The 144,179-nt window shown below is 37.1% G+C and overlaps 6 protein-coding genes, 1 long non-coding RNA gene and 1 pseudogene across 10 annotated transcripts in view; all 8 read right to left on the bottom strand.

Moving 5' to 3' along the window:
- The window catches only part of LOC137009443 (NAD(P)(+)--arginine ADP-ribosyltransferase 2-like), a 1,613-nt gene extending 430 nt beyond the window's left edge, over positions 1–1,183 (bottom strand). The window contains exons 1-3 of one of the 2 annotated variants that reach the window (XM_067371691.1): positions 1,028–1,183; positions 730–808; positions 1–651 (exon numbers count right to left, since the gene is read on the bottom strand). The exon at positions 1–651 is cut by the window's left edge and continues 404 nt beyond it. In XM_067371691.1, coding sequence (XP_067227792.1) covers positions 1–651; positions 730–780 — 702 coding nt within the window. In that variant the 5' untranslated portion in view covers positions 781–808; positions 1,028–1,183. Of the gene's footprint in view, positions 652–729; positions 809–1,027 lie in introns of those variants that run through there. The other variant, XM_067371699.1, reaches the window with a different exon arrangement.
- A 7,473-nt stretch (positions 1,184–8,656) lies between these two features.
- On the bottom strand, positions 8,657–10,150 carry LOC137009459 (NAD(P)(+)--arginine ADP-ribosyltransferase 2-like). The gene is made up of 3 exons (XM_067371711.1): positions 9,963–10,150; positions 9,606–9,708; positions 8,657–9,527 (listed from the first exon to the last, which is right to left on the bottom strand). The coding sequence occupies exons 2-3, from the start codon at positions 9,654–9,656 to the stop codon at positions 8,808–8,810; spliced, it is 771 nt and encodes a 256-aa protein (XP_067227812.1). The 5' UTR covers positions 9,657–9,708; positions 9,963–10,150; the 3' UTR covers positions 8,657–8,807.
- Positions 10,151–43,030: 32,880 nt separating this feature from the next.
- LOC137004127 (erythroblast NAD(P)(+)--arginine ADP-ribosyltransferase-like) lies at positions 43,031–46,948 on the bottom strand. The gene is made up of 2 exons (XM_067364322.1): positions 46,898–46,948; positions 43,031–43,789 (listed from the first exon to the last, which is right to left on the bottom strand). Exons 1-2 carry the CDS (start codon positions 46,946–46,948, stop codon positions 43,031–43,033), a joined length of 810 nt encoding a protein of 269 aa, XP_067220423.1.
- Positions 46,949–63,372: 16,424 nt separating this feature from the next.
- Positions 63,373–64,103, bottom strand: LOC137004120 (ecto-ADP-ribosyltransferase 4-like; annotated as a pseudogene).
- Positions 64,104–71,257: 7,154 nt separating this feature from the next.
- On the bottom strand, positions 71,258–73,084 carry LOC137009436 (erythroblast NAD(P)(+)--arginine ADP-ribosyltransferase-like). The gene is made up of 3 exons (XM_067371679.1): positions 73,008–73,084; positions 72,700–72,795; positions 71,258–72,624 (listed from the first exon to the last, which is right to left on the bottom strand). Exons 2-3 carry the CDS (start codon positions 72,748–72,750, stop codon positions 71,872–71,874), a joined length of 804 nt encoding a protein of 267 aa, XP_067227780.1. The 5' UTR covers positions 72,751–72,795; positions 73,008–73,084; the 3' UTR covers positions 71,258–71,871.
- Positions 73,085–86,839: 13,755 nt separating this feature from the next.
- Positions 86,840–87,664, bottom strand: LOC137009431 (uncharacterized). Its single transcript, XR_010892894.1, has 3 exons — positions 87,576–87,664; positions 87,402–87,461; positions 86,840–87,253 (listed from the first exon to the last, which is right to left on the bottom strand). It is a non-coding gene; the product is annotated as an uncharacterized lncRNA (long non-coding RNA).
- A 100-nt stretch (positions 87,665–87,764) lies between these two features.
- Positions 87,765–102,047, bottom strand: LOC137004112 (Fc receptor-like protein 5). Its single transcript, XM_067364299.1, has 13 exons — positions 101,987–102,047; positions 101,651–101,759; positions 94,751–94,786; positions 94,019–94,291; positions 93,256–93,528; positions 93,049–93,183; positions 92,610–92,780; positions 92,236–92,514; positions 91,736–91,978; positions 91,526–91,642; positions 89,740–89,832; positions 87,823–87,879; positions 87,765–87,778 (listed from the first exon to the last, which is right to left on the bottom strand). The coding sequence occupies exons 2-13, from the start codon at positions 101,679–101,681 to the stop codon at positions 87,765–87,767; spliced, it is 1,722 nt and encodes a 573-aa protein (XP_067220400.1). The 5' UTR covers positions 101,682–101,759; positions 101,987–102,047.
- A 23,593-nt stretch (positions 102,048–125,640) lies between these two features.
- Positions 125,641–131,367, bottom strand: LOC137009417 (uncharacterized). 3 transcript variants are annotated; one of them, XM_067371653.1, is made up of 6 exons: positions 131,098–131,367; positions 128,754–128,881; positions 128,466–128,559; positions 128,306–128,353; positions 127,141–128,145; positions 125,641–126,994 (listed from the first exon to the last, which is right to left on the bottom strand). In XM_067371653.1, the coding sequence occupies exons 3-6, from the start codon at positions 128,479–128,481 to the stop codon at positions 126,708–126,710; spliced, it is 1,356 nt and encodes a 451-aa protein (XP_067227754.1). In that variant the 5' UTR covers positions 128,482–128,559; positions 128,754–128,881; positions 131,098–131,367; the 3' UTR covers positions 125,641–126,707. The 3 variants fall into 3 exon arrangements, with proteins under 3 accessions (XP_067227754.1, XP_067227744.1, XP_067227764.1); XM_067371643.1 differs by having other exon boundaries at positions 128,754–128,878; XM_067371663.1 differs by having other exon boundaries at positions 128,466–128,532; positions 128,754–128,878.
- Between the last annotated feature and the right edge of the window lie 12,812 nt (positions 131,368–144,179).

Genomic DNA, 144,179 nt, shown 5'->3' with positions numbered 1-144,179 from the left:
GTCACACCAGAGATTTTGCTGATATTTTCTTGTCCTGACAGCAGTGACTTTAAACTTCTCATATGGAGGAATCAGCACCTCTTTCTCATGAGGATACTTCGAATATATTGACACATCGGCACTTTCACAAGTGTAGATTTCAAAACAAGATTTACTTCCAAAACCTTGTGCTACATTACGATCAAGAGAGGAGGATGTAAATGAACCGAATCGAATCTCTTTGTTCAGAACATACTTATTAAATTCAGCTGTAGTACCACGATACGTTACCCTGCATTTATTTTGTGCTTTCTTCAGAATCTGCATCGCTTCTGTTAACAGAAAGTGAAGTGAATACCATTTGAATGTCATTTGTTTGTACTGTTTTTTACCGTAACGAGTATCAGGATTAAAATGATGATATACATTACTGTCACTGTACACGTAAATGGCAATTAAATGATTCCTTGTCAAGTGACCTTTTGGGAACTTGACAAACTTTTCACCTAATTGCCAACTAATTTTATATTTAGGTGAGTTCTTGATTTCCTTCTTCAGATATTTTGTCTTCACCAGATTCGCCATTTTCTCTCTACAGCCCTCATATTGGTCATCAACTGAATTCAGTTCCATATTCAATGGAAATATCTTTCCTGCAGCAGCTCTGTGATCCTGCAGCAACAGGAATCATAATGATCAATCATCAGCATTCTTCATGTCTGTAATATTCATATTAAAACACAAGCTTACCTGTCCTAGAGCAGCTAAAATGAGAAGAAGAGCTTCAATGATCAGAAGCATCTTGATTCAGTCAAATCCCTCAGATGATCTAAGAACAGGTGATGGAAGACCACCAGAAAAACAACATAGTTTCACAAATACTAAATATACATGATATATGTGCACAAACTGTTTACCAATTTCTTACATAATATGCATTTAAAATTTGTGCAACTGCATTTTTTGCTGAGTAGCAGTTTGAAATAATCACTTAAACCTGTGATGTTCACTGATGAAGTTTTAAATTGACCTTTTACTTTAAACTTACCTGAGAATACTGTTGTCTCTTTTTGAGATTCTGTTTCTTTGTGTTATTTTTCAGGAGTTCGGGAGCAATGATGAGAGAAGTTCAGAAAAGTTATTCAATCACAAACACACAACACCAACTGTTCAAACTAAGAGAGGAGGAAGGTGCATTTTTATAATGCTGATAGTGTGTGTGTTGAGAAATAATAAGGTCTTTGTGTGGTTTCATTTTGGGCAAACTTTGACTTCCTGTTGGCCTAAGATGAACTTTCAACCTGATTACTTGATAATTTATAATAACTATACACAATGGTGAATTACAATGGTGAATTTACATAGTTTTTGATGAAAATCTACAATTTAGAAAAACATGATTTGTATTGATCAGCTCGTATTATTGCACACAAGAACAATTTGATTTATGTACATGTTTTTATAGAGTCTCAAAAAGCTCAATATCTGCTTCATATCTGAAAGAAAAAATACATCCATTATTTATCTGATTCATTTAAATAAAAAAAGAAAGCTTGAAATGAAGGTTACAAGACAATGGAAGATCATTTGAAATCAGTTTCAGTTTAAGAGGACCTAATACTTTAAAATGCATGTTGCAATCTTCCAGATGACAAAACATAGTTCATTTTTTTCCTGTCATGAGAGCTCATATAGCCAAAAGATAACAATGTTGAAATGTAGGTCTTTAGTTGCCAAACTTGACTTTCGATCAAGCCTGCCACCAATGTTCCTGCTCATTTTTGTTTTGCTGATCAAAATCTTTCTCGATTGGGTGAACATTTCCACCACCCGAGCAAAAACATCCATTATACCAAACCTGTAAAATCCTGCGGTTGTAACTAGCATCTTTAAAGTGCTATTTCTATTTGTTTGAATCTTTTCATTGTCTTTCAGATGTCCACTGGCGCAAAGCGAGTGAAGCAGAGTGGGCTTTTTCAATTCATTCGTATTGACTGAACGCAGACTGGAAAAAGCATAGAGAGCAAAAAGTTTAGAAACACTTAAGTTTACACAAATAAGGAGCATACTGTAAATCGCAGGCTGCAGCAAATAGGTTTGAATTTGAGGTAGCTACATCTGTCAGCATTTAAAAATATGCAGATTGTGTTTGAGTTTCTGCTAGATTTAGTGAGTATTGTTTATCACATTGTTTATTCATCGGACACCTTGCAGTTGTTATATGTAAATATTGTGTGTAGAATTATTAGGCAAGTTGATTTGGTATTGCAAAACTAATGCTATTGCAGAACTAATGTAATGCAATACTAAAAATTGTGGTTAAGGCATGACCGTGGGACAGTGAAATGCTCATTGGGTCAGCAGGGTCAGACAAAAACATGTGAAGAAGAAAAGACTTAAGAATTTAAGATTTAAGAATTAAGGTGAAGAATTAAGCGTGAAACCATCAGAAACCCGAAAAATGATCTCCCACACCTTAATACCAGATTCTGGAAGATGAATTCTTCAAACAGTGGTACAAGAGGATGTTGTGATGGTTCTTCAAGAGTCACTCTCAATCTGTCTCTCTATAAACCTATAAAAACAGTCTTTGTGTATTTTACAACACTTCAGCTTGATTCTTATTAAGAGCGGGTCATTTTTTTTTAAGATTCTTTAGCTAACCTAAGTCTCTGAGATCCTGACACTTCTGGAGACTCCAGGAAGGTTGCAGTTCTGGAAAATGGTGGCGCTGAAGACCGAAGGGTTTCTGATGGTTTCACACTTAATTCTTCACCTTAATTCTGAATTATTTTGCAGTTAACACGTCTCTTCTTCTCCACCTGTTTTTTTCTGACCCTGCTGACCCAGTGAGTGTTTCACTGTCCAATGATCATGCCTTAACTGCAATTTTCTAGTATTGCATTCTTCATGGGCATTTAGTAATTTTTGACTTGTCAGTCTGAGTTAAATCTCTTTTTTGGCTCTGTAGTAATGTTCGTTGTAAGGAAGGAAGAGGACAGGGTCGGCTTGACTACTGACTGCTTTTATTAAGTGGTAAACATAAACAAAAGGTGTGCAGACAGGCACAATGCGGTCATATGTCATAAACACACAAAATAATTCCACTATAGGCAGAGCCTCAGGCATCCAGACGTGCAGCAGTCAGTAGTCCTTCTCTCTCACACACTCCTGTTTCTCCTGCCGTTAAATAGTCTCTCCAAAACAAGAGACAGGTGTTTGTTATTTGCGCTTAACCCACTCACTCACCGTGCATCTCCCGCCTCTCTCTCCCGTTGCAGACTTCGCCAAACCACACCCTCCTTGCCACAGACTCATTTGTAAAAGAAAACATACCTAATATTTCTGGACATCTGAATATAAGGCTTTTCATTTCCAGCCTTCATGAACAATTATATATAACTTATAAATGATTAAATACAAAATTAATGGTAGTTATTAAGACTAATGTGCTTTGGAATCGGTATACCGATTAACGCATCTTATAAGATGTGTCTGGAAGATGTGCACTGTAGATTGGAGACATATTTGTGAATATAGGCTGGCTGTCCAGCTATGAAAATATGTTTTAGAATGTTTTGCTAACATTCTAATTAAGTTATGAAAACGCTGTTTCTGAACATTTAAAATGTCCAGTATATTAATAAAAAAATGTTTTAAAAGACATTTTTCTTATATATGCAAACTTTAATGAAATATTCCATTTCATCATTCTTCAAACCTTAAGGGAATATTACTTTGAATGTTCTCTGAACATTCTGAAACAAGTAGTAACATTAATAAAAAACAAAAAAAAAAACAATAAAAAAAACATTGTATTAATGTTCACTGAAGGTTTGCTAATAACGTTGCCAGTTTGTTAGCTAAAGTTCTGAGATCGTTTTTCAGAACTCTCAGTTTGTTGCGTTAAAAATGTCAATTGAAATGACACTGTATTTTTTTCTTTGGGCATTCAGAAACAAAGCTTAAATCTTTCTGACTGTAAACTTGTGTATGGTTATATTCATGTGTTCTAATACTAGGGTTTCCCTCATACGTCATAGGATTCCACTGCCATCAGGACATTTAACACTCTTAACACAGCTTAATGGACTCGTACAGTGATATAAAAGACCAAACTCGCACCTCATTTGTGATGTAAGTTATACTATAAAGGCTCCAAGAAAGCAGATACTGGTATAAAGTTGGTTTGAGGCTGAACGTTTGATATTCGCAAGTTTAGGGACCATCTCACATGAACTCACACAAACTCTTGTACACACATACATATTCAAACACACATACATGTATACTTTTTCTTTTTTTTTCTTCTTTTTTTTTCTTCTTTTTTTTACACATTCATCCAGGGACGTGCACAGACATTTTGGGGGGCAGGGGCTCAAGTGGAAAAAAGGGCACTTTTTATAATTATTACACTCTAAAAAATGCTGGGTTAAAACAACCCAAGTTGGGTTGAAAATGGACAAACCCAGCAATTGGGTTGTTTTAACCCAGCGGTTGGGTTAAATGTTTGCCCAACCTGCTGGGTAGTTTTATTTAACTCCACTATTGTTTATTTTATTTTTCCTGCTTATAAAAATGCTTTGGCAACACAATGTAAAATTTGTATAAGCAGGATAACAGTTTGGCGGTTTATGGCAGCCTTGGTGGCGACAGAGAGGCACCTGTGGCTCAAAAAAATATTAGCACAGTCAGAGGAGATGGCAGTTCGGCATCGAGATGTCGTTCTCACCCATATTCAGAAATTGGGGTTGAGACTGAAAAGCGTGCTTAATCCATGAGGACCACTTTTCTTGGTATGGTTTGAGATTCAATCACAATGCGAGCATGTCTCTCACCAGTTTGCATCACTGCTATTCTCTCAGCTCTCTCAGCAGGCCAGTTTCAGAGACTGTTGGGTTTGATGGCAGCAGCGTCCAACGTAATACCTTTTGGCCTGCTGTACATGAGACCCTTACAGTGGTGGCTCAGGACCAAAGGGTTTTCCCCAAAGGGCAACCCACTTCGTATGATCAAAATCACGTGCCGCTGTCTCCACACCTTGATCATATGGAAGAAAAATTGGTTCCTGTCCCAGGGCCCTGTGTTAGGAGCTCAATGTCGTTGTGTCACTCTGACAATGGACGCTTCTCTCACAGGCTGGGGAGCGGTAATGGAAGGCCGCTCAGCTCAGGGTCTGTGAAAGAGTCATCAGCTCTCATGACACATATATTGCCTGGAGATGATGGCGGTCTTCAATGCATTGAAGTTCTTCCTTCCAGACCTGAGGGGCCATCATGTGCTTGTCAGGACAGACAACACATTGGTGGTCTCTTATATAAATCAACAGGGGGTCTGCGGTCACGTCCACTATACAAACTGGCACAACAGATCCTCCTGTGGTCCTTGGGAAGATGCTCTCCTTGAGAGCAATCTAGATTCCAGGGACACAGAATATACAGTGGTGTGTGGTCCTGATTTTTTATTCTTTTGCATGTTTGTCACACTTTAATGTTTCAGATCATCAAACAAATTTAAATATAAATCAAAGATAACACAAGTAAACACAACATGCAGTTTTTATTATGAAGAGAAAACAAAATTTTAGTTCAAAATTTAAGTTTATCACACCTGAGTTCAGTTTCTCTAGCCACACCCAGTCCTGATTACTGCCACGCCTATTTACTTCCTGGTGTCACGAACGACAGCTGGATCCAGTCCACTGCCCGATAGGGTCAGTACTTGAGTTCCTACAGAATCGCTTCTCATCTGGGTTAACCCCATCTGGGCGTTCCCAAAGCGATCCTATCGGATGCAGTGTCTCTTTCCTTTTCTCAGGGAACTATGGTTACATATGTAACCTGAGGTAATTTCCTGTCTGTCTAAGATGAACTTTTCAACCTGATTTCTTGAGAATTTATAATAACTATACACAATGGTGAATTAAAATGGTGAATTTATATAATTTTATTTGATGAAAAGCTACAATCCAGAAATGTAAACAGGATGTGTATTGATCAGCTTGTATTATTGCACACGAGAACAATTTGATTTATGTACATGTTTTTATGGAGCCTCAAAAAGCTCAATATCATATCTGAAAGAAAAAATACATCCAATATTTATCTGATTCATTTAAATAAATAAATAAATAAAAAGCTTGAAATGAAGGTTACAAGACAATGGAAGATCATTTGAATTCAGTTTCAGTTTAAGAGGACATTATGCCCCTTTTACAGATGTCATGTAAGTCTCAGGTGTGACAACAACTGTAAATCGCAGGCTGTAGCAAATAGGTTTGAATTTAAGGGTAGCTACATCTGTCAGCATTTAAAAATATGCAGATTGTGTTTGAGTTTCTGCTAGATTTAGTGAGTATTGTTTATCACATTGTTTATTCATCGGACACCTTGCAGTTGTTATATGTAAATATTGTACGTGCAGAATTATTAGGCAAGTTGATTTGGTATTGCAAAACTAATGCTATTGCAGAACTAATGCAATACTAAAAATTGTGGTTAAGGCATGACCGTGGGACAATGAAATGCTCATTGGGTCAGCAGGGTCAGACAAAAACATGTGAAGAAGAAAAGACTTAAGAATTTAAGATTTAAGAATTAAGGTGAAGAATTAAGCGTGAAACCATCAGAAACCCGAAAAATGATCTCCCACACCTTAATACCAGATTCTGGAAGATGAATTCTTCAAACAGTGGTACAAGAGGATGTTGTGATGGTTCTTCAAGAGTCACTCTCAATCTGTCTCTCTATAAACCTATAAAAACAGTCTTTGTGTATTTTACAACACTTCAGCTTGATTCTTATTAAGAGCGGGTCATTTTTTTTAAAGATTCTTTAGCTAACCTAAGTCTCTGAGATCCTGACACTTCTGGAGACTCCAGGAAGGTTGCAGTTCTGGAAAATGGTGGCGCTGAAGACCGAAGGGTTCCTGATGGTTTCACACTTAATTCTTCACCTTAATTCTGAATTATTTTGCAGTTAACACGTCTCTTCTTCTCCACCTGTTTTTTTCTGACCCTGCTGACCCAGTGAGTGTTTCACTGTCCAATGATCATGCCTTAACTGCAATTTCTAGTATTGCATTTTTCATGGGCATTTAGTAATTTTTGACTTGTCAGTCTGAGTTAAATCTCTTTTTTGGCTCATTTTATCTGTAAAAGAAAACATACCTAATATTTCTGGACATCTGAATATAAGGCTTTTCATTTCCAGCCTTCATGAACAATTATATATAACTTATAAATGATTAAATCCAAATTAATGGTAGTTATTAAGACTAATGTGCTTTGGAATCGGTTAGATGTCTGGAAGATGTGCACTGTAGATTGGAGACATATTTGTGGATAGGCTGGCTGTCCAGCTATGAAAATATGTTTTAGAATGTTTTGCTAACATTCTAATTAAGTTATGAAAACATTGTTTCTGAACATTAAAAATGTTTTAAACAACATTTTGTCAAATGTCAATTGAAATGACACTGTATTTTTTCTTTGGGCATTCAGAAACAAAGCTTGAATCTTTCTAACTGTAATCTTGTGTATGTGTGATGGTTATATTGGCAGTGTGCTGAAAAGGAATTACAGTAAACACACACATCCCAAAGTGGAGGCATTGTACAGTAGGCCTAGTTGTCTGTGCTGAGTTTTGCTGCACCCACTGTTAAAAAAAAAAAAAAAAAGACATTATTCTCTCTAGGTTTGTATTCATAATTCAACAGAGAGGGTGATGGGAATTGAAATATTAAAGATACTTAAATGTTCTAACTTACATAGGCCTACAGCTGAACATGGATGGTCAACAAACATAAAGGGAAAAAGAGTCATGGAGAAAGAAAAAGCCCAAACAATAAATAGCATGTGATTTAACAGTATATAATATACTGATATGCAATAAAGATCAGTCGTTAGTGCACACTAATAGTAAGTAGCATCATCATCTATATAATTATTACAAATAAATTCTAAAACCTAGTGTTGCAGGTCATCTTGTATGAACTTTAATTCTTTTATCAAATGTGTAGAGAGTCCATCTATATTTATTGAAATATGAAACACTTAAAAATATGGTCCAATTTGGTGACATTTGTTAATGCATTGGTCTCATGAACTAACATTTAACAACATTTTGTTTAAAACATTTATTAATTTAGAATAATGTTCTTTTATAAATAGGCCTACTATTGTTAATTCAAAATCATTCATTCATGTTCATTCATAATGAACTTAATTTAAATGTCAAAATATATTAGTGTGTGTTATTAATTAACATTGATCATCATTACATTGAATACAGAACAAATAGAATATTGTTGTAAAGTGTTATAGGAACGGCCTATATAAAATTATATATAAAGTATATAAAGTAAATGGGAGAAGCCTGATTTTATGGTCCAGTTGTCAAAAATGATGCATGAAAAAAATAATGTAGTTGTAAAAAAAAAAAAAAAAAAAAATTACAACAAATTTAAGTGGATTGAAATATTGAGTAAACTGAACAAGCAGCAAAAAATATATTTTTCTTAGTGTATTGGGAATATATATTGTATGGTCTTTTAGCAGGTAATATGATATTGATGGCAGTTAGATAGCAAGCGATAAAATTGTTAAGTAGTGTAGTGGGAAAAGATGTGAAGAAGTGAAGAAATGAATTAGAGACATTAAATCACAGGCAATTGGGTCACTTAATAAATTTATTTAAAAATTATGCAAACAACATGTGTTTTAGAATTACTGAAGTCAAGAGGAAACAGCATTTATATATGAATTTGTGTGTAACTGATGATTAAATCATGTAAATTCAGCAGTTTTCAGTGCAAAACATAGTTTGTTTTTATCCTTTCTTGAATAGAGCACAGTTCTGGTAGCTTACTTTTCCAGAGCTTTTCAAAGTGAACACAGTGTCACACCAGAGATTTTTATGATATTTTCTTGTCCTGATAGCAGTGACTTTAAACTTCTCATATGGAGGAATCAGCACCTCTTTTATGTAAGGATACTGTGAGTATTTTATCAGCTCAGCACTTTCACAAGTGTAGATTTCAAAACAAGATTTAGAACCAAAACCTTGAGTTATTTTACGATCAAGAGAGGAGGATGTAAATGAGCCGAATCGAATCTCTTTGTTCAGAACATGCTTATCAAAATTAGCTGTGGTACCACGATAAGTGAAATAGCATTTATTTTGTGTTTTCTTCAGAATCTGTACCGCTTCTGTTAACAGAAAGTGAAGTGAATACCATTTGAACGTCTTGTGTTTGTACTGGTTTTTACCATAACGCGTTTCTTCATTAAACTGACGATAGATATATTTACCAGTGTACACGTGAACAGCGATTAATTGATTTCTTGTTAAGTGATCTTTTGGAAACTTGACAATATTTTCACTATTTTGCCAATAATGTTTAAATTTAGGTGAGTTGTTGATTTCTGTCTTCAGATATTTTGTCTTCACCAGTTTTGCCATTTTCTCTCTACAGCCCTCATATTGGTCATCAACTGAATTCAGTTCCATACTCAGTGGAGATATCTGTTCTGCAGCAGCTCTGTGATCCTGCAGCAACAGGAATCATAATGATCAATCATCAGTATTCTTCATGTCTGTAATATTCATACTAGAACACAAGCTTACCTGTCCTAGAGCAGCTAAAATGAGAAGAAGAGCTTCAATGATCAGCAGCATCTTGATTCAGTCAAATCCCTGATGAACTAGTAGATCTAATGAAGAACAGATGCTGAAAGATAACCACAAACACGACAGTGTTTCACAAATACTAAATCTTACTCTAAATATAATGGAAGGAATATGTACATAGATTTGCACAATTAAACTATTCTAACTTCTTATATAAAACAGATTTAAATTCATATAACTAGTATTTTATATAACTAGTATACAGATAGGAAAATCTTTGAAATAATCACGTAAAACTGTGATGTTCACTGATGGAAGTGTTATATTGATCTTTTACTTTAACCCCAAACGTACCTGAGAATACTGTTGTGTCTTTTTGTCAGATTCTGAGTTTTCTTTTTGTTATTTTTCAGGAGTTCAAGAGCAGCAACGAGAAGATCAGAAAAGTCAGTTGCTCTCGGCCAGACGACAACGACTCTTCAAAGTAAGAGAGGAGCAAGGTGCCTTTTTTATATCGCTGATAATGTGTGTGTTTGTGTGTGTGGGTGTGTGTGTGTTTGTGTGTATGTCTGTGTGTGTGTTGAGAATCTATAGCTGAAGTGCATATTATTTCGACCTGAATTCATGAGATTTCATAATAATTGTATGCAATAGTGAACTTGCACAACCCTATCCCTGAGTTCAGAATAAAAAACGTTTTTGTTGTTGTTGTTGTTGTTGTTGTATTAATCATCTTGTATGATTGCATATGAATTTACAGGGAGAACAATTAGATACATGACATAAATCTGCTAAAAAACCTTTACACATCTCTGTATCTAAAAGGCTAAATAAATACATTTGATATAGCCTATAGTTCCTTTTAAAAATTAAAATAATGGGTTTATTTTTTCTTGTTTTGAAAGAAATTAATACTTTGATTCAGCAATTAATGCTTTAAATTGATAAAAAGTGAAAGTAAAGACATGTTGATTCAAGAGATTTTATATCAAATAAATGCTGTTCTTTTGAACTTTCTATTCATCAAAGAATCCTTAAAAACTGAATGACATTTCCCACAAAAATATGAAGCAGCACAACTGTTTTCAGCATTGATAATAATAATAAATGTTTCTTGAGCATCAAATCATAATATTAGAATGATTTCTGAAGGATCATGTGACTCTGAAGACTGGAGTAATGATGATGAAAATTCAGCAAATTACAAGACAAAGGAAGATAATTTGACATAGTATCATTCAATCAGCTTTTATGTGAACATGACCTCAGATTGTGAAGTTAAAGACGGAAAGGATGTTTGCAAAACATGCAAAGTTGCAGGTCTGAAAGAAGTATATTTTGTAATCTTTCATCAGCACTCATCTGTTTTCAGCAGATAATGATGTTGAAATGTGCTTTATTTCCTAAAACTTGATTATGATGAAGTCTAGGACTATACAAAGATAAACAGCACTTAAATTGTCTTCAGAAAATGTAAAATAAAATCTGGTCAGGATTATATTTTGATTAGAAAACCCTGTGACCGATTCAGAGCTTGGCTAATAATGTCAATCACACTGTTGTAACCAGTTCACGTCCAACAAGCACCTGCTCAATCTTCTTATGTATTTGATCTATAACTAATAAAGCACATAAAAGTGTTCATTATAAGTGAGATGTCTCTTTATGTTGCTTTGCATAAGAAAAAAGTGATACTGTTGAAATTAACAGTATCACTGATTCATTTACACAAAATATGAATTGTGAAGCATTTACAGAGCCAAGCACACCAATGATCTGAGCCAATAATGGTAAAAACTGAACAAACTTTGTCCAAACCTTAAGGTAACTAAATAAAAAGTTATGTACAGAGGGTGAATCGTGAGTGCTGTGATAACAAGCTCAAATGAATTTCAGACAATGACTTTGACCAGCAGGTGGTGCTGTAACCACACAACACAAGTAAACACAGCAGTGCTTTACTGACATGACAGAGCTTAGTACATTAAAAGCCATGTTCAAAAATAAAGAATACATGTGCCTGTGCTGTACTATCACAGCAGAACCAGTCATGTAGTTGTTATTTGATAATGATGTTCGACTTCGCCAGTCGGAGGTCACTAAAATGAACATTAAAGAGGTGTGTGAACTCGCAAGTACAATGTCAGGAGAAGTAATTTGCTCTGGTCCCCTTCCTGTTTGTCGGAGTGATGAGATAGTTAGCAGATTGTCATCACTCAATGGCTGGCTGTCTAAGTGGTGTCCGCAAAATAATATAGGTTTCATAGACAGTTGGAAAAGTTTATGGGGCAGACCTGACCTGTTGAAAAGAGATGGTATTCATCCCTCCCGGGATGGTGCTTCTCTTCTCTCTAGTAATATGGTACATAGTCTTAGAGCTAAAATGTGACAAACTGGGGCCCAGGACAGCAGCAGACAGACTGGCTAAACCAACCATCTGCTTGCTGCCTCACGTTACAGAAGTCAGATAATTCCCAACACATAGAAACTCTCACACCTAGATATTATCACATAGAGACTGTGTCTGAACGAATTAGTAAATACAAAAAACTTCCAAACTTATTTAAGGGTAACAATTTAATAGATGTTCAACAAATAAAAAGCTTGGGTTGCTGAATATTAGATCCCTTTCTTCAAAAGCACTTATTGTAAATGATATTATCAAAGACAATAATCTAGATGTGCTATGTTTGACAGAAACCTGGCTAAAACCGGACGATTACATTACTTTAAATGAGTCTAGCCCTCAAGATTATTATTATCGTCACGAACAGCATCGGGAGGCAAAGGGGGAGGTGTTGCTGTAATTTATAGTAATATCTTCAGTATTACTCAAAAGTCTTTCAAATATAATTCCTTCGAACTGATGGTGCTTTATGTAACATTATGTAATGTAACTGACAAATCCCATCTGACATTTGTGTTGGCTACTGTATACAGGCCACCAGGACACCATACAGACTTTATCAAAGAATTTTCTGATTTTCTATCAGAGTTAGTTCTGGCTACAAATAAAGTCCGAATTGTTGGTGATTTTAATATCCATCTAGATAATGAAAACACATTGGGATTGGCATTTACAGACATTCTAAATTTTTTTGGTGTTAGAGAACACGTGTCAGGACCCACTCACTGTCGTAATCATACTTTAGATCTAATATTGTCACATGGAATCGATATTGATGCCAAGGCTGCAAAACTGCCTTCCTGACAAAAATATGGTAGAACCATCACTTCTACCACTAAAGATTGCTTTATAAATAATCTTCCTTATCAGTTTAATCTCCTTAGCATACCAGATAGCTTAGAAGAACACGATGTTGCAACAGAAACTATTGACTCTCTCTTTTCCAGCACATTAGACTCAGTTGCTCCTTTACGCTCAAAGAACATTAAGGAAATTACTCCAACGCATGGTACAATGAGCACACTCAGGCTCTAGAGGGAGCTGCCAGAAAAATGGAGTGCAGGTTGAAGAAATCAAAACTAGAAGTTTTCCGCTTTTCGTGGAGAGAGAGAATGACTGTGTAAGGCCTTAGCTAGATCTGCTTATTTCTCAAATCTTTTAGAAGAAAATAGGTATTTATTTGATACAGTGGCTAAATTAACGAAAAATAAAGCTTCAACTTCTGATGTTTCCAAAGAGCACAGCAGTAATGACTTTATGAACTTCTTTACTTGCAAGATTGATAATATCAGAGAGAAAACTAGATAAAAAAGTTTGAGGACAAACTTTAAGTTGGCTTGAAAAAGCATAGCCAGAAAGTTTGAAGAAGTTTTAAAAGTTTGAAGTTTGAAAGTTTAAGTTTTATTAGATAGATAGATAGATAGATTGGTAATTGTCACAGATGGATACTATGGAGTTTTTATAGAGTTATTAGCATGTTCTTAGCCCACTCTAGCACTTAGCTAATCACTATTAGCATGTAGCTATTCACTGCTAGCATTTTGAAGTCCAGATTGCTAGCATGAGTCAAAAGAGCCAACCGCCATGTCTCTACGATGTACTGATGCAGAGATATAGATTTTGCAAAACGGTTGCTAGGGTACTCTGTTTGGTTGCTAGGGAGTGGCTTGGCAGCTACCAGTGATGATACTCCAAAGGCTGCTTGACAATATAAACCAACCCCCATGTCTGGAAGATGTTCTGATGCAGAGATACAGATTTTGCAAAATGGTTACTAGGGTACTGTTTGGTTGCTAGGGAGTGACTTGGCAGCTACCAGTGATGATACTCCAAAGGCTGCTTGACAATATAAACCAATCCCCATGTCTGTACGATGTTCTGATGCAGAGATATAGATTTTGCAAATTGGTTGCTAGGGCACTCTGTTTGGTTGCTATGGTGTTGCTATGCAGTTGCTAGGGTACTCGGGGTGGTTGCTAAGGTGTTGCTATGCGGTTGCTAGGGTGTTGCTATGCGGTTGCTATGGTACTCGGGGTGGTTGCTAAGGTGTTGCTATGCGGTTGCTATGGTACTCGGGTGGTTGCTAGGGTGTTGCTATGCGGTTGCTAGGGTACTCGGGGTGGTTGCTAAGGTGTTGCTAGGGTACTCGGGGTGGTTTCTAAGGTGTTGCTATGCGGTTGCTAGGGTACTCGGGGTGGTTGCTAGGGTACTCGGGTGGTTGCTAGGGTGTTGCTATGCGGTTGTTAGGGTACTCGGGGTGGTTGTTAGGGTGTTGCTAGGGTACTCGGGGTGGTTGCTAAGGTGTTGCTAGGGTACTCGGGGTGGTTGTTAAGGTGTTGCTATGCTGTTGCTAGGGTACTCGGGGTGGTTGCTAGTGTGTTGCTATGCGGTTGCTAGGGTACTCGGGGTGGTTGCTAGGGTGTTGCTATGCGGTTGCTAGGGTACTCGGGGTGGTTGCCATGGTGTTGCTATGTGGTTGCTATTGTATCCAGGCTGGTTGCTAGGATGATGCCAGGGTGATTTGTGTGGTTGCTATGCAGTTGCCATGGTGTTCTGGGTGGTTGCTAGGTTGGTTTGGGTGGTTGCTATGAGAGTTGATAGTAGATAGATAGATAGATAGATAGAGAGATAGATGAGAAGTGATAGATGAGAAGAGAGATAGATGAGAAGTGATAGATGAGAAGAGAGATAGATGAGAAGTGATAGATGAGAAGAAAGATAGATGAGAAGGGATAGATAGATAGATAGATAGATAGATAGATAGATAGATAGATAGATAGATAGATAGATAGATTAGAAAGAGAAATAGATAGATAGATAGATAGATAGATAGATAGATAGATAGATAGATAGATTTAGTTTGATAGATAGATAGATAGATAGATAGATAGATAGATAGATTAGAAAGAGAAATAGATAGATAGATAGATAGATAGATAGAGAGATAGATAGATAGATAGATAGATGAGAAGTGATAGATGAGAAGAGAGATAGATGAGAAGTGATAGATGAGAAGAGAGATAGATGAGAAGTGATAGATAGATAGATGAAAAGTGATAGATGAGAAGAAAGATAGATTGATAGATAGATGAGAAGGGATAGATAGATAGATAGATAGATAGATAGATAGATAGATAGATAGATAGATAGATAGATAGATTTAGTTTGATAGATAGATAGAGATAGATAGATTAAAAAGAGAAATAGATAGATAGATAGATTTAGTTTGATAGATAGATAGATAGATAGATAGATAGATAGATAGATAGATAGATGGATAGATTAGAAAGAGAAATAGATAGATAGATAGACAGATTAGAAAGAGAAATAGATAGATAGATAGATAGATAGATAGATTAGAAAGAGAAATAGATAGATAGATAGATAGATAGATAGATAGATAGATAGATAGATAGATAGATAGATAGATAGATTAGAAAGAGAAATAGATAGATAGATAGATAGATAGATAGATAGATAGATAGATAGATTAGAAAGAGAAATAGATAGATAGATAGATAGATAGATAGATAGATAGATAGATAGATAGATAGATAGATAGATAGATAAAGACATATTAGATAGAATGGAAATTTGAATGAGTCTCAATGGATTAGAAATAGTACATAGAATGGCACCTAATAGAGTCTGATGGGCCTCTCCAACTGTCAAAATTTGAATTTTGACAGTTGGAGTTTGAATAGTCTTGGCTCATTTGAACATTCCGTCAATGAAAGTCAATGGGATTTTTCCAAGTTTTAGTCAGCTTTTTTAGGAAAACCGTAAGTCTGATCAGTCTGAAAAGATATAGCACACTAAGTCAGAATAGTCTGAAGGTCTAGTCCGAGTTTGGTGGTTGTAGCTTGAACAGTCTAGGAGGAGATGCATTTAGAAATTTAGTCTAAGAAGAATAATAATAACTAGATAAAAAAGTTTGAAGACAAACTTTAAGTTGGCTTGAAAAAGCTGGTCCAGAAAGTTTGAAGTAGTTTTGAAAGTTTGAAGTTTGAAAGTTTAAGCTTAGTAATTTAGATAGATAGATAGTTAGTCTACTTTAGCACTTAGCTAATCAATATTAGCATGTAGCTATTCACTAGCATGTGTAGCATGTTGGAAGTACAGATTGCTAGCATGAGTCAAAACAACCAACCGCCATGTCTCTACGATGTTCTGATGCAGAAATATAGATCTTGCAACACGGTTGCTAGGGTACTTTGTTTGGTTGCTAGGGAGTGGCTTGTCAGCTACCAATGACAACACTCCAAAGGCTACTTGACAATATAAACCATGGGCGTAGGTTTAGGGGGGGACGCTAGGTACTAGTCCCTATCAATATTTTGATATGACAAATTTGTCCCCACCAATATTTAGCAAGCTCCTTTGCACTGCTATTTGAATCGATTCTAACGGCCAGGACGACGACAGTACAAGAAACGCCGTAATTTGATTGGCGGCGGGGTATCTTATAGGCTACACGCGCGGGCCGGGACTACTTTTGTGCTTGCACTAGCAGCGAGCGGTTGGTGTGTGTGTGCGCGCGCGCGCATGTTGACGACGCCGACGGTAAGTTACCAGGACTGTCTCTCTACCACATACAAAGGCCAGAGTAAAAATATTTTAATATTCCGTTTTAACTATAATTAGCTAGCCCCACAAATAAACTAGCAGTAGTGACTGACCAGGCTTTCAAATGCAAATTCTACTGTGGAAAATAGTATTAACTGGTGATAGTATGTGTTACCCAGGATGATAGAATGCTAAATTAGCAAGTAACTGAATGTCAATTAGCCCTACAGTGTTTTTTGTAAGTATAATTAGGCTATTAACGTAGCCTATAGTAAATTATGTTTGTTTGTTAATAAACTGTATGGTTGTTCAGCATTTCACATTCCCAGGTATTAACGTGAGTGTACTGGAGGGTAAATAGTGTTTAGAAAAAGGTTATTATATTTATTTATTTAGATTTCCTTGTGGCAGAATATTTTTTGTTAGTGTAATTACTAATGTACATAATTTGTTAATAAAACGTTTGGTTGTGAAGCATTACACAGTCTCAAGTTTTTAATTTTATTTTTTGAGAGTGCTTTTGGGGGGGGGGGGGGGGGGGGTCGTGGGGTGTCCCCACCAAAGCTGAGACCAAACCTACGCCCATGATATAAACCAAACCCCATGTCTGTACGATGTTCTGATGCAGAGATATAGATCTTGCAAAACGGTTGCTAGGGTACTGTTTGGTTGCTAGGGAGTGGCTTGCCAGCTACCAATGGCGACACTTCAAAGGCTACTTGACAATATAAACCAACCCCCATGTCTGGATGATGTTCTGATGTAGAGATATAGATCTTGCAAAATGGTTGCTAGGGTACTGTTTGGTTGCTAGGGAGTGACTTGGCAGCTACCAGTGATGATACTCCAAAGGCTGCTTGACAATATAAACCAACCCCCATGTCTGTACGATGTTCTGATGCAGAGATATAGATTTTGCAAATTGGTTGCTAGGGCACTCTGTTTGGTTGCTATGGTGTTGCTATGCAGTTGCTAGGGTACTCGGGGTGGTTGCTAAGGTGTTGCTATGCGTTGATCATAGATAGATAGATAGAGTTTATGAATTTGAATGAGTTGATAGATAGATGATAGATAGAGAGATAGATGAGAAGTGATAGATGAGAAGAGAGATAGATGAGAAGTGATAGATGAGAAGATAGATAGATTGATAGATGAGAAGTGATAGATAGATAGAGAAATAGCTAGATTTAGTTTGATAGATAGATAGATTAGAAAGAGAAATAGATAGATTTAGTTTGATATAGATTAGAAAAAGAAATAGATAGATAGATAGATTTAGTTTGATAGATAGATAGATTAGAAAGAGAAATAGATAGATAGATTTAGTTTGATAGATAGATAGATTTAGTTTGATAGATAGATAGATAGATAGATTTAGTTTGATAGATAGATAGATAGATAGATAGATAGATAGATAGATAGATAGATAAGACATATTAGATAGAATGGAAGTTTGAATGAGTCTCAATGGATTAGAAATAGTATATAGAATGGCAGCTAATGGAGTCTGATGAGCCTCTCCAACTGTCAAAATTTGAATTTTGACAGTTGGAGTTTGAATAGTCTTGGCTCATTTGAACATTCCGTCAATGAAAGTCAATGGGATTTTTCCAAGTTTTGATCAGCTTTTTTAGGAAAACCGTAAGTCTGATCAGTCTGAAAAGATATAGCACACTAAGTCAGAATAGTCTGAAGGTCTGGTCCGAGTTTGGTGGTTGTAGCTTGAACAGTCTAGGAGGAGATGCATTTAGAAATTTAGTCTAAGAAGAATAATAATAACTAGATAAAAAAGTTTGAAGACAAACTTTAAGTTGGCTTGAAAAAGCCAGTCCAGAAAGTTTTAAATAGTTTTAAAAGTTTTCAGTTTGAAGTTTTCAGTTTGAAGTTTTCAGTTTGAAGTTTTCAGTTTGAAGTTTGAAACTTTGAAGTTTGAAAGTTTAAGTTTAGTAGTTTAGATAGATAGATAGATAGATAGATAGATAGATAGATAGATAGATAGATAGATAGATAGTTGTCACAGATGGTTACTATGGAGTTTTATAGAGTTATTAGCATGTTCTTAGCCTACTTTAGCACTTAGCTAATAGATATTAGCATGTAGCTATTCACTGCTAGCATGTGTAGCATGTTGGAAGTAGAGATTGCTAGCATGAGTCAAAAGAGCCAACCGCCATGTCTCTACAATGTTCTGATGCAGAGATATAGATCTTACAAAACGGTTGCTAGGGTACTGTTTGGTTGCTAGGGAGTGGCATGGCAGCTACCAATGATAATACTCCAAAGATTGCTTGACAATATAAACCAAACCCCATGTCTCTACGATGTTTTGATGCAGAGATATAAATCTTGCAAAACGGTTGCTAGGGTACAGTTTGGTTGCTAGGGAGTGGCTTGGCAGCTACCAATGATAATACTCCGAAGACTGCTTGACAATATAAACCAAACCCCATGTCTCTACGATGTTTTGATGCAGAGATATAGATCTTGCAAAACGGTTGCTAGGGTACTCTGTTTGGTTGCTAGGGAGTGGCTCAGCAGCTACCAATGATGATACTCCAAAGGCTGCTTGACAATATAAACCAACCCCCATGTCTTTATGATGTTCTGATGCAGAGATATAGATCTTGCAAAACGGTTGCTAGGGTACTGTTTGGTTGCTAGGGAGTGGCTCGGCAGCTACCAATGATGATACTCCAAAGGCTACTTGACAATATAAACCAACCCCCATGTCTGTACGATGTTCTGATGCAGAGATATAGATCTTGCAAAACGGTTGCTAGGGTACTGTTTGGTTGCTAGGGAGTGGCTTGGCAGCTACCAATGATGATACTCCAAAGGCTGCTTGACAATATAAACCAACCCCCATGTCTGTACGATGTTCTGATGCAGAGATATAGATCTTGCAAAACGGTTGCTAGGGTACTGTTTGGTTGCTAGGGAGTGGCTCGGCAGCTACCAATGATGATACTCCAAAGGCTGCTTGACAATATAAACCAACCCCCATGTCTTTACAATGTTCTGATGCAGAGATATAGATATTGCAAAACGGTTGCTAGGGTACTGTTTGGTTGCTAGGCACTGGCTTGGCAGCTACCAGTGATGATACTCCAAAGGCTGCTTGACAATATAAAACAACCCCCATGTCTGTACGATGTTCTGATGCAGAGATATAGATCTTGCAAAACGGTTGCTAGGGTACTTTGTTTGGTTGCTAGGGAGTGGCTTGTCGGCTACCAATGATGATACTCCAAAGGCTGCTTGACAATATAAACCAACCCCCATGTCTGTACGATGTTCTGATGCAGAGATATAGATCTTGCAAAACGGTTGCTAGGGTACTCTGTTTGGTTGCTAGGGAGTGGCTTGGCAGCTACCAATGATGATACTCCAAAGGCTGCTTGACAATATAAACCAACCCCCATGTCTCTACGATGTTCTGATGCAGAGATATAGAATTTGCATAATGGTTGCTAGGTACTCTGTTTGGTTGCTAGGGAGTGGCTTGGCAGCTACCAATGATGATACTCCAAAGGCTGCTTGACAATATAAACCAACCCTCATGTCTGTATGATGTTCTGATGCAGAGATATATATCTTGCAAAACGGTTGCTAGGGTACTGTTTGGTTGCTAGGGAGTGGCTTGGCGGCTACCAATGATGATACTCCAAAGGCTGCTTGACAATATAAACCAACCCCCATGTCTGTACGATGTTCTGATGCAGAGATATAGATCTTGCAAAACGGTTGCTAGGGTACTCTGTTTGGTTGCTAGGGAGTGACTTGGCGGCTACCAATGATGATACTCCAAAGGCTGCTTGACAATATAAACCAACCCCCATGTCTGTACGATGTTCTGATGCAGAGATATAGATCTTGCAAAACGGTTGCTAGGGTACTCTGTTTGGTTGCTAGGGAGTGGCTTGGCAGCTACCAATGATGATACTCCAAAGGCTGTTTGACAATATAAACCAATCCCCATGTCTGTACGATGTTCTGATTTGAAGATATAGATAGATAGATAGATAGATAGATAGATAGATAGATAGATAGATAGATAGATAGATAGATAGATAGATAGATTTAGTTTGATAGATAGATAGATAGATCGATAGATAGATGAGTTTGAATGAGTTAGTTAGATAGATAGATAGATAGATAGATAGATAGATAGATAGATAGATAGATAGATAGATAGATTGATTGATGAGTTTTAATGAGATAGATAGATAGATAGATAGATATATAGATAGATAGATAGATAGATAGATAGATAGATAGATAGATAGATAGATAGATAGATAGAGTTTGATAGATAGATAGATAGATAGATTTAGTTTGATAGATAGATAGATAGATGAGTTTGAATGAGTTAGATAGATAGATAGATAGATAGATAGATAGATAGATAGATAGATAGATAGATAGATAGATAGATAGATGAGTTTGAATGAGTTAGACAGACAGATAGATAGATAGATAGATAGATAGATAGATAGATAGATAGATAGATAGATAGATAGATAGATAGATAGATAGATAGATAGATAGATAGAGTTTAATGAGTTTCAATGGATTAGAAATAGTACATAGAATGGCACTTGAGTCTAATTGAGTTTTTGAGTCTAATGGGCTTCCGTAGTTTGAATTTGAATTTTGACAGTTGGAATTTGAAAGTCTTGGCTCATTTGAACATTCCGTCAATGAAAGTCAATGGGATTTTTCCGAGCTTTAATTGTCATTTTTAGGAAAACCGTAAGTCGGATCAGTTAGAAAAGATATAGCACACCAAGTCAGAACAGTCTGAAGGTCTGACCCGAGTTTGGAGTTTGTGGAGTTAAAGCTCTAGGAGGAGTTAGTCTTGGAAATTCAAGTAAGAAGAAGAATAATAATAACTAGATAAAAAAGTTTGAGGACAAACTTTAAGTTGGCTTGAAAAAGCATAGCCAGAAAGTTTGAAGAAGTTTTAAAAGTTTGAAGTTTGAAAGTTTAAGTTTTATTAGATAGATAGATAGATAGATTGGTAATTGTCACAGATGGATACTATGGAGTTTTTATAGAGTTATTAGCATGTTCTTAGCCCACTCTAGCACTTAGCTAATCACTATTAGCATGTAGCTATTCACTGCTAGCATTTTGAAGTCCAGATTGCTAGCATGAGTCAAAAGAGCCAACCGCCATGTCTCTACGATGTACTGATGCAGAGATATAGATTTTGCAAAACGGTTGCTAGGGTACTCTGTTTGGTTGCTAGGGAGTGACTTGGCAGCTACCAGTGATGATACTCCAAAGGCTGCTTGACAATATAAACCAATCCCCATGTCTGTACGATGTTCTGATGCAGAGATATAGATTTTGCAAATTGGTTGCTAGGGCACTCTGTTTGGTTGCTATGGTGTTGCTATGCAGTTGCTAGGGTACTCGGGGTGGTTGCTAAGGTGTTGCTATGCGGTTGCTAGGGTGTTGCTATGCGGTTGCTATGGTACTCGGGGTGGTTGCTAAGGTGTTGCTATGCGGTTGCTATGGTACTCGGGTGGTTGCTAGGGTGTTGCTATGCGGTTGCTAGGGTACTCGGGGTGGTTGCTAAGGTGTTGCTAGGGTACTCGGGGTGGTTTCTAAGGTGTTGCTATGCGGTTGCTAGGGTACTCGGGGTGGTTGCTAGGGTACTCGGGTGGTTGCTAGGGTGTTGCTATGCGGTTGTTAGGGTACTCGGGGTGGTTGTTAGGGTGTTGCTAGGGTACTCGGGGTGGTTGCTAAGGTGTTGCTAGGGTACTCGGGGTGGTTGCTAAGGTGTTGCTATGCTGTTGCTAGGGTACTCGGGGTGGTTGCTAGTGTGTTGCTATGCGGTTGCTAGGGTACTCGGGGTGGTTGCTAGGGTGTTGCTATGCGGTTGCTAGGGTACTCGGGGTGGTTGCCATGGTGTTGCTATGTGGTTGCTATTGTATCCAGGCTGGTTGCTAGGATGATGCCAGGGTGATTTGTGTGGTTGCTATGCAGTTGCCATGGTGTTCTGGGTGGTTGCTAGGTTGGTTTGGGTGGTTGCTATGAGAGTTGATAGTAGATAGATAGATAGATAGAGAGATAGATGAGAAGTGATAGATGAGAAGAGAGATAGATGAGAAGTGATAGATGAGAAGAGAGATAGATGAGAAGTGATAGATGAGAAGAAAGATAGATGAGAAGGGATAGATAGATAGATAGATAGATAGATAGATAGATAGATAGATAGATAGATAGATAGATTAGAAAGAGAAATAGATAGATAGATAGATAGATTTAGTTTGATAGATAGATAGATAGATAGATAGATAGATTAGAAAGAGAAATAGATAGATAGATAGATAGATAGATAGATAGATAGATAGATAGAGAGATAGATAGATAGATGAGAAGTGATAGATGAGAAGAGAGATAGATGAGAAGTGATAGATGAGAAGAGAGATAGATGAGAAGTGATAGATAGATAGATAGATGAAAAGTGATAGATGAGAAGAAAGATTGATAGATAGATGAGAAGGGATAGATAGATAGATAGATAGATAGATAGATAGATAGATAGATAGATAGATTTAGTTTGATAGATTTAGATTTAGATAGATAGATAGATTTAGTTTGATAGATAGATAGATAGATTTAGTTTGATAGAGTTAGATTTACATAGATAGATAGATTTAGTTTGATAGATAGATAGATGATAGATAGATAGATAGATAGATAGATAGATAGATAGATAGATAGATAGATAGATAGATTTAGTTTGATAGAGTTAGATTTAGATAGATAGATTTAGTTTGATAGAGTTAGATTTAGATAGATAGATAGATAGATAGATAGATAGATAGATAGATAGATAGATAGATAGATTTAGTTTGATAGAGTTAGATTTAGATAGATAGATAGATAGATAGAATGAGTTTGAATGAGTTTGAATGAGTTTAAATGGCTTGGAAATAGGAATGGCAGTTTAATTGAGTCTGTGTGTTTGAATTTGAATTTTGACAGTTGGACGGAATGTTCAGATCAGCCAAGGCAGTTCAATGAAAGTCAATGGGAGTTTTTTCCAGGTTTAATCAGCATTTTTAGGAAAACCGTAAGTCGGATCAGTCTGAAAAGATATAGCACACTAAGTCAGAACAGTCTGAAGGTCTAGTCCGAGTTTGGTGGTTGTAGCTTGAACAGTCTAGGAGGAGATGCATTTAGAAATTTAGTCTAAGAAGAATAATAATAACTAGATAAAAAAGTTTGAGGACAAACTTTAAGTTGGCTTGAAAAAGCATAGCCAGAAAGTTTGAAGAAGTTTTAAAAGTTTGAAGTTTGAAAGTTTAAGTTTTATTAGATAGATAGATAGATTGGTAATTGTCACAGATGGATACTATGGAGTTTTTATAGAGTTATTAGCATGTTCTTAGCCCACTTTAGCACTTAGCTAATCACTATTAGCATGTAGCTATTCACTGCTAGCATGTTGAAGTCCAGATTGCTAGCATGAGTCAAAAGAGCCAACCGCCATGTCTCTACGATGTACTGATGCAGAGATATAGATTTTGCAAAACGGTTGCTAGGGTACTCTGTTTGGTTGCTAGGGAGTGGCTTGGCAGCTACCAGCGATGATACTCCAAAGGCTGCTTGACAATATAAACCAACCCCCATGTCTGGAAGATGTTCTGATGCAGAGATACAGATTTTGCAAAATGGTTACTAGGGTACTGTTTGGTTGCTAGGGAGTGACTTGGCAGCTACCAGTGATGATACTCCAAAGGCTGCTTGACAATATAAACCAACCCCCATGTCTGTACGATGTTCTGATGCAGAGATATAGATTTTGCAAATTGGTTGCTAGGGCACTCTGTTTGGTTGCTATGGTGTTGCTATGCAGTTGCTAGGGTACTCGGGGTGGTTGCTAAGGTGTTGCTATGCGGTTGCTAGGGTGTTGCTATGCGGTTGCTAGGGTACTCGGGGTGGTTGCTAGGGTGTTGCTATGCGGTTGCTATGGTACTCGGGGTGGTTGCTAAGGTGTTGCTATGGTACTCGGGTGGTTGCTAGGGTGTTGCTATGCGGTTGCTAGGGTACTCGGGGTGGTTGCTAAGGTGTTGCTAGGGTACTCAGGGTTGTTGCTAAGGTGTTGCTATGCGGTTGCTAGGGTACTCGGGGTGGTTGCTAGGGTGTTGCTATGCGGTTGCTATGGTACTCGGGGTGGTTGCTAAGGTGTTGCTATGCGGTTACTAGGGTACTCGGGTGGTTGCTAGGGTGTTGCTATGCGGTTGCTAGGGTACTCGGGGTGGTTGTTAGGGTGTTGCTAGGGTACTCGGGGTGGTTGCTAAGGTGTTGCTAGGGTACTCGGGGTGGTTGCTAAGGTGTTGCTATGCTGTTGCTAGGGTACTCGGGGTGGTTGCTAGGGTGTTGCTATGCGGTTGCTAGGGTACTCGGGGTGGTTGCTAGGGTGTTGCTATGCGGTTGCTAGGGTACTCGGGGTGGTTGCCATGGTGTTGCTATGTGGTTGCTATTGTATCCAGGCTGGTTGCTAGGATGATGCCAGGGTGATTTGTGTGGTTGCTATGCAGTTGCCATGGTGTTCTGGGTGGTTGCTAGGTTGGTTTGGGTGGTTGCTATGAGAGTTGATCATAGATAGATAGATAGATAGAGAGATAGATGAGAAGTGATAGATGAGAAGAGAGATAGATGAGAAGTGATAGATGAGAAGTGATAGATGAGAAGAAAGATAGATTGATAGATAGATGAGAAGGGATAGATAGATAGATAGATAGATAGATAGATAGATTAGAAATAGAAATAGATAGATAGATAGATATATTTAGTTTGATAGATAGATAGATAGATAGATAGATTAGAAAGAGAAATAGATAGATATATAGATAGATAGATAGAGAGATAGATGAGAAGTGATAGATGAGAAGAGAGATAGATGAGAAGTGATAGATGAGAAGAGAGATAGATGAGAAGAAAGATAGATGAGAAGTGATAGATAGATAGATGAAAAGTGATAGATGAGAAGAAAGATAGATTGATAGATAGATGAGAAGGGATAGATAGATAGATAGATAGATAGATAGATAGATAGATAGATAGATAGATAGATTTAGTTTGATAGATAGATAGAGATAGATAGATTAAAAAGAGAAATAGATAGATAGATAGATAGATAGATAGATAGATAGATAGATAGATAGATAGATAGATAGATAGATTTAGTTTGATAGATAGATTTAGTTTGATAGATAGATAGATAGATAGATAGATAGATAGATAGATAGATAGATAGATAGATAGATAGATAGATAGATGGATTGATTAGAAAGAGAAATAGATAGATAGATAGACAGATTAGAAAGAGAAATAGATAGATAGATAGATAGATTAGAAAGAGAAATAGATAGATAGATAGATAGATAGATAGATAGATAGATAGATAGATAGATTAGAAAGAGAAATAGATAGATAGAGAGATTAAAAAGAGATAGATAGATATATAGATAGATAGATAGATAGATAGATAGATAGATAGATATATAGATAGATTATAAAGAGAAATAGATAGATATATAGATAGATTAGAAAGAGAAATAGATAGATAGATAGATAGATAGATAGATAGATTAGAAAGAGAAATAGATAGATAGATAGATAGATTAGAAAGAGAAATAGATAGATAGATAGATAGATAGATAGATAGATAGATAGATAGATAGAGATAGATAGATTAAAAAGAGAAATAGATAGATAGATAGATTTAGTTTGATAGATAGATAGATAGATAGATAGATAGATAGATAGATAGATAGATAGATAGATAGATGGATAGATTAGAAAGAGAAATAGATAGATAGATAGACAGATTAGAAACAGAAATAGATAGATAGTTATATAGATAGATATATAGATAGATAGATAGATTAGAAAGAGAAATAGATAGATAGATAGATAGATAGATAGATAGATAGATAGATAGATAGATAGATAGATAGATTAGAAAGAGAAATAGATAGATAGATAGATAGATAGATAGATTAGAAAGAGAAATAGATAGATAGATAGATAGATAGATAGATAGATAGATAGATAGATAGATAGATAGATAGATAGATAGATAGATAGATAAAGACATATTAGATAGAATGGAAATTTGAATGAGTCTCAATGGATTAGAAATAGTACATAGAATGGCACCTAATAGAGTCTGATGGGCCTCTCCAACTGTCAAAATTTGAATTTTGACAGTTGGAGTTTGAATAGTCTTGGCTCATTTGAACATTCCGTCAATGAAAGTCAATGGGATTTTTCCAAGTTTTAGTCAGCTTTTTTAGGAAAACCGTAAGTCTGATCAGTCTGAAAAGATATAGCACACTAAGTCAGAATAGTCTGAAGGTCTAGTCCGAGTTTGGTGGTTGTAGCTTGAACAGTCTAGGAGGAGATGCATTTAGAAATTTAGTCTAAGAAGAATAATAATAACTAGATAAAAAAGTTTGAGGACAAACTTTAAGTTGGCTTGAAAAAGCATAGCCAGAAAGTTTGAAGAAGTTTTAAAAGTTTGAAGTTTGAAAGTTTAAGTTTTATTAGATAGATAGATAGATAGATTGGTAATTGTCACAGATGGATACTATGGAGTTTTTATAGAGTTATTAGCATGTTCTTAGCCCACTCTAGCACTTAGCTAATCACTATTAGCATGTAGCTATTCACTGCTAGCATTTTGAAGTCCAGATTGCTAGCATGAGTCAAAAGAGCCAACCGCCATGTCTCTACGATGTACTGATGCAGAGATATAGATTTTGCAAAACGGTTGCTAGGGTACTCTGTTTGGTTGCTAGGGAGTGACTTGGCAGCTACCAGTGATGATACTCCAAAGGCTGCTTGACAATATAAACCAATCCCCATGTCTGTACGATGTTCTGATGCAGAGATATAGATTTTGCAAATTGGTTGCTAGGGCACTCTGTTTGGTTGCTATGGTGTTGCTATGCAGTTGCTAGGGTACTCGGGGTGGTTGCTAAGGTGTTGCTATGCGGTTGCTAAGGTGTTGCTATGCGGTTGCTATGGTACTCGGGTGGTTGCTAGGGTGTTGCTATGCGGTTGCTAGGGTACTCGGGGTGGTTGCTAAGGTGTTGCTAGGGTACTCGGGGTGGTTTCTAAGGTGTTGCTATGCGGTTGCTAGGGTACTCGGGGTGGTTGCTAGGGTACTCGGGTGGTTGCTAGGGTGTTGCTATGCGGTTGTTAGGGTACTCGGGGTGGTTGTTAGGGTGTTGCTAGGGTACTCGGGGTGGTTGCTAAGGTGTTGCTAGGGTACTCGGGGTGGTTGCTAAGGTGTTGCTATGCTGTTGCTAGGGTACTCGGGGTGGTTGCTAGTGTGTTGCTATGCGGTTGCTAGGGTACTCGGGGTGGTTGCTAGGGTGTTGCTATGCGGTTGCTAGGGTACTCGGGGTGGTTGCCATGGTGTTGCTATGTGGTTGCTATTGTATCCAGGCTGGTTGCTAGGATGATGCCAGGGTGATTTGTGTGGTTGCTATGCAGTTGCCATGGTGTTCTGGGTGGTTGCTAGGTTGGTTTGGGTGGTTGCTATGAGAGTTGATAGTAGATAGATAGATAGATAGAGAGATAGATGAGAAGTGATAGATGAGAAGAGAGATAGATGAGAAGTGATAGATGAGAAGAGAGATAGATGAGAAGTGATAGATGAGAAGAAAGATAGATGAGAAGGGATAGATAGATAGATAGATAGATAGATAGATAGATAGATAGATAGATAGATAGATAGATAGATAGATAGATAGATAGATTAGAAAGAGAAATAGATAGATAGATAGATAGATAGATAGATAGATTTAGTTTGATAGATAGATAGATAGATAGATAGATAGATAGATAGATAGATAGATAGATAGATAGATAGATAGATAGATAGATAGATTAGAAAGAGAAATAGATAGATAGATAGATAGATAGATAGATAGATAGATAGAGAGATAGATAGATAGATGAGAAGTGATAGATGAGAAGAGAGATAGATGAGAAGTGATAGATGAGAAGAGAGATAGATGAGAAGTGATAGATAGATAGATGAAAAGTGATAGATGAGAAGAAAGATAGATTGATAGATAGATGAGAAGGGATAGATAGATAGATAGATAGATAGATAGATAGATAGATAGATAGATAGATAGATAGATAGATAGATAGATAGATAGATAGATAGATTTAGTTTGATAGATAGATAGAGATAGATAGATTAAAAAGAGAAATAGATAGATAGATAGATTTAGTTTGATAGATAGATAGATAGATAGATAGATAGATAGATAGATAGATAGATAGATAGATAGATAGATGGATAGATTAGAAAGAGAAATAGATAGATAGATAGACAGATTAGAAAGAGAAATAGATAGATAGATAGATAGATAGATAGATAGATAGATAGATAGATAGATAGATAGATAGATAGATAGATTAGAAAGAGAAATAGATAGATAGATAGATAGATAGATAGATAGATAGATAGATAGATAGATAGATAGATAGATAGATAGATAGATAGATAGATAAAGACATATTAGATAGAATGGAAATTTGAATGAGTCTCAATGGATTAGAAATAGTACATAGAATGGCACCTAATAGAGTCTGATGGGCCTCTCCAACTGTCAAAATTTGAATTTTGACAGTTGGAGTTTGAATAGTCTTGGCTCATTTGAACATTCCGTCAATGAAAGTCAATGGGATTTTTCCAAGTTTTAGTCAGCTTTTTTAGGAAAACCGTAAGTCTGATCAGTCTGAAAAGATATAGCACACTAAGTCAGAATAGTCTGAAGGTCTAGTCCGAGTTTGGTGGTTGTAGCTTGAACAGTCTAGGAGGAGATGCATTTAGAAATTTAGTCTAAGAATAATAATAATAATAATAAGCTTAAGTAGTAGATCAGTAAGTTGGCTTTTTCAAGCCAACTTAATAACTAGATAAAAAAGTTTGAGGACAAACTTTAAGTTGGCTTGAAAAAGCATAGCCAGAAAGTTTGAAGAAGTTTTAAAAGTTTGAAGTTTGAAAGTTTAAGTTTTATTAGATAGATAGATAGATAGATAGATAGATTGGTAATTGTCACAGATGGATACTATGGAGTTTTTATAGAGTTATTAGCATGTTCTTAGCCCACTTTAGCACTTAGCTAATCACTATTAGCATGTAGCTATTCACTGCTAGCATGTTGAAGTCCAGATTGCTAGCATGAGTCAAAAGAGCCAACCGCCATGTCTCTACGATGTACTGATGCAGAGATATAGATTTTGCAAAACGGTTGCGAGGGTACTCTGTTTGGTTGCTAGGGAGTGGCTTGGCAGCTACCAGTGATGATACTCCAAAGGCTGCTTGACAATATAAACCAACCCCCATGTCTGGAAGATGTTCTGATGCAGAGATACAGATTTTGCAAAATGGTTACTAGGGTACTGTTTGGTTGCTAGGGAGTGACTTGGCAGCTACCAGTGATGATACTCCAAAGGCTGCTTGACAATATAAACCAACCCCCATGTCTGTACGATGTTCTGATGCAGAGATATAGATTTTGCAAATTGGTTGCTAGGGCACTCTGTTTGGTTGCTATGGTGTTGCTATGCAGTTGCTAGGGTACTCGGGGTGGTTGCTAAGGTGTTGCTATGCGGTTGCTAGGGTACTCGGGGTGGTTGCTAGGGTGTTGCTATGCGGTTGCTAGGGTACTCGGGTGGTTGTTAAGGTGTTGCTATGCGGTTGCTAGGATACTCGGGGTGGTTGCTAGGGTGTTGCTATGCGGTTGCTATGGTACTCGGGGTGGATGCTAAGGTGTTGCTATGCGGTTGCTAGGGTACTCGGGGTGGTTGCTAGGGTGTTGCTATGCGGTTGCTAGGGTACTCGGGGTGGTTGCTATGGTGTTGCTATGCGGTTGCTAGGGTACTCGGGGTGGTTGCTAGGGTGTTGCTATGCGGTTGCTAGGGTACTCGGGGTGGTTGCTAGGGTGTTGCTATGCGGTTGCTAGGGTACTCGGGGTGGTTGCTAGGGTGTTGCTATGCGGTTGCTAGGGTACTCTGGGTGGTTGCCATGGTGTTGCTATGCGGTTGCTATTGTATCCAGGCTGGTTGCTAGGATGATGCCAGGGTGATTTGTGTGGTTGCTATGCAGTTGCCATGGTGTTCTGGGTGGTTGCTAGGTTGTTTTGGGTGGTTGCTAGGTTGTTTTGGGTGGTTGCTATGAGAGTTGATCATAGATAGATAGATAGAGTTTATGAATTTGAATGAGTTGATAGATAGATGATAGATAGATAGATGAGAAGTGATAGATGAGAAGAGAGATAGATGAGAAGTGATAGATGAGAAGATAGATAGATTGATAGATGAGAAGTGATAGATAGATAGAGAAATAGCTAGATTTAGTTTGATAGATAGATAGATTAGAAAGAGAAATAGATAGATTTAGTTTGATATAGATTAGAAAAAGAAATATATAGATAGATAGATTTAGTTTGATAGATAGATAGATTAGAAAGAGAAATAGATAGATAGATTTAGTTTGATAGATAGATAGATAGATAGATTTAGTTTGATAGATAGATAGATAGATAGATAGATAGATAGATAGATAGATAGATAGATTTAGTTTGATAGATAGATAGATAGATAGATAGATAGATAGATAGATAGATAGATAGATAGATAGATAAGACATATTAGATAGAATGGAAGTTTGAATGAGTCTCAATGGATTAGAAATAGTACATAGAATGGCAGCTAATGGAGTCTGATGAGCCTCTCCAACTGTCAAAATTTGAATTTTGACAGTTGGAGTTTGAATAGTCTTGGCTCATTTGAACATTCCGTCAATGAAAGTCAATGGGATTTTTCCAAGTTTTGATCAGCTTTTTTAGGAAAACCGTAAGTCTGATCAGTCTGAAAAGATATAGCACACTAAGTCAGAATAGTCTGAAGGTCTGGTCCGAGTTTGGTGGTTGTAGCTTGAACAGTCTAGGAGGAGATGCATTTAGAAATTTAGTCTAAGAAGAATAATAATAATAATAAGCTTAAGTAGTAGATCAGTAAGTTGGCTTTTTCAAGCCAACTTAACTAGATAAAAAAGTTTGAGGACAAACTTTAAGTTGGCTTGAAAAAGCATAGCCAGAAAGTTTGAGAAGTTTTAAAAGTTTGAAGTTTGAAAGTTTAAGTTTTATTAGATAGATAGATAGTCACAGATGGATACTATGGAGTTTTTATAGAGTTATTAGCATGTTCTTAGCCCACTTTAGCACTTAGCTAATCACTATTAGCATTCACTGCTAGCATGTTGGAAGTCCAGATTGCTAGCATGAGTCAAAAAGCCAACCCCCATGTCTCTACGATGTACTGATGCAGAGATATAGATTTTGCAAAACGGTTGCTAGGGTACTCTGTTTGGTTGCTAGGGAGTGGCTTGGCAGCTACCAGTGATGATACTCCAAAGGCTGCTTGACAATATAAACCAACCCCCATGTCTGTACGATGTTCTGATGCAGAGATATAGATTTTGCAAAACGGTTGCTAGGGTACTCTGTTTGGTTGCTAGGGAGTGGCTTGCCAGCTACCAATGATGATACTCCAAAGGCTGCTTGACAATATAAACCAACCCCCATGTCTGGACGATGTTCTGATGCAGAGATACAGATTTTGCAAAACGGTTACTAGGGTACTGTTTGGTTGCTAGGAATTGACTTGCCAGCTACCAATGATGATACTCCAAAGGCTGCTTGACAATATAAACCAACCCCCATGTCTGGACGATGTTCTGATGCAGAGATACAGATTTTGCAAAACGGTTACTAGGGTACTGTTTGGTTGCTAGGAATTGACTTGCCAGCTACCAATGATGATACTCCAAAGGCTGCTTGACAATATAAACCAACCCCCATGTCTGTACGATGTTCTGATGCAGAGATATAGATTTTGCAAAATGGTTGCTAGGGTACTCTGTTTGGTTACTACGGTGTTGCTATGCGGTTGCTAGGGTACTCTGTTTGGTTGCTAGGGAGTGGCTTGCCAGCTACCAATGATGATACTCCAAAGGCTGCTTGACAATATAAACCAACCCCCATGTCTGGACGATGTTCTGATGCAGAGATACAGATTTTGCAAAACGGTTACTAGGGTACTGTTTGGTTGCTAGGAATTGACTTGCCAGCTACCAATGATGATACTCCAAAGGCTGCTTGACAATATAAACCAACCCCCATGTCTGGACGATGTTCTGATGCAGAGATACAGATTTTGCAAAACGGTTACTAGGGTACTGTTTGGTTGCTAGGAATTGACTTGCCAGCTACCAATGATGATACTCCAAAGGCCGCTTGACAATATAAACCAACCCCCATGTCTGTACGATGTTCTGATGCAGAGATATAGATTTTGCAAAATGGTTGCTAGGGTACTCTGTTTGGTTACTACGGTGTTGCTATGCGGTTGCTAGGGTACTCGGGGTGGTTGCTAAGGTGTTGCTATGCGGTTTCTAGGGTACTCGGGGTGGTTGCTAGGGTGTTGCTATGCGGTTGCTAGGGTACTCGGGTGGTTGTTAAGGTGTTGCTATGCGGTTGCTAGGATACTCGGGGTGGTTGCTAGGGTGTTGCTATGCGGTTGCTATGGTACTCGGGGTGGATGCTAAGGTGTTGCTATGCGGTTGCTAGGGTACTCGGGGTGGTTGCTAGGGTGTTGCTATGCGGTTGCTAGGGTACTCGGGGTGGTTGCTATGGTGTTGCTATGCGGTTGCTAGGGTACTCGGGGTGGTTGCTAGGTGTTGCTATGCGGTTGCTAGGGTACTCGGGGTGGTTGCTAGGGTGTTGCTATGCGGTTGCTAGGGTACTCGGGGTGGTTGCTAGGGTGTTGCTATGCGGTTGCTAGGGTACTCGGGGTGGTTGCCATGGTGTTGCTATGCGGTTGCTATTGTATCCAGGCTGGTTGCTAGGATGATGCCAGGGTGATTTGTGTGGTTGCTATGCAGTTGCCATGGTGTTCTGGGTGGTTGCTAGGTTGTTTTGGGTGGTTGCTATGAGAGTTGATCATAGATAGATAGATAGAGTTTATGAATTTGAATGAGTTGATAGATAGATGATAGATAGAGAGATAGATGAGAAGTGATAGATGAGAAGAGAGATAGATGAGAAGTGATAGATGAGAAGATAGATAGATTGATAGATGAGAAGTGATAGATAGATAGAGAAATAGCTAGATTTAGTTTGATAGATAGATAGATTAGAAAGAGAAATAGATAGATTTAGTTTGATATAGATTAGAAAAAGAAATAGATAGATAGATAGATTTAGTTTGATAGATAGATAGATTAGAAAGAGAAATAGATAGATAGATTTAGTTTGATAGATAGATAGATAGATTTAGTTTGATAGATAGATAGATAAATAGATAGATTTAGTTTGATAGATAGATAGATAGATTTAGTTTGATAGATAGATAGATAGATAGATAGATAGATAGATAGATAGATAAGACATAATAGATAGAATGGAAGTTTGAATGAGTCTCAATGGATTAGAAATAGTACATAGAATGGCAGCTAATGGAGTCTGATGAGCCTCTCCAACTGTCAAAATTTGAATTTTGACAGTTGGAGTTTGAATAGTCTTGGCTCATTTGAACATTCCGTCAATGAAAGTCAATGGGATTTTTCCAAGTTTTGATCAGCTTTTTTAGGAAAACCGTAAGTCTGATCAGTCTGAAAAGATATAGCACACTAAGTCAGAATAGTCTGAAGGTCTGGTCCGAGTTTGGTGGTTGTAGCTTGAACAGTCTAGGAGGAGATGCATTTAGAAATTTAGTCTAAGAAGAATAATAATAATAATAAGCTTAAGTAGTAGATCAGTAAGTTGGCTTTTTCAAGCCAACTTAACTAGATAAAAAAGTTTGAGGACAAACTTTAAGTTGGCTTGAAAAAGCATAGTCAGAAAGTTTGAGAAGTTTTAAAAGTTTGAAGTTTGAAAGTTTAAGTTTTATTAGATAGATAGATAGTCACAGATGGATACTATGGAGTTTTTATAGAGTTATTAGCATGTTCTTAGCCCACTTTAGCACTTAGCTAATCACTATTAGCATTCACTGCTAGCATGTTGGAAGTCCAGATTGTTAGCATGAGTCAAAAAGCCAACCCCCATGTCTCTACGATGTACTGATGCAGAGATATAGATTTTGCAAAACGGTTGCTAGGGTACTCTGTTTGGTTGCTAGGGAGTGGCTTGGCAGCTACCAGTGATGATACTCCAAAGGCTGCTTGACAATATAAACCAACCCCCATGTCTTTATGATGTTCTGATGCAGAGATATAGAATTTGCAAAACGGTTGCTAGGGTACTCTATTTGGTTGCTAGGGAGTGGCTTTGCAGCTACAAATGATGATACTCCAAAGGCTGCTTGACAATATAAACCAACCCCCATGTCTGTACGATGTTCTGATGCAGAGATATAGATTTTGCAAAACGGTTGCCAGGGTACTCTGTTTGGTTGCTAGGGAGTGGCTTGGCAGCTACCAGTGATGATACTCCAAAGGCTGCTTGACAATATAAACCAACCCCCATGTCTGTACGATGTTCTGATGCAGAGTTATAGATTTTGCAAAATGGTTGCTAGGGTACTCTGTTTGGTTGCTAGGCAGTGGCTTTGCAGCTACCAATGATGATACTCCAAAGGCTGCTTGACAATATAAACCAACCCCCATGTCTGTACGATGTTCTGATGCAGAGATATAGATTTTGCAAAACGGTTGCTAGGGTACTCTGTTTGGTTGCTAGGGAGTGGCTAGGCAGCTACCAGTGATGATACTCCAAAGGCTGCTTGACAATATAAACCAACCCCCATGTCTTTATGATGTTCTGATGCAGAGATATAGAATTTGCAAAACGGTTGCTAGGGTACTCTATTTGGTTGCTAGGGAGTGGCTTTGCAGCTACCAATGATGATACTCCAAAGGCTGCTTGACAATATAAACCAACCCCCATGTCTGTACGATGTTCTGATGCAGAGATATAGATTTTGTAAAACGGTTGCCAGGGTACTCTGTTTGGTTGCTAGGGAGTGGCTTGGCAGCTACCAGTGATGATACTCCAAAGGCTGCTTGACAATATAAACCAACCCCCATGTCTGTACGATGTTCTGATGCAGAGATATAGATTTTGCAAAACGGTTGCCAGGGTACTCTGTTTGGTTGCTAGGGAGTGGCTTTGCAGCTACCAATGATGATACTCCAAAGGCTGCTTGACAATATAAACCAACCCTCATGTCTGTACGATGTTCTGATGCAGAGATATAGATTTTGCAAAACGGTTGCTAGGGTACTCCATTTGGTTGCTAGGGAGTGGCTTGGCAGCTACCAGTGATGATAGATAGATAGATAGATAGATAGATAGATAGATAGATAGATAGATAGATGGATGAGTTTGAATGAGTTAGATAGATAGATAGATAGATAGATAGATAGATAGATAGATAGATAGATAGATAGATAGATAGATAGATAGATAGATAGATGAGTTTCAATGAGTTAGATAGATAGATAGATAGATAGATAGATGAGTTTGAATGAGATAGATAGATAGATGAGTTTGAATGAGTTAGATAGATAGATAGATGAGTTTGAATGAGATAGATAGATAGATAGATAAATGAGTTTGAATGAGATAGATAGATAGATAGATAGATAGATAGATGAGTTTGAATGAGTTAGATAGATAGATAGATAGATAGATGAGTTTGAATGAGATAGATAGATAAATGAGTTTGAATGAGTTAGATAGATAGATAGATGAGTTTGAATGAGTTAGATAGATAGATAGATAGATAGATAGATAGATATTTAGTATGTTAGATTATTTTTGATAGATAGATTGATAGATAGATAGATAGATAGATAGATAGATAGATAGATAGATAGATGAGTTTGAATGAGATAGATAGATAGATAAATGAGTTTGAATGAGATAGATAGATAGATAGATAGATAGATAGATGAGTTTGAATGAGTTAGATAGATAGATAGATAGATAGATAGATAGATAGATAGATAGATAGATAGATAGATAGTTTGATAGATTTAGTTTGATAGATAGATAGATAGATAGATAGATAGATAGATAGATAGATAGATAGATAGATATTTAGTTTGATGGATAGATAGATAGATAGATAGATAGATAGATAGATAGATAGATTGATAGATAGATAGATAGATATATAGATAGATAGATAGATAGATAGATAGATAGATAGATAGATAGATAGATGAGTTTGAATGAGTTAGATAGATAGATAGATAGATAGATAGATAGATAGATAGATAGATAGATAGATAGATAGATAGATAGATGAGTTTGAATGAGATAGATAGATAGATAAATGAGTTTGAATGAGTTAGATAGATAGATAGATAGATAGATAGATAGATAGATAGATAGATAGATAGATAGATAGATAGATAGATAGATAGATGAGTTTGAATGAGTTAGATAGATAGATAGATAGATAGATAGATAGATAGATAGATAGATAGATAGATAGATGAGTTTGAATGAGTTAGATAGATAGATAGATAGATAGATAGATAGATAGATAGATAGATAGATAGATAGATAGATAGATGAGTTTGAATGAGTTAGATAGATAGATAGATAGATAGATAGTTTGATAGATAGATAGATAGATAGATAGATAGATAGATAGATAGATAGATAGATATTTAGTTTGATGGATAGATAGATAGATAGATAGATAGATAGATAGATAGATAGATAGATAGATAGATAGATAGATAGATAGATAGATAGATATTTAGTTTGATAGATAGATAGATAATGAGTTTATGAGTTTGAATGAGTTTCAATGGATTAGAAATAGTACATAGAATGGCACTTGAGTCTAATTGAGTTTGAGTCTAATGGGCTTCCATAGTTTAAATTTGAATTTTGACAGTTGGAATTTGAAAGTCTTGGCTCATTTGAACATTCCGTCAATGAAAGTCAATGGGATTTTTTCCAAGTTTGATCAGCATTTTTAGGAAAACCGTAAGTCGGATCAGTCTGAAAAGATATAGCAACCCGAGTCAGAACAGTCTGAAGGTCTGGGCTGAGTTTGGTGGTTGTAGCTTGAACAGTCTAGGAGGAGATAGTGTTCAAATTTTCGGTCAGAAGAATAATAATAACTAGATAAAAAAGTTTGAGGACAAACTTTAAGTTGGCTTGAAAAAGCATAGCCAGAAAGTTTGAAGAAGTTTTAAAAGTTTGAAGTTTGAAAGTTTAAGTTTTATTAGATAGATAGATAGATTGGTAATTGTCACAGATGGATACTATGGAGTTTTTATAGAGTTATTAGCATGTTCTTAGCCCACTTTAGCACTTAGCTAATCACTATTAGCATGTAGCTATTCACTGCTAGCATGTTGAAGTCCAGATTGCTAGCATGAGTCAAAAGAGCCAACCGCCATGTCTCTACGATGTACTGATGCAGAGATATAGATTTTGCAAAACGGTTGCTAGGGTACTCTGTTTGGTTGCTAGGGAGTGGCTTGGCAGCTACCAGCGATGATACTCCAAAGGCTGCTTGACAATATAAACCGACCCCCATGTCTGGAAGATGTTCTGATGCAGAGATACAGATTTTGCAAAATGGTTACTAGGGTACTGTTTGGTTGCTAGGGAGTGACTTGGCAGCTACCAGTGATGATACTCCAAAGGCTGCTTGACAATATAAACCAACCCCCATGTCTGTACGATGTTCTGATGCAGAGATATAGATTTTGCAAATTGGTTGCTAGGGCACTCTGTTTGGTTGCTATGGTGTTGCTATGCAGTTGCTAGGGTACTCGGGGTGGTTGCTAAGGTGTTGCTATGCGGTTGCTAGGGTGTTGCTATGCGGTTGCTAGGGTACTCGGGGTGGTTGCTAAGGTGTTGCTATGCGGTTGCTATGGTACTCGGGGTGGTTGCTAAGGTGTTGCTATGCGGTTGCTATGGTACTCGGGTGGTTGCTAGGGTGTTGCTATGCGGTTGCTAGGGTACTCGGGGTGGTTGCTAAGGTGTTGCTAGGGTACTCAGGGTTGTTGCTAAGGTGTTGCTATGCGGTTGCTAGGGTACTCGGGTGGTTGCTAGGGTGTTGCTATGCGGTTGCTATGGTACTCGGGGTGGTTGCTAAGGTGTTGCTATGCGGTTACTAGGGTACTCGGGTGGTTGCTAGGGTGTTGCTATGCGGTTGCTAGGGTACTCGGGGTGGTTGTTAGGGTGTTGCTAGGGTACTCGGGGTGGTTGCTAAGGTGTTGCTAGGGTACTCGGGGTGGTTGCTAAGGTGTTGCTATGCTGTTGCTAGGGTACTCGGGGTGGTTGCTAAGGTGTTGCTATGCGGTTGCTAGGGTACTCGGGGTGGTTGCTAGGGTGTTGCTATGCGGTTGCTATGGTACTCGGGGTGGTTGCTAAGGTGTTGCTATGCGGTTACTAGGGTACTCGGGTGGTTGCTAGGGTGTTGCTATGCGGTTGCTAGGGTACTCGGGGTGGTTGTTAGGGTGTTGCTAGGGTACTCGGGGTGGTTGCTAGGGTGTTGCTAGGGTACTCGGGGTGGTTGCTAAGGTGTTGCTATGCTGTTGCTAGGGTACTCGGGGTGGTTGCTAGGGTGTTGCTATGCGGTTGCTAGGGTACTCGGGGTGGTTGCTAGGGTGTTGCTATGCGGTTGCTAGGGTACTCGGGGTGGTTGCCATGGTGTTGCTATGTGGTTGCTATTGTATCCAGGCTGGTTGCTAGGATGATGCCAGGGTGATTTGTGTGGTTGCTATGCAGTTGCCATGGTGTTCTGGGTGGTTGCTAGGTTGGTTTGGGTGGTTGCTATGAGAGTTGATCATAGATAGATAGATAGATAGAGAGATAGATGAGAAGTGATAGATGAGAAGAGAGATAGATGAGAAGTGATAGATGAGAAGTGATAGATGAGAAGAAAGATAGATTGATAGATAGATGAGAAGGGATAGATAGATAGATAGATAGATAGATAGATAGATAGATAGATAGATAGATAGATAGATAGATAGATAGATAGATTAGAAATAGAAATAGATAGATAGATAGATATATTTAGTTTGATAGATAGATAGATAGATAGATAGATAGATAGATAGATAGATTAGAAAGAGAAATAGATAGATATATAGATAGATAGATAGAGAGATAGATGAGAAGTGATAGATGAGAAGAGAGATAGATGAGAAGTGATAGATGAGAAGAGAGATAGATGAGAAGAAAGATAGATGAGAAGTGATAGATAGATAGATGAAAAGTGATAGATGAGAAGAAAGATAGATTGATAGATAGATGAGAAGGGATAGATAGATAGATAGATAGATAGATAGATAGATAGATAGATAGATAGATAGATAGATAGATAGATTTAGTTTGATAGATAGATAGAGATAGATAGATTAAAAAGAGAAATAGATAGATAGATAGATAGATAGATAGATAGATAGATAGATTTAGTTTGATAGATAGATTTAGTTTGATAGATAGATAGATAGATAGATAGATAGATAGATAGATAGATAGATAGATAGATAGATGGATAGATAGATAGATGGATTGATTAGAAAGAGAAATAGATAGATAGATAGACAGATTAGAAAGAGAAATAGATAGATAGATAGATAGATAGATAGATAGATAGATAGATAGATAGATAGATAGATAGATAGATAGATAGATAGATAGATAGATGGATAGATAGATAGATAGATAGATTAGAAAGAGAAATAGATAGATAGATAGATTAAAAAGAGATAGATAGATAGATAGATAGATAGATAGATAGATAGATAGATAGATTAGAAAGAGAAATAGATAGATAGATAGATAGATTAGAAAGAGAAATAGATAGATAGATAGATAGATAGATAGATAGATAGATAGATAGATAGATAGATAGATATTAGATAGAATGGAAATTTGAATGAGTCTCAATGGATTAGAAATAGTACATAGAATGGCATCTAATAGAGTCTGATGGGCCTCTCCAACTGTCAAAATTTGAATTTTGACAGTTGGAGTTTGAATAGTCTTGGCTCATTTGAACATTCCGTCAATGAAAGTCAATGGGATTTTTCCAAGTTTTAATCAGCTTTTTTAGGAAAACCGTAAGTCTGATCAGTCTGAAAAGATATAGCACACTAAGTCAGAATAGTCTGAAGGTCTAGTCCGAGTTTGGTGGTTGTAGCTTGAACAGTCTAGGAGGAGATGCATTTAGAAATTTAGTCTAAGAATAATAATAATAATAATAAGCTTAAGTAGTAGATCAGTAAGTTGGCTTTTTCAAGCCAACTTAATAAGCTTAAGTACAATATCAGTAAGTTGGCTTTTTCAAGCCAACTTAATAATAATAATAAGTTTAAATAGGATTACAGTAAGTTGGCTTTTTCAAGCCAACTTAATAATAAGCTTAAGTAGTAGATCAGTAAGTTGGCTTTTTCAAGCCAACTTAATAATAAGCTTAAGTAGTAGATCAGTAAGTTGGCTTTTTCAAGCCAACTTAATTATAACCATGTAACCATCTAATACAGTATCGTGTCAGACGCATTGTAGTGTCCCTGAGGAAACATATATGTTAGACCCAGACTAAGCTATTGAAAGAGATGCTTCCAGAGGTCATAGATCCTCTTCTTAATATCATTAATTCATCTTTATCACTAGGATACGCACCAAAAACTTTTAAGCTGGCTATTATTAAGCCTCTTATTAAAAAAAACACAACTTGATCCTAGAGAAAGCACAAGCCTTGACTCATTCAAGCTGACAGATCTGCCACTGAATTGGGTCACTTAAAAATAACTTTATTTCATTGTGTTAAAATTATGTAAAATGTGTTTTCTGACAAAGAATTAAAGGGTTAGTTAACCCAAAAATAAAATTCTGTCATTTACTCACCCTCATGTCATTTCACACCTGCAAGATCTTTGTTCATCTTCGGAACACAAATAGTTTTCACAAAATCCGATGCCTCAGTGTGGCCTGCATTGACAGCAAGAAATTAACACTTTTAATGCCCAGAAAGCTACTAATGTTGCATTTAAAAGAGTTCATGTGACTCTAGTGGTTCAAACTTAATGTTATGAAGTGACGAGAATACATTTTGTGTGCCAAAACCCCCCAAAATAACCACTTTTTGACAATATCTAGGGATGGGCGATTTCAAATCACTTCTTCATGAAACTTTACAAATCTTTTGTTTCGAATCAGGGACTTGGAGTGCCAAAGTCATGTGATTTCAGTAAACGAGGCTTCTTTATGTGATAAGTGTTTCGAAATTTCAATGGCACATTGTATGCCCGAGTTACAACAACTTCCTGTTTCATGGCGAAACATTGAATTTTGTCAGGCCTTTTTTGTAGGTATTGGGCTGTTACATGTCTGCCGAATGTCATACCTGTACGTGAAACGTAACGTGAAGGGCTTTTAACTGAAATTTTGTAGGTGGCGCTATCGAGCCATTTTGCCACGCCTAATTCTGAAACCCATTCCAAATTTTCACCACTTCAGACACATGTGCAAAGTTTCATAAGTTTTCGAGCATGTTTAGTCCCTCAAAAATGTGATTCATTTCGAAGAAGAAAAATTTACTGAGCAATTACAATAGGGTCCTCACACCATCGGTGCTTGGGCCCTAATTAGTCCAAATTAACCTTTTTTTCAGAATCAAATGTTTAGATTTGTGAACAAAGTATTTATTCATTTTTTTATTTTTTTTTTCAATTCGGAAACATAATTGAGCTACTGTGAGATCAATATAGATCTGAATTAATTGTGATGCATCAGGTTCATCTGATGAAACACCTGTGAAGGCCTAAGATGAGTAATACGTATAGGCGTCATGTATATAATCTTACGTATTTTTTAAAAGCATACACAAAAAATAATAATAATAATAATAAAAATTAGTTCAATGAACTTAAAGTGAGAGCAGATTTCCCACACAAATAAAGTTAATTTAAGAACTATGAAGACTAGAATAAGTGCATTTGAACAAATAATATTTTTGTTGAACAAAACTAATCAATTGAATTTCTTAATTATGCACTTAAATAAATCTTTCATTTTCTTCTAGCTAGAAACAACATTTCTAACTGAATGTTAAAGGATGAACACTTAAGAAGAGACTCATCATTGCACAGGTTTTAGCAGCTATTGCTCATTTCATAAAGGATCATGGTGTTATTAAAGCCACTCACAACAAAACCACAAGCTTCTCTTCTGCAAAATGAAAACCACAAAAACTCCATCATCACTTTGAGGCCACTGAATTGGGTCACTTAAAAATAACTTTATTTCATTTTGTTGAAATTAAACAAATTGCATTTTCTGACAAATAATGAATTAACTAAACCAAGAGGAACAAATGTTGGAGCTGATGTATGTGACTATATTATGTAAATTCAAAGCACGTTGTTCAGTACATAGTATTTTGTTTTGGTCTTGGATGGTTTCTTGAACAGAGCACAGTTCAGGTCACTTCTTGTTCCAGTGCTTTCCAAAACAAACACAGTTTCACACCAGAGATCTTTCTGCTCTTCTTTTGTCCTGACAGCAGTGACTTTAAACTTCTCATATGGAGGAATCAGCACCTCTTTCTCATGACGAAGCTTAGAATATTTTGTCACATTAGCACCTTCACATGTGTGGATTTCAAAACAAGATACTTTTCCAAAACGTCGTGCTACTTTACGATCAAGAGAGGAGGATGTAAATGAGCCAAAACGAACCTCTTTGTTCAGAACATCCTCATTAAATCTAACATTTGTACCACGAAAAGTTGAATAGCATTGATTTTGTGTTTGTTTTTTCAGGATATGTATTGCATTTGTTAACAGAAAGTGAAGTGAATACCATTTGTATGTCTTCTGTTTGTACTGCTCTTTATCACGACGAGTGTCAGGATTGAAGTACTTATATACAGTAGCATCACTGTACACATAAATGGCGATAAAATAATCATTTTGGGTCTTGACAAACTTTTGCCCTTTTTTCCAAGCCACTTTAAAATCAGGTAAATTTTCGAGTTCATCCTTTAGAAGTTCTGTCTCCACCCGTTTTGCCATTTTCTTTCGACAGCCCATATATTGATCATCAACTGAATCTGGTGCCATATCCAGTGGAAATATCTGTCCTTGAACAGAAGCAGCAGCTCTGTGATCCTGCAGCAACAGAAATCATAATGATCAATCATCAGTATTCATGTCTGTAATATTCATATTAAAACACAAGTCTACCTGTCCTAGAGCAGCTAAAATGAGAAGAGCTTCAATGATCAGCAGCATCTTGATTCAGTCAAATATCCCTCAGATCTAGAGAAGAACAGATATAATAGAAAAGAATTATATAGATATAGATTGTGACAATTAAACTGTTCCTTAACTTCTTACATAATGCAGGTTAAATTCATATAACTAGAATTTTTTTGACAGAGCTTTTTTTTTTTTTTTTTTTAAAACAATAACTTAAACCTGTGATTATTATAACACTGATGGAAGTTTGATACTGATCTTTTACTTCAACCCCAAACTTACCTGAAAATACTGTTGTCTCTTTTTGTTTCTGATTCTGAGTTTGCTTTTCATTATTTTTCAGGAGGTCAGGAGCAACGACAAGCGAAGATCGGAAAAGTCAGTCGCTCTCAGCCAGAAGACAATGACTCTTAAAGTGTTAGTTCACCCAAAAATGAAAATTATGTCATTAATGACTCACCCTCATGTCGTTCCAAACCCGTAAGACCTTCATTCATCTTCAGAACACAGTTTAAGATATTTTAGATTTAGTCCGAGAGCTTTCTGTCCCTCCATTGAAAATGTATGTACGGTAGACTGTCCATGTCCAGAAAGGTCATAAAAACATCATCAAAGTAGTCCATGTGACATCAGTGGGTTACTTAGAAGTTTTTGAAGCATCGAAAATACATTTTGGTCCAAAAATAATAAAAACTATGACTTTATTCAGCATTGTCTTCTCTTCCGGGGCTGTTGTCAATCCGCGTTCACGACTCCGCAGTGACGCTGCTGACGTAAGACGAGCTCTCGAAAGCTCTCGAGCTCTCACAAGCTCTCCAGTTCTGTAGGCATCGTATGGCAATGAAGACATTTACACCACCAGGTCTCCATTGCTCTTTGCCTTTCTGAAGCTTGTGACAGTTGCTGCTGTGTAGGAGCTTCTTCCATCGCTCTTAGTTCTTCGTCCGTGTATTCGGGTTCAAATAAATATGGCTGAGCAAAAAAATGCAAGTCTTCCTCTGTGTCGAAATCCTTAGACATGTTTGCGAAGGTTGTTTTGTTTACAGCGTGCGTCTCCCTCAGACTGTAAACGAAGCTCGAGCGCACCAGATAACACGTCAGCAGCGTCTTACGTCAGCAGCGTCACTGCGGAGTCGTGAACCCGGATTGACAACAGACCCGGAAGAGAAGACAATGCTGAATAAAGTCGTAGTTTTTGTTATTTTTGGACCAAAATGTATTTTCGATGCTTCAAAAACTTCTAAGTAACCCACTGATGTCACATGGACTACTTTGATGATGTTTTTATGACCTTTCTGGACATGGACAGTCTACCGTACAAACATTTTCAATGGAGGGACAGAAAGCTCTCGGACTAAATCTAAAATATCTTAAACTGTGTTCTGAAGATGAACGGAGATCTTATGGGTTTGGAACGACATGAGGGTGAGTCATTAATGACATAATTTTCATTTTTGGGTAAACTAACCCTTTAAGACTAAGAGAGGAGCAAGGTGCCTTTTTTATATCACTAATAATGTGTGTGGGTTAATAGTGTGATTGTGATGGCCTATGTGTGGTTTCACACTGGACAAACTTTTTCCTGTCTGCCCAAAATGCCTTTTTTCCAACTTGATCACATCATGTGTAATAATGGTACATAATTGTAATTTTTTTTTAAGAAACAAAATCATCTTTAATCCAAACCTGAATCTAACTCTGGAATAAAAAAAAAAGTAAATTTGTAGATTTATGCATTAATCAACATATATAAAGTTCTTCCTGTAACCGGTCAAACTCTTCATGAACTCATTCTCAGATAACATAAAAGTGTTTAATATTAGTAAAATATATTATTACAATGCTTCACAGGCAAAAGTGTTGATTTGAGCATCATATTTCATTAAACTTGTAAAGACTGATTATCATTCAGAATCAATCAAGCTTTCAAATGTCATTATTATAATAGAAGAAGCTCATCATTTGAAATGCATTGAATGATTATTCACAGTTCGGTCCTGTCTTAATTCTCTGATTTATTTTAATATTAAACATCTCATATGGGGGAATCAGCAGTTTTCAGTTATAGGCTTCAAGAAATATTTTATTAGTCACAAGAAACATTTCCAAAACCTTCTGCTTTATGATCAAGATACGAGATGCAAATGAGCCCAAAGTAACCTATTTTTTTTCAGATTCAAAATTTCAGATTTGTGTTGCCACAAAGTACATTTTTTACATTCAGAAACATATTTGAGCCACTGTGCGATCAATATAAAGCTAAAGTAATTGTGATCCATCAAGCTCATCTGATAATGCAACACCTGTGAAGGCCTGTGGATTCATGCAAAGTTGCTCTCGGCTTAAGATGAGTCATAATCTTGCGTATATTTTACAAGCGTATTAAATTGTTCAGTGAATTTAATTAAATTGAGGAAAACATTTTCACCCATTTACATGTAAGAAGACAAGAATAAATCCATTTAAACAAATAATATTGTGTTGAAAGAAATCGAACTTCTCAACCATTTACTGTTTTTTCATTTTTCTGCTCGCTAGCAACAATATTTCTGACTGAATTTAAAGGAAGAACACTTAAGAAGAGACTCACCATTGCACAGGTTTTAGCAGCTATTGCTCATTTCATAAAGCGTCATGGTGTTAGTAAACCCACTCACAACAAAACCACAAGCTTCTCTTCTGCACAATGAAAACCACAAAAACTACGACATAACTAAGATGAAAAATATTAACAAATATTTATGTAAAATTTTCATTTCCAAAGTTCATTAAAGCAAATTAAATTCAACAAGAAGCAAAAACTTTTTAGCGTATTGATAATATTGAAATATTGCTGCAAGCTGCATTGCGCTTAGAAAGTCATTCAGTTCATAAGCTATTGCTGACACTACAAATGTTCAGTAATGTGATGCAAAAAGAGTTGAGTATAAATGAAAAAAAAAAAAAAAAAATTAGACACAATTATAATAATATTAATATTCATACTAGAATAATATTAATAATAGAACACAACCTTACCTGTCCTACAGCAGCTAAAATGAGAAGAAGAGCTTCAATGATCAGCAGCATCTTGATTCAGTCAAATCCTTCAGAGTAGGTGAAAAATGTGCAGATTCTGAAACACCACAAACACAGCAGTGTTTCACTAAAATTATTACTCCAATGGCAATATGTCCCTCAAAACCAGGTGATAATATTGTGGTCTATTAATCTTTTTTTCTAGGAGCTCAATGACGAGAGGAAAAAATCAGAAAAGTTATTCGCTCACAGCCAGACAACAATGACACTTCAAACCAAGAGATGAAGAATGTGGCTTTTTTATATCGCTAAAAATATCTGTGCTTGAGTACTGAAACATAGCAGCTGTGCATCAGCTCATCTAAATTGTTTAACTTTCTATAATGCAACACCTGTGAAGGTCTGGTGTATGTGTGGTTTCACAAAGGACAAACTCTATGTTCCTCTCATGTCAGTACCAGCAGAAAATGCACCAAAATGTGCATATTTCTTTCTCCAAATTTCTGCAGGACTCACAAACACATCATTCAGTTCATTCTTATTTATCACCGTTTATGCCGTTCAGCTTTAAAAACACATTTCCCATAATGCTTTGGAGAACTTCAATATGTGTGCTGCAGAAATAATTGAATCCTGTTTAATACTGATCAAAACTTCAGAAAACAGTTAGTTTTATTTTAATTCAAGTCATCATGATTGCATGCTTAGAAGAAAAGAGATGACACCTCCATAGGTTTTAATAGTGTGATAACCAAACTTTGTGGTTTTGTTTCTCTGTGCACTTTGGCACTGACACTTACAATGTGGTTTTAACAAGAACGGTGTTGAAGCTTTGTCAGAGTTAAAGTGAAAAAGGATGTGAATCAGTTTTAAGATGCAGAAAGGTGTGTTTCTTAATGTGTTATATATCTGTAAGGAATAAATAATAATTTTAAACAACAGCATTATAAAACAATGATTTAAAAATGTTGACTAGTAGATTAAGTGCACTTCAAGCTATATGGCAACCAAGTTGATTAAAACACAGACCCAGGGCTCCTTAAACCTTCTTATATGTCAAAAGATCAAGGCAAATTAGATTTTTTTAATGTCATGACCCTTTTAAATGTCTCCAAAACATGCTTTTTTTGTAGGAGAGTGGTTCCCAACCACATTCCTGGAGGCCCCCCAACACTGCATGTTTTCCATGTCTCCTTAATTTAAACATGCCTGATTCAGATCATCAGCTCATTAATAGAGACTCCACGACCTGAAGTGGGTGTGTCAGACAAAGTACAAAATATGCAGTGTTGAGGTTCCTCCAGGAACGTGGTTGGGAACCACTGTCCTACATAAAATTTCATCCATTTAAGCATGTTTTGGAGACATTTAAAAGGGTCATGACATTAAAAAATCTAATTTGCTCACACCTGTTTCCCATCAGTGACATTTTGTAAGCTGCATTCTAACACACACACACACATTGCTGAGTATTGTTTAGTCATATGTTATCCTGCTTTCCTGGTTTCCTTGCCTTGCCTGTGTTTTTTGACCCTGGACTGATTTCTTGTTTTTGATAATTTGCTGCCTGTGTTTTGGATTACTCTCTTGCCTTACCTTCTTGTTACAGTTTGCTGGTGTTTGACCTACTGCCTGTTTGCCTGTTTCCTGAAGGGAAGTTTAATTGTAGTCTAAGAGACTTTATGGACTGTGCACTAATTTTGTGTGGTTCATCATTCACTGTGGGGGAAGAAGAGAACATTAAGAATCCAAAGAATTTTTTTTTCAACAAGCTTGTATCGTTGCAAAGTTCTATGCCTTTCACCTTGATTATCACAATCCCGATACTCTCTGCACTTCCAAACCCAGTAATTCCCTCACCAGAACCTGTTTATGTGATGGCTGTATTGGAGTCCGTTCCTGTATTTGCAGACATTCCCGAGCCTCGTCACATCTCAGATCTTCCTGGCCCTCAGCCGAGATGGCTGCCACGCCTGAGCCCTCAGAGATTCCAGCGTTGGCCATTATGGCCACTGCCATTTGGTGTGTGTGGGCTGCACACACATAAACTCTAGTCCCAGAGCCTGCTCCAGTCCATGAATCCACTCCAGAGCTTGCTTCAATCTATGAGTCCATTCCTTAGTCCACCTCTGTCCATGAGTCCAGTCCAGAGTTTGTCCCAGTCCTAGAATCCAGCCTCGTGGTGGTCCCTGAGTTTCCTGTCTGCCAACCACAGAGGTTGTTCCTGTATGCTTGCCACAACATGACTAGAGAGGATGTTCCAGTCAGAGCCCTGGAGGTCTTTTCTGAACTCCCAAGCCCATCTGAGCTGCAGTGGTGGTCATCTGCTCCACCGTGGGTGTCTTCAAGCCAATCTGAGCTGCAATGGTGGTCGTCTGCTCCGCCGTGGGAGTCTTCAAGCCCATCTGAACTGCTTTGGTGGTCATCTGCTCCACGTGGGGGTCTTCAAGTCTGTCGCCCTTGTCGTCTGTCCAGCCTTCTTCGCCCTGGTCGTCTGCCCTGCTTCAGTTTCCAGGCAGTCTTCCTCTCCACGGACCTGGCCCTCCATCCTGCCCCCTGTTCCGCCTCCGCTCCACCTCCCTCCTGGACTGTTTAGGAGTGTCTGGAAGCCACTCAAGACCATTCAAATTGGTTTTACAGCCTGACTCCAGATTTGATCAGATGATTTTTCAGAACCTGCACTACAGCTGTTCCAAATTAATAACATTTTGCATATAATTGCATATGGTTCTGCCTGTCAGTGGCAACAGGATCAGAAAAAGAATAAGAAAACTAAAAGATAAAACAGATGCCTGCAACTTTGGTACTTGGCCTCTAGCAAACACAGGAAGATTCGGAACACAAATGAATCAGTGTATTGAATCATGATTCAGATCGCGTGTCAAACTGCCAACGGCTGAAATCACGTGACTTTGGCGCTCCGAACAGCAGATTAGATACACTGATTCATTTATGCTCCGAAGCTTCCTGAAGCAGTGTTTTGAAATCGGTCATCACTAAATAAGTCATTATTTTGTTTTTTTGGCGCTCCAAAAATATTCTTGTCGCTTTATAATATTAATATTGAAGCACTGTGCTCACATGAACTGATTTAAATATGTTTTTAGTACATTTATGGATCTTGAGAGAGGAAATGTCATTGCTTCCTAATGAAGGCCTCACGGAGCCATCAGATTTCAACTAAAATATCTTAATTTGTGTTCCGAAGATGAACGAAGGTCTTACGGGTGTAGAACGGCATGAGGGTGAGTAATAAATTACTGAATTTTCATTTTTGGGTGAACTAACCCCTTAAATTCAGCTTTTACTCAAAAAAAAAAAAAAAAGGAAAAAAGACAATAAATAAATATAAATAAATAATATTAATTTAAAATAAATATTTTATGCTTTTTGGATGAGGAAGGAGTCAATGAATACTTTGTCTGCAGTCAAAGGGGTTCAAAGTCTCCTGTATTAATATGTTCATCAGCATCTGTTGCTTTCCATGTTTTTTTTTTTTTTAATGCAAAAATCTCCATGTCTTCATCCAGGGCTTAAAATCTATAATTCAGGCCCAGATTCACAGACAGGGCTTAGATTAAGCCAGGATTAGGCCTTAGTTCAATTAGGACATTTAAGTAGCTTTTATAAATGTGCCTTAGAAAAAAAAAGATGCTGGTGTGCATCTTGAGACAAAAGATGAGCTTCTAGTTAAAACAACTCAAACATGCATTTTAGTCTGTGATTAGGCTTAGGCCTTGTCTGTGAAAATGGGGGAAAGATTATTTGGTTGATTACAAGGGGATTTAACATATTCGAGGTTCATTGGTATCTAACGTTAAAAAAAAACTCTGCCCTAAGAGGTTGAGCTGTGAAACAGACAAATGAAATAGCAGAATGTTATGTCAACAACATCCTTATCGGAACTCAAAGGTGTTATGACACAGCAAATATTAATTCTCTGATATTTAGCTTGCTCTGATCTATATATAGCTAAACTGTGATGTTGATTCATCCAGCTCATGTTTACCTGTATGAAACTGTTCAGCTCATCTGATAATGCAACACCTCTGAAGGCCTGGAGTGTTTGTGGTTTCACAAACACAAGCACACATTCTTCCTGTCTATCACTACACCCTCTCGGAACAAAAATATATTTCCATAAATTTATGATCAGTATATTAAATGGTTTACATTTTTTTTTCATATATTTGAATATATATAACAATATATTGTCACATATTTTTCAATATATGAAAAGCAGCAATTCCTTGTGTATTATTCAATATATTGCAATATATTAACACATTATATTATTTCATATATTTTTTTCAATATATTTAAACTATTTAATATATTGATCATAAATATATGGAAATATATATTTAAAAAAAAAAAAAATATATATATATATATATATATATATATATATATATATATATATATATATATATAGTTCTGTAAGGGCAGTCTGTCAGTAAACAATTAAAATTTGTGTAATGAGACTAGAACAAGTACATTCAAAAATATAGCTGCAAGCAGCGATATGGGGCCAAGCCCCTAAAGGGGCTTTAGCAGAAATAGAACATGCATGAAAAACTGCTGGTTCAGAAGTACAGGTGAGAATGAACTCAAAATGAACAGAAGTTCATATAAGAATGAACACAGAATGAACAAAACGAAACTAAATGACACAACATTACACACAATTTGCCCCAAACGGGACTCAAACCCTTCCCTGGGAGAGGTGCCTGTCACTCCTCTCGTTGCAGCACTGGACAGATGAGTGTTCATACTCATGCCAAAGTGCAGTAGTTAATGTGAGAATGAACTCAAAATGAGCAGAAGTTCAGATGAGAATTAACACAGAATGAATAAAAACACACTTATGTATAATCCTAGAGGAATAAAGATTAGTACAATGCTTACCAGGATAATAAAGGAATTGAAATGACAACAATTCACACAATTTTATAAAGTTGTCCCACACAAGACTCGAACCCACAGCCTCTGGATTAGGCGCCTGTCACTCATATTGTTGCGGCACTGGGAAGATGTCGTACTGTTCACCCAGACGCTGAAGTTCAGTAGTTATTTGAGAATGAACTCAAAATGAAGAATTTTTATAAAAAATGCACCGCATGTTATATTTAATAAGTTCAGCTTAGATCATTCTCAGAAAGATTCAATGTCTGGAACAGAAGCAACTTTTACAAAATGACCATTTAGTATGCTAAGCTAACTAGCATAAGAACACAAACACAGGCAGGGTCAACTTTGGAGAGATATTTTACAGGAACAATAGTGAATATCCAAAATCCGTTCAGTCATTTCTGTGCGGCTCGGCCCAAAGATCATCTAAACCAATTTAGGACAATTTTTTTTTATTTGCTTCTATATTGTTTGATGTCCCATTATGGTGATCATCGTTTGCTTTAGTTGGGCTCTTGACCCTTGACTTTTTAACATTAGTTTTTCTTTTCCTGCTTTAACTGTGGCTTTAACTGTGTGTTTCTGATACACATTTGATATGGCAAAAAATATGAAAGAGTATGAAATAAATAAAGTTTGTATAAGAAATAAAGGATTGTAATAAGTGAAGATGCTGTGATCTAGAGAGATCTGTTAGTGTTTAAAGTCCCTGTAAAGTAATTTTAAAGTATGTGTTCTGAGTCTGTTCTCACACCACAGAAAAATGTGTTATTTACCACCCAGCCAAATTTGAATGATTAAAAAAATCTGCAAGTAAATGAAATAAGTTATCAAAATCTCGAAAAAATAGGCAGCGCTCTCTGCTCTCAAACGCTGGGGGCGTGTCCGCTGTCGGCGCTGAAACCACGCCCACTCGCGAGAGCTGCAGTCTCAACTGACTTATCTAATGAGTCAAACATACTGATGCATATAAAAAGAATCATTTAGAGGGTTGCAAATTTTAGTAGAGTTACTGTGGACTACCTACTAATTATAACATAAGCACACACGACAACTTACACTCATTGGGCACGTACTGCCGGACTGTTGTCGAGTCGACAAATGACGGCACCGCAAGACGGGAGGATGAAGGCCGGGACGGGAGAGACTCTGTCCGGCCCCATATATCATCGGTTATCGGTGGGACAGTAGGAAGGCCGAGGCGGGAGGGGGCCGAGGTCTGTTCAGCCACATTCACCAAAAACAGCGGATTATCTGTGAATCCCAGCTGTCTGATGAAAGTTTGTAAAATTATCCGGTGTAGAACAATCACTTTAGAATCCTTCATATTATCGTTTTAGGAAATTGAAATAAGGAGACCGAGCATATTGTATATTATAACAACCATGTAATATGCATTTGCGTGACGAAGGCTTTACTAGCTAAATGTGCAAAGGGCTGTATAACTGTAATGACACTCGAGATTGAGCGAGTGAACCGCTGTAGAGTTAGAGGCGGCGCCACGCTCGGTGCGTCATCGACAGTTATATAGTGTTAGGGGAGGGGCTATGCTCGGGGGTCCAAGTGCGTCATCAGACCCCCGTTATAGCTCCGCCCAAAAAATCCTGAGCAGAGACTTGGTGAAAAACTTCACAGTTAAGCATTACACAATTCACAGTCTTTGTAATGTGTTTCAGCAATATTTGTAACATTTATGAAGTGTTTAGAAAGAATTCTCAGAATTGACTTTACAGGGACTTTGTTTTGTTGGGATTTAAGGGTTTAAACAGTTTTGTACTGAAGAGTAGAGCCTGTGTTTCAGTCCAGGATGGGCCAGAAAACATTGGTGTTGTGCTGCATGTTGCCTTATTTAAAAGTCAGTAACTGTGTAGTGGCTGATAGTTACATTAATTAATGCATGTAATTAACTGCAAGAGATTCGTACTTTACAGTGAATGTGATTGTTAGTGATAATTCAGGAAATGCCTGTAAAATAACAGTGTTTTTCTTTTAAAAAATTGTAGAAAATGTCTGTAAAAATTGTTGCACTTTATTTAAATTAGGATATTTTACTTTAAAGGTGCCATAGAACTTTTTTTAAAAAGATGTAATATAAGTCTAAGGTGTCCCCTGAATGTGTCTGTGAAGTTTCAGCTCAAAATACCCCATAGATTTTTTTTAATTCATTTTTTTAACTGCCTATTTTGGGGCATAATTAGAAATGAGCAGATTCAGGGTGTGTGGCCCTTTAAATCTGGTGCTCCACGCCCCAAGAGCTCGCGCTTGCCTTAAACAACATAAAAAAAGTTCAAACAGCTAATATAACCCTCAAAATGGATCTTTACAAAGTGTTCGTCATGCAGCATGTCTAATCGCGTAAGTACAGTGTTTATTTTGATGTTTACATTGATTCTGAATGAGTTTGAGGCTGTGATCCGTGGCTAACGGCTAATGCTACACTGTTGGAGAGATTTATAAAGAATGAAGTTGTGTTTATGAATTATACAGACTGCAAGTGTTTAAAAATGAAAATAGCGACGGCTCTTGTCTCCGTGAATACAGTAAGAAACGATGGTAACTTTAACCACATTTAACAGTACATTAGCAACATGCTAACGAAACATTTAGAAAGACAATTTACAAATATCACTAAAAATATCATGATATCATGGATCATGTCAGTTATTATTGCTCCATCTGCCATTTTTCACTATTGTCCTTGCTTGCTTACCTAGTCTGATGATTCACCTGTGCACAGATCCAGACGTTCTGCCCTTGTCTAATGCCTTTCATAATGTTGGGAACATGGGCTGGCATATGCAAATATTGGGGGCGTACATATTAATGATCCTGACTGTTATGTAACAGTCGGTGTTATGTTGAGATTCACCTGTTTTTCGGAGGTCTTTTAAACAAATGAGATTTATATAAGAAGGAGGAAACAATGGAGTTTGAGACTCACTGTATGTCTTTTCCATGTACTGAACTCTTGTTATTCAGCTATGCCAAGATAAATTCAATTTTTGAATCTAGGGCACCTTTAATTTTATGTTTTTTTGTTCGGCAGCTAGTTGACAGTCACTGAACTTTTTTTTTTTTTTTTTTTTTAAATATAGTGTAGATAAGGCTCAGATGTGGGGCAGTTTTGTGGTTTCTGGTTTAGTTAAAGGTGTCCTAGAATTGAAAATTTAATTTACCTCTGCATAGTTAAATAATTAGAGTTCTGTACTTGGAAAAGACATACAGTGAGTCTCAAACTCCATTGTTTCCTCCTTCTTATGTAAATTTGATTTGTGCAAAAGACCTCCGAAGAACAGGCGAATCTCAACATAACATCAACTGTGATGCAACAGTCGGGATCATTAATATGTATGCCCCCAACTTTTGCATATGCCAGCCCATGTTCAAGGCATTAGACAAGCCAATATTAACGTCTGGAGCAGCAGCCGAATCAACAGACTTTATGCAGGTAAGCAAGCAAGAACAATAGTGAAAAATGGCAGATGGAGCAATAATAACTGACATGATCCATGATAACATGATATTTTTAGTGATATTTGTAAATTGTCTTTCTAAATGTTTCGTTAGCACACTCAAAAAAATGGTTTTGCAGCACTGTTGATTTTACCCCAATATGTTTTGTTAAAATAACACACATACATTTCTTTTCCCACCAAAACACTATTGTATTGCGTTTCATTAACTGAAACTGTGCCAATTTCCACTATACTAAACTATCAGTCGTTAAACTAATGTAAAGTGTTTCAGTTCGCGATTAAAAAAAACCCGGATGTGACGATTTCCAACGTATTGAAAGAAGACGGCGCGAAGGAGCAAGACGAATGCCGTCAGACCTACTACCAGCGAGGTAAGAAAATATAAAGTTATTCTAAAGGCAAAGTGTTTAATTTATATTAGTGTTTGGGCTCTGGGATGCTTTTAATACATTAACTATTGAATATTGTGTGAATCTTTTTTTATTTCGCCATTAATGGATGATTCCATGCGATTGAAAGATGCGGGTTTATTTGTAACATTGTTACTTGTGGAAAGTGGATGATTCTCTGTAGTGTATGCCGTTTAAACGTGAAAAACGTTTTACGTGACAGTGATATTAAAAGTCAAAACTCAGTACACACCTTAAACTAAATGTGCAGAAAAGCAGATGAATACAGCATATGAATGCAACGCGTTTAGTTGACGTAGGCTACACGTTCATATTCTGGGTTAATCTGTATGAATAGCATGTGTTTAAAACATGGAAGGAAAACGCTTATCGTGTAACTAAACGCATTGCGCTCATGTTTTGGGCTCATCTGCTTTTATTGGAATAGTGTTTCAGAGTTTGGTCTTTGATTATCACAGTCTTAGTATCCTTCACCGACAGGACTTAGGCTAAACCAGGATTAGGCATTATTTCAATTAGGGCATTGTAGCTTTTATAAACGTAACTAGAAAAAAACATTACTGGTGTGCATCTTGAGATAAAACAATGACATCCACATTTTAAGATATATCAGTACAAGTTGCTTTCAGTTAAAACAGCTAAAATATGCATTTTAGTCTAGGACTAGCTTAAGCCTCGTCTGTGAAAATGGGGAAAAGCCTTTTATAATCTCCTAAAACCTCCCAGTGTAGTTTCTAAGCTACGCAAGTCCCAGTAAAAATTCACTGAAGCAAGTACAAATAATGCCACATTCACCCTGTAGATGCATATATTTTGAGTCTGACATTTTATCTGATATTCCTTTTTTTATGACAGTTTTCCATTATGGTTTTTGGAGTTCGTCTTTGGTGCAATAAAGGAATGTCACAACTTTATTGAAGGAGAAAACTGTTTTGGCTAAGGTAAGTGAAGCACTGTATTGTATTTTTAGGATTTAATAAAAGTAGTTAGTTAGAACCCATGGCTTGGCACAATAAAACTGCTAAAGCTGCGCTTCACAATTTTTTTTGTTTTAAATTTATCCCATTGGTGTCAACATTCGTATTCAAATTGAGGAGTTGTACTTGGACAAAAAAATTAAACATCTCTTGGTGCCCACTACACAGGTATGAAGAACTACACTTATTAAAACCTTGTATTAACCCTTGTCATTTGGGGAAATACACTCAGGGTCTTCGGGGTCTCCACAGACCCCAGGCAACAAAATGCAATTTTGTAACATAATACATTTTTTTTTTTTTTTACAAATGTAATTTTACTGTTTATTAATGGTTTACTCCATGTTTGTACAGTTTTTGGAGGATTTATCATATTTGTTTTTTTAATTTATATAAATAAATTTAAAAAATATTTTTTTTAAAATAGGTTTTTATACAAAAACAGCTTTTTATGTAAAATTCACTTTATAAAAGACCCACATTTCTAAATTTAATTCATGGGAATAACATGGATAATTTGACATGGTTTAGTGTAACATTTTTGCCCATCTTTTGGAAAAAGCAGTTTTAAAAGTAAAAAAAAATAAAATTGTAATCATTTTTACTAGTAGATGGCTGCAGAGCTCCACTATTTGCTATTTGACTGACTGAAAGAATTTTCACAAGTTTTTTTTTTTTTTTAGTTGGATTCATATCTAAATATTATGAAATCCCAATTATAACAATAAAGGCTAATTTTGTCAATTTAGTATTTTTTGTAATGGAAAAAAAAATAAGTTTTTCAATATTGTTACATTTTGAGACCCACTTAGAAAATGGACAAAATTCATCCTCAAAATCAACATTACTGAAAAACTTTTTTTTTTTTTTTCAGTACAAAAAAAATGCTAAACTTTGACAAAAAATAATTTTTATTGTTAGAATTGTGACTTCATAACATTTAGATATGAATCCAACAAAAAAAAAAAAACTTGTGAAAAGACGTCTTTCAGTCAGTCAAATAGCAAATAGTGGAGCTCTGCAGCATTTACTGGATAAAGTGATCATTTTTTACCTTTAAAACTGCCTTTTTCAAAAGATGGGCAAAAATCTCACACTAAACCATGTCAAATTATCCATGTTATCTCCATGAATGAAAGTAAGAAATGTGGGTCTTTTATAAAGTGAATTTTACAGAAAAAGTTGTTTTTGTATATAAAAAAATATTTTTATTTATTTTATTTATATAAATTTAAAAGATATGACAAATCCTCCAAAAACTGCACAAATATGAAGTAAAAACTAGGGCTGTCAAACGATTAATCACGATCAATCGCATACAAAATAAAAGTTTGAGTTTGCCTAATATATGTGGGTGTACTGTGTGTAATTATTATGTATATATAAATACAAACACATGCATGTATATATTTGAGAAATATTTACAAGTATATGTATTTATTTATATTTTTATATAATTTATATTATATATAAATAAATTTTTTTGTACATAAATAACATATTTCTCTTAAATATATACATTAATTTGTGTGTATTTATATATACATATTTACACACATTACTCACACATATATTATGCAAAATCAAACTTTTATTTTGTATGCGATTAATCACGATTAATCGTTTGACAGCCCTAGTAAAAACATTAATAAACAAAGTAAAATTACATTTGTTTTTTAAAAAACAATTTTGTTAAATTACATTTTGTTGCCTGGGGTCTGTGGAGACCCCAAAGACCCTGAGTGTGACTATTTTTACTCTGATATAACAAGATATCACTCCAATTTTTTTTCTTTGTAGACGTAGAAAGTGTTAACAACTGTACAAAGTTTCAAGGTCATTTGGACAAAGAACATTTTTTTTTTAATATTTGAGCAAACGTTGTTTGGGGTCTAAAAAGACCCTATAAGGGTTAAAGGGTTAGTTCACCAAAAAATGAAAATTCTGTCATTAATTAATCACCCTCATGTCGTTCCACACACCCGTAAGACCTTCGTTCATCTTCAGAACGCAAATGATGATATTTTTGATGAAATCCGAGGGTATCTGATCTACTCCTAGGCAGTGATGTCATTGCACCTTTTGACATTCAGAAAGGTAGTTAAAAAAATGGTTAAAATAGCCTATGTGACTGCAGTGGTTCAACCTTAATGTTATGAAGCAGTGGGAATACTTTTTTTGCACTAAAAACAAAAATAATGACTATATTCAACAATTTGAACTGTTGTCATATGTAGTGAACTAAGTGCAGACTGACTTGTTTACATCTCAATAACAGCTCATTATTGGCCGACTCCTGTGTCAGCATCAAATGCACATGTTCAGCTTCGGCCAATACGGAGTTGGCATTCGGATGTAAACAAGGAAGCCTGCACTAAATTGACTACGTATGATGATGGTTGCAATTGTTGAATAAAGTCATTATGTTTTTGTTTTTGACCACAAAAAGTATTCTTATCACTTCATAACATTAAGGTTGAAGGACTGCAGTCACATAGGCTATTTTAACCATGTTTTTAACTACCTTTTTGGACATTAAAAGGTGCAATGACGTTTCTGCCTATGAGTGGATCAGATACCCTCGTATATCAGCAAAAATATCTTAATTTGTGTTCTGAAGATGAACGAAGGTCTTACTGGTATGAAACGACATGAGGGTGAGTAATTAATGACAGAATTTTTATTTTAGGGTGAACTAACCCTTTAAAACATATTCCCTCACTTGGTCATGAGCATGCATAAAAAACAGATTGTTTATTTTAATTTTAAAGGGTAAAGGCTATATTTGGTTAATGTTGTTATTTGCATCTTTAGGCTGGTGACATTGAAGTGAAGAGAGAGTGCATAATCAAATCTCTGTCTACACAAAAGAAGGCCCTAGCAGTCTGATTTGGGAGTATATGGTGAGTATATGTGCTTTTTAAAATGTTGTTTATTTTCAAGGATGCTAAATGCTTTGTTAAAGTTAATACACAGGAATTTAAGAGTACTGTTTTTTTTTTTTTAATAAATATCCACCCTAGGATACAGATAGGAGGTGATTCAGAAGACTTTGATGGGAACTTAATTCATAAGACTTGAAGGTGCAGACATAGAAGAGAGCCTAGCAGATGTTGGAGTGGTGTTAAAGGGGAAAACGGTTCTTCAGGACCTTAGCAGTGTCCCATATGCAACAACCATGTTGATGGGACTAATATATGGACTGAATTTGAGATACCCTTCTGAATTCAGGTATACTTTCAAGCACTGCAAAAGTTGATGGCAACAAGTTATCCAATAAAGTGCACTGAAGAGCACATTACCATCTGGACATTTTTGTAAATATAAAAAATAAAAATAAATAAATACAATTACATTTTTTTATTTTATTATCTTTTTACCAGGTTTTTTACCAAGTAAATTTTTTTTACCAGGTTAATTTTCACTTTTCTGAGCAGAAACCTTTCGACTCTAACATGTGCAAATACTTTTTACAGTCTGATGTAAAAGTAATTTTAGATCAAGTTTAAAGACTCTTGATTGTAATGACTGTTTAAAACACTGTTTTATTGCAACTGACAAATACAGTTTGATAACTTGTTACATATTGTCTTTTTTTTGTCTCTACAAGGCAATCACACACAAAAAAATGCTGCTTTGAAGGGTGTTACTTTAAATAGAAATCACTGAGTTAAAGTAACAAAAACTAATTGGATGGAACCACTGTCCATAATTTAATTGTGTTATTTGAAACAAATCTCTTTGTATTGGTTGAATGAAACATATTTGGCCAGTTTTAAATAAACTAAAGCATGTTCACTAAACTTAACCAATTTAAGTTACAGGGAAGCAATTACATTGATTTGGTTGGACATTACTATTTTAAATAGATTCGTCCTCATTCAGTTGTGTTGTCACAACACAAGAAGTTTACATAGATTCAAAAAATTCCATTAATGTTAATGAAAAACAATTTGCTTGTGTGGAACCACTGTCCATAATAAAATTAAGTAGGTTTAAAGAGTCTTTTTTTTTTTGAGTGCATGTTGCTAATGTACTGTTAAATGTGGTTAAAGTTACCATTGTTTCTTACTGTATTCACGGAGACCAGAGCCATGTTGTTATTTTCATTATTAAACACTTGCAGTCTGTATAATTCATAAACACAACTTCATTCTTTATAAATCTCCCCAACAGTGAGTAATGTTAGCTTTAGCCACACAGCACAGCCTCAAATTCATTCAGGATCAAATGTAAACATCCAAATAAACACCATACTTACATGATCTGATATGCTGCATGACGAACACTTTGTAAAGATCCACTTTGAGGGTTATATTAGCTGTGTCAACTTTGTTTATGCAGTGTATTATACAGTTGAGAGCTTGGGGGCGGGGAGCGCAAAATAGGCAGTTAAAAAATTGAATAATAAAACATCTGTGGGGTATTTTGAGCTGAAACTTCACAGACACATTAAGGGGACACCTTAGACTTATATTACATCTTGTGAAAAAGGGTTAGGCACCTTTAAGGCTGAGAATCGATATCAACACTAAAACATATTCAAGCCAATTGCAGGGCCAGCTATGGGTTAAAGACTTGGGCCAGTTGTGGCCCATGTGGGGACCTTGTCTTTAATCCAGATTTGGGCCACTCCAGGGCCGTCATTCTTTACGGCATGTGGGCCGTGGTAAAAGGGGCAGATTTATTGATTTCCCTCTTCAGATATTTTATCTTTAGCTGATGTACCATAATCTATCTACAGTTGTAGTAATAGTCATCAACAGAATCCAGTGCTATATCCAATTAAAATATCTGTCCTTCAACAGCAGCAGCAGCTCTATAATCCTGCAGAACACAGTGTCTAAACCGGATGCGAGCAGAACAATGCAACGCGACAAGTAATAACATCAATTTGTAAGCCATTCTGGAGGTTAGCATGACCCTGGTTCCCTAAAAACCCAGTAGTATTTTTCCATTGGCTTGGGATTATTTGGAGAAAATAAGCACTGTGACTAACAAAATCTTATGAATCTTACACATTTTATTCATCGTGATAATCTTAAAAAATTAACATAACTTTTATGAATTTTGAAGTGTAAATACAATCGGCAGAATTTAAAAGCACACATTATAAACACAACGAGGCTGTGGAAGTAGCCGAGTTTACCTGTTTACCTGATGACGTTTAATGTCCTTGACAATTCAACACTGAAGCAAGATATTTTCTGTGTATGTACGACACAAGACTTCATTTTCATTAACGCCAGCTCGGCTTCTCGTCTGGTGTGTGACTGACTTAACAGTGGAGTAAACGGTGAAGTAGGTTAATAAATTAAAATAATATGAAAATAAATAGCAGTTTACAAAATCAATCACCATGGATGAACTGTTTTTGCACAGCTAAAATAACTGGAGATGCCTGACACTGTAATCCTTAAACATTCAAGTTTAAAATGGCCTTGCCTGCTCTTATGTCAAAAATAAGGTGGAAAGATAATAAAAATGTGATTATTTCCGACCATGGGTCTAGTCTTTGCATCTGTTTGTTTTAGGTTTAATTCAGGTCTCCTCTGTTTCAGAAGAATTGGCTTGCTAGCAAAAAACTTGGGTCCTAGAACTACTGAAACCACAGTCTCCAGTATTGCAGGAATATAATATATAATAACTGAACTGTTCATTTATTCAAATTTTTCAGTCATGAATTGAATGGGCTGGTCTTGGGCTTTAAACTAGCGCTGCATACAAACAGTCACTTTTCTTTTAAATGAACGTCTCTTCCAGTGTTTTTGAGAGTGCAGATCTTCTCAGCATCTTCCAGCTGTCTTTGTTCATCTCATCTGATAATGCAAATCTTGTGAAGGCCTGTGGTTTCATGCAGGACAAACTGAGCTGCCAAAGATGAGTAGCACAAGCCTTGTGTATATTTCAAAATCATACCCACAAAAAAAAAAAAAAAAAGATTTAGTCCAATGAACTTTATTTGAGTGGGAAATCTTTTCTCAATTTAATTAAGTTCATATGAAGACTAGAATAAGTGCATTTGAACAAATAATATTTTTGTTGAACAAGCCTTATCATAATTTTTTTATTATTATTTACTGAAATAAATCTTTCATTTTGTGACTGAATGTTAAAGGGATGAACACTTAAGAAGAGACTCATCATAGGTTTTAGCAGCTATTGCTCATTTCATAAAGGATCATGGTGTTATTAAAGCCACTCACAACAAAACCACAAGCTTCTCTTCTGCAAAATGAAAACCACAAAAACTACGACATCACTCTTCTTATCTCTTCTTAATCTCCACCATGACTAAGATGAAAAATAATAAGTATAAAGTTATGCTTATATTATATTTAATTTTAATTATTAGATTTCTATATTTAGAAAATAACTTTTCAACAAGAAGCAACAGCTTTGTTGTTTTAGTGTTAATAAAATATTGCCGCCAGCACTCAGAAGGTCATTTAGTAGTTCATATGCTATTGCTGGCAGTTAGTTCAATAGAAAGCTCTAAAATTGTTTAGTAATGTGATGCTAAATGATGTAAGTATAAATAAAGAAATGAATTAAAAAATCACTTTGATGCACTATTTAAAAATAACTATTTAATTTTGTTGAAATAAAACAAATTGTGTTTTCTGACAAAGAGTTATTGATTGAACTAATCCAAGAGGAACAAATGTTGGAGCTGATGTACATGACTATATCATGTAAACTCAAAGCACATTGTTCATATAGTACTTTGTTTTGGTCTTGAATGTTTTTTTGAACAGAGCACAGTTCAGGTCACTTCTTATTCCAGAGCTTTTCAAAGTGAACACAGTTTCACACCAGAGATCTTTCTGCTCTTCTTTTCTTTTGACATCAACAACTTTAAACTTCTCATATGGAGGAATCAGCACCTCTTTCTCATCAAGCTTAGAATATTTTGCCACATCAGCACCTTCACAGGTGTAGATTTCAAAACAAGACACTTTTCCAAAACGTCGTGCTACTTTATGATCAAGAGAGGAGGATGTAAATGAGCCAAAACGAACCTTTTTGTTCAGAACATCCTCATTAAATCTAACATTTGTACCACGAAAAGTTGAATAGCATTGATTTTGTGTACACATAAATGGGGATCGTATGATTCTTTGTCAAATTATTATTTGGGGACTTGGCTTTATTATTTTCCCAAGCCGTTTTAAAATTAGGTGATTTCTGAAGTTCCTTCATTAGAAGTTTTGTCTCCACCAGTTTTTTTCATTTTTTCTCTACAGCCCATATATTCGTCATCAACTGAATTTATTGCCATATCCAATGAATATTTCTGTCCAGCAGCAGCTCTGTGGTCCTGCAGCAACAGGAATCATAATGATCAATCATCAGTATTCATACTAGAACACAATCTTACCTGTCCTAGAGCAGCTAAAATGAGAAGAAGAGATTCAATGTTCAACAGCATCTTGATTCAGTCAAATCCCTCAGATGATCTACTGAAGCGCAAATGCTGGAAGACAACCAGAAACACAACAGACTTTCACAAATACTAAATCCATCATTCAAAATATAGCAGAAAGGAATATGTACACAGATCTGCACAGAACCAGCATCACCAATTTAATTCTTTATTTTTTTTCAATAATCACTTGATTATTATTACACTGATGGAAGTGTTATATTGACCTTGTAACCCTAATCTTACCTGAAAATACTGTTTTATCTCTTTGTCAGATTCTGTGTTTTCTTTGTTGTTTTTCAGGAGCTCAATGATGAGAAGAGAAGATCAGAAAAGTCAGGAGCTCACAGTCAGATGACAACAACTCTTCAGACTAACAGATGAGGAAGGTGCCTTTTTATATCAGTGATCTTCTGTTAATAGCGTGATTGTGATGCATCTAGGTGGTTTAGATCATCCAATTATCAGTTGTGAAGATCTGGTGTATGTGTTTGTCACTGGAAATACTCTTGAGTTCCTGTCTGTTGAAGATTTTTTTTTTTCAACCTGATCTCTTAAGAATGAATGTGTAATAATGGTAAATAATCATGAATTTGCCTGATATTGTTAATGAAAATGTATGGTATATCCCTAATCCAAACCCCAAATCTAATCCTGAGTTTAAAAAAAAAAAGAAAATAAGAAAAAAGGAAGCTGTACATTTATGCATTAATCAACTCATATAAGGTTTTTTATGTCCTCTTTAACCAGTCAAACTCCTCATGAACTCAATCTCAGATAACTTTTAAGATAAATTGTTTAATATCAGTAAGATGTCCCATTACAACGCTTCACAGACAAAAGTGTTCACGTAAAGACTCATCTGATAATGCAACACCCGTGAAGGCCTGTGGTATAATGCAGGACAAACTAAAATGGTTCAGTAATAGGATGCAAAAAGACACAAGCATAAATGAAGAAATGAATTAGAGACATAAAATCACTTTGAGGCCACTGCATGGGTCACTTAAAAATAACTCTTCCTCTTTTTCCAATTCCTTTTAACCCATTTAATCCCACATGGTACATATGGATTTTTATTTTGTCACTCTGCAAAATTAATAAACTCAACAAGAAATTAGAGTTCATTTCACAGTCGTGTGTTTTTAAATGACTGGTAGTGTGACTTCTTCATATATGAGTGAAACTGCCTGCGGCTCACCACCGCCCCCTGCCTAGCGTCACCCGTCAGTGTATACAGGTGTAAGTGATGTTAAAGTAGGCATCATTATACAGTGTACACCAATTTAGTTCATGTTAAAGTAAGCACCAATATATTTAATAAAAGGTAAATAATAATAATAATAATATTTATATAATATATATATATATATATATATGAAACTATATGCCTACATGTGGTCATAGAATGAGTAAATATGTTGATGGCAACAATAGTGACCGGTGGGGTAATACAGAATGAACTATCCAGTTGCAGTTGTTAGGGAAGGTTGCAGTGAATACTGTATGTTGTTGGGAAGTTACAGTGAATATTGCACTAAATTAAAAGTTCAAATGTTACAAATAAGTTACATTATTGATGTTTTAAATACTGGTTGCACTAATATAACAATATTATTATACACCGATCAGGCATAACATTATGAGCACTGACAGGTGAAGTCAATACTGATGTTCTCTTCATCACGGTACCTGTTAGTGGGTGGGACATATTAGGCAGCAAGTGAACATTTTGTCTTCAAAGTTGATGTGTTAGAAGCAGGAAAAATAGGTGTAACCCCCTCTTCTGGTTCTTTCTTTTGTTTAAACACTCCCGGAAAGGATCACACGGTGACGTAGGCTGAGCTCATTCACGTTTACTGGACTGGAATAAATGAAATGATACCGTACAGAAGTGAAATACAGCCCATCCGGACACATTCTCCTCAATAGCTTAATGGGACTGAGGATAAAATGGCCAACTCCACTGAGATTACCCTAGTCACCTGGCTGTAGGTGTCCCCATATCCCCTTCTTTTAGATGTACTTAATACATTCTTTTCAATTATTATTTTAGGATTATTGTACAAGATAAACAAATATTTTGGCACAATTCATTATGATTTTCTTTTTCCCCATTACATGGGCAAGCGTAAGGATTTGAGTGAATTTGACAAGGACCAAGTTGTGATGGCTAGACGACTGGGTCAGAGCATCTCCAAAACTGCAGCTCTTGTGGGGTGTTCCTGGTCTGTAGTGGTCAGTGTCTATCAAAAGTGGTCCAAGGAAGGAACAGTGGTGAACCGGCGACAGGGTCATGGGCAGCCAAGGCTCACTGTGGTCCGATCCAACAGACTTCCTGTAGCTCAAATTGCTCAAGAAGTTAATGCTGGTTCTGATAGAAAGGTGTCAGAATACACAGGTTGTTGCGTATGGGGCTGCATAGCTGCAGACCAGTCAGGGTGCCCATGCTGACCCCTTTCCACCACCGAAAGCGCCAACAGTGGACATGTGAGCATCAGAACTGGGCCATGGAGCAATGGAAGAAGGTGACCTGGTCTGGTGAATCACATCTTTTACATCACGTGGATGGCCGGGTGTGTGTGTGTCGCTTATCAGGGGAACACATGGCACCAGGATGCACTATGGGAAGAAGGCAAGCCGGCAGAGGCAGTGTGATGCTTTGGCCAATGTTCTGCTGAGAAACCTTGGGTCCTGCCATCCATGTGGATGTTTCTTTGCCACATACCTCCTACCTCAGCATTTCATGGAAACAGTATTCCCTGGTGGCTGTGGCCTCTTTCAGCAGGATAATGTGACCTGCCACAAAGCAAAAATGGTTCAGGAATGGTTTGAGGAGCACAACAATGAGTTTGAGGTGTTGACTTGGCCCCCAAATTCCCCAGATCTCAAACCAATTAAGCATCTGTGGGATGTGCTGAACAAACAAGTCTGATCCATGGAGGCTCCACCTCGCAACTTACAGGACTTATTTGAAGGGGATACTAATGACACATCATTTGGATATTATTCATTAGAAGTTCTGTCTTCACGAGATTCACCATTATCCCTGTACAGCCATAATAACAGTCATTAACAGAATCCAGTGCCATATCCAATGAAAATATCTGTCCTTGAACAGCAGCAGCAGTTCTGTGGTCTATTAAACATTTATTTTTTTCATGAGCTCAATGACAAGAGGAAAAGCTCGGAGTTAGTCGCTCACAGCCAGACGACAATGACTTTTCAAACCAAGAGACGAGAAAGGTGGCTTTTTTATACCTCTAAAAATGTCTGTGCTTGTCACAGACACACCAGGCTCTACCATCACCCAACCATAGTGCACGTCGTCACCTGAGTTCTAATCACGCACACCTGCATCCCATCAGCACAGTCATCAACAGTAGCACAAAAGGCTCACGCACTCACACAGTCACTCTCCGGTCTTGTTAGCCTATGGTCTTACCTAAATGCTCACCTCAAGGACTCCTTCCAAGATAGTTACCTGTCTCCAGCATTTTCCCAAGTTTCCTTTGTTGTTCCTCATCTCGTGTGAGTTCCTCTGTGTCTTCTCAGCTCCAGTCTGTCACCAGTCTGCGATATCTGCAAGAGAAAAGACAAGTAATGCCTTCACTTATCTGGACTCCGTTTAAGCTCCTGGTTGTTCAATAAACTATATTACCTGCATTCCAGTGTCTCTGTCCCCTTCTGTATTGTAACAGTGCTTGAGTACTGGAACATATGCATCAGCTCATCTGAATTGTTTAACTTCCTTTAATGCAACACTTGTGAAGGTCTGGTGTATGTGTGGTTTCACAAAGGACAAACTTGTTCCTGTCATCTCAGCACTAGCAGAGAAACTGGGTTGAAACCAGATTATCACATATATGTGCTTTTTCCCCCCTCCAGATTTCTGCAGGATTCAGTTCATTCTTATTTTGGTCAATCTTTATTCTAATTCAAGTCATCATAAGTTGCATGCTTAGAAGAAAAAACACAACACCTCCATAGGTTTTGATAGTGTGATAACCAAATGTTTGTGGTTTTCTCTGTGCAATTACAATGAGGTTTTATTGATCATGGTGTTTGTCAGAGAGAAAGTGGAAAAATAACATGTGACTCATTTTTAAGATGCAGAAAGGTTTTTCCGAAGTGTTGTAAAGAATGAATAATGACATTAAACTACAGCATTATAAATCAATGAGATGACATGAGAAATCAAGTTTGCCTTGATCTTTTGACATATAAAGAGGTCCAAAAAGCTCCAAAAATATCTCATTTTGATATTGGGGGATCTGTGACGTCACACAGGCAAATACATTTGCATTTGTCTGCCTCCAGAGCAAGACATCATCTCAAAGGCCTCATCCACAGCTGTTTAGTCGCTTAATGGCTGACATGTGAGCTGGATGAGCGCCGCGTCAAAAGCAAATAGAACCTATTATAATCACTGACACTGTCTACACGCGATACAGTATACAGATGCGCATTCAGTTTCTGACATCACAAGATGTCTGAATTCTGTCGACAACAGGACAAATGGAAGAACATAAAAGAACGTTCGCTTTGATGTGTCCAGTTTAAACAGCTTGTTTGCGCCTCTGTGAAGACTTCAGAAGGATGCTGGAAACTGGAAACAAGTGGCTGATTATTACTCACGTCAGAGTATTATTTGTTTGTCTAAGCATTTTGTTTTGTCAGCGAGGCACGGTGTAATGGAGAGTTTGTAAAGAAACCTTTTTGACAGATGAAGCAGTCAGCTGTATTGAATCTGACAGCAGCTGCATCACAAACCAAAGTAAATGATTTCAAAATGCTTTGTCTTTAAATGACGGTTTTATGTGTGTAATGTTTTCAAAACACTTACTAATTACACTTACAACAAATGAATGTTGATGGTGTTTCCTATTCAATGACATTAGCATTAACTGATGCATGTATTCATGACAGACCAGGGAGGTGCTGGCAGGGGGTCCCCAAGGTGGAGCTGACAGGACCGAAGACCATTTCAGCAAAGCAGAAGACCACCACAGTGGAGCAGATAGAGCTGGTGACCACCATGGTGGAGCTGGCGGGATTGAGGGTCACCAAGGTATAACTGAGGACCATCATGGTGGAGCAGGCAGGACTGAAGTCCAGCAAAGTGTAGCTGTGAACCACCACTGTGGAGCAGGCGGGACTGGAGTGGGCTCTGGACCAGACTCGTGGGCAGGAGCAGGCTCCGGATCAAACTCGTGGGCAGGAGCGGGGTCTGGACCAGACTTGTGGGCTGGAACAGGCTCTGGATCAAACTCGTTGGGAGGAGAGGACTCTGGACTGGACTCATGATAGGAACGGACTCTGGATCAGACTTGTGGGCTGGAGCTGGCTCTGAATTGAATTTGTGGGCAGGAGCAGGCTCTGGACTGGACTTGTGAGCTGGAACAGGCTCTGGACAGGGCTTGGGGGCAGGAGTGGACTTATCCACTTCTGGAAGAGCTGATAGCTTGTATGCGACCCAAACGTACCAAATGGCAACTGCCATTACAGGAAGTGCAGCTGTTGGTAGTGAGACCTCTAGGTCCACCAGACCCAGGACAACCAAAATCTGAAGCATTGAGACCACCAGGATGCCAGCTGCTCTCTTACTGAGAAACCAGGAGAAAGATTATTAGGTCGATCACAAGGGAATTTAGGGTCATTGGTACCAAATGTTTAAAAAAACTCTAAGAGATTGAGGTGTGAAACACAAAAGAAATAGACAAAATGTATATGTTCAGAAAATCCTTATTGAAATTCAAATGTGTTACGATGCAGCAAATATTCATTCTCGGATATTTAGCTTGGTGTGAGGCATGTGAAGTGTAATGTTGATGCATCCAGTGTAACAGGTATACAAAGTATACTACTAAATATTGTTATAATTCACACAAAATTGTTCTTTTATATGTTTTATCATACCTGATCTAAAGGTGCGCTTCTCCTTTAAGTGATGCGAGGTCACAGTATGACCTAATTTCCTGTCTTGTCTGTGATTCAATGGAAGAGGTAGGTTTCTTTTGTCATCCTGTTAATTTTATTTAATCCTTATGTTAATTATATCTTTATTTCCACCCAAACTTATGTGTAAAGTACTATTTTATCTATCCTTGGGATTATTTTCATCATTTTACATTCTTTGAGGTATATTTCTGTCTTTTATGTGAGACAAGCACATGGTAATGGAGGCGCACCATATTTGTTTTATAGAGCGTTATAAGGGCCACTCAATCTGAGGCTGCTTGTTTGTCTCTATTGATACAGGTATGTTTTTCTGTATATTATTATTTTCCTTATGTTCATGTTTTCTTCTTCCCTTTTGAACTGTGATTCAGTGGAGGAGAGTGTTATAAGGGCCACTCAATCTGAGGCTGCTCATTTGTCTCTATTGATACAGTAAAACGATCCAGTGAATCTGTCTGTTTCTGCATCCACACAACTCAGTTTAATGCAACACCTTTGAAGGCCTAGTGTGTTTGTGGTTTCACAAATGCAAGCAATTCAGTTAAAATTTGTATAAACAGACTAGAAAAAAGTACATTCAAACAAATAATCTTTTTAGTGAACTGCTAGCTTGCATTGGTGTATGTTAGCACGCTAAGAAATGAAACAATGTTAATGTATGAGATGAAAGTATAAACCATTATGCTCGTATCATGATGGTAGTTAAACAAACTCAGGATTGTGGGATAAGTTTTGAGTTGACAAAACCAAACCAATCCAGTCAGGCTTTGATGTTAGCCATGGAGTGTTAGTTACTTTGACGATGAACATCGGTAAAATCCAAACCACTTTTTTACCTAAAACCCAGAGTTGGAATAAGCTAAACTGAAACATGCCTGGCTAACCGCCTAAACTGGTATAGGTGTAGGCTTCATGGTATAGGCCCTGGGTGTGATTGCTTGGTCTGAATTAGCATGCTGCTGCAACTTAGTACAGCCTTATCAGTCATGTGATGCAACAAGACTATGTCTAACTGAAGAAATAAATTAGGGACACATAAAATCACTGTGAAGCAGCTTTATTTGGTCAATTACAAATTTTATTCCATTATTGAAATTAACAATACTTAACAAATTATGTTTTCTGACATACTACGGATTATACTAGCATCTTTTTGTTCATGGTACAACAAATTTTGAAATATTTTTTACAGACTTGGTTGGTTTCTTGAAAGCCACTGCACAGTTCAGGCCTTTTGTACTTTTTACTTTTATTAATTATTAGGCTTATTTGAATATATTCTCACAGTGAGACTTGGTAACCATAGGTAAAACCATACATGGCTACTCACTACCACTGTCAAATAATATTATATTATGATATGTATGCCACGGATCTAACCAAATTTAGCCGCACTGCCAGGAAAGGAGGAGGAGGGAGACTGAGGAGCCGCAGGCCGGATGAAAATGATTGGCGGGCCGCCAGTTGACGAGCCCTGTGGTAGATGGTTTGTGTAGATGGTAAAACCGGAGATTTTGATTGGAACCAGAAACGGTAATAAAATGTATTCCAGACATCTGAGTGGCCAACATGGCTTTACGGTTAGGGTTATATCGCCATCTGTTGGTTTAGCATGCTCTTGACTTCATAGCATGTTTTTTGCGGTTTCATACGGATACTTTTTTTTTTTAACCGACAAACATAAACATGCAGGGAACAAAGGATAACTTAACTAATTAACAAAAACCAACCAAGAAACTCAGGCATGAACAGAACAGAAAAAACATTATAAAAGAAGCAACTTTTGACTTGACAAGACAAAATGATTGAAATTTTAAAGTTTGGCCCTGTCTTGTACCAGTTTTACATCAGCACCACAGTTCAGGTAACTTATTTTCCCAGAGCTTTTTAACTTAAACACAGTGTCACACCAGGCACCTTCCTGACCTTTTGTCTTGACATCAACAACTGTAAATTTCTCATATGGAGGAATCAGTACCTCTTTCTGGTCAGGATACTTGGAGTATTTGATCACATCAGCACCTTCACAAGTTTCGATTTCAAAACAAGATTTAGGTCCAAAATCATTTGCTACTTTACGATCAAGAGAGGAGGACGTAAATGAACCAAAACGAACCTCTGTGGTCAGAACATTCTTATCAAACTCAACAGTCGTACCACGATAAGTCGAATAGCATTTGTTTTGTGTTTTCTTCAGAATCTGTACCGCTTCTGTTAACAGAAAGTGAAGTGAATACCATTTGAATTCCTGGTCTTTGTATTTTTGTTTCTCACCACGAACAGCATTGTTGAAATTACGATATACATGCGAATTGTTGTTAGTGTACACATAAATGGCGACTGAATGAATCTGTTTCAAATTATCATGTGGTTTCTTGGCTTTATTTTCACCATCGTGCCAAGTATCCCTAAATTCAGAAGAGTCATTGATTTCCTTCTTCAGATATTTTGTCTTCACCAGGTCTGTCATGTTCTCTTTACAGCCCTCATATTGGTCATCAACAGAATTCAGTGCCATATCCAATGGAAATATCTGTCCGTGAACAGAAGCAGCAGCTCTGTGATCCTGCAGCAACAGGAATCATAATGATCAATCATCAGTATTCATGTCTGTAATATTCATACTAGAACACAAGCTTACCTGTCCTAGAGCAGCTAAAATGAGAAGAAGAGCTTCAATGATCATCAGCATCTTGATTCAGTCAAATCCCTCAGATGATCTAGTGAAGCGCAGATGCTGGAAAAATTGACAAACACAACAGCATCTCACAAATACTAAATCTATCACTGCAATAGTAATACACAGTTATCTGTTCACCAACATCTTACAAAACACAGTTTTAAATTTTTGTGTATTTTCTGTTGGATTGAGAAAAAAAAAAAGTAAAATATGCAATTAAACCTGTGTTATATATCAGTATTGATATTTTACTTTACTCCCAATTTTACCTTGTCTATTTATCTTTATTTTTTCCGGAGCTCAATGATGAGAGGAGAAGATCAGAAAGTCACTTGCTCACAGATAGACGACAATGACGTTTGAAACTATGAGATGAGGAAGGTGTCTTTTTATATCACTGATAATGTGCGTGCTGTAGGATATAACAGCTGAAGTGAGATTATTTTGTGTAAAATGTAAACTGTTGAGCTCATCATTATACAGCACTTGTGAAGGTCTATGTGTGGTTTCACACTGGACAAACAGTTCCTGCTGAGACATGCAAATAAAGCTTGAGCAGTTCTGACTCTGTAAAAGTTACAGATGCAGTAACCTTAATTAAAAGAAACATAAATTAAATTATTGTGATTCAAATGTTGTATAAGAAGTGCTCTAAACAAAGAGGTTCATTTGCATCATAATTTCTTGATTTAGACTAGCCAAGAGTTTAGAATTGTCTTTGGTTTTTGTTATCTAACACTTGTGAAGGTGCTGATGTGGCAAATATTCTAAGCTTTCTCATGAGAAAGAGATGCTGATTCCTCCATATGAGCCATTCATGGTCACTGATGTCAAGGCAAGAGGAGATCAGATAGGTCTCTGGTGTGACACTGTGTTCAGAAAAAGTGACCTGAACTGTGAGAATATTGGTCATGAGCATGGTCGTGTCACTGCCAGCGCCAAACACATTTGACACCATGATGAGCAAATTCTAATCATGGAAAAGTGAATCTTTTTCTCTAGATTCCTGGAAGAGACACAAACACATCTATAATGGGTTCAGTTCACATCACAAAACTAAATGAGATGTACATCAGCAAATTAACAGTATCACAGCTCTTTTTGTTTTAAATAGTAACTATATTTGCAAGTATAGCAATGCTATAGCACACCAATGATCTCAATGAGTCAATTTTGGTGAGGATTGGACAAATTTTGGAAACAACAACAACAACAGGATGTGAATTAGAGGTCAGCTTTCAAAATTGTAGAAAGCTGACCTTTATGAAAATGTATATAGAAGGATAAATATTGAATATTGGGTATTATGCATTTCAGCAGACATTTTGACCAGGTGTTGCTGCAACCAAACTGTACAAGGGCAGTTGAGGATGTATTGTAATTATGCCTTTTTCATTTTCATTCTTATTTAATGTATATAACTAGAAGAAGAAGAAAAAGAAGAAGTGGGTCCTAAACTGTTCTAAACCCTTGGATGTTCCAAAAAGTTATATAAAATTCCTAGAAAACAGCTCATAGTATTAAGTTTGACCAAATTCAACTTGCAAACACTCCATTTCACTGACATTCGTTAAAAAAAGAGACATTTTTTATGAGAGTCCTTTGTTTTGTCATGTCAGTTAAAGGATTAGTCCACTTTTAAATAAATTTTTCCTGATAATTTACTCACCCCCATGTCATCCAAGATGTCCATGTCTTTCTTTCTTCAGTCGAAAAGAAATAAAAGTTTTTGTTCAAAACATTCCAGGATTTTTCTCCTTATAGTAGACTTCAATGGGCACCAAACAGTTGAAGGTCAAAATTAGTTTCACTGCAGCTTCAAATTGTTCAACACGATCCCAGATGAGAAAAATAAGGGTCTTATCTAGTGAAACCATCGCTCATTTTCTGAAGAAAAAAAAAAAAATTCCAGCAGTGTAGACACTGCTAAGCGTGTTACTGCCCTCCACAGGTCAAAGTTTGAACTAATTGTTATACTATTGAATAGGGCTGACCCTATTCGTATCATATGCACGCGAAAAACTGCGTACCATAAGCACGCCAAAACTCATTTTGGCGTATATATTCTACGAGATTACACACTTGTACTATTGATACGCATTTTCGTGTGATCGGGCTCGGACATCACAGTGTATGAACATATTTTTTTTTACAATATGTCAACAACATATGGATATATATTCTAGACAAGACTACATTTAACTGTGATCTTTTTAAATAGTTAATGCTGCAAATATTCAAAATGTAACCATACCCAAGTAAAAAATATATATTCAAATAATCTTTTGCTAATGTTCTCATTTAAAGGGGACCTTTAATAAGATGTAAAATTAGTCTCAGATGTTCCCAGAGTGTGTATGTGAAGTTTTAGCTCAAAATAGCCCACAAAAAATTTTTATAGAATGTTAAAATTGCTACTTTTAGTGGTTGAGCAAAAACGAGCCGTTTCAGTGCAGTCCCTTTAAATGCAAATGAGCTGCTGTGCTCGGCCTAAGAGGGCGGAGCTTCAAGAGCTCATTCTCCGGTGACAGGATTCAGTCAGGACGCACTATAATGTCAGAAACTGTGAATATAGTTTAGTTCAGTTATAACTTATATTGTCTTCTTGTTTTTAATCTACTGTATAAAGTTCCCTCACCTTCATTACTGTCGTATCCAGTATCACTGGAGGCTGTAAACTGGATTACAAACAGTTTTTACTTGTATATCCTTGAGTAACACATTTTTAGCACAGTCTCTGTTTTATATTGTCCCATTGTATTGACATTCATTCACAAAGCAGTCCGGTGTGTAATGATTTGCGCAGACATAAACAAATTTCGGCAGAACTGAGGGAGCATTTTCCTGGAAAACCAAGTTAATCCACCTCGTTTTCAGCAGCTCAGATTTAGGTAGTAAATGAAGAGAGTTATGTGGATTAATCCATCCAGCTACAGAACACCTAAAATGCTTGGGAGACGTTCTCGTCAGTGCAGTAATGGCGGACTCGTTGTAATCAACGCGCTCAGAGCGATTCTATGTTCAAACTTAAGTGTCAGTCAATACTGTGGGCGGGGCCTGTGGCTTTTGTGACGTCACACTGCCAGAGAGCTGGAAACGGCTTGTTCTGAGACTCTGCTTATGATTTATGGGGATTAAAAAAAAGGAGTGGGTGGATTTTTATCACTACAGGGTGGTTGTGTACACACACTGCCAACACACATTTATGTCCAAACACCAGGCAAAAGTGAATTTTGCATAATAGGTCCCCTTTAAGGGTTAGTTCACCCAAAATGAAAATTGTCATTATTTACCCTCATGTCGTTCCAAGCCCGTAAGACTTTCGTTCATCTTTGGAACACAAATGAAGAGCTCTTTTTTAATGAAATCTGAGAGATTTCTGTCCCTCCATAGACTGCATTTGCAACTTGATCTTTGGCACTTCAAAAAGTTCATTAATAGATCGGAAAACTAATCCATATGAATCAAGCAGTTTAGCCCAAATTTTTGAAAGAGACTATCCCTTCAAGTTATGGAAACATTATTTCACAATGTCTTTTTTTCTTGGTTATACAAATGTTAACAGAATTTGTTGCAAACATTATAACATTATTTTCAGGGCTGGGGAGTAACGAAATACAAGTAACGACGATACGTATTTAAAATACAAAATTTGAGTATCTGTATTTCGTTACAGTTACATTTTAAATAGATGGTAATCAAATTACAGTTACATTCAAAAAGTATTTTAGATTACCAAAGTGATTACTTTGAATTGTAATGTCATGTATTTCATTTAATAGGCTATTAACTTAAGCTGTTTGAGGATTTTTAACCAACGAGCCAATGTTTATGATTCTCCGACTCTGTTTAAAAAAAAAAAAAAAAAAAAGCATTAAAAAAAAAATCCTCATATAATTAACATCCACTTAATCATGTGTTAAATAATGTTTTATAACGCCAATTTCTTGGTGTAGTTTACAGACAAACTTTAAATCTTAATTTATTCCAAATGTTTAAATGGCGCATACTCTAGTTCATGATCAAAAATAGAGATGCAGTAGTCCACTGGTCATAAATCCAAAGGTTTTTTAGTTTTATTTTGATCTTTATTCCGGGCTTGCAAACAAACTGCTTTGTAATAATTTCCCTAAATTTCAGGAAATACTAACCCTTGTCAACAGGAAGTTAACACAGGCACACCCTGAAAACGGACACAAAGAGGAGAACAGACGCCCAGCAGAGGAAATATTGCACCATGCACAAGCTCACTGTTCGCCAAATATAGGAAGAATAATATAAATATTAAATTGGGGTTGATATGAATGTATCTCTGAAGGAAACTGTGTTCAGACAAGTTTTGATGGCTTTTCCTCTTATCTCCAGCGCAGCGCTGTGTATATAGTGGTAACCATGGAAACGCTATATCACTGCTGTTCCATAAGCGCCACCTACTGTCAGGGAGTGGATTTGCATTTCATTCAGTCCGTCTGCTTATTTTGTTTTGTGCAGGTGTCTTATGTAGCATCATTTCAAAAAGCTAAAGTCAGACCATGCTGTTTTTGCTGTTTTTAATTTAAATTATTGTATAATTTCAAGATAAACAACTGATCATGCTCATGTTCATAACATCTTTGTTGGGATTGTGATAAAAATGCAGTGTTTGCCTCTAATATCAAAGTGAATAATAATTAAAAATAAATAAAGGATTATTTAAAAAAAATAAAAAAAATAGTTTTTTTTTTTTCCGTTTGTTGTTTATATGGTTAACATTAATGCAGCTATCAGTGCACTGGGGTTAAATATTAGTATGAACATATTTATACTAGGGATAGTTAACACAAAATGATCATATTTTTTTCCAAACCTGTAAAATGTGGTGATGTGTAAAAAGTGTGATGCAAAAAACTGTTGAGAAACCGAGTCAGCTTTGAATATAGGCCTTTTCTCGAGATTATTGGGTAGATCATTTCATTTCATTTTCTTTATAAACTTTGTTAATAAAACAATTTAAACCACTGTGTCATCTCGACTCTATACACAAAACAACCTATATTACTAACAATATTTTATTGTTGTTATTTCATATTTTGTTATCCCTCTGATGCACATCTTTTTCAAATATAAAAATATAACTTAGGAATGATATATCAATAGTACACTGTTAAAAATAAATGTAAATTTACAGGTATTGGTCTGTATTTTTTTTTACAGATTTTTTCTGTTTTCCCATTATACATTGAAATACCTGTTGTTTTACAGATATTTGCTGTAATTTAATTTTCAGCTATTAAATTTACAGGGAATTGCATGTATTTTAGCATTACATTAAATTTCTGTTTTTTTAAAAGAAATGTTCTGTATTTTTTACAGAAAAATGTGTAATTTTACATAAAATGTTGATTAATATTTTACAGATTTTTTTTTGTAAAACTAGAAAAAAGGGAATGAATGTATAACTACAGAAATATGCAGTCATTCAACATGTTTTTTTCTTCTTTCATTTAAGAGTAGCTAATGTGTTGGTTAAAGTTAGTTTTTTAAGGTTCATTTATAGTATTGGTACATACAGTAGGTGTGTAGGCCTTCTATATATTATGCATTGTATTTACTAAAATTTTAACCTCATCTTGCCAACATGCTTATTTTGAAACTGCTGATTGGGCTTGACTTATTCTCCCCTAAATTTTCTGAACACATCTATTATTGATATGTACATTTTATGTTTTTCCAAATCGAGTTGCAAATGCGCAGCTTTGTGTGTGTGTGTGTGTGTGTGTACGTGCGCGGGGGGACGTCTGCGAGCACGCGCGACGCAGATTCAAATTTGCCGCCGATAACTTTTCCGTTAGTCCCGCCTACAGCAGTTCCTGGAGTAGTGCAGTGATGGAGTGATGGAAGGGCGAGCACGTTACTTGAATTTGTTTCAGGCTACGCTTGTGTGTCGTAAGATTAAACAGTAATGTAAAGCAATCCTAAAGAGCAGTCGTGAGCAGGAGTATTTATTTGAACTCATCCGTCAATACATTCTTCGGGAACAGTGTGAGGAAAAACTATCACGTCCTTTCAGCGAGAAGACCACAGCGAACATCATACCAACCGATCACTGGCTGAGGTAAGAGTTTCATTCTAACGTTACATGTGTGTGATATTTTATGTAGTGTGGCTACACCTTTGTATTGTTTATAGTTTCGAAGCTAATATAAGTATTTCTAAACGGTGTTCACACAAATGACGTAAGGTAACTGCCGTTGAAAGCAAAACAACTGCAGGAGGCATCTGTCAATTTTCCATGTGTTTTATCCAAGAAAGATTAACGTTAGTTATTAATAAAGTCCATTCAGTGTTTATGTCTTCGTTCAGATGTGGTAGTACCGCCATTATTTAAATGTCTTTTTATAAACTCTGCAGCCTGTATACTCATACTATAGGCCTATAAAGGAAAGCAGATAAGAGTACAATATGAACAACATAATAAATATTATGAGTGCATCTGCTTGCAAACGCGAATAGTATGCATATATTAGTGTAATAATAAAGTATAATAATAAAAAAATCTTACATGACCTGAGTAAATTGGCATTACTGAATCATAAGACACATTGGATAGTTGGATATAAAAATTTCAGATCAAAGAAGGTTGAGGTTTTGCATTGTCTCAGTAAAACATATGCTGGCATGTTTGAATGAATGTAATAGCCAACTAATTTTTATTTCTTTATGATTTCAGGTAATGTGGAAGGACTGGAGATCTACAGCAGCATTACAGTACAGGTGTGGAAAGATTACTATTCTTATACAACAAATTCTTTGTTTACATCTTTTTATGCTGCTATTCTGAACAGTATTTTTTGTTGTAATTGTAACTAGAATCATTCAGAAACATGGCTTTTCCTATCACTGCTATCCTCACACACATCTCTACTTTTCATTCCAGCCAGATGATCAACCAGTAGCTGCTCGCATCTCAGCCTGCTTGATGGAAATGTCCGACTTTCACCTGGATGACCTCTACCTTCAACTCCACCTTGCCAAGACAGAAGTGCTTGTGGTTTCAGCCACCCATCCTTTGTGTTATAATTGATCAGTTAAACTTCACAGACTACAGTGCTGGAACTGCCCGATCTTGCATATTTGCCCAGTACAACATTGGGAAGATCAAGCCATTCTGTATGCTACACAACAGAACAACAACTGGCTCTCCAAGCCTGTACCTAGACTCTCTGCTTCAGACTTATTATACGCCCTCCAGAAGCTTGCTTTCTGGAAGTGAACAGCATCTTGTGGTGCCATCCCAAAGGGGCACAAACTCACTTTAACTGACCTTTACCTGGACTGTTCCATGCTGGTGGAATAACCTGACTAACTCAAACCATTTTCAAGAGACTGATAAGAGAGAATGCATCTTTTTTTGAACAATTGACTGGTTAAGACTAGTGTTGCACGATATACCGGTACTAGAAAGGTATCGCGATACCCTGCTTTTAGAAACGGTACGGTTCTTCATTTTATTAGTACCGGTACTTTGAGTGCCAGCTGTATTTCCTAATGTGCGACAGCAGGGAGCACAGGGTTCCTACGCAGTTTGGAAAAGTATGGAATTTGATTTGAGTTTTTTCCAGGTCTGGAAAAGTATGGAAAAAAGAAATCAGAGTTTGGAAAAATATTTGTGTTTCCAGACTATTGCCTCTATTCAGTTTTTTTAATTTATTATACCTGCAAACTAGTCACTTTGTGGCGAAATTAGCAGTTTTGAATCAAAATACATCATTTATGTGAATCGTTTACATCCGAAGAGTTATTTTTTCGGGGTGAGTGACTGTGTGACACAAGATTCTCATAAGAATTGCAAATGGGCTACTATTTTTCCATAGACTGGAGTTAGTCACTATCTTTCTTGGCGCTCTGTATTATTGTTGCCTCTAGTAATTATGTGTCTGGTTTTTAATTTCCAACCTATTTTGGGTTAAAACAACCCAAACTCAATTTTCAACCCAACTTAGGTTGTTTTTAACCCAGCATTTTTTTAGAGTGTGTACATTAAAAAAACAAACAAACAAAAAAAATAATCATAGTTTGTCTTTTTATTATTAATGAAAATGTAATAACTTATTGTTCATTTAAAATCACTTGCCTTTTCTGTTGATGTCACTGCACGGGCTACTGGATATGATCTAATCCATTCCTAATGGATCATGTACTGTTCTAATTTTTTTTTTTTCTCATTTAATATCCTGCTTCCCTCTGAAATACTGTTGAAACATAGTCAAATTAAGGAAGTACAATGGGTTGCAAACAGCAATCCACTTAGACTCTAACATAACATAAAATTACACATATACCTCTAACAAAAGGATAATAGAAAGGAATATAGTTTCATAATAAATAAGAATTTGTTAACCTACATTTATAATGTTTGTAGTCCGTGACACAAGATTCTCATAAGAATTGCAAATGGGCTACTACTTTCCCATAGACTGGAGTTAGTCACGATCTTTCTTGGCGCTCTGTGGCGTGACAGATCGCTGTAGCGCTCGTGAACCAGCCATCTCTTTGGCTTTACTAGTTACAACACAAAATGATTGAGAATCTGAAGGTATGTTGAAAGATACAGTACAACTTACCAAAATCTGTCATGTCACATGCAATCGATTAATCAGCGTTTCAACCGCAGAAAGGCGTCAATAAAACAGTTTGTAAAAATGTCACATTTAGCCTACCTCAGAAAAGCCTTACAATGTCCAATAACTCATCATTTAGCTACAAAAATTAACTTTGAGAGGAGCATTTTGATAAATATATGCTTTATAGGCTATTACATATTCATTGTATTTGTACTTAACATGTGCTTCTATATTGAATACATAAATCTGTTTTATGACAGTCACCATTTAAATGTTTAGGCCTACATAAAAAGAGTAGAAAAATAATTGTCACTTTGATTATAACGTTATTATAAAAACTTCCTTATGTGTAAGTTAGCCTATATGTAAGTAACTTACGATCAATTTAACCTAATATTATAATGACGTACCAGCTGTGGTTCCCTGTATTGTTTACAGCATTAGTTGAGAGATTTTTTTCTTTGAGGAAATTTGCCATGTACTGTACCTGATAGGCCCAAATTAATCAATACAGAATCAAAGGTAATCAAATCAAAATCAAATTGCAAGCTTCTGAATCAAAGTCGCATTCAATTATGAAATTTGTCAATGCTCAGCCCTGGTGCCAAAATGTTTTATTTTTTATTTTTTACTTGAAGCAAATGTTGTTTTTTCCATTTATGTTCTTTTCAGAGTGCACCAGAATGCTTCCTTTACATGTTAAAATCACAAAAATCTTCTCCTGGGGGAGGATGCCCCCAGACCCCCTACAACTATCTACTTTCTACATGTCACCTTTTTCACCTCTCTTCACTTTGCAAATATGTTTATAGAGTTACAAATTTCTAATATATTACGGAAACTGCTTGTGCTACTCATACTCGTAGGCTACTCTATAAAAATACTTTGATACATATAATATATGAAACATATAATGTTTCATATATTATATGTATATATGATATATGATAATATATGATACATATAATGTCGAGAACAGAGCAGATGGATAAATCACAGAAGGATCTCTATAAAGGAAATGTATCGAATTAATAGACAAATTAAATATTCACGCCTATGTAGCGAGTGGTATGGCCGGAAAGGGAAACAACTTGTTAAATGGAATATATTAGTACTTGTAGATTTTATTCCCAACAAAAGTTACACAGGTACGTGGTTTTTAAGAAGAGAAGGGCCTAGGACATGAATACTAAATACAAAACTTTATTTCAACAATCAAACACTAATTTAAAAATCACTAAAAGACTGTAGGACCCGGACTACAAACATGAAGCAGTGACATTTCCTCTCTCAAGATCCATTAATCAGTTCATGTGAGTACAGTGGTTCAATATTAATATTATAAAGCGGCGAGAATATTTTTGGTGCGCTAAAAAAAATAGAAAAGGAGACCGAGGCTCACCAATGGCAGAAATCGTTTGGAAGGAGGTCTGGAAATTTGAGTATGGAAAAGTATGGAATTTTGAAATGGAAAATGTGTAGGAACCCTGAGCAGTGTGTGTGCAGCGCGCTGCTTCTGAGGCACATTGAGTGCGTGTTTATTCCTGTCAACTGCGCAACCGCAGATGCACAAAGCAAAATATGGCATTATTTTGCTTACATTGCCGACAGTCAGGGCAAGCCCACGGACACCACAAAGCCCGTCTGCAAAATACGTTACAAAATAACGCAAGCGAAGGGAGCATCCAACTTGCCAAACATCCCGATTTGTACAGAGAATTTAAAGAGCGACAGGTTAGTGAATGTGATACCAGCGTTATGTTTATGCTCTCAAAAATTAAATGAGTGTTATTTATATTACTCATGCAAGCAGACATCCGCAAAGAGGTGTATTATTGAGTCTAATAAGTGATATCTGGTTGCTAAAGTAAAATTAATTTTAAAAAACAAATATGTGAAGGGACTATACAATTATATTAAACCAATTTATGCTTTAATAACATTGCTCTAATTATTATTAGTAATCAATATTCTCACTGTCAAAACACTTACATGCAGGGCTTGATGACAGCCACTCCCACTAGCCACTTTGGCGAGTTGAATATAATTTAAGTTTACAGCCAAATGGTCGTCGAAGATCGTCGTAGCACAAAATTACAATCCAATCACACAATTCGTTATTTACATGCAGTTAGTGAAGGAGGGATAGGCGGAATTGCGCTGAATGACACACAACAGAAGCGCTCTCTCGCGTACGCTCTCTCTCTCTCTCTGTCTGTCGCGCGCGCGATCAGTTTTCCACGCGTCTGAATAGTCAAATACACGTGCACACAGATGTCTAAATGTCCATCATGTGGAGTATCTCGCGTGAATACAGTCGGTTATGGCTTAAGTGGACGTAAACAGGTGGGTAATAACTGGATATTTGTCAGTTACGTCCATGCATTCAGCAGCCCAATTAAATAGGCCTGTCCATCATTAATGTTAATCAAACAACAAAACCTGTTAAATATGTTAAATAAACCTAGTGTATCTGAAAAAAGATTATTTTTAATTTACTACTGTTTTTGTAATTTGCTTCTTTGTTCTTTTATATAGCATAACACAAATAACTTGTTCTCATACTAGCTCATGCTCATACATTGTCCACCTCTTGCCCACCTGTACATACCAGCTGATATAAAATGTAATCTTGATTTGGGTGGTCAGTCTGCATTTAAAAGTTTGAAAGTGTTTTAAATCTTCTAAATCAAGTAAAATGACTCAAAGTAATTTAAGCATAAGAAAGTCAGCTTTAATCATATAAAATGTAATTTACCAACATCAAAATTGTGGCCAATAAAAATGCTGAGTGGCTAGTTACTTTGGGAAACCACTAGCCACAGTTCTGTCATATGTTATTTATTTACTTTTCCTACTGTTTTAGGTTTTTGCCATAGTATCGTTTAAGTATCGGTATCGTGATACTGAAGTTGGGTATCGTATCGAAGTCAAAATTTTGGTATCGTGACAACACTAGTTAAGACTATCTTTCTGTTTAACTGAAAATAATAATAATAATAATAATAATTTCTATGCATACTGTGCTAGACTAACTGGAAATTGTCATTGTACTTATTGTTGCTTCCATTGTACTCCTTGTAGTCACATATATGTAAGAGTCATCATAAAATAACAGCAATATTACAGTACAGAAGTATACAGTAATTGTCTTTTAATGTAGATGTTCTATATACTACGCTTGTATTTCCTATAATTTAAGTAAGTTGACATACAATGTCTTATATACAATGACTAATACTGTATGTGCATGCTTTGATTAAATGTATTCTGTTCTATATTTTGTTAATTTAACAGAAATTGGTTGTAAAGGTTGCTATTATGCATTTCTAAGTAATTAATTCATAGATTGAAGTTGTGAGTGGTTCTGTAAAAATAAAGATTAATACTGTAAATTGCAAACATTTGTTTTGAATTTATGTGCTAATGACATTTTTATAAATAATTTCTTAGTTATTTTACATGGAAAATCTATATTTTAAAAGTAAATAACTAGATGGACAGAGCAGCTTGATAAAATAACTCAAAAACCTTCAATTTGCAGAGATTAACCTGAAAATTAGTTGTTTTCTATGTAATCTGACATAATTTATCAGTTTTTTCATGGTTTAATAAACGATTATCAACAGTAAAATACTGTAATTTTATGAATTTTGACTGTAAAGTCTGTTCTGTATTTTTACAGTTTTTGCATGTAATTTTGTGAAATGGTTATTTGCTGTAATTTTATGGGATTTCTCTGGAAACTCTGCTGCCAGACTTTTTACCGTTTTTTTACAGGATTTTTTTTTACAGTGTAATTATGGATGTGATGTTAAAAGAAACATATTTTCTTAATTTGTTTATCAAGTTATTAAAATTCTTTACCAACTCATAGGTTATGTCTAATAAATTGCAGATATACATTTTGTAACTGATGTTAAAAATACAATTTAGTGGAAAACCAAATCCTGGTGGGTATTTTTACTTACAGGTTTTAAACATAAAACAGAACTTCAAGTTAATATATTCTTTTGAGTATTTCAAAGTAATCCAAAGTATTTAGATTAAGTTACTAAACTTGAGTAATGTAACAAAATATGTTACTGATTACTTTTTAAAGCATGTATTTTGTAATCTGTAGTGAAGTACATTCTAAAAGTAACCTTCCCAACCCTGATTATTTTTGAATGTTCACTGAACATGCTGAAATAACGTCTTAAAAAATGGTAGATGAACATCCAACTAAATTCTTTAAGAAAAAACATTCCATGAACAATGTTTAAATAAAATGTTATTTGTGTTCTAGCATTTTGAGAACATCATTAAAGGTGCCGTAGAACGTCTTTTCAAAAGATGTAATGTGTCCGTGAAGTTTCAGCTCAAAATACCCCATAGAATTTTTTTTAATTCATTTTTTTAACTGCCTATTTTGGGGCATCATTAACTATGCGCTGATTCAGGCTGCGGCCCCTTTAAATCAGATTTTTTAAACCACATTTAACAGTACATTATGTATGTCATTTCCAAGTACTGAACTCTTGTTATTCAACTATGCCGAGGTAAATTAAATTTTTAATTCTAGGGCACCTTTAAGTCATGTTAAGCCTTTAACGGTTTTCTATGAGCTCCTGCTGCATCCTTGCAAGTGAGTTATAGCAATCTATTAATGAATAGGCTATATAAGAATATTTAAGTAAAATTGATTTTTTTTTTTAACATTTTTGAAATGTATTTGATCAAAATACATTAATAGGCAAGGCAAGGCAATTTTATTTGTATAGCACATTTCATACACAATGGTAATTCAAAGTGCTTTACATAAAGAAGAATAATAAAAATATAACACAAGGAACAGTAAAAACAGAATTGCTGTCTGGATAGAAGAGCTAGGAAGTCTTAGGGAGTTTTTTTGTTGTTGTCCGTCACAGTGGATCTAAACCTCACATGACAAGACCGCTGTCTAGCAACCTGTTAAGGCACTTCAAACCAATAAACAAAGTTTCAGTCTCCCCTTTTGCCAAGACACCTAATAGCTGTAATTTGAAATATTATAACTTTAAAATAACCGCTTCCTGTTTTAATATATTTTAAAATGTAATTTTTTAATCCTGTGATTTCTTCTTATTATCAATGTTTTGCTGCTTAATATTTTTTGAGGAAACCCTGACACATTTTTTCAGGATTTATTTGAGAAACAGAAATAAAAGTACACTTTATTTGAAATAGAAATCTTTTGTACAAATGTCCCATTTAATGTGTCCTTGCTGAGTAAAAAGTATTAATTTCTTTAAAAAAAGAAAAGAAAAAAATCTTACTGACCCAAAACTATTGAACGACAGTGTATATAAAACCGAGAGCAAATTTATAATACACTCAAAACTTTATAAACAACAAACAAACAAGCTGAAATATGTTGAGCATAGCTAGAAAAAATACATAGTTTCACTACACACATTTACATTCAAAGTTTTCCAGAATCACAGTTTTAACATTCTGTGATATTTTCATGTCCATGGGAACCAAATACATTTAAAATCAAGAAGACAGAAATGAAAAAATAAAAAAATGAAACGTGGTCACTTAATCAACAGTCAGTAAAAAAATATCCTTTCACTGAATTTTCTGCTTGCTCAGTTGTCAAATGATAAACTGCTGCTGTTATTAACCAACATAAATACACACTGTGCAGAAACAATAATGGCTTTTTCTAATGAGTAACAAAAGCTGATAATTTCTAATAAAAGCTCATTGCTTTTCAAACATTATCCAGCACTGTCTCTGAAGCACATTTAGGATTGGTAATATTACAGTAAGTTCTGGTAAATCTATTGCCTTGATGATCCTGGTCATTCACTTCTCAACCATTGAAGTTTCTACTCCGGGTATGTTTATTTAACCTCAGCATATGTCACATCACTATTATCCAGCACCTGAAAATATATCAATGAATTCAAAATGGACATTTCTAAATCTTATATGCAGCATTTCATGTCATTCTTAGATTCTCAATAATGCATGAAGATGAAGTTTTCAGTGTTTCTTGTGAATTGTGATTGATGTTTTTAGTTTGACGCTCACCTTGATCTGTTTCCAGCTTCAGTTCAGAGTACAGGCTGTCACAAGTCTCAGTGTTTTTGACTAGAAGATGAAAACAGTTCATATCTTTAGTGCTTACTGTACGTCCACCATATGAATAACATTATAATATAATAAACATGCTAAAAGAGAGCAGAGACTTTTGTGGCGGTCTACCTTTCTTTTCTTTCTTTTTCTTCTGTTTGTTTGTAGATTTCATTTCAATCTCAGCATATGTGATCTCAGTCGGTCCACTTACAGCGTCTACAGTGAACAACAGAAAGAAATAAGACACCTGATTGAACTTGATTTCCTTTGCAAAAATCACAGTGATACAAAAAACAATGGATTTGATTTCCAGTTTCTTTAGAGAAGAACTACTGAACTCATGACATAAAATACTTTAAATGACATAATTCCTTACCTGTGCTTCTGTCTTTATTATTAGTTACATCAACTGTGTCATAAACATGTGCAGTTCCTGTAATAAATTAATACATGAATTAATTTCCAATAATATATACATTTTTCAAAGATTTTTTTCATGCATCTTATAAAATTCCACTGAAAAATATTGATGTCATGTTGACATAAACTTATAAAAAAAAATAAATAAATAAATAAAATAATGTGCTATTAATATTCTAAAGTAAATAAAATATATTTTGCTATGCAGTTTTTGCTAAAACCAAATAACAACAAGCTGAAATATACAGGTGCATCTCAATAAATTAGAATATCATGAAAACTTTTTTTTTTCTCTGTAAAAGTAAAACTTTTATATATATTCTAAATTTATTAGACATAAAATAAAATATTTCCAGACTTTGTTTTCATTTTGATGATTACAGCTTGCTGCTCCTCATAATAAATAAAAAAAATCAGTATCTCAAATGATTAAAATATTTAATTTCACGTTCTATTAAATTACCATTCTCAGGGTATAAATACTGGGTTTAGGTCAGTAATCCCAACAGCAGTCATGGAGAAGTCTGCTGACTTGACGGTTGTCCAGAAAACGATCATCAAGACCCTCTACAATGAGGGTAAGCCACACAGGGTCATTGCTGAAAGTGCTGCTGTTCAGAGTGCTGTCCCAAAGTATATTCATGGAAAGTTGACTGGAAGGAAAAAGTGTGGTAGGAAAAGGTGTACAATTGAAAGGAATGACTGCAGGCTTGAGAAGATTGTCAGGCGAAGCCAATTTAAGAACTTAGGAGAGCTTCAAAAGAAGTGCATCAAGAGTCACCGCACACAGTCGTCTTCAGGAAATGGACTACAACTGTCACATTCCACGTACCAAGCCACTTCTGAACCAAAGACAACGTCAGAAGCGTCTAACTTGGGCTAAAGAGAAAAAGAACTGGACTGTTGCTCAGTGGTGCAAAGTCCTCTGTTCAGATGAAAGTATATTTTGCATTTCATTTGGAAATCAAGGTCCCAGAGTGTGGAGGAAGAGTGGAGAGGCACAGAAACCATGTTTCTTGAGGTCAAGTGTGAAGTTTCCACAGTCAGTGATGGTTTGGGCTGCCATGTCTTCTGCTGGTGTTGGTCCACTGTGTTTTCTGAAGTCCACAGTCAACGCAGCCATCTACCAGGAAATTTTAGAGCACTTCATGCTTCCTTCTGCTGACAGGCTTTATGGAGATGCTGATTTCATTTTCCAGCAGGATTTGGCACCTGCCCACACTGCCAAAAGTACCTAAAGCTGGTTCAATGACCACGGTGTTACTGTGCTTGACTGGCTATCAAACTCACCTAGAGAACTAGAGAATCTGTGGGATATTGTCAAGAGGAAGATGAGAGACACCAGACCCAACAATGCAGATGAGCTGAAGGCGGCTATCAAAGCAACCTTGTCTTCATCACACCTGAGCAGAGTGCCACAGACTGATCAACTCCATGCCACGCCGCATTGATGCAGTAATTCATGCTTTTCAGAAGCCTGACATTTCTGTTTAAAATATTATTTTAATTGATCTTATGAAGTATTCTAATTGATTGAGATAGTGAATTAGTGGGTTTTTGTTAATGTGAGCCATAATCATCATATTAAAAGAACCAAAGTCTTAAAGTACTTCAGTCTGTGTGCATTTAATTTATTTAATATACGAGTTACACAATTTGAGTTGATTTACTGAAATGAATGAACTTTTCCACGACAATTTATTGAGATGCACCTGTAGTATGTCAATGACACAAACATCATGTTAAACTTTAGAGTGAAACATTATTTATTTGAGAGATCTGTCCTGTCAGTTAAAAGTTATTCCTAAGTGTCTTTTATCTCAGTTTGTAAAGATTCATGGGTTTTTATTAATGATAATGAATAAAGACTGACCAGACAGCAGTGTGTCTTCACTCTGGTTCTGCTCTGATGTCTGTCTGATGTTCTGCTGTTGACCGACAACAGAGGGAGACTCAGATCTGACACCTAGTCAAAATCAAAATGTTTATGTACAACGAAATGTTTTGAGGAAAATCTCTGTCATGTATCCACCTGTTTCCGCGGGGCGCTACTGTAAAAGAGAACGTGGGTACAACTTCCGGTGAGGCGGCGGAAGTAGCATAACAATGGTATTTTGTGTTCTAATTAGCGAAGAGGCTAAGTGTTTTTTGGATCATTGTTTACTTTGTAAAGTTGCAAATCTTTATGAGAGATGTCGTTACGGTGCTCAGGGACAACATCTCAGTTTACTACATTAATATCACAATACAATAAACAGTTTTCGTGCCCTTAATTGCTCTTACTGACATTCCACAAAAGTGCTGCTGCATGACTAGAGCATCCAGACCCTGCAATACATGAACAACCCGCTGTCTGTACTTCACCCGTCACTGATGCACCAAAGAGATGTGATATTTTACTCCTAATGTGTCGTGCGCGCCAGAGCCAGTCGCGTTTCCACTGTATGCGATGCTAAAGGCTACTTGTGTTAAACACTGCGAAAATACACTTATGGAAAATATCAGAGACTGCTTGAGGAATGAAGACAGTTCTTATGTGATTATAATCGTGTATTTATTTGGTTTAATGTTTTATCTGTCTCTTCCCTGGGCCTGTTGATTCCTGACAAATACATATTTCACAGATTCACACTCCGGTTAACTCGTATAACTCATAACTCTTGTTTTCTCATGAGCTCCCTCTGTTGCTCTGGCTGAAAGGATCAGGATAGATAGACGGAGAGATCGCGCAAACATCCTCGGATATCAATCATCGCATAATTTAGAGGAAAATCAATAGAAAGTCTCAGAAAAGTGACGTAAACATAGGGAATGTTATCAATATATTTCTAAATGTGTAAGCCTTTAAATTTAAAAGCCTTAATGGAATTGTTTTTTGCATTCTTGTGATCGCAAATAAATGGAAGCAGGCCTGAATAGGTCTGTGTTTTCTTTTTGTCAATATAAATATCAGTTAGATTTAGCATGATTGATGTGCACTCCTGACATAAATTAATACATTACTATTACTGTAAAAAAAAAAATTATTGTAAAACATTGTTCAAATATTGATGCCGGAATCTTAAATCTTTAAGTAAAAAACAAACGTTCGCAAGTTTGGATCGTTAAATCTTGAATCACTGTCAACTGTTGAATGAATGAGTGTCACGTCCAGCTTGTTTACTTCGAACCGGAAGACGCTCCCACGTTTGACGCAAGGCCTCATGGGGCGTAGGAAACTTGTGGATACATGTTTGAGAATGACAAAGTGTTTAGTGATGTTTTTTATTTATTCGTTTAGTTTCAAAACATTAATCTGCCTCACTGCCTGCTGTCTTCATAGACAGAAAAAGAAACTGATAAATGAATAATTTGGTGTGCTTTACATATGCAATAACTTTGTATATCAAACAACTACTAGACAAGATGGAGGACTCACTTCGATGAGTTTCAATGATTTCAATATAGATTACAAAGATTTTAATTAATACTTTTCAGAATTGAAATAAGAAGCCCAATTTAAGATGGTCTTCCACCCTGAAAGCTGAAAATTGCCCCAAAACCCTTTACAAGCAGCAAACATCAACTTTACCAGGTTGGGAGACCAGAAAACCAGCTTAGACTGATCACAAGGTTTAGAAAAAGAGCTAGTGTCTGAAAATGAATATCAGATGATGAACCTTTGTTGTTTTTGTAGCACCACAGCAGGACAAAGAAGACAATGATCAAAAATATAACAGTCAGTCCTGCAGTCACTCCAATTATCACAGCTTGTTTGAGACCATCAGATCTTGAGGCTGGGGATACAGAGATACATGTGTTTTTACATTATATTAGTGCTGTAAATTGTGCAGGAACATTTAAACTGTGTTTATAGTTCTTACTCTCACCTCTGACTGAGATCCAGCTCTTGAGAGACTCTCCTCTCTCTGGGTGTTTGCAGTAGTAGAAACCCTCATGTGACTTTGAGACAGTAGAGATGATCATCTCTGTAGTTTGACTCTGGATGAGTGATTCATCTTTATAGAAATCAGCTCTGAGGATTGATGTGTTTGTAAACTTATTTAAACAGCGTAGAGTCAGAGTATCTCCTTCAGTCACAGGATGAACAGGACTCTCCAGAATCACACCAACTACAGAAACACAGGAAACATGCAACATGAACAAAACAGTAACATAATAAAAACAAGACAAAATAAAAATAGATGTATATATTTTCCACTGCCCACTGGTTTCTGAGTGTTTTAGTGTATTTAGTCTATGATGGTCTGGCTGGTTTTTACTGGCCAAAGTCACGACTGTATCTAATGCTTCCTGCTCTTGTTAACTTTCTTCATGCATTGACTGTAAACTGTCAGTGAAATGAACAAATACAGAAACACAGACTCACAGTGTACAGTGATATTAACAGGATGAGATTTCTCTCCAGATTCAGACTGACACCAGTACACTCCAGTGTCCAATGTGCTGGTGGAGCTGATTTTACATGTAGATCCTGTTTGTGATCCCCATAATGATGAACAATCTTCCAGCCCCCAAAAGTCTGTGTATCTTCTGACTGTCCATCCATCAGAGTTACTCTGGTCCTCACAGCTCAGAGAGAGAGAGTCAGATGTGAAGTGTTGAGATCTGCTGGGACTGATGATCAGAGAGACTCGAGGAGAAACACCTGACAACACAATTACAGCTATAATTTATAAATATTACATATTTAACTTCCTTTATTAAAGACAAACCCATCGTTTAAGTTCTGCATGAACTCACCAGTGACCCACAGTGGTTGTTTGTTGCTGTACAATGTTTTATAGGCTGTTTTTTCTCTCTCTGCTTCACACACATAAACTCCAGTGTGATTTACAGTAGCAGAACTGACAGTGTATTTTCCTCCAGATCCTCTGCTGCTGTCTGAGAGCGGCTCATAACGATCACTGACGTCTGTAAAATAAGATAATGTGAAGTTAACACTTTAAGGAACAACTTCTATTGGATCTGGCCCTTATAAATTACATTTGTATCAAAACTTGAACCTGAATAAACTCTGTTACATTGGTGTAACTCAATATGTTTAGGTTGTTTTAATCAGGGTTTGATCAGTGACTCTTATGTTGTTACAGAGGAGTGACTGTAATGGAGGATTGGGTATTAAATTATATATTTCACTTCAATAAACCAGTTAATCCTGATGAAGCACATTATAACTGACCTGATGAGACTTTAGTTTGAGTGAACCAGCTGAATGTCCAGCCTGTAGAGGAGCCGTTAACCTCACAGATCAGAGTCACTGGATCTCCTTCAGTCAACCACTGCTGAGGAGAAACACTTAAAACTGCTCTGGGATCTGACATTGAGAAATCACTTATTAATAACATGATAAACTTGTGTGTGTTTATGAAGAGATGATCAAACTCACCTGATACTGTCAGTGTAACTTCATCACTGTAGTGTGATCTGCGTGATCCTCCTTTCTCTGATCCATAACAGGAGTATTTACCAGATTCAGACTCAGAAACAGACCTGAATGTGAGTTCCTGTAGTTCAGTGGTATCAATGAATGAACCTCCTTTATACCAGTTGTACCTCCAGCTAGTGACTCCTTCAGCATCAATGTCACATCTGAGAGTAACTGAGTCTCCTCTGAATACATGTTGATCAGTTTTAATGGACACTTTGGCTTTTGGTCTTTCTGTACAACAACAAACAATAAATATAATGTGATAAATAATATAATAAATACAAATAATAAAATGTGCTGTTTTTATTGAATGAACAGTTACTTATAAAACACTAAATGAAGATAAAGTGAAGTGTTGCTCTCTGTAGATGTTCATTCAGTGTCTATGATAGGATTTCATTGACAGGCGACACAATGATACGGTCCGTGTCCTGGTTAAAACTGCTCATTTGTCTGGATTCAAACATTGTTGGAAACATTTGGGATAATGTAAGTACACAAGTCAACAAAATATATAACACTGTTTTAGTGGTTTTAGGATATTTTAAATCTAAAAATGCTTCATATTGTGCCTTTAAAGTTAAAGTTCAAAGTTATAAGCAAATCTTCTGTCAAAATCAACCACTTCTGAGGAGAAACACTTAAAACTGCTCTGAAAAGAAACCACTCATTAATAACATGATAAACTTGTGTGTGTTTATGAAGAGATGATCAAACTCACCTGATACTGTCAGTGTAACTTCATCACTGTGGTGTGATCTGCGTGATCCTCCTTCCTCTGATCCATAACAGGAGTATTTACCAGATTCAGACTCAGAAACAGGCCTGAATGTGAGTTCCTGTAGTTCAGTGGAAACACTGGTTGAACCTTCTTTAAACCAGTTGTACCTCCAGCTAGTGACTCCTTCAGCATCAATGTCACATCTGAGAGTAACTGAGTCTCCAGTGAACACTGAACTCTGTGGCTCAACAGTCAGAGTTGGTTTAGGAGGATCTGTCAATATAAAGTCAGTGAAGCATGAGATGTGAAAGTTTTTCAGCAGATCTCATTCTCTCTCTGGTAAATTATTAGTGCACTTATATTTCACAGACAATGTAATAGAGCTGCTGGAAACAAGAAACAAACAAGGTGAACATTCAGTCAGCGCAATGCAAAGAGTTGAAGGACAACAACTGTTCAAAGATCAGCCTATGTGAGGTTCAGTCATGATCACCAGCTGGAGTGCCCTTGATAGCCACCAGAGGGCACTCCACCCCAGACCATTGCCCCTCTATCATGGACTACATTTCCCAAAACAGCCGTTGATTCAGCTGTGTCTCTTTAACTCTTGTTAACTCACCAGCAGTCAAAGAGACAAACAGTATCAGATAACAAAGTTTTTCATGAATCCGGCTCCTGGTTTGTAACAGAATCAGCCATTTGTGATGAAGTTTATGAATCAAATTCACTCACCTTCAGTGTGTCCAGAGTGGATGTTTGAAATCAGCACTGAAAACACAAAGTAAAAAACTCATGAAAGATTAAATGTCTCAAGGAAAGATCATCCATTGGTTATCCTGATTCTTTGTTTCTGTGGGATCTTATTTTCAAAGTTCTTCCCATGAGGGAGCCGGCTGAGATTCCCGGAAAGAGATTAAGCCTAGTCCAGGAATAAAATGGCCTTTTAAACCAGATTAACAGAAATCTGCTTTCTCTGTCATGGTTTAAAATAGTCCTACACTTAGTCTAGTCCAGAGTTTAATAAGCTGATTTCCTGGAGGAAGACTAGAGCTACTCCAGGACTAATTTATTTATTTATTTATTTTTGGTGCTGTTCACTTTATTTAAACAATTTATTTTGATTTAACACCATTATTTCTGGTTTAAATGTGATTGCTTCATGTTAAATTGACTTGAAATGGTTACTAGAACTCACTTGAAGTGTTCATTTTGAAATAACGTTTCAGTCAAGTAACCCAATTAAACAGGGAACTTAGTAGAAGTTGCCGCTAGCAATTTTGGGCCCTATGAAAGAATATGAGGTCGGGCTCCTACCGCACCCATTCCACACCAAACAAGTCAAGCTAGCTATCCAAATTCTTGGTCTGCAATTTAATAATAATGACCTATTACGTTTGCTATTGCTTTTGACCACTAGGTATCAGTATTTAGTCAGAGACCTCCCATGGCTGTAGCTAGCACTAGCAGATGATTATTATGCAAATGTAAATGTAATAGAAAAATAGGTAACACTTTAGATTACAGCCCGGAAAGTACTGCGTAATTACAACAAATTTACAGCGTAACTTTCAATAATTATAGTGTAACTATACAGTAAGTATGTGTAAGTATAGGGGAACAATATGTGAAGTATTGGGAATAAAGGGGTAGCCTAATAACAAATTATTCATACTTTTAATATTTTATAACTAAGGGGTACGTATGACATAACTAAGGGTAAATATGACATTACGGGCCGTAAATGAAAGTGGAGCTTGTTACCCTCTTATTTCATGTAGTTTCAGGGTAATTAATTAATTAATTAATTAATTAAATAAAAATGCAAACAGTCATATCACTTGGAAAACTTTATTTGAAAAACAACTTATTTCAAAACAGATTTAAAGTTAAAACACTTCTTATTTGTTTCTCTTGCTTGGCTTCCTCCTCCTCTTGTTCCTCTTCTTCTTTCTTTCCACTGATGAATCTTAAGAGGGAATCCCATTTGCTATTCTGTATTTAAAAAATACAGTAAACCCGGAAATGTACTCAACATTTACCCTCATGCCATCTGAGATGTATACGACTTTCCTTCTTAAGATGAACACAAAAAGGATTTTAGGAAAAAAATAAATCATCTGGGAACGCTTTATAATGCAAGCTCACGTGTTCCTAAAAGTCGAAGCATCAAACAGCACAAACAGCAATAACTACAGTAATCCATACGACCCTAATGGATGAATCGATGTCTTCTGAAGTGAAACGATACGTATTTGTAAGAAAAATACCAAATATTTGAATATTTTTAAAACTTTCGACCAACTGTCTCCTTGCGCGTCCATGCGAGGGTTGAGAGTTCATGCTTGACGTAACTTGAAGCGTGACGTAGGCGTGCCGAGAAACTCACGCAGATGTTGGATGCTGTCAGTTTTTTTTTTTATTTATTTATTTATTTTTTTTATTTGTAATGCTCACAACAAAATACACAGAATAACAGATAATGAGAATGAGAAACAATCAAGACAGAATAACAGAGACGGCAGTTCTCGCGCGAGTTTCACACAAATCTCCCGCGAGAACGTCATGAAAGCTTGACGTTGCTCATTTCAATGTGCTTCATCGAACGTGAAGTCGACTCTCATGCAGGCGCTGGTGACAGTTGGTCGGAAGCGAAAAGATGAATAGCCTAAACCTTGAGAAAATTTCGGGGTGTACTGTATTTTCTTAGAATACAGAATAGCAACGGGATTCCTTCTTAAGATTCATCAGTTGAGAAACAAGAGCAGTAGGAAGCTAAGCGAGAAACAACAACAACCAAAAAAACGGACAAAACTTGTTACTTTCTGTCAGGACTTGAAATGAAATGAAAAGTTGATTTAAAAAAATGAATAATAAGTGTTGTAGACCTATTTTTAATAAAGTTGTTTTTCAAATAAAGGTTTCGGAGTCAGTGATATCAGATTGTTTGCATTTTATTAATTACTTACCCTGAAACTACATGAAATAAGAGGGTAACAAGCACCACTTTAATTTACGGCCCGTAATGTCATACTTAACCCTTAGTTATATGTCATAAGTACCCCTTAGATATAAAATATTTACAGTATAAATAATTTGTTATTTTCCTGGTTACCCTTTATTCCCAATACTTTACATATTGTTCTCTTATACTTACACATACTTACTGTATAGTTACACTATAATTATTGAAAGTTATGCTGTAAATTTGTTGTAATTACGCAGTACTTTCCGGGCTGTAATCTAAAGCGTTACTGAAAAATACAGTAATCAAATGTTCATATTCATACATTCTTATACAAAGCCAATTGTTTAGTCAAAAATTCAAGAAGGTTCATATTTTAAAGCTCTTTCTAACTTGTACTCTGCCTTAAAATAACAGTTCTTGTAATTGTTAACTATAGCATTTGTTACGATAAGGATATAATTACAGGTAAGAGCATTTTTTCTTTCTTTTTATAGCATTTGTTATGAAAATAGCAACACAGTTTAGAAACTATAGCTACAACATGCCACAGCTGTAATATAAATATATTCCCTTAACTGATTATCTATTACAAATTCTACAGCTAGTCAAAATTTGCCACAATAATAACAACAGAACGTGATAAATTCCAGTAAATGTGGTCATCATGAGTTTAAAAAGCTTGCAGGATGATATTTTCATCTGTCATCTTAGTGTCTGTTTTAGATCATGTTCGACTTTCTCCGTATCATTTTACTATCCTCAATAGAATCCAAATGAGTTGCACATTTTATCAGCAGCGTCGAACAGGAACGGCTCGTGCAAATCTTAACACTTTTTGTGTGCGACGGTGAACGCGCTTACGCTGATTCGCGCGCCACTCATGCAAAATTAAACAATTGGGCTTCAGTCACAGTCATATTGCGCAGACAACTGATTCGTCCAGTTCGTACAGCTTATAAAAGCTCAGAACGCGAGATGATTCTGTTCAGCGTTCAGAGAACCGGCAACATGTGAGAAGTGCCGGTGCAAGAGAAGTGCAAACTAGCCCACTTCGAGCACTGACTGTTACTACTAATAAAACCGATCTCTGGGGGACCCAAAAGTGCATGGGCCCCAGTGTTGGGGAGTAACTACATGTAGCGGCGCTACTAGTTTAACTACATTTTTCAGTAGCTTGTATGTAGTTCAGCTACTTTTAAAACAGTGTAGCTTTTCCAGTAGTTAACTACAGTTTCCAGCAAGTATCGGTGTAGCGCGACCAAAAGCTACAAGCTATTCCGTTTTGCGTTCTGACGAGCTCGTCTTCAGCGTCTTCAGATCACGAACTAAAAATCATGCATTACCGCCATCTATTGTTATAGCACACATGCGGCTTTACTGTTCACCAGCAGAAGAGATCGTCTGGTGATTAAAGGACAGGAGTGAGTTTCACACTGCACGAATCGATTACTAAAGGTAACGCTTAATTTATAAACAAATGATTTAAACACTGTCTGTGTCTAAGACTTCAAGCACATACAGGTGAATAATAGCCTTTTAAATTGATTGTCCTGCTTTATTGCAGTCTAATCTGTCCCGTTATAATTTTATAATGAACCTAAGATCACACTGTGTTTTGATTCATTGCATTGGCAAAGCATTTGTCAATTGAACAGAAAACAAAATCGCGATGTAGCTTAGAACGCTTATCACACGGCAAAGGCTGATCTAATAAAATCGGTTGCTCGCATATAAGAATATTTACACGAAAAGCGCATGATTCGCGTCTCAAAGCTTTATCACTGCATGTGCTGTGAGTTTAACATGCATTTATGTGTATCCAATTTAAGTTCCGGTTCGGTTTAAGTGCAGGTCCGGTTCCAGAATCAAATCATTGAGGGTGCTTCTGAAATAAGTAAAGTGCAGATGTAATGTGTAAACAACGGCTCCACCATAATAAGAATAGCAATGCATAGTGAGACATTCAAGATTTTAAGTCATTTTACAAATAATTGGAATAGAATTTCAAAAATATTGATACAAAAATTCTAATATTTTTCTAGTCTGCATTTACATTGCTTATTATTATTCTTATTGCATATTTTTGTCCCGTGTTATGGTTATGGTAACAATTTTCAGCATGAATCCTGCATTTATATCTAGAAATCACTTCTGAAACGGCAGAGTGCAATTGGTGGTCGGTCCTCTCGTAGCATGAAAAACAAAACTTATATTAAAATTCTGAATGTATTATATATAAAGCGTGCAAAGAGAATCAGGTGTGAGATATAGGCTACATTTAAGTATTGCATCTTTTGATATAATTTTCTAAATAAAACAGTACGCTTTGAAATCATAATTGCAGTGCATTGCTTTGTTTTAAACCCCAAACATCTTGCTTAAATGTTCTTCATTAACAGTTATCCAGTTATTTGTAATAATTTATGTCATTTAAAAATAAATAAATAAATTAATTAATTAAAAGTAGTTTCAATGTAGCTAGCTACTTTTTGATAGTAACTTTTAGTGTAGCTAACTACTTTTCCAAAAGGGTAGCTTGCCTGTAGTTTAACTACTTTAATTTATGAGTAGCGTGTAGCTTGTCAAACTACAGTTTCAGAGTAGCTTTCCCAACACTGGTGGGCCCTTAGAATTGTCCTAATTTTCCCACCCTTAGTGGTGCCCCTGCCAATTAAACAGGACTTTCACTTCCCATCATGCTTTGCACTGGGCTGAAGTGGGAGAGTAAATGTTGAAAAAGTGTAATTTTAAGCATTTTTTTTTTTTAGAAAGATGAGAATATGGAGAGACTTCTTGCTGTTTAATGTTATATTATGTAAAAGTTTTTGTTTGTGTTTTTTGGAGATACCATTGTGGTGACGTGTAGCTTTTGCTTGGGTTGAGGACCTGATAACAAGAATTGTCTATTTTATGTAGTGAAACAACCACTTTAGTAGTGCTTTGGATCAAACTAGCCCATTTCTACCAAATCAATTTCTATCAAACCAAACGGTTTAGACTGCGGTTTACATTGCTTATTATTATTCTTATTGCATATTTTTGTCCCGTGTTATGGTTATGGTAACAATTTTCAGCATGAATCCTGCATTTATATCTAGAAATCACTTCTGAAACGGCAGAGTGCAATTGGTGGTCGGTCCTCTCGTAGCATGAAAAACAAAACTTATATTAAAATTCTGAATGTATTATATATAAAGCGTGCAAAGAGAATCAGGTGTGAGATATAGGCTACATTTAAGTATTGCATCTTTTGATATAATTTTCTAAATAAAACAGTACGCTTTGAAATCATAATTGCAGTGCATTGCTTTGTTTTAAACCCCAAACATCTTGCTTAAATGTTCTTCATTAACAGTTATCCAGTTATTTGTAATAATTTATGTCATTTAAAAATAAATAAATAAATTAATTAATTAAAAGTAGTTTCAATGTAGCTAGCTACTTTTTGATAGTAACTTTTAGTGTAGCTAACTACTTTTCCAAAAGGGTAGCTTGCCTGTAGTTTAACTACTTTAATTTATGAGTAGCGTGTAGCTTGTCAAACTACAGTTTCAGAGTAGCTTTCCCAACACTGGTGGGCCCTTAGAATTGTCCTAATTTTCCCACCCTTAGTGGTGCCCCTGCCAATTAAACAGGACTTTCACTTCCCATCATGCTTTGCACTGGGCTGAAGTGGGAGAGTAAATGTTGAAAAAGTGTAATTTTAAGCATTTTTTTTTTTTAGAAAGATGAGAATATGGAGAGACTTCTTGCTGTTTAATGTTATATTATGTAAAAGTTTTTGTTTGTGTTTTTTGGAGATACCATTGTGGTGACGTGTAGCTTTTGCTTGGGTTGAGGACCTGATAACAAGAATTGTCTATTTTATGTAGTGAAACAACCACTTTAGTAGTGCTTTGGATCAAACTAGCCCATTTCTACCAAATCAATTTCTATCAAACCAAACGGTTTAGACTGCAGACACCGATTATCACATGTAGTTATGTTTAGTTTGTTGTTATGTAAAGGACAAAACAAAAGCAATAATCATAGAATTTAGATACATATAATTCATCTATTTAAATAGGATTCATTACAAACAGATTTCCAGGCATTTCACTTTTTCCCCTACATTTGTTGTATTTTTCTTGCTTTAAAAGAACTGTCTCTTGTTTAGTAGAGTTTTGTTATATTATTATTATTGCAGTCTTCTTCTGCTGCCATTATTTTCCTTGGATTTGCTTCTCAGTTCCATGCAATTTTAAGCTTTTCTTGGTTCATTCCATGTTTTCTGCAACCTCTCTCATGCTAATTCAGATTAGCACAGCTGGTTTTAAATTAATCTGGTTTATTTTAATTCAGGACTCCATAGTCCAGGTTTTAGTAATCTGTAATTAATCTGTGTTTCAGAAAGACAGTTTTTAAGACACGATTAACTATTCTAGATTAAGGCCTATCCTGTCTTAAATTAAACCCTGTCTGGGAAACCACCCCAAAGAGTTAATTTCTCTTTCACAAACAGCTCTAACTGCACACTTAAACTCTCAAGATCGTCTTTCACAACTAGAGCTGGATCTGAAACACTGAGAGCAGCATGAAAATAAATTCCCAAAACACGAAATCACTCGATCCTATTCATAATATAAGAGCAATGGACATGAAACACATGCGGAGGAAATAATACTCACAGAGCACAAGAGGAAGTTGACTGAGCTCCATACTGACTGAATAATGACAGACGGTTAAAGACACAGACTGAGTTAAAGCCTCTAGACTTCCTGATACCTACAGTCAGATCTTTAGGAACATAATGACAGATTAAAGACATACAAATGAACCTCATGTGTTACAGAAAACCTTCTGATAATGTTGATAATCTTGTAACATGTTTTCAGAAAATGTCACACATGTTTATGCTGAAATGTTGTCAGGACTCATTCAATATCAAACTGAAGAGCATCAGTTTGCCATTATGAGAAGGAATAAGTTTGTGCGTTTAATAAACAAGGAAAAGGAAACAATACCTTGATGGATATTTATTGTAATGATGGTATTAGCTGTATTTATAAGTGAAGAAGCAGAAACTGCTGTTCCTCCACACTGGTTAAAAAGCTGAAAGAGAACAAACCAAACCACAACTATGAGCTCAACTCTATTTATATGATCAGGCCTCTGACAATAACAGTGTGAAGATTGTACTTGTGAACAGTTTAATATTCATAATGTTATGATTTCCTGATTGGTCTAGAGCAGGGATGGGCAACTTCGATTGTGACGAAGGCCAACATTTTTTCTCCCACTTTTTCTTCTTTTTCTCTGTACAGTTTTCTATTGACTTAAAGTGGGACTCATTTTCAGTCCTGGAGTTTCATGCCTTAGACTGGCCCACTTTAATTCATGAAAATAATGTAATTAAAACCTCAGTTTATAAGTCTGCAATAGTGCACTGTACCTTGTAATTAATTGTGTTTTTCAAAAATATTTTCAATTTTGAGAACACCGGGAATTCGCCAATCCGGGCCTGCTGTCGTCAACAACAACAACAAAGCTGTAAACAAACCGTAGCTGTGTCTCATTTAGTTTAATTCCAAAGGCTGATGCTCCAGAGGATGCATCCTGTGAAGGATGTGGACGGTATACGAAGTGTCCTTAACCAGAATTAAACGAGACGTCCTTCGTGGGACACACGGGCAGGAAAGGAAACAGGAAATATCACGTTACTATGCCAACACATTCGCGGCAGCGTCGTTGCGCTCTCACAACAGTTACATGAAGGAAAATGAATTATAAATTTGAAAAGAAAATGTATTCACTTGTTTTATTTTGGTTAATGCTTGAGGAGCTGTGGTGTATGTTGATATCTGTTGCAGAGACAAAGGAGGAGCTAGGATATTAAGAACAAAGTTTAAAACAAAAACAAGCTTGAAACTACTTAAACATCACATTTCAAATAAATGATGGTTGTTAACAGTGACGCAAAGAGTTGTGGGCTATCTGCAGCAGTGAAGGATACACCTCATGCATCCTCCGAATTCCTGGGAAAGGAGGACACATTCAAAGGTCGTATTCGGAGTGTCCCACATAAGGCTGGAATACACTACATGACTTTTAAAATCTGAACGGATTTTTAAACAAAAGGCATTACACTTGCAGACTTTGTAAATATTTACAGAGAAAAGCTGGGCATCACTACATGACTGAAGATACATGACTGGATACATCCTACATGACTGAGGATCACACACTACCAGACTTTAAAATCTTTCCGAACACAAACAGAAACATGCGCCTCATTGCCAGGAGACGCATGACAGACAGACAAAACAAATGCTGGAGATGAGATGACCTGGCGGAAGAAACGAGGCAAGTGCGTTTGGAGATGGACAGGGGTGGGTAGACACAGTCAGTATAGACAGATTACAACAGGAGTTAGAGGTAAAAGATGTAGTTTTATCTCAAGTCAAAGTTTATTTATAAAGCACTTTTTTAAAACAACAAGTGTTAATCAAAGTGCTGCAGATACAAAAAAAGAAAACATATTCAATAATACAAACAGCACAATAAAAGAAAAACACTTAAGACACAATAAAACAGTAAAAGAAAGCAGCTCTCACATGGCATCGAACGCCTGACTATAAAAATGAGTTTTTAGGCCAGATTTAAAGACTTCTAGTGTTTGAGCCTGTCTGATGTCGAGAGGAAAACTGTTCCAGAGCTTCCGGAGCAAAGGCTCGTTCCTGCTCTTCATTTTTACCCGTGGAAGAGCTAAAAGCAAATGGTCTTAATGCTCTTGACGGAGGATACAGATTAATCAAATCCGATAGATAACTTGTGCTGGACCATTTAGAGATTTAAAAACAAGCACCGAAATTTTAAAATGAATCCTATAATGAACAGAACAGGTAGCCGTGAAGAGATGTGAGAATGGGAGTGGTATATTCCCACATCCGTGTACCCGTCAATAGGCGAGCTGCCGCATTCTGGACCATTTGCAGTCTGGAGAGAGAGGCCTGACTAATGCCGAAATAAAGGCTGTTACAATAATCCAGGCGACTTGAAATGAATATATGCACAACTCTTTGAAAATCTTTAGAGGACAAGAAAGGTTTCACCTTGGTGAGTTGTCTCAATTGGAAGAAACAAAATTTAACTATTAAATTAATCTGTTCATCCAATTTAAAATCACAATCCATAACACCCAATTTTTTTTACATAGGGCTTCACATATGGATTCAGCTCACCAAGGTTTATGTCTACTAAATCACAGGTTCCTCCTGGCGTAAAAAACAGCACTTCTGTTTTCTTTTCATTAAAATTAAGGAAATTTAGTGCCATCCAGGACTTATTTTCTTCAAAACACTGAAATAGAGGCGCTAAAGAGCAGGTATCTTTACGTTTCAAGGGCAGATCAATTTGCAGGTCATCTGCATAACAATGAAAAGAAATACCAAATTTCCTAAAAATATGTCCCAAAGGGAGCATATACAGGGAGAACAGAATAGGCCCCAAAATGGAGCCCTGGGGGACCCCACATGTGAAAGGAGCAGTTGAGGAGACATAGTCTCCAAGATGAACTGAAAAAAAATCAACCAATCCAATGCAGTACCCTTAATACCAACACATTGCTCTAGCAGTGAAATCAAGATATTATGGTCTACTGTATCAAATGCAGCCGAAAGGTCTAGTAAAATTAAGACCGCACAATCACCAGGGTCAGAAGTAGTAAGTCATTAAAAACCGTCAACAGTGCAGTTTCTGTACTGTGTAGTGCTTTAAAACCAGACTGAAACACTTGATGAATACCATGTAAATCTAAAAATAAATTCAATTGTCCAAATACAACCTTTTCCAATAGTTTGGATAGAAATTGAAGTTTCGAGATAGGTCTATAATGAGCAAAAACTGATGGATCCAAATTAGATTTCTTGATTACTGGTTCCACAGCTGCGTGTTTAAAAGACTTAGGTATGACTCCCAAATCCAGGCTGTTATTGATAATTGTGAGAATTTTAGGACCAATGGTTTCAAATGAATCTTTAAGAAGACGGAGAGGAACAACATCCATACCACATGAGGATGAGTTCATTTTGACAAAGGTCTCTTTCAGTGAGTCAAGAGACACCAACTCAAACTGATCAAAAACAGCAGAGCACTCAGTGGAAATGGATGAAGAAGTCGAAGGGAGCAAAATATTAGCTCTGACAGCCTCAATCTTGTCAATGAAAAAGTCTAAAAGTTTCACACACATCTCGACTGAAGGCTCTAAAAAGGTTGCTTGGGGAGTGTTTAAAACCGCGTTAATAGTACTAAATAGCACAGCTGGCTTGTGGGAGTTATTAAAGATGACGCTAGAAAGATTCTTTGATTTCTCAGATCTAACAGTTTTTTTTTATATTTAAGCAAATTCTCCTTCAAAATATCAAAGGAAATCTGCAATTTATCCTTCTTCCAGTGGCGTGCCGCACTTCTACACTCGAGCCACAGTATCCAAGATATTAAGACAAGTTGAAGAGAACAATGAAGTCAGATCATCAGTGTTAAGACAATGAATAGTCATCATCAATAGCATTAAAATCCTCTGAAAATGATTGAATGGTTGAAGAATTGATAATTCGACGGCGACGGGTTGGAGCAGTCACTTTGGGATCACAGGTAATACATATCTCAAATAAAACAGGTAAATGATCAGAGAAAACAGCATCACAGACTTATGATAAAGCCATATGATAAAACCAAGTCTAAAATATGACCACAAACATGTGTGGGACTATCCACAAGTTGAGTTAAATTAAAAGACTATAATAAGAATATAATTTGTTTAGAAAGTTTGTATTTTGTTTCCCTTCAGAAGGTAATCAAATCACAAGCTTCTGAATCAAAATTGAATCCAATTGTGAAATGAATGAATGTTTTTTGTTTGTTTGTTTGTTTTTTTAATTTGAAGCACATTTCGTTTTTTTTCCCTTTTTCTTGTCAGACTACACCAGAATGCGTCGTCCCCAGACCATCCTACTACAATTTAGTTCGTACACATCACCTCTTTCACCTATGTTAGGTTTACAGGTGTTTGTAACTTGAAAATACACACATGCACGTTCATTGCAGAATGTGATTTATCATTCACCATCTCTCATCCGCTTGTAAATATGTCTAAACTAGCTAGTATTTAAAATGTCCTAGTATTTAATTTACCATTATTTCTTTTGAACAAAACAATTTCAGTTAGAAATTGTAGGAGATTGTAGGAGAGAATTTTACAAAGTAGAATGAAATATGCTTTCAAAGCTGCGAAAAAAAAAAAAGATTCTGGCTTCCTTCTGCAAACTGCATGGTGAGAAAGTTTCTCTCCAGACGAGTGATGTAGAAAAAGCAGAGCAAAGGCAGTAGAGCAGAAGATGCCACATGACAGAATAATACCAGATCAACCGCCCTTTACTGTTTTAGACTGAAGTCAGACAATGTAGAAGTAATGTTAAAAGATATGGTGTATTTACCTGCCTGACAACAAGAGCTGTGCATATTGAAGTTGCACATACACTGGACACAGACTCATGTTTAAATGCCATCTGAAGATTTGTGTGCAGGAGAAGTCAGGTGTCAGTCATAAGAAGTGACAACATACTAATTTCACAGGTGCTGAGATTGAACTGCCTTCATCTGCAGAATCAATCAAATATTGAAAAAAAGAAAAAAAGAAGCAAAAACAATGCAATATGATTCAAAAACAGGTTTAATTAAACAATCTCTCTTTCTCTGTGACTGACCATAACACAAATCCACTTTCTGTTTGATCAGGATGTGCATGTGAGTAAATTATTCTACTAGGAAAAACTTATACCTTAACGGTATTTATAAAAAATAAAATTTAAATCACTCAAGGTCATCATACATCAAGAATAAATAGTAACAAGAACAATATTAAAATAATAACAGTAAATAACAATGCCAATAAACCATGAATAAGAAGAAAGCAACAATTAGAAACATGACAGCTATAAGAATAACAAAAAACAAAAGTGCTAGACTTGAGTGCACACAGTAATCATGAAGGATAAGCTATTTAAGTTTAACTTTAAATTGAGATAAGTCTGAATCACGGATGTTGACTGGGAGAGAATTCCAAAGGTGAGGAGAAGCACGACTAAAGGACCTGCGGCTCATGGTGGTTAGACGAGGTCTACAGGTTTGCAATGACATGAGGGTGAGTAATTAATGAATAATAACTAATCTTTAATGGTTGTCTCTTAATGTGTTTATACTGTCCTTGTAATTTATTGCTTTCAAACTCTTTTAGAAATAAATTTAACAAATAATGTTGACTGGAACATGTTTTTTATTCATTATTTTGAACTCGAGACCCTCTCACTTCAAAAACTGACACTATAAAAACTGAAGAGACATCAAGGCAAACAAACTGAAACATGATGCAGAAAATATCTGTGTGAGATTATAATCTGCTTTCTTTAATGTATAAAATATACTTTTTGTGAAGCAAGTGATTATCATCGATGGACAAGAAGTATTGTAGAGACTCTTTTAACTGAGAGACTGAAAGTGAAAGAGGAAGTGCTATAGAAAGATAAACTGGTGTGAAGAGAAACTTACTTCAGAAGTTTTCAGATCTTGTTTTATTTGCTTCATGCAGAATGACACTTCGGGCTTAAGGAATGTCCAAACTTTTTTAAAAGGGGGCCAGATTATATATATATATATATATATATATATATATATATATATATATATATATATATATATATATATATATATATGTGTGTGTGTGTGTGTGTGTGTGTGTGTGTGTGTGTGTGTGTGTATGTAACCCCTCACCCAGGTCCTTCTACTCTTACAAGGAGGCTAAAGGTTGCATCAGTAGCTAGAGCATCTCTTGAGATCAGAGGAGTGAGGTTTACTCACACAGCAACTACTAGCTGGTCTCCGTTATATATAAAATCTAACTTATGCTACAAATTCAATTAATGTATCTGTGTGATGGGTGCGTAGCCCACCTCACATGTTTAGCCTTACCATTGTGCTTGATTTAATGTTTAATTTAGTTTCATTTAATATGGTTTGCTACTTTTAGTTGAATCCCCTTTTTACAAGAAAAACACAAGACAAGTTTAACAGGTTAACAGATTGTTAAAATCTTGAATGTACAGAAGGGTGCACACTTCTTATATTCTTTGCTGATTAACTTTACCGGAGTCCTAGATTGCTGGAGTCCATGGAGTGACGGCCGTTTTCCATGTGGAAGCAGACAAAGGGAGAGGCGGTGCTTCAATCTCCTAAACTGTGTTGTGCCAGAGGAAGTTGGACTGTACCATCATGTTTTGAGTTAGAGGGGATATTTGGTGTTTTGTTATTTTGTTATGTCATTCAATCTTTTTGTTGGGTTGAGTATTTTCTTTTCGAGTTTAGGTAAATGATTGTATTATGTTAGGTATTTTTGTTATTTTGTTTTAGTTATTATTTGATATTTACCTTTACTTTGGTTGGTATGTGCTAAAGGGGTATTTATAGCAATGATGAGATGAGCAGAAGTTAGTTAGGGTTGTCTAGCCACAGCAACATCATGGCCAGTTGATCTCAGTAGTTTTCGTTATTTTGTTAACAGGGGAGAGTTACTTTACTTGTTTATTTTATTTTATTATTGGAAATGATTTTCAACTTCTCTGTTAAGTTTATTAGTTTTGTTGGAAGAAATAAACTCTGCTCGTTTTGCCTACTTCCTGTCCTGCTTGTTCTTGGCCACACCAGCACAATCTGTATAGCACTTTTCACAATGCATATTGTTTCAAGGCAGCTTTATGGAGAATGCATGTTTCTACATTACAATAAGAGAAATTTGTCATTAGAGGTGACTGAGTCTAATCTCCATATGTCAAAAATGTACAGATAATACAAACCATGCAGTTAGCTAACATCGTATTCATTTATGCAGAAACAATCATCTTATTAAAGCAGTTATTACAAGTTGTGATCGGCAGTTGTGTATGTCAGTGTTTCTCAACTGGTGGGTCGCATCGTGAAAAGAAGGATACGGATGATTCCTAATTCATTGTGAGTCGACAGGAATTCTTTCAAAGGCATGGGAAACAGTAAAAAAAATAATTTATATATATATATATATATATATATATATATATATATATATATATATATATATATATATATATATATATATTTTTTTTTTTTTTTTTTTTACTATGGTAAATTGTAGTATACTGTATATTTTATAGTATTTACAACACTTTGTTAATGAATGCTACAGCATTACACTGTATAAATACTGTAGTATACTTTAATTTTTACTACAGTAAACTGTAGTGAATTGTAGTATAATATACGCTATAGTTGTAGAAAACTCAGTAAAGTAATTTATTTGTATTACTATAGTTGTTATATTATCACAGCAACTATAGAATTACCACAACAAATTAATTCAAGTACTTTACTATAGTATGGTTCAAAAACACTAAAGTATTTACTATAGTATTTTGTCAGTTAGATGAAAAGACTGTAGGGCAGTTACTAATAACCTGCTGTGTTTCAGTTTAATATTAAACATATCATGTCATATTTCTGTCATGTTAAACATCTCATAACATTTTTATGCACTTGCAGCACCATCATTTATTTACACCATCATTTATTTGAAATGTGATGTTTAAGTAAAAAAAAAAAAAGTCACGTTCAGGGAGAGACAACTTCATTTCAATGCAGGAATGAATCCTCTTTATTCCTGCTGTGTGTGTATGACATACAGGAGTCACTCCTGATTCACCACGACTAACCTTTTGTCAAGTTACGGTTGTTAAAGTCAACATGAACCAACTTTCCCAACCCACTTAGCTTCCATTGATTCCATTCCCATTTGATTTTATCCATCAGGAATTGATTGCATTGTAAAAGGTTACACTTTGGAAGAGTTAAGAAAGGGTTTTTGACCAATGAAATATTATTGGTAATATGGACTCTCTTCAGCCTGAAAACATAGTGACTGTCCATTTATTAAGTTTGGAAAGTCATACATTACTATTTATCAGCATATTTCAGTGGCTTTCCAGTATTTATTTAAGTGAAAGTTTAATATGTCTATTTTGTTCTGCTTTATGTAAAACAGTTCAATCCTTTTCAATGTAAGGCTTGTGTGATGTTTGCATGTTTGTAATATTTAAGTATATTCCTTATTTTAGATAAGTCTCCTGACTTGTATTACTGCAATATTTCATATTTTAACTATGAATATTTTTTAAATAAAGAAACAGAAGACACTTTTTAAAAATATTCTGATGTTGATGCTTTGTATTTCAGATGCACTGCATTCAAAATATCACAAACACTTCTCAAAACAAAACACCTTTGCCATAATATTATATTTTGGGATCTATCATATACACACAGTTATTCAAAACCTAAAGCTCTTCTTTCATGAGCTCCTATACATTTCTGTACAAGATTGAAAGTAATTGCCAGAGATGTTGAAAAATTCACAGTAAACACAAAAACAAGATTGAAACCAAACTATTTATTTTTTACTTTAAGCATTTGTGGTTGTGAATACAGTTTTACACAAGAAAAGAAATACATCAATCATGTGTAGTTGGACAGAAAAGGGAAATCAAGATACTTCCTGTTAGATTTTTGCGTGTTACAGAGAGACTTGTGTGTTGTGTTTTGCAAAAAGGGTTTTATGAAATTGAAATTGTCAAAGACCAATAATTAGTGTTCACTACATGACTGAAGATACATGACTGGATACATCCTACATGACTGAGGATCACACACTACCAGACTTTAAAATCTTTCCGAACACAAACAGAAACATGCGTCTCATTGCCAGGAGACGCATGACAGACAGACAAAACAAATGCTGGAGATGAGATGACCCGGCGGAAGAAACGAGGCAAGTGCGTTTGGAGATGGACAGGGGTGGGTAGACACAGTCAGTATAGACGGATTACAACAGGAGTTAGATGTAAAAGATGTAGTTTGATCTCAAGTCAAAGTTTATTTATAAAGCACTTTTTTAAAACAACAAGTGTTAATCAAAGTGCTGCAGATACAAAAAAAAGAAAACATATTCAATAATACAAACAGCACAATAAAAAGAAAAACACTTAAGACACAATAAAACAGTAAAAGAAAGCAGCTCTCACATGGCATCGAACGCCAGACTATAAAAATGAGTTTTTAGGCCAGATTTAAAGACTTCTAGGGTTTGAGCCTGTCTGATGTCGAGAGGAAAACTGTTCCAGATCTTCCAGAGCAAAGGCTCGTTCCTGCTCTTCAGTTTTACCCGTGGAAGAGCTAAAAGCAAATGGTCAGCAGACCTTAATGCTCTTGACGGAGCATACGGATTAATCAAATCCGATAGATAACTTGTGCTGGACCATTTAGAGATTTAAAAACAAGCACCGAAATTTTAAAATGAATCCTATAATGAACAGAACAGGTAGCCGTGAAGAGATGTGAGAATGGGAGTGGTATATTCCCACATCCGTGTACCCATCAATAGGCGAGCTGCCGCATTCTGGACCATTTGCCGTCTGGAGAGAGAGGCCTGACTAATGCCGAAATAAAGGCTGTTACAATAATCCAGGCGACTTGAAATGAATATATGCACAACTCTTTAACAATCTTTAGAGGACAAGAAAGGTTTCACCTTGGTGAGTCTCAATTGGAAGAAGCAAAATTTGACTATTAAATTAATCTGTTCATCCAATTTAAAATCACAATCCATAACAACACCCACATTTTTTACATAGGACTTCACATATGGATTCAGCTCACCAAGGTTTATGTCAACTAAATCACAGGTTCCCCCTTGCATAAAAAACAGCACTTCTATTTTCTTTTCATTAAAATTAAGGAAATTTAGTGCCATCCAGGACTTAATTTCTTACAGAAAATATCTGTATGAGATTATAATCTGCTTTCTTTAATGTATAAAATACAATCTTTGTGAAGCAAGTGATTATCATCGATGGACAAGATGTATTGTAGAAACTCTTTTAACTGAGAGACAGAAAGTGAAAGAGGAAGTGCTATAGAAAATAAGACATATCGCAGATGTATCGCCTTCGATATTGAACGCAATATTGCGTGGCTTGTCAGTGAACTACGGTTCTGTCTATTAAATGCCGCTCCATTTGAAAGCAGGTGATGGCGATCTATCGCTAATCAGGGAAACGGCTTTACTGACAAAATGCACGTGACAATCACATATATCCCCCAGCCCTGGTATGTGCTAAATGGGTATTTATAGCAATGACGAGATGAGCAGAAGTTAGTTAGGGTTGTCTAGCCACAGCAACATCGTGGCCAGTTGATCTCAGTAGTTTTTGTTAACAGGGGAGAGTTACTTTGCTTGTTTATTTTTTGTTATTTTATTTTATTATTATTCATATATACTTTGGAAATGATTTTCAACTTAGCTGTTAAGTTTATTCTTTTTGTTGGAACAAATAAACTCTGCTTGTTTTGCTTACTTACTTCCTGTCCAGCTTGTTCTTGGCCACACCAGCACAATCTGTATAGCACTTTTCACAATATTGTTTCAAGGCAGCTTTATGGAGAATGCATGTTTCTACATTACAATAAGAGAAATTTGTTATTAGAGGTGACTGAGTCTAATCTCCATATGTCAAAAATGTACAGATAATACAAACCATGCAGTTAGCTAACATCGTATTCATTTATGCAGAAACAATCATCTTATTAAAGCAGTTATTACAAGTTGTGATCGGCAGTTGTGTATGTCAGTGTTTCTCAACTGGTGGGTCGCATCGTGAAAAGAAGGATACGGATGATTCCTAATTCATTGTGAGTCGACAGGAATTCTTTCAAAGGCATGGGAAACAGTATCTGCAGTCAGGTAAGATGTTGTCAGGCTATATGTCAGTGTTTTGGTGTTTAGTTTTAGTAAGTTGGTATGAAATAAAAAGTTTCTCATCTTAGAAAAAAGTAAAAAAAAAAAAAAAAAAATATATATATATATATATATATATATATACACACAAAGAAAAGAAAAGCAAAACAAAAAATAACATTTTCTTATTTATGTATATTTTAATTTTTTCACACATTTCTTTTTTTCTTTTATTTATACATTTATTTATTTAGACTTTTATTTATGTATTCATTTCCATATTTGTTCATTTCTACATTTCTTTGTCTGTATGGTAATGAGGAGGGCGTGGTTTAGCTCAGACATAACAATCGAGCTCAGAGTAGGCAAGGGCAAAGCGTTGAGGCCACAGTGACACCTTGTGGTGTGTGTCTGAAACACAAGAAGTCACAGCTTCACTAATGGGTTCTCTTGAGGTGGTCTTATTATTAATCACACGTCTTAAGTTATCAACTGGAAATATCCAGAATGAGACCAATCAGAATGTGTCCATGAAAACGGAGCAAGTGAAACTTATTTTCTATTATTAAGCAGTTGTAGCCTTTAGCCGACCCCGTAAACTGATGTCCTGGGGCAACTTTATTAAATGTATGAATGCCACATTAATTCCAACCCAGGTGAAAAATACTATAGTAATTAATAGGAAATACTATAGTGTTTTTGAACCATACTATAGTAAAGTACTTTAATTATTTAATTTGTTGTGGTAATTCTATAGTTGCTGTGATAATATAACAACTATAGTAATATAAACAAATTACTTTACCCAATACTGTAGTTTTCTACAACTATAGGATATTATACTACAATTCACTACAGTTTACAGTTTAAAAATTAAAGTACAGTATTTGTACAGTTTATCAGTTCAGTATAGTTATACTACAGTATGCTGTAGCATTCATTAACAAAGTGTTGTAAATATTATAAAATATACAGTATACTACAATTTACCATAGTTCAAAAACACTATAGTATTTACTATAGTATTTTTCAGTTAGATAATAAGACTGTAGGGCAGTTACCAATAACCTGCTGTGTCAAACATATCATGTCATATTTCTGTCATGTTAAACATTTATCTCATAACATTCTTATGCACTTGCAGGCTAACTGCTGTGTAAATTCGGTGTCTCTTCTGTATTTTGGCTCTGATGAAGCTCTGATTGGATTTTACTGGTAACTGCCCTACAGCCTTATCATCTAATTTATCGACTGGAATTAACATGGCAGTCATACGTTTAATAGGGTTGCCCCAGGACATCAGTTTACGGTATAGGCTAAAGGCTAATAGAAAATAAGTTTCTTTCTGTTGTCAGTACTGTTTTTGGACGTTACATTAAAATGCAGTTAGCTCCAAAATATGAGGGCACGTGACAGGTGCTGTTTGAAAGAGCATGATGCATCTGTGTATGTTTAAGGCATGGCGTGTGTGTTTCACCAGATCAGTTTCCATGGGCACATTTTGATTGATCTAATTCTGAATATTTCCAGTTGATAACTTAACCCAAGACGTGTGATTAATAATAAGACCACGCCAAGAGAACCCATTAGTGAAGCTGTGACTGTCACTTCTTGTGTTTCAGACACACACCACAAGGTGTCACTGTGGCCTCAACGCTTCGCCCTCGCCTACTCTGAGCTCGATTGTTATGTCTGAGCTAAACCACGCCCTCCTCATTACCCTACAGACAAAGAAATGTAGAAAAACAGAAATGTGAAAATAAAGAAATGTAGAAATAAATGTTTAACATAAAATAAAATAAAAACTTATTTTAAAATTTCAAAACGTCATTCCACTTTATCTACCTATTAACCCTTTGATGCACAACATGGGTCAAAAATGACCTGGCTGAGTTTTTATTTTCTATATCTTTGCAAGAAATTAATTTCATCATTCAGAATTCCAGGTATTTCTCAATTAACTTGTTTTTGATCATCACAAATCCTAATTTTCATTTTTCTTTCTTACTTTATAAACAAACATTTTGTCTGTCTACATCAATTTTACACACATGGGTCAAAAATGGCCCGTATTCATTTCCTATGTAATTTCAGTCATGACTGAGTGTTTCTTCGCTGAATTTTTGAAAGAAATGTATTTTGTCATTTATTTATTCCAGGTATTCATTAAATATCTTGTTTTTGATTTTCTACAAATCATTATGTTTATTTTTTCTTTCTTACTTTATAAACAAACACAATTTTACACACATGGGTCAAAAATTACCCATATAGAAATCTTTAATATTTGAAAATTTTTGCAAGTAGGAACATATTTACTGCAGACAACTGTTCATCTGCTACACATTTCACATCTTAACAAGGCTGCTTTTGTATATTTGATGGATGCAAGTCTTATTATATTTAATATATTAGGCTATATATTTCATAATTTTTAATTTTTTTGTCATAAATCAATGCAATTGGTCACCCTTTGAGTCTGTCAGTGTACCTGAAAAGAAACAGTTTTGGACATATACAACATGGGTCTAAAGTGACCTGAATGAGTTATTTTCTATATCGATATTACAATAAATTAATTTCATCATTCCTGAGGGCTGTTTCATAAAAGATGCTAAGAAAAGCGAGGATTAAATGCCAAAACCTGGCTTGAATTAACCTAACAAATGAGTTTGGGCTAAAATGGTTTCATAAAAGGTAATTGAAGTTCACGCAGTCCCGCTAATTCGATCCAGGTTCGCCTAGTCAAGATAATTTAGCATGCATGCTTTCCTTAAGCAGCCCTAGAGCCCTTATTTTAATTTTTCCTTTCTTTTTGAATGATTTTTTTTTTGTGTCATTACCTTTCTAAAGGCCAAAGTATACTTCATGTTTTATGCGTACGTGAGGGTCAGCATACAGATTTTTGTAACTTTTTTATAATTTCCACCTGATTTCTGTAACTGTGTATGTGCAACCTGCACATACACATTTAAATTGCATTTGACTGTTCGCAAAGTACACTTTCAACTTTTTTTACAGTGATGTCATCATCCACCTCAGTTCTGTTGAGGACCAGCCATTAACACTCTAGATAAAGAAATTCAAAAAGCACAAGAATATACACATCAAACCCTTGATGGATACACTTATTATATATTTTCACTGTTGGAAAGAAACCTTGTTCAAAACTGTTACTTTTCAGGAACACTGATAAATGTAAAAGGTGACCAGTAGCATTGGTTTATGACAAAAAATACAAATTATGAAATATAATATAAAGCCTATTGTATGAAATATAATAGGACTTTCATCCATCAAATATACAAAACCAGTCATGTTGAGACGTGAAATGTGTGGTGGATGAATAGTTGTCTGCGGTAAATATATTCCTACTTGCAAACATTTGCAAAGGCTTCTGTATGGGTCATTTTTTACCCATGTGTGTAAAATTGATGTTGAAATACAAAAACTTTGTTTATGAAAAAATAAAGAAAAAAAATAAACACAATGATTTTTTGAAAATCAAAAACAAGATATTTAATGAATACCTGCAATAAATAAATGATAAAATAAATTTCTTTCAAAGATTCAGTGAAGAAACACTCATGATTGAAATAACATAGGAAATGAATACGGGTCGTTTTTGACCCATGTGTGTAAAATTGATGTAGACAAACAAAAACTGTGTTTGTTTATAAAGCAAGAAAGAAAAAAATAATATAATGATTTTTGACAATTAAAACAAGATATTTAAGGAATACCTGAAATAAATGAATGATAAAATACATTTCTTTTAAAGATTCAGCAAAGAATAACATAGGAAATGAATACGGGTCATTTTTGACCCATGTTGTGCATTAGAAGGGGTTTTCATAGCTTGTACATCAAAGGGTTAACAAATTGAAGCTGCAGCCAGCGCCCCGTGTGTGACACTGTTTTCACGGCAGATAAACAGCGCAATACTACAAAACAGAGAAAACATCAAATGATCATGCAATGTGATTAAATAGCTCCTCTTCCCTGCAAACGATACCATGACAACTGTGAATATATCATTTCAAGTCAAACACAAAACAAAAGGTAAGCAGGTACGTGAGCCCGTTCTGCTGTGACTGAAGAAGTGAAAATGGCGCTGGCGCAGTTTTTGTTGCCTAGAAACACACTTGGATAATACTTTTGTAATGATACGGGACTCATGGTAAGATCCATATGCAGCTTTACTAAATGTGAGCGTTGTCATACAGGCAGGGTCAAACAGGAGCAAACAGGAATAGCAGGGGGCAGACAGAATCGTGGTCAGGGTGCGGGCAGTAGATCGAAGCAGGCAGAAAGCGTTCACAGTCCAGGAAACAATACACAGTCCAAGGGTATGCAGCAAGGAATCATAAACGGGTAACCAGACAGGATCAAGAACAGATAGGCAGACATGGAATAAACGCTCAGAATTGTTACAGGGGTAATCAAGACTTCGCTGTGAGGTGGTGTGTGTGACAGTCCTTTATCCTGGTAATAAGCTGCAGCTGGGTGTTGTGATTAGTGTAATGATTGGTGGAGTGAGTGCAGGTGATTGGCAGAGAGGATTATGGGGAATGTAGTCCAGGAAGTGACAGGAGCAGACGGTGATCGTGACAACTTTGATGTGAGTAAATGTAATTACTTTAAAAAGGCTTAATGTTGGTGTGTAGGCTTAATATGAAACGGATTAATGTATTTATTATTGTTTTTTGTGTTTATTTGATAACTTTTAGTTATTTATTTATAGATGACGTAAGATACTAGATTAAATTAATTTCTGTAACTTAAACCATTAAAGTTAAAATAACATAATTATTTCTAGTTACTTATTTAGTTTGAGTTCTACTTAATAAAATACTTTTTTGAGTTCACATCACAAAATTTGTTAAGTTGAATTAACTTTTTTAAAAGTTTTAAGTAAAATGAACTTATTTCATTTAGTGAATTTCACAGTTAGGTTTTACAGTGAGCGCACATTCAGCTCCGCAGGTCGTGTCATAGAGGCTAGAAGAAACCGAGGGACGGTTGATTCAATATTATTTCTACACAGCGCTAGGAAAGCTAAAAATAAGTAGGCTAATCTTCTGTTTTAGGCCACCAACAGCACCTTATAGCCCTTTTAAGCCCAAGGTAGGCTTACTGTATCTGATTTAGGTTCCTGTGTTAGTTTTATGGATATATTTGTGTAGGCTAAACAATGCAGCCTATTTTATTTTCTTATACAAATGCATATTTTGCGTTTATCTTGTATTACGCTACTTTTTTTCCTTTTTTTTTTTTTTTTTTTACCAACAAGAGGCACCCTTTAGCCTTCTTTTTAAGCCCAAGTTAAGTTTACTGTGTGTTTCAGTTTTCAGTTTTACTTTCATGGGTATTTGTGAACATTTATTTATGGATATTGTAGCCTCAGTCTTTGGCTTAGCCTATCTGTTTTTGTTTGTCTAAAGTGCGTTAATAAAGACTTTATTAATATATTCTATGCCTGCATTTTGTGCTTGTGAGAGCTTCAATTGGGCAACCACGTGGCGAAATAGCCTATGCCTACTAATACAAGTTGGAAATCCTTATTTACCTTTTGAATGTTAGCGTTATTAACTTTTGAATAAATGCTGACGCGGGACAAAATGGCAGATTTCCCAACACGTTGAACTGAGCAATGCCATTGTACCATTTTAATAGGCTACTTTTAAACGCATATAGCTCAGTAATGTCAGTTTTATCTATTTTCTGAGAGGGGGTGGGATATTTGTTGGGAAAGTCGGGGGAGAGACGCGCACTTCGATTACGTTAGGCTGGATAAACACATGCAGCATCTTAACTGTTAAGAAAACGAAACGAAATAAATGAATAAATCAAGGCTTTATTACATATCACTAGGCTATATCATACAGCATTCAGAAAAAGAAAGTTAAGGGCTTTCGCACTTTTCCAAAAGTGGGCCTTCACTCAGTTGACCTGCTGATGAATTCTTTAAGCAGGGTCGAAACATAAACATCACTGTAGCACAGTTAAGTTCGTGGGTGGGGAAGGAAGAGCACAGGGTCGACGAACAACTGCTGACTGAGACTTTATTTAGTTTCAGAAAGGGTTCAACAGAAAGACTGTGCAGCGCACAACGACAAAATAAACAATCCACAAGGGCTTCACTCCAAGAACCTCGACACGACTCAGTCAGCAGTTCCCCTCTCTCTCACACACACCCCTGCTTCTCACTGCGTTTTATCCTGTCTCCGCGCCAAACTAGAATGAGAAACAGGTGTTCGTGATTTGTGTTCACCCCACTCACTTACCAAGCGTCTCCCGCTATTCTCTCCGGCTGCAGACCTCGCTGAACCACGCCCCCTTGCCACAATCACATTCATCAATAATATGCATCTAGATAGCTGAAATGGAAAATGATGGGCCGCCTCAAGAACTGCCTGCTCTCGCCGCTGCACCTCTGAGCGCACCACGTCAGGGCCTGAAACATTTCTTTCCTCCACAGGCTGGATTAATGGATATTATTGGCCAGGGAGGCTGATGGGGGGCGTATGGAAGGGGGGCAGCAAAAACAAAGCCAGACAAAGCTAGTTCGGACGTCATAGATCACGTGGTTATGGAAAAACGAATAACTCCGGTGCTTCACTGAGATGTTTTGTGTGTTTTTTGTTTTAAATAGCCTACAAGCTTCGTTTCAAATGTCACATAACGTACTCGGTTACTAACGTAACCTCGGTTCCCTGAGATACGGAACGAGTACTGCGTATGGGGAAAGGTCTCCCTTTTTCCCCGCTGCTGAAGCCTTTTTCAATAACGCAGTGTAACTGCACCGTCATTGGTTCACTCATAGACAAGTTGTTGAACCAATGGCGGCGCGGCATAGCTGCGCGGCCTATGGCGACAAAGCGCGCGAATATTCCCGCCGAAATGGGCGGGGTATAGGGCTATATAAGCAGGCGTTTCGCCATAGGATTTCAGTGTCAATCGACTGAAGCGACGACCCTGAGCCGCAGCCTCGTGGCACGGCAAGTGACGCAGTACTCGTTCCGTATCTCAGGGAACCGAGGTTACGTTAGTAACCGAGTACGTTCCCCTTTCGATACTTCACTCGTACTGCTAATGTGGGACGAATTCAACCACGCCGTGCCACGGCTGGGAACGATATAGCTTGAATATGGACAACCCAGAGGGGGTCAAAAATGACAAGCTGAGGAAAAGCCTAACCGAACCCATGGTTACACTGAAGGAAGATACTTCCTATGGTGGCGTGAAGCGGGACCTGTTGGAAGCCGCTAATCACACCGACAGGACCCGAGCTTGTAAGGTCGGGACATCGAGGTGATAGAACCTGACAAAGGTGGACGGCGAAGACCAGCCGGCCGCCTCACAGATGTCTTGGATGGAAACTCCGTTGGACCAAGCCCACGAGGAAGCCATTCCTCTAGTGGAGTGGGCCCTGACTCCTATGGGGCAATTAGTGCCCAGTGAGGAGTAGCACAGGTTAATAGCATCCACTATCCAACGGGAAATGCGTTGTTTCGAGACCGGAGACCCTTTGGTGCGGCCGCCAAAACAAACAAAGAGCTGATCCGACAGTCTGAAAGACTGTGATCGGTCTATGTAGGTCCTCAATGCCCTGACTGGGCAGAGTAGCTGCAGCTCTGGTTCGTCCGCCGAGGGAGGAAGAGCAGAGAGCGAGATGACCTGAGCTCTAAACGGAGTTGAGAGCACTTTAGGGACGTAGCCATGCCTAGGTTTCAGAACGACCTTAGAGTCACCAGGCCCGAATTCGAGGCATGCAGGGTTCACAGAGAGGGCCTGCAAATCGCCAACACGCTTTACCGATGCTAGTGCTAGTAGCAGAGCGGTTTTTAGTGTTAGGGGCCTGAGGTCGGCTGAACCCATTGGTTCAAATGGGGCTCCTTTCAAGGCCCTGAGGACCAACGAGAGGTCCCAGGAGGGAATAGTGAGAGGGCGAGGAGGATTCAAACGCCTAGCACCTCTCAAAAAACGGATCACGAGCCCGTTTCGTCCCACCGATTGGCCAGCAATAGGAGCGTGGAACGCTGCAATGGCTGCTACGTAAACCTTAAGCGTGGAAGGGGAGCGCCCCATTTCCAAGCGTTCTTGGAGGAAAGACAGTATGGAAGATACGTCACTCTCCACAGGGTCTATGTTGCGTGTTGAACACCAATCAACAAAGACTGACCACTTCTGGTCGTAGAGGCGCCTCGTAGATGGGGCTCTAGCCTGAGAAATGGTATTTAGGACGTCCTCGGGGAGGCTAGTCGGCTCCCATCGAGGGACCAGAGGTGCAGAGCCCAGAGCTGCGGCTGTGGGTGCCAGATTGTTCTGTTTGCCTGAGAGAGGAGGTCCCGTCTCAGGGGAATCGGCCACGGGGCTCTTAGAGAGAGCCTGAATAGCTCTGAGGACCAAACCTGGTTCCTCCAGAGCGGGGCCACCAGAAGGACTCTGTGCTGGTCTTCTCTGATACGCCTGATGACCTGGGGGATCAGTGCGATCGGAGGGAAAGCATAAAGGAGCGTGCTGGGCCATGTGTGGGCCAGAGCATCTACTTCCTTCGAGAAAAATGTTGGGCAATGAGAGTTGTCTTCTGAGGCGAAGAGGTCTACCTCTGCCTTCCCGAAGAACTCCCAGATCGTGAGGACCACTTGGGGGTGGAGCATCCACTCGTCGGAGGGGATGTTGCTCCGTGACAACATGTCCGCACCCAGATTGTTCCTGCCAGGAACATGAGTCGCTCTGAGCGACTGAAGCCTCGGAAGAGCCCATTCCAGCAGTCGTTTCGCCAGAGCGCATAGCGGCTGGACGAAAGACCGCCTTGGTGGTTCAGGTATGACACCACCGTCATACTGTCTGACCGAACTAGAACATGACGTCCCGTCAAGTAAGCCTGAAAGAACTGAAGGGCTTTCATCACTGCTAGCATCTCTAGACAGTTGATGTGTAGATGGCTTTCCTCGTGGCTCCACGAGCCGAAGGCCGGTCTGCCCTCGCACACAGCGCCCCAGCCCAAGTTGGAGGCGTCTGTTGAGAGCACCGTCCTCCGTGAGACCGCCTGTAAGGGGACTCCGCGTTGGAACCATACTGGATCCATCCAAGGTTTCAGGGCTAGAAGACAGGCCCGATTGACCTTGAGACATAGGCGGCCGTGCCGCCATGCGCTGGGAGGAACCCGGAACTTCAACCAGTACTGAAGAGGCCGCATCCGAAGAAGGCCTAGCTGCAGCACCGGGGAGGCGGAAGCCATCAGCCCTAGCAGCCTCTGGAAAAACTTCAGAGGGATAGGCTTTGTTCGTGACAGATGCCGTGAGCTGCTGAATTGCCAGGGCGCGCTCTGGCGAGACTACTGCCGTCATACGGACCGAGTCGAAAACTGCTCCCAGAAACGAAATTCGTTGAGTGGGGCATAGCGAGCTCTTGGCTAAGTTGACCCTGAGACCCAGGCATTGTAGATGGCTGAGGAGCACGGATCTGTGGCGTTCCAGCTCGTCTCGCGAACGGGCTAAGATGAGCCAGTCGTCGAGGTAATTCAGAACCCGGATTCCCATCTGTCTCAGAGGGGAAAGCGCCGCGTCCATGCACTTGGTGAAAGTGCGGGGAGCCAGAGACAGCCCGAAGGGCAGGACCGTATATTGGTATGCCACCCCTTCGTATGCGAATCTCAAGAATCGTCTGTGACGGGGGCTATCTGGATGTGAAAATACGCATCCTTCAGGTCCAGCGAGCAGAACCAGTCCTCGGGGCAAATGTGCGCGAGGATCTGCTTCAGCGTCAGCATTTTGAACTTCCGTCTCATGAGGGAGTGATTCAAAAGCCTGAGGTCTAGGATGGGTCTGAGACCGCCATCCTTTTTGGGGACCAGAAAGTAGCGGCTGTAAAAGCCTGTCTCGCTCTCTGACGGAGGAACCATTTCCACAGCTCTCCTTTTTCCAGCAACGACATGACTTCGGCCCGGAGGACATGAGCGTCGTCCGGATTGACCGATGTTTGAAGCACCCCGGCGAAGCGGGGGGCCGTCGTGCAAACTGGAGCGAGTAGCCCTGGTTTACGATCCCCATGACCCATTCTGACACATCGGGGATGGCCTGCCAGGCCTCGGCCCGAGTGGCTAGGGGTTGAATAATGTTGGGTGACAGACCGCCGTTGAGAGGGTCGTACACCGCGAGGGGTGGAAGAGGAAATTTGCTCTTTTTGTGATGAGGTAAAAATTTGTCCGCCGTGAAAACGGCGTTTAGGTGGGCGCAACAGGTGTGGGCCCAGCTGTCACTTGGAGTATGTTTCCCACGCCCGGAAATAAACGAGGCGGAGGGGAAATTACCCGTGGGAGCTTTTGGGGTGGTCCGGTCGTAACGGGACGGTCCCCCATCCTCTTCCTGTCCGACGAATCAGGACGACTTCGGAGGCACCGGGTCCAGCACAATCCTGGGCCGGGGTCCCTGGCGCCTCGGGAAGGGAGGGCGCTTCGCAGGGCGCGGCGCTGGCGATGCTCCTGGGGCGGCGCTGCCTGTGTTGCAGGTGGGGCTGGTTTGTTCTGCTGAGCCGGCGCAGTCCTGGGCGGCTAGACGCAGAAGCGGAGCTGGAGCGCTTAGGCAAGAAATGCCTCATAGCCTGAGACGATTTCTGCGCGGCAGTAAAGCGCTCAGTGAAGCCATCCACTGCAGGCCCGAAGAGACCAGAAGGCGAGACCGGGGCGTCTAAGAAGGCCGTCTTGTCTAGGTCTTTGATCTCCGTTAGGTTGAGCCACAGGTGGCGCTCCAACACGACCAGGCTGGCCATGGAACGACCGATGGCCTGGGCCGTAGCCTTCGTAGCTCGCAGGGCAAGATCCGTGGCGCTGCGGAGATCTTTGAAGGCTGGCGCGTCGATTCCAGACTCATCCAGAGAGCGGAGGAGTTTGGCCTGGAATGCTTGAAATATGGCCATGGTGTGGAGCGCAGAGGCAGCTTGGCCCGCCGAGGTGTAAGCCCGTCCAGCCAGAGTAGAGGTGGTCCGACAGGGCTTGGAAGGAAGGGCCCTCTTCGTCTTCCAACCCACAGCCGCGGGAGGACAGAGGTGAGCAGCCACCGCTTCATCTAGGGGTGGCAAGCGCTCGTATCCCTTCTCCTCGGCGCCGTCGACGGCGGTGAGGGCGGAGCGGTGCGTAGTGTGGAGGCGGGCAGAGTAAGGAGCGCGCCACGACTTCGTCAGCTCTTCGTGGACCTCAGGAAAGAAGGGCGCTGAACGCTGGCGAGGTGCTTGGCGGCGGCCTGGCAGAAACCATTCGTCCAGGCGGCTGCGAGACGGCTCCTCTGGAGGGGCCCACTCGAGGTCCAGCTCTTCAACGGCTCTAGACAGGATGCGGAAGAGCTCGGCATCCATGCCCTGGCCATGCTCGATGGGTTCCAAGGGAGGCGGTGGAGCGGGGTCTTCCGGCTCGCCAGCCCATCCTTCCGCTTCGGAAGCCGCAAGAGACATGGAGTCGTCTTGTTCGTCGTCTGTTCCCCCGAATGAGACGAGGTCACTCGCTTCTGCGGAGGGACGCTGCTCAGGGCGAGAGAACAGAACTGGAGAGAGTTCCCTGGGAGGAGAGGGCGAGGCACGCGGGGGCTGGGCCGGCGTGAGCTCGCTCAACTCCTGGCGCTGAGTCGCTCTACCCCGCTGTCTTTTCCTCGCCGGACCGCGGGAGGAAGGAGACGGGAGGCGCGAGCGGCGAGATCGCCCTCAGTGAAGAAGGCGACCCGCGAGCGCAGGGAAGCGAGACTCATACACTCGCAGTGCGGGCATGAGTCTCCAGCGGCGCGCCGTCTGCGTGGGGGCTTGCCCAGGCAAGCGACACACTCGCTGTGTCCATCGTCGTCGTGCAGGGGCCCTGCAAGTACCACATGAGTGGCGGGGCATCGTGAGACGCCGCTGCCGTGGCGGCAATTGGGTGGCTCTTTTAGAGCGGCGAGGGCCGCGGAAGCTCTTAAAGCGGTGAAAACCGCTGGAAATCGCTCTTTTAGGGCGGCGTTTAAGCCGCGGATGAAGCTCCTCAGGCGGCGCGCCGGATGGCGGCAGGGGACGCACAGGAAGCGGCCGGAAGCGGGAAGCGGGAGGCGGCGGCTCGGCGACGGCGCTAGAAGCTGCAGTCCGCGAGGGCGCCGGCGCTTTCTTCCACCGGCGAGTCCAGGCGAGTCCGCTGCGGGAGCCTCTTCAGACGGCGGCGAGAGCAGAAGGCGGCGAGCTTCTTCGGCTTCAGGCGGAGATCAGCGAAGAGAAGTAGATGTCGTCGCTGAAGGAGAAAACACTGAAATCCTATGGCGAAACGCCTGCTTATATAGCCCTATACCCCGCCCATTTCGGCGGGAATATTCGCGCGCTTTGTCGCCATAGGCCGCGCAGCTATGCCGCGCCGCCATTGGTTCAACAACTTGTCTATGAGTGAACCAATGACGGTGCAGTTACACTGCGTTATTGAAAAAGGCTTCAGCAGCGGGGAAAAAGGGAGACCTTTCCCCATACGCAGTACGAGTGAAGTATCGAAAGGGAACTACAGGAGACACTATTGTTACCTCTCAGCTAAGTCGTCATCTGTTTACCTTGAACTGCATTGCTCACCTCTGCTGCCTCATGTTCCTGATTATCCACCCAGACTGTAGCCTAATAAACTCTGTTTTAATTCCACTTATCTGTTGCGTGACAATGTTGGATTAAACATGAATTCAATGCTTAACCTCAATTCACATTTCACAATAAAAAATAGGCCTATCAGTTGTTTTTAATGTGTATATTACTTGCAAATCATAAAATGAACGTTAGAAGTCACAAAGACAAAGTATGTAAAAAAAAAAGTTTTAATGTGAAATTAATATAAAAAAGAGACAAAACATTTTTGAAATCATAAAAAGACATAAAGGTTCATGAAGTTGCCAGTTTCCAGTGCCTATTTTCCCTGATTATCCTCATGACATCACAGTGTATGGCAGTGATTCCCTGAAGTCAGTTGAGCAACTAAATAACAATTTTACAATATGTCAACAACATATGGATATATATTCTAGACAAGACTAAATTTAGCTGTGATCTTTTTAAATAGTTAATGCTGCAAATATTCAAAATGTAAATATACCCAAGTAAAAAAATATATATTCAAATAATCTTTTGCTAATGTTCTCATTTAAGGGTTAGTTCACCCCAAAATGAAAATTGCATTTTTTACACACATGTCATTCCAAGCCCATAAGACTTTCGTTCATCTTGAACACAAATGAAGAGCTCTTTTTTTATGAAATCTGAGAGATTTCTGTCCCTCCATAGGCTGCATTTGCAACTTGATCTTTGGCACTTCAAAAAGTTCATTAATAGATTGGAAAACTAATCCATATGAATCAAGCAGTTTAGCCCAAACTTTTGAAAGTTATGGAAACATTGTTTCACAATGTCTTTTTTTTCTTCTTCTTGGTTATAAAAATGTTAACAGAATATTTTGCAAACATTATAACATTATTTTTAAATGTTCACTGAACATAACATAAGTAGTAACATCTTAAAAAATGTTAGATGAACATCCAACTAAATTCTTTAAAAAAAACATTCCATGAACAATGTTTAAATACTGTTTTTGTGCTAGCATTTTGAGAACATCATTAAAGACGACAACTTTGAACAAACATTCTATTAACATTATTAGAAGAATGTTCATAACTTTGAGAGAACCTTGTCAGAATGTTCTAAGAATGTTCCCTGTTCCTAGGAACTAGACATGTTTGGTTCTCTGGGTTCCTGAAGATAAAAATATTCCAGTGCCTAATTTCAATAAAGACGTGTGAGACTTCCCTGATATGGAGAAGAAATATCTCATTAAAATGAAGCAGTCCTCTTTAAGAAAGAAATGATGACTGCATAATAGCTGATGATCACCATCTTTCACCAATTTCCTCCAAGAAAGGTGCAAACAGCTGTTTAATTTTATCATCATTTCGAGGGATTTTCTTCATGAGGTCTCGTAATGTCAGCACTGCCCGTTGTTTATCCCACTGATTTTTAATTGCGTTTGCTAGATCAACGCTGTCCACTATTGAGTCAATGGATATTGTGAATTCTTCATTGTTATTTAAGAAGAATTTCAATTTCTTCACTTCATAATCCTTCAGCATTTCCAAGATCTTAAGAAGAGTCTCACTCCAGTTGTTTAGAGCTGAGCCTGTGGGAATGTGATCAGATGAGATGAAATGATATAGTAATTCACTACATTTCATTTTTTTAAAAATGATTAATGATTCACACTTATTGATCACAGCACTTATCAATGAACATATTTTGAACATTACATTTGTACTATCTTCATACCTTTTGAAGAAAGATCATCTAACTGCATTTGTGCGTAGCTTGCCATGGATTCTCGATTGACATCTTGACAGAGTGTATTACGATAGCCCGCATGTACTGTTGTGTATTGATCCTCTTCTTGTAACTCTTTTGTCAATTCTTCAATCTTCTTTTTCAGTGTTACATTCTCGTCATTCGTTTCCTTTAGTTGATCTTCCAGTTCAGTAATTCTTCTGTGTAGAGCAGACAGGTCAGGTCTATCTTGAATTCTTGATTGTAGTTCCTTTATCTCCCTCTCTTTTTCTTCAACAATGGCATTCAGCCTCTCAATCTCTTTATCCTTTGAATCGAGTAGTGCTTTATTTGAGCATTTATTGTCCTTTATAGAACTGATTTTAGATTTGATTCTCATGACAAGGACTTGTAATTCTGACAGTATTATATTATCATCCTTTATCTGATTATGAGGTTCAAAACAACCGGGTAAGTTCTTCTTGGAAATGAGCTCTTCAATTGTGTCAGTAATCTGGCTGTAGTTTTTTTGGATCACAAAATATCTCTGTCCACATTTTTTAATTAAAGGTTGAAGTTGCTGGCGTGTGATATAATCCTCAATGGTATAATCATCCAGTTTTTTTCTATGTGTGAAGAGCACTATAGTATGATCCCACAGCTGAGCAGTAAGAAGATCCTCTAGTGTGCTGATGGTGAACTCTGACTGTTTCGAGTTCACTTTAAGAGTCAAGAGCACTGCGTGAGGTCTTGTGATAAATAAGGACTTCACACAGTGAAAAATGTCATTTTTGGTTTTATCTGGATTATTCCAGTCTTCTTTCCAGCTTGGGGTGCGAGTTAAATGGATCTGTCTTCGTGATACTGTACGAGTCTCTTTAATGTCGACATGTTTACGAACCCTCCAGAATGTGAAGACTTTTTTTCTAAGGATGGCATTACCAATGGAGTTTTTTCCAACACCATGACTTCCAATTAACACAAGCTTAAGTTCCTCAAAAATAGGCTGAATTTCTGAAAGGGTGAAAATGTTAATTGAAAGAAATTAAAATATATTTAAAAGGTGCAGCAGTCAGTACCGTTTTGTTTATCTTGTTTATATGATATAATTCATTTTGCAAAGAAATGTAATGCATAATAACATCTAAATACACAGATATGTTCATATGCTTACCATCATCGCCTTCATTGCCATTTAACAAGCACTGCTGGTCCTCTTGTGCTAAAAATAATTTATAAAGTGTAACACAGACACTCCAATCACTGATTCACAGGGGAATATTTAATGTTATAAAGATTTAAAACTCTTTATATTTATTTAAAACACAACTCACATGATTTGTTTCCCATTTTTCATGTTTCAGTCAGGGAATGTCTCAATCGCTTCAGTTCATAAATGTCCTGATGAAAAGACATCATTTGTTCAAACTTTGCTCAAAGTTTGAACAAATGATTATAGAAATATTAGAGCTGAAAATATTTCCTCAGTATTACAATATAAAAGCATTTTCTAAAGACTGTCATAAAATTTCCAAAAAGAAAAAAAAAAATTGTGTACATAATGTCACTCGCCCATGTCTTTCTCATCATATCCATAAACAGAGAAAAGTTGCTGAACCTACTTTGATGCATGTCTGGTGTGGGAGGGGCAGAGGTTTGTTGTCACATGAGTGATTGACATGGAGCAGCTGAATCTCCAACCTTTGGGGAATCACTCGTTTTAAACAAACAGCAAACAGAAGAGAGTCTGCTGGCAAAAAGAGAACACAATAGAGGTTGTAATAAAACCAGAATCAACATTAGCTTGGCTCTTTTGGAGATGGTGAGAACTGAAGGATTTGAAGTGTTGTAAAAGCGATGCAGAGATGATGGTGTTTGTTTTATTACTCAACAGGTGAGTAAGGTATTTTATTAAACAGATAACACTAAATTACCATATGTGATCCGATCTGGCTAAATGAGTCGGAAGTCGCAACGTTCTATTTTAAGATATGGGCCGATAATGTGGAAAAACAATGAAAAAAACAATTTTTTTTAAGGTAATTTCAAAGAACAGACTTTCGAAAATAATCTCCCAAAGTTTCGTAATCCAGATAATTGAGTAAAGGTATTTAAATGGCTATATTAAATTTGACATGGTTTTACTAAATTCGCTGGAAATGAACTTCTCAACTCCTCTCGTCGCTTATGAGCATTTCCCGGTATCCCCTGAAACGTCATTATCTCTGCTCTACAAATATGGTGTTACACGTTGTATAGAACCAATCAAAAGGCTTAGAAATGTAAACAAACACACTGACCTAAACGCTGATTTTTAACAATGGGAAGCCCCGTTTCGACTGACAGGCACGCGATCGGTCCAGCCATCCTCCTGTCAGACTAGTGCGCCTTATAAAATAAAACTCCCATTTGCGTGTCTCTCTTTAAAAGCCAATAAAAATTGAATCCATATAGGTAGCACAAAAATTCTTTTTGCATACAAAACCAAAGACTTTAAACTTTCATATCAAGCCTCCAACATGCTTCTGTTGTGTTGTTTTCACCCTCTAATGAGTCTGAGTAATATGCGTTTAAAACAAAAATAGCACAGTATACAAGTATACAAGTATGCTGGGGCGCTGTAAAGGGGGGGGTAAACGATGACGATTCTCGGGGCCCATGACTAAGAGGGGGCCCAGAGAAGCCCCCAATAAAATTGTGGTGCTAAAAAAAAATATTTGATAGTAAAAATTATTAACTTTAAATGATTTATTTGCTGTTTCCTGGTGTCAAAAAATTTATTTGTTTAGGAAACACAAACGTCCGTGGGCCCCTCTCCCCCTCTCGATTATCATAAAATGGTTCAGTCCGCCCAAATTGTATCCAGTAACCAAGGCAACACAAACAGCTTGACTTCACTTATAGCGCCGGCCCGGCAGATTCAACTTGACAGAGGATGTGAAAATGCCTCAAAAATCTGGAAGTCAAAAACGGAAAGAGAAAAAAATAAGAGAAGTGAAAGAGGCAAAGGGTCGACAGTATGTTACCCAATATTTCACAAGAAAAGGTGGGTTTGTAAGTAGGCCTAAATTGTTAGTGGACCGCCCGTGACAATGATCGTAGCCTACGGCACTTTTCTGTGCGTACGCACGCTTTGTACATGAGGCCCTAGGTCTCTACGGTAGCATTTTTCGATAAGTTAGCACGTTTCGATTAGCAGGGTGCAGCGGGTGCACGGCTTTGCCTTACATGCAGCCGGTGTCGGCATCTTTGTACGAGGCGGCGCCCACTTTCAGCACCCTGCTGCGGTCCACGCTGTTGCACCTGTCTTGCAACAGCCCATACAACAGAGTGAATTTGAGTGCTTGAAAACAAAAGTCCACTAGATAGTGCGCAGCGCACACGCCGAACGCGTCTTTCTGCAGCTAAATACTTTAAAAAGGCTCGCACGCGCGTCTGTGCGCGCGACAGAACCCGTGTACATGTACAGAAAAATGAAGTATAATAGAAATAATGTTGTCAATAACTTTGTATAGTCTATCTATGTTAAATATACTGAAAATCATTAAGAATCTTAATAAATGGAATATAAAATGGTCAATGCCATGTCTTAGCAATGATCCATTTCTGTCTGCATGTTAAAGATAATATCTTATTTATATTAAAGTCCTGGGACTCTTTCGCATACCCCATAAATTTAAAAAAAAAAAAAAAAAATTGCCTATGGGCCCGGGGCTGACTTGCTACGCCACATAGGCCTATAATTTATATAACAGTTAATTTCATCACTTTAGTTGTTTCATTTGGAACTGCTCAAAATTTCAGCGCAAATTGTATCAAGTTTGGTGTAGCCTATTTAAGAATAAAAGAGTCAAAATCATTTTGCTTTTAAAATGCAGTATCTCAACTGATCAAGTCAATTAATCATGCATGAATCATATAAATTAAACTTGCACATTAAAAGTCAGACAACAGAATTAAACTTACTTATGTCAGCTTTCCCTCGAAGTGAATTAGAGCTGCTGTTTAGGTTGAGTACGTTTTCACAAAACAGGAAGCATCACAGATTGCAAGAGAAATTCCCCTTTTTGTCAGCATAATGATGAGAGATGAGATAACATCCAAAAGTCTTTGATAATATTATATATGGATTAAATTTATTAATTCCAATTGGTTATAGCACTGAATTAGAGATTATTTTATCATCTGTTTGTAAATGTCTGTAAAGAAACCCATTTGCAGACCTCCCGTCTCTCTTTTTCCTGTGTTCCTCTAAGTCATGTGACTCATTGTACAGATATAGACCTAGATCGGAGGTCGGCAACCCGCGGCTCGTTAGCGCCCCCTAGTGGCTACCTGGAGCTTTTTCAAAAATGTATGAAAATGGAAAAAGATGGGGGGGGGGGGTATATTTTTTGTTTTCATAAGGGTTCTGTAGGAGGACAAACACAAACATTCTTAACGTTTTCCAGTGCTGTAAAAATGTGTATAATAAATATTAAATTTCATCATAGCCTGCGACACACGTTTCAGCGCGGCACGAGGGTAGGCTATACATCGGCGTCACTTTCCCGCCGAAAGCGCGCTCCCTCAGCTGGACTGAGTGGCAAAAGAACCTGCTGCGTGACTGGATTTAATAGGGAAAACTGAGAAAACGCGAGTAAAACAAACGAATTAGGTTGGACTCGAATGTGTTTCTTACAAATAAACCTAATCCATGAATATTGACATGCAGCCAGGAGTCGTGTTTCCTGACATTTATGTGCCTGATTAGACGCCAGGGAAATACATAAAATCATCTGCCTGCGACTATTTTATATAACTACACTATAGGTAGGTTTAAATCCGCATAATCACTTATATCAATGTTATATCGTCATATTGTCCAGCCCTAAAACATATAGTTTTATTAGTATAGTTTTTTTTTTTCAGTGTTTATTTTAAAAAACACAATTATGCAGAATATAAGATGGATAATATTTAATTGATGATTTGTCAACATAATATATAACAATACAGTATATATGGAATGATTTTACCTCAAAATCCAACAATTTGACACAAAATTATAAATGCCAATCCATGTCTGCCTGGAGTCCAGCTGTTTCTGTGAATTGCACCGATCCATTTGCTTCTTTTTTTCTGTAGCTTTCAGCAGTTTTTAAATGTAGACCTCGGGAATACCTCATCATGTACCTATTTGTAGCCTACTTCGTTATTTTGATAGTAGGCTAATATAGCTAATATACACTTACAGCCTGTGTTGCCTTCATATAAGGCTTATATAAGGCTTTTAAATTTTTGCGGGTCCAGGCAGAATTTTTTTTTTTTTTTTTGGTCCATATGGCTCTTTGAACATTTTGGGTTGCCGACCCCTTACCTAGATACAAGAGATCACGTTTCATAACACCATTAGTGACAAGACATTCCACTCAGTTTTTATGCCACATGAGAAAAGAAAATATATTTCTCCATTCATTATGTCATAATATTTCAATATTTCCTGGCTGGGACTATATACTGTTGATCTTCAGCAGAGTGCAACAACGCGTTTGTCTTTCAATGTGATTTGTGGACAAGCAGAGAGTTTAGTCAAACAAATGTGCAAACTTTGTTTGCACTGCAGTTTGTGCCAATATTTGCCATGTGAATAATATATGAAAATATAGTTGTGTTACAGACAGAGGAGTCGGAGACAACAGTAATACAATAGGGTGGTATTTATTGGATCGACAGCAGGTATAAACAAGGATGCAGGTAAGTGAACGGCAGATATTGACTTTGGTGAATGGTAAGATGAATATTGACACTGTCCTTTGTGCTTTACAGGAATGTTGATCATGGAAGGTGCTCACTGGAGTGTGGTATGGAGGGATGACAGTAACTGGGAGACAAACACACAGACGAAGCCACAGGAAGTAGGTAAGTAAGGTAAGTAGGCATACTCGCATGCAACATTAGTATACGCATGTCTGAATCTTGTTATAATTAGTACACCACCCAGATATTTTTTGCCTACTCTTTTATGAAAACTGAGACATACTATTTAGGGAAGTATGCAGTTTCGAACACAGCCAGCCAGAGACAGCTGCAAGTGCATCACCAAACTACCTGCTTAAAGGTGCAATCGAATTGAAAATTGAATTTATCTTGGCATAGTTGAATAACAAGAGTTCTGTACATGGAAATAACATACAGTGAGTCTCAAACTCCATTGTTTCCTCCTTCTTATATAAATCTCATTTGTTTAAAAGACCTCAGAAGAACAGGCGAATCTCAATATAACACAGACTGTTACGTAACAGTCGGGGTGTACGCCCCCAATATTTGCATATGCAAGCCCATGATCGAGGCATTACACAAGGGCAGCCAGTATTAACGTCTGGATCTGTGCACAGCTGAATCATCAGACTAGGTAAGCAAGCAAGAACAATAGTGAAAAATGGCAATAATAACTGACATGATCCATGATAACTTGATATTTTTAGTGATATTTGTAAATTGTCTTTCTAAATGTTTCGTTAGCATGTTGCTAATGTACTGTTAAATGTGCTTAAAGTTACCATAGTTTCTTACTGTATTCACGGAGACAAGAGCCGTCGCTATTTTCATTTTTAAACACTTGCAGTCTGTATAATTCATAAACACAACTTCATTCTTTATAAATCTCTCAATCTGTAGCATTAGCCGGTTGCCACGGAGCATATTCACCTTATTCCGCCACGCCCATTTTTAATTCTCCGCTCTTCCGCATTTTGTCATCCGACTTCCGCTAAACTGACTCGGCACATCCGGTAGCTAGATCAGTAATTAAAAGATTGTTTATAGCGAGCTATAACTTTAGAGAAATGACAAATAACGTTAATGCAGTAAATGTTTCAAATTGGGAGCACGGAGAAAACTTTATATGATGATCAGATAGTCTCATATCGTCACTGTTAACGGCCGTAACTGGTAGACGATATGAAGAAGTGGCCAGAGTAAACCATGGGACTGTCAGGAGTTGATGGAGCAGCATGTAGAGGGTGTAGGTGAAGACGACTGGAACTGATTTGTATTTTAGAAAATGTGTAATTTAATAAGTTGTGATAAAATCAGTCGTAAGAGTGTTTGTTGTTATCAGGAAGCTAGACACCTTTTACTGACCTTCATGTAGAGATAATGTTTCACCATTTAATTTTCATATGCATTAAACCAAGACAGAATTAATTTGCAAACTTGACATGACTTATTCTATTTAATCAGAATACTTCATCCCAGGGGCGTAGCAGCCATTTTAAAAGTGGGGGGGACAGCTCTATGGTGATGTGACCCAAAGCTGATGTTCATAATAATAAATTCTAAATAGAATACCAATTGGCATTTTACAGCACCCTAGTGGCATTTTTGGGAACATGCCGTGATAGCTTACAGGAACCTATTTTTGTGAAATCATCCTCAAAATTTAAAAATACTGCAGGACTTTGAGACCAATGTGAGACAATCTATACTTTATTTAGATAAAGATATTTTATGATATTTAAAATATTTCAGTTACACTACATTTGAACAATAACTTTTCTTACTTAATAGTTGGACAAAAACAAGTGTTAAATGAGTATACAGATTACATCTACAGTAATTTTATACAACATACATTTTATGAAAATATATCAATAAAACCTAAATCAATGTATTTACAAGTTTTTAATATTTTCAAGATTGAAGTGAGATTTTTAATCAAAACTTCCAAACTGAATTATTCGGCTTTCCTTGCAGGCCACAAATTTTTGAGCATTTTTCTCTCTAATTGATCAAGTTTTTCCTACTATTCAGCCTTGTTTGTGTCATGGTACTACGAAGCCATGTTTTTAGCCTTCTGAGACCACTGAAACTTCTCTCAGCTTCTGCTGAGGACACAGGAGTGACAAGAAGCAGTCGGACAAGTGTTTCCACCTGATCAAAAAGACTTCGGACTTCTGGACACATCCCCTGAAGGATGCTAGCTGCTTCACTGCTGGACTGCATATTATGCTTTGATCTGAACATTGCCAGTTGTGTGTTAAGGGATATTTTGTCCAGTTCTGGGTACATTTGTACCACATTATCGACCACCCCTGTTAGGAGGATGTTTTCCAGATTCCTTAGCATGAGCAACCCTTCCTGCTCAAAATGTTCTCTGAACTGCATATCCACAACATCAAGCACTTTGTAAAACTCCATTTTGTAATATTCAGATGGAGATGAATGCACATGTGCACAAGCCTGACCAGTTAGACGTTTAGGAGGATTACGAGTACGGGGCAGTGCAATTGGAGAGAGATCAAGGGTTTGGCACATTTCTGATGCTTTGGTGTAGACAATTTGAAACCTCTCTGAATTTCTTTTATTTGCAACAGCATCCTTCACATAGGCAACAGCAGAAAGCATACCATTGATGGTCTGTGTTCGACTTTGGAGAGATGTGTTGAGATTCTCCAATTCTTCTATAGCCTCTAAGGCAAGCAGAAGACCAAGAACTACATTACCCTGCTGGAATCTGTCATGTAGTCCATTTGCCCTGTTAGCCGTGTCTGTGCTGCCAGCTGCCATTTCACTGAAAGCAAGCAGTACAGACTCATACTGATTCAGCACAGCATGGATAGCAATGGAGCGAACTGTCCATCTTGTGGGACAAAGGGGCCTTATAGTTTGAAAGGACCCTTGAACAGATTTTGCAACCTCCTTGAACAAAGATTCAAATTTACCTGACTGTCCAAACAAAATACCTAACTCATGAACCCACTGTAAAGCACTGTGGATAACACGTGAGGCAGTACAAGCATGCTGTGTAATGAGATTTACACAGTGGGCACCACAGTGGATGTATGGGGCAAGAGGTTGTTCCTTTTTAATGATGGCCTGTGCTCCAGAATACCTGCCAGCCATATTTGCTGCACCATCATATGCCTGCCCTCGTAATCCAGAAATGGGCAAATTTAAACGAACCAACACATCTTTCACCACCTTTGCAAGATTCTCTCCTGTACTCACAGATACCTCATAAAGGCCAATAAACTCTTCATGAATCATCAAATCATTATCTACATATCGGAGACAAATTGCTTCTTGCTCTTTGCCTGAAACATCTTGCGTTCCGTCCATCATTACAGAAAACTGCAATTGAGGGAGTGAGCTTATATTGTCTGCGATATCGCTGATGATAGAATTGCTCAACAAACTAAGGAGCTCATTCTGAATTTGAGCAGAAGTGTAGTCCTTTCTACCTGACAACCACTTACTGAGACATAGATCTTCTTCTGCCTTGTATTTCAGCACCTGATGAAGATTTCCCTCACTGTCATCATGCCCTCTTAGGGCCAAGCCCTGCCTTGCCAACAGCTGCACAGCACCAATGATTTTTAACAGATTTGCTCTCGCTTCCTCTTGTTGTGAGGCCTGAACACTACACAGCTGTGCCTTAACTGATCTGTCTTCATATACATATGTTGTTACTGCTGTCTTGTGACAATCTGATTTTTCATGTGAACCGAATCTTTCAAGAGCTTTCTTCCAATTCTTGAAACCAGATGAAACAAATACTGGTTCTGTATTTTTCGCAAGGGAAGATACTTGTGTTTTAAAAGCTTTACTACAATAAAAACACAAAACACCTTCAACATTTGGATCGAAATGGAGCCATTTAAATTTGCTGTACCACTGTGTCTGAAATGAAAGGGTACGGTCTGACAGTGTCTGCTTTATGATACATTTGGGATCGGGGTGGTTTGGTTTTGTTGCCAAGAAATGTTGATCAGAGTCTGCAGATTCTTCCCTGTTCATCAAATCAGTTGTCTCTTCTCTTCGGTTCTCACAAGCATCCTCACTTTTTCCCTCATCTCCCTCTCTCTCTTCCTCTTTTTCCCTCCCTTCCTCACACATGACTGGCACTTCCTCACAAACATCCTAAAAACAACAGATATAAATAGCATATAGGGGGCAGGGATCACTCATTTATTGACTCATTTACCAGTTCCATAGTTAAACAGCTTAACAAGTTTTTCATTAGATGTATTTGGCAACCCATAAATAGCTTACAATACAGTAGTTAACACTATTGAAACACACAGCCTTTATACATAAAACTAATTTTATTTAACAGTTTGAACATAAAATAGAAAATGTTATCTTTTTTTTCTAGCGATTATCGTTGATTTGATTACACAGATCCTATTTAAACTGAGCTGACCTAGCTGACCTGAATGACGTCTCTGCATTCAATAATAAAATGTCTTAAACTGGAAATTCAGTGTTTAATCTTGTCTTTATAAATTACTCTATTCTCCTATTTGATACCGTTCAGTGCTTTGACACAATCTGTATTATTAAAAGCACTATATAAATAAAGGTGATTGATGGTTGATCTTTTGTTTTAAGGAATTAAATTGATGTGTAATTCCTTAAAATATTGGCAAGCAGTAACACTGCCTTAAAAATAGTCAATCTGCTTTTTTTATACAAATCTCACCTGTACACATTCTGGAGAGGTTGAGCAACTGTCCCCTCTCTCTGTCAGTGACGTCACAGCCTGCCTTTCCTACAGACCAGTTAGGACATAAAGTAAAATATATACATAAAGAATAAAAAAATATATATTTTAAATTTGATAAAGTATTTTAAGATATTCGGTGCAAAACAAATTTGATTTATTGTGAAAGGATAATTCTACTCCGCGAGCAGCACGTTGGCAACAAAAGACAGCAGAAACCAATAATTTGTTACGTCTCATTTAGCAGACGCTTTTATACAAAGCGACAAGTAGGAGAGCATTTAACACAGTGGTTCCCAACCACATTCCTGGAGTACCCCCAACACTGCACATTTTCCATGTCTCCTTTGTCTGACACACCCATTTCTGGTCTTGGAGTCTCTGCTAATGAATTGATGATTTGATTCAGGTGTGCTTGATCAAGGAGACATGCAAAATGTGCAGTGTTGGGGGTACTCCAGGAATGTGGTTGGGAACCACTGATTTAACACACTGAATCCGGCGCGACGTGACGAGGTCCATACGGGTTCTGTTGTCTTTTTTACAGTAGTTTAAATCATAACATGAAAACTTTATCGCGTGATTGATACTGTAACATACTTACAGTGTGTGTTTGAAAAAAGGATGTAATCGTCCTTTGCTTTTTTCTGGGGTGCATTTTTTCCCAGACGGCCTAGTAATAGCTAAATGAATGAACGAATGAAAACTCACAACAGCAACAAGAGATTTGAAGCTCATAGCAGACGCGCCCAAGAGATGATTCGCTCTGTGATTGGCTCACTCAAATCTAAGTAACAAATCAGAGAACACTGCCGGAAATATACGCTGGAATGATTGGCGCTGGATCAAAAAAAATAAATAAAAATAGCAGGGGTCAGAATCACCTGTTTCTAAAAGTGCGGGGGACGTGTCCCCCCGTCCCCCCCGGTTGCTACGCCCCTGCCTTCATCCTTTAAATTGTAAGAGCTCACATTATGGTTTTATTAAAAAAGATGCTGACAGCTAACATCTGGCCACATTGTAAAGATAAAAAGAAACCCCATCACATATGATCATATTGTAAAGGTTTATAGAAATAATTTTAAGATAGACAACATTTGGTCATATTGTAAAGGTTCATAAAAATATCTACATACACTATTTACACTGATTAGTTAAAGTAAAACCACAGCACAGAGAAACATACCTAAAATCAACATTTATTCATCCTCTACATCAGAAATCATGTTGCTCAGAAGGGTAAAATGGGCAAATTCTCTAAATGATCAATTTTAGGGGTGAGGTTAATTTGAACTGTTGTAAGAAATGATTTTGAAGATTTTCAGTCATATGACCCATGTACATTAGCGATGCGCCCCGGTGTTGGTGGTGTCTTCTTCAGATAGTTGCGTGCGTCTCTTGGTGAATGCTGGAATGACAAGTTTCACCTTCCTTTGATATTCAAACAGTGTTTTGATCTGTCTGCATTGACACCATTGTATGCGAACTTAACTTAGCTGGATGATGACATCACTGTTTACTCCAGTGCTGATATAGATAAATTATCATCCTGATATGACCACCCTATACCACCCTAATTATCACCCTGCAATAAATTACGACACAGCTCCATCAGAGTCTTCAGGAGCTGATCCCAAGTGTGTAGCTGGAAACTGTTGGTGTATATATTGGTAAGGTGCTCGGCGGCTGAATTAATGGTGGTTGTTTCTCAGCAGAGTTGTTTACAATGGCGCCAGCTCAACGCATTTCATTCTCATATCAGAAGTAGGAGGCTTCAGATTGAGATGTGATTTTGAAGTGTAGTTGTGGTCAGAGACAGATGGATCCTCCCATTGTGCTATTGCATCACAGTTCAGGATGTGATCATCCTCACAGTTGATCACTGACGCTCATCGATGCATCTGTGGAAATAATACAACCATACACATTTTTTTTTACATTAGTAATTATTGATCATGAGAATTAATATAAGATTGCACTCATACTTTAACAGAACAGTGTGAGAGATGCATTAAAAACGAGACAGTATATACACAATCTTTAACTCTAGTGTTAATAGTTAGGTCAATATCAATATGAGATGTAGCTAGCTGGCCTGCTATCACCTGCAATCTCTGAATTACAGGAATAATGTAAGTAACTTAAGCTATTATTAAACTATAATGTACCACAATCCTATCTTAAATATGTACCATTGTACTATCTTACATATGAAATATATAGGTGGCAATTGTAATAATGAAAGATTCGTTGTATTTTGTGAACTGCTCTTTACTGATCTTAACTGTATTCATAGAAGGGAGTTCACAAATCTAACGTTACATTAACATGTACATGGCTAGCTAAGTTAGCATACCTGAATCTGACAACCTGTTCAGCATCCGCCGTGACTTATTTACCGGAACATCGTTGCCGAGCCATTTCTCGGGGAAAGGGTGTTTGTCAGTCGGCCTCCCGTCCATGAAATGGTACGAACACACATAAGGGCGCTTGGGTGGTCACTTCAAGTTTAGCGCCTTCAGCCATTGCCTCAGGTGCTCCTCGTCTTAAGGTGGTGGGTGTAAAGTGTAAAGTGCACCACAACACTCGGACCGCTTCATATTGTATTCGTAACATCGTTGATGCCGTTTCAACTGTTCTCTCTTCTTAATCTAATTGTTATGACAGCCCCTAACTGAGCATATAATACTCATCTACCGTTACAGCTATAGGATTACCGCTAGCGACTATTAGCTTAGGTCCCTCAACCGGAAGTAAGATGACAAAACGAACGTAATGGCGCCACCCTTGCTGTCACGGAAAATAAGGTGAATAGCCTCAAACTAATTCAGAATCAAATGTAAACATCCAAATAAATACCATACTTACGCTATTAGACATGCTGCATGACGAACACTTTGTAAAGATCCATTTTGGGGGTTATATCAGCTGTGTGAACTTTGTTTAGAGTTGAGAGCTTGGAAGGGGGTGGAGAGCATGAGCAATTAAAGGGGCCGCAGCCTGAATCGGCACATTTTTAATTATGCCTCAAAATAGGCAGTTAAAAAAATGAATAAAAAAAAATCTATGGGGTATTTTGAGATGAAACTTCACAGACACATTCAGGGGACACCTTAGACTTATATTACATCTTGTAAAAAAACGTTCGATGGCACCTTTAATTTTTTTTTCCTGCAATATAATTTCAAGATGGATGTGAACATTCAAAAATTATTACATGACTTTTTCAGCATTCCTATCTGTCTGTCTGTGACTTCTGAGTTGTGTTCATTTACCTGCATTTTTTTTTTTTTTGCTGTCTTTGTAATTTTGTTTTTACTAGTAACATAAATAATACGTAATAATTTGCTTTTGTTGACACAATAATTTTGTTTGTCTTATTTTTTTATTATTATTAGATTATATGGCATTTTAAACATTCAATCAAAACATACGTGTTCATGAAGCAATGATGAGCATGTGTAAAATTAATATTTTTTTAATCCAAAGTACATTCACACAAATGTATGAGAACCAAAAAGATTCTAATAATTTTAAGTTTAGCAAAGCTTATCTTTTCCCCCATTGTGTTCCTGGAATATCAGATTTAATTAAGCATGACTAGAAATACAATGTTCAGTAACAATGAGAAACGTAAAATCTACAAATTAACTGACTATCAGGTAAACACAAAATAAAATGTGCAGAATTAGCAAAACATTAAAGAAAGCAGCATGATTTCCCCTGTTAAACAATGCACAGTTCAGGTCACTTGTTTTTCCAGTGCTGTTCAACACAAACACTGTCTCACACCAGAGATCTGGCTGATCTGTTCTGTTCCTGACAGCAGTGACTTTAAACGTCTCATATGGAGGAATCAGCACCTCTTTCTCATGAGGATACTTTGAATATTTTGTCAGATTAGCACCTTCACAGGTGTAGATTTCAAAACAAGATTTATTTCCAAAACCCTGTATTACCTTACGATCAAGAGAGGAGGATGAAAATGAACTCAAACGAACCTCTTTGTTCTGAACATCAAATTGAACATTTGTACCACGATAAGTTACATAGCATCTATTTTGTGTTTTCTTCAGAATCTGGATCGCTTCTGTTAACAGAAAGTGAAGTGAATACCATTTGAATGTCCCCTCTTTGTATTTTTGTTTGTCAGTACGAGTGGCACTAGTGAAATTACTGTATACTTTAGAGTCTTTGTTAGTGTACACATGAATGGAGACTGAATGAATTTGTTGCAATTTATCCTCTGCTTTTGTTGCATTTTCTTCACCTTCTTGCCAAGTCTTGTTAAATTCAGCTGAAGCAGACATTTCCTTCTCTAGATATTTTGTCTTCACCAGATGTGTCATGCTCTCGCTACATCCCTTATATTGGTCATCAACAGAATTCAGTGCCATATTCAATGGATATATCTTTACTGCAGCAGCTCTGTGATCCTGCAGCAACAGGAATCATTAATGATCACATTATCAGTATTCATGTCTGTAATATTCATATTAGAACACAAGCTTACCTGTCCTAGAGCAGCTAAAATGAGAAGAAGAGCTTCAATGATCAGAAGCATCTTGATTCAGTCAAATCCCTTGGATGATCTAATAGACCTAATGAAGCACAGATGCTGAATTTCACAAATACAAAAAATCTCCAATACATTGCACAATTAAACATTGTTCACCAACATAAAACAGATTTAAATTCATCTCTTAAACCTGTGATGTTCAGTAATGGAAGTGTTATAGTGACCTTACAGTATACCTTAACCTCAAACTTACCCAAGAATACTGTTGTCTCTTTTTGTGAAATTCTGACATTTCAGGAGTAATGTTGAGAAGAGAAGATCCAAAGATTTTGCTCATAGCCAGATGGAAAAACTAAGAAATGAGCAACATAGTCATCATAAAATGCAGCTTTGCTTATCTGATCTCTGCCCAATTCCAAGAAATCTCTTAAGTTCAAAAAACCTGCCTGCAGATAGTTAGCTAGATAGCAATTTCATATGAAACTGTTCAGGAATGTGAATCAAAAAGATTACATACGCCTATACAAGTGCAGACTTCAGAACAAGATCTAGTTAAAAAAATAAAAAATAAATCCTAAACCAACTTCTTTGTTCAAAACATCCTTGTGAAATTCAAGCTTACTACTACAATAAGTGAAACAGCATTCATTTTGTTTTCTTCACTTCTGTTAACAAAATGTGAGGTGAATATCATTTGTATGCCATTTAAAAAAAAAAAAAAAAAACTTCACCATATACTTTAATATTAGTGTATACATACTGTATATGGTGACTTGAATGATTCACTATCAATTCCTTTTAGCTGATTTATTGGCATTCTTTTAAACATCTTGACAAGGTGTGACATTTATACACTCATCATACTGATCATCAACACAAGGCAAGAATGTCAGTGTCTCATGGTTTCTCTGTGTGTGTGTGTGTAATGTGTGTGTGTGTGTGTGTGTGTGTGTGTGTGTGTGTGTGTGTGTGTGTGTGTTCTGAGACATAACAATTGAAGTGTAACTGTGATGCATCTATCTCACGTGGCTTCACATGAGACCTGATCGCAAGAGAATTTCTTCTAATTCTTTAGCAATTATGGTACAAAAAACACCAATAATCTAAGCCAATTTCGGTGAAGATTGCAATCTTCAAAATAAAAGTCCCTAATATATCAAAATGAATCGTGATTATAGGTTATTGAAATTTTAAAATGAATTTCAGGCAATGACCAGTAGATGATGCTATAACCACACTGCAGAAGACTTCAAAATTCGATCTGTATGAGCTCCACTCAATCATTCATTTATTGCATGGTTATGTCACTGTTATGGTGATTAGTGTTTGCTTTAGTTGGGCTCTTAACCCTTGACTTTTGAACTTAACCCTTAACTGTTGTAACATTTCACTTCCCTTTTTCCTGAATTTACACAAATTGATAAAACCAAAAAGGCTCAATTCATTTAAGTTTTGGAAATACAGTTTTACACATCTAAAATAATAATAATAATAATAATGACAGGTAATGCATAAAACTCAACATGTTATTTATTATAACATATTAACTTCATTAATATTTGTTGAAAAAGTTATATTTAAAAAAAAAAATGAAATACACTCTACATTATACATTCAACTACAAACTAGTTTCAAATTTTCTGCACATTTTAGTAGAAAAATCATGCAATTGAATTTTAGCTTTCTGACAAAAGGTACTGTAAGCTCATGAAACTTCACCTTAAAGTTTAAACATTACACATCTAAAAACACATTAATAAATTTTCCTCAAAAGTATTCAGTGAAATTCTACTTACATTTGCGATAACTTGGTCCTCAGACTTTGTACTCCTCTGGCGCCCTTATTCCTAATGTTCAAGAAGACCTGCTGAAAAAACTCAAACATGTATTTTAACTCCTTATTTTTCTCCACGTTCAGTGCATACAACAATCCAAAAAGGACAATGAATGCATCTGTAAAGTCTCCCACGTTTTCCATCACAACCTCCTCTTCCAGGACAATGACAACATTGAACACTCTGGAGAAAAATCTCAAGAATTCTC

This window comes from Chanodichthys erythropterus, chromosome 3 (assembly GCF_024489055.1).
Source record: "Chanodichthys erythropterus isolate Z2021 chromosome 3, ASM2448905v1, whole genome shotgun sequence".
Classification (NCBI taxonomy): Eukaryota; Metazoa; Chordata; class Actinopteri; order Cypriniformes; family Xenocyprididae; genus Chanodichthys; species Chanodichthys erythropterus.
The sequence above is the reverse complement of the archived record's forward strand: the minus strand, read 5'-3'. Positions and strand labels throughout refer to the sequence as shown.

Bases quoted from the DNA above. Each gene is read 5' to 3' on its own strand.
- LOC137009459 (XM_067371711.1), bottom strand. From the start codon at position 9,656: ATGCTGCTGATCATTGAAGCTCTTCTTCTCATTTTAGCTGCTCTAGGA. The intron at 9,528-9,605 runs GTAAGCTTGTGT...CTGTTGCTGCAG, and splicing joins TTTTAGCTGCTCTAGGACAG to GATCACAGAGCTGCTGCAGA.
- LOC137004127 (XM_067364322.1), bottom strand. From the start codon at position 46,948: ATGCTGCTGATCATTGAAGCTCTTCTTCTCATTTTAGCTGCTGTAGGA. The intron at 43,790-46,897 runs GTAAGGTTGTGT...CTGTTGCTGCAG, and splicing joins TTTTAGCTGCTGTAGGACAG to GATCACAGAGCTGCTGCTTC.
- LOC137009436 (XM_067371679.1), bottom strand. From the start codon at position 72,750: ATGCTGATGATCATTGAAGCTCTTCTTCTCATTTTAGCTGCTCTAGGA. The intron at 72,625-72,699 runs GTAAGCTTGTGT...CTGTTGCTGCAG, and splicing joins TTTTAGCTGCTCTAGGACAG to GATCACAGAGCTGCTGCTTC.
- LOC137004112 (XM_067364299.1), bottom strand. From the start codon at position 101,681: ATGGAGCTCAGTCAACTTCCTCTTGTGCTCT. The intron at 89,833-91,525 runs GTTCATCATCTG...GATTTTGACTAG, and splicing joins GTGCTACAAAAACAACAAAG to GTGTCAGATCTGAGTCTCCC. The intron at 87,880-89,739 runs GTCAGTCTTTAT...AATTTATTACAG, and splicing joins TGAAGACACACTGCTGTCTG to GAACTGCACATGTTTATGAC.
- LOC137009417 (XM_067371653.1), bottom strand. The intron at 128,146-128,305 runs GTAAGCATATGA...TCACCCTTTCAG, and splicing joins TGGCAATGAAGGCGATGATG to AAATTCAGCCTATTTTTGAG. The intron at 126,995-127,140 runs GTATGAAGATAG...ACATTCCCACAG, and splicing joins AGATGATCTTTCTTCAAAAG to GCTCAGCTCTAAACAACTGG.